General features: G+C 40.4%; 3 protein-coding genes across 8 annotated transcripts; 1 reads left to right on the top strand and 2 right to left on the bottom strand.

The window, feature by feature from the left end:
• Positions 1-6352: 6352 nt before the first annotated feature.
• rpa3 (replication protein A3) lies at positions 6353-13153 on the bottom strand. Its single transcript, XM_077743788.1, has 4 exons — positions 12802-13153; positions 12638-12712; positions 6929-7040; positions 6353-6501 (listed from the first exon to the last, which is right to left on the bottom strand). Exons 1-4 carry the CDS (start codon positions 12898-12900, stop codon positions 6419-6421), a joined length of 369 nt encoding a protein of 122 aa, XP_077599914.1. The 5' UTR covers positions 12901-13153; the 3' UTR covers positions 6353-6418.
• Positions 13154-22082: 8929 nt separating this feature from the next.
• Positions 22083-34865, top strand: umad1 (UBAP1-MVB12-associated (UMA) domain containing 1). 2 transcript variants are annotated; one of them, XM_077743249.1, is made up of 4 exons: positions 22186-22332; positions 23690-23778; positions 31552-31637; positions 34149-34865. In XM_077743249.1, the coding sequence occupies exons 2-4, from the start codon at positions 23697-23699 to the stop codon at positions 34419-34421; spliced, it is 441 nt and encodes a 146-aa protein (XP_077599375.1). In that variant the 5' UTR covers positions 22186-22332; positions 23690-23696; the 3' UTR covers positions 34422-34865. The 2 variants fall into 2 exon arrangements, with proteins under 2 accessions (XP_077599374.1, XP_077599375.1); XM_077743248.1 differs by lacking the exons at positions 31552-31637; positions 34149-34865 and adding an exon at positions 24447-31542 and having other exon boundaries at positions 22083-22332.
• A 9763-nt stretch (positions 34866-44628) lies between these two features.
• phf14 (PHD finger protein 14) lies at positions 44629-103878 on the bottom strand. Of its 5 annotated transcripts, none has more exons than XM_077743002.1 (17): positions 103716-103878; positions 102639-102749; positions 96706-97451; positions 92667-92799; positions 83481-83640; positions 81245-81356; positions 77446-77583; positions 73868-74014; positions 72181-72451; positions 71064-71170; positions 67274-67369; positions 66206-66312; positions 61928-62059; positions 60064-60220; positions 59279-59341; positions 52598-52719; positions 44629-48510 (listed from the first exon to the last, which is right to left on the bottom strand). In XM_077743002.1, coding segments are annotated over exons 1-17 (2610 nt in total). In that variant the 5' UTR covers positions 103717-103878; the 3' UTR covers positions 44629-48503. The 5 variants fall into 5 exon arrangements, with proteins under 5 accessions (XP_077599128.1, XP_077599127.1, XP_077599131.1 ...); XM_077743001.1 differs by having other exon boundaries at positions 59279-59359; XM_077743005.1 differs by lacking the exon at positions 52598-52719.
• Positions 103879-144179: the final 40301 nt, after the last annotated feature.

The raw sequence follows: 144179 nt of genomic DNA on the forward strand, positions 1-144179 counted from the left end.
GACCAGAGAGACATTACACGAGGGAAAGACTACCCATGATGTTCTTATGAGCAGCCTCTCACATCCGCTGTATGCTCGTATATCAAAATCTCATATTGCTTGGATTTCAGGGAACTTGTATGTCAAGGTACCACTGTATGGGCATAAGGAAGTTTCATTCAGGGAATTAGATTGTGTGCAAATATAAAATAAAAAGGGGGAGGGTCAGGATTTTATTTCATATATTACATTCATTTCCTTACAACTGTTTTAGGTGAAGGACACTGAAGCAGGCATAAAGACAGCTTTACTGGTGAGGGTATCTTTTTATTGCAATTCACCCCGACAGAGCAAAGGCACGAAGAAATAATTGAGGCAGGCCAGGGAGGCTGTTGTGAGGGTCAAGAGCCGTGGCATCCATGGGAAAGGTCCAAGGCGGAGGTATGAGATTTGTGAGGTAAGAGTGTGGTCGTAATCATGGTTGGGATCATACTCGGGATTTGGTTTACAAACTCACTTCTTAGTTGCCCTGGCCATGTGTTTGGGACCATTGTCATGCTGAGAGACCCAGCCACGTCTCATCTTTAATGTCCTTGCAGATGGAAGGAGATGTTAACTCAAAATCTCTCGATATATGGCCCCATTCATTCTTTCCAGTAGATCTGTCCACTCTTATTTAGTTTTCGTGTTTTGCAGCCTTTCTTTCTTTTTTTAAGTAAATTTTAATATTTCTTAATACATTCCTTTTTACTTTACTTTTTGCTTTACTTTGTACTTTACTTTGTACTTTGTACTTTGTACTTTATACTTTTTACTTTACTTTATACTTTATACTTTTTACTTTGTACTTTATACTTTTTACTTTACTTTGTACTTTGTACTTTATACTTTTTACTTTACTTTGTACTTTATACGTTTTACTTTATTTTGTACTTTATACTTTTTACTTTACTTTGTAATTTATACTTTTTACTTTACTTTGTACTTTTTATTTTATACTTTTTACTTTATACTTTTTACTTTATACTTTTTACACCACTTTGTACTTTATACTTTTTACTTCACTTTGTACTTTATACTTTTTACTTCACTTTGTACTTTGTACTTTATACTTTTTACTTTACTTTTTACTTTATCTTTATACTTTTTACTTTACTTTTATTTTATACTTTTTACTTTACTTTTTATTTTATACTTTTTACTTTACTTTTTATTTTATACTTTTTACTTTACTTTGTACTTTATACTTTATACTTTTTACTTTACTTTGTACTTTATACTTTATACTTTTGACTTTACTTTGTACTTTATACTTTTTACTTTTTACTTTACTTTGTACTTTATACTTTTTACTTTACTTTGTACTTTATACTTTTTACTTTACTTTGTAATTTATACTTTTTACTTTACTTTGTACTTTTTACTTTATACTTTTTACTTTATACTTTTTACTTTATACTTTTTACACCACTTTGTACTTTATACTTTTTACTTCACTTTGTACTTTGTACTTTTTACTTCACTTTGTACTTTGTACTTTATACTTTTTACTTTATTTTTTACTTTATCTTTATACTTTTTACTTTACTTTTATTTTATACTTTTTACTTTACTTTTTATTTTATACTTTTTACTTTACTTTTTATTTTATACTTTTTACTTTACTTTGTACTTTATACTTTTTTACTTTACTTTGTATTTTATACTTTTTACTTTACTTTGTAGTTTATACTTTTTTACTTTACTTTGTACTTTATACTTTTTACTTTACTTTGTACTTTATACTTTTTAATTTACTTTGTACTTTATACTTTACACTTTTTACTTTAACGTTTAACAACTTTCTTTGTTCAGTTAGCCTGGCTTTTTTCTTCTACTTTTTTGGAACCATATTAGTCTTACATTATTATATATTTGGAATAATATAAATTGGAAATTGAAAATTGCAAAATGGGATATATTTGAGCACAGAATCAACAATGAAACCATATACATTTTAATGAATATAAGAGAAGTGAAGGGAAATAATATTGTTTAGTTATTGTTGGGGTTATTCTGTGATACTATTATAAATGTGAGCATTAATCATTATATGTTTATATTAATATGTGCTTGCAACGGAGAAAAACGCTCAGTATAACTGTTACCGAAGGACACTTACCCCTGGAGCTGGCTCTGAGGACGTTTAATTGTTTTCCTCTACTCCGAGGACTATTAACCTGACATCTGACCCAGTCCCGGCCTCCGAGGACTGTTGATCTGGGTTTGCAATGAAGAGCCGTGAATGACTCTTGATTCCAGCAGATGGCTATCAATCACCTCCGGAAATACTTGCATATTGCTCTAACATTGTGACGCTCGGTTCGCCTGATAAGGAATTGTTTTGCCGAATGGAGGCTTGTTTGTTTTATTTCCATTTGTGTTTGAGTTCCAACCTTAATTGTTATTTTTGAATACCTGATATGCTATGATTGTTGCAGGTGTTGTGTTTGCTTATGCAGTTGGATTAATTAATAACCTTGTAATTGTTTTAATTTATGGCATTAAAGGGGCAGGAGAAATCACCACATGGTAGAATTATTCATGACGAGGACGATGTCGGAATGTATTCTCCCTTCCAGGTTGACCACCAGAGATGCCAATTTAATTAAATGTCAATAATTGAATCAGATGTCTGCCTGTATTGTTTTATAATTATATTAAAGTATAATTATTGATAAACCTAGTTATCATAGAACCAAAACAACCATGTACATTATCCATAGCCAAATAATTGTCAAAAGACATTATTCTAAGGTATGGTATTCCAGAAACTATGTATAGTGATCATGGAACTCAAACAAGATAATTGAAAAAAATTTAGACAGATTTCTGTGTCTTTACGAAATCAGTGTTCCTATCAACCTCAATCAGCAGGATTGGTTGAATGGATATATGGAACAAAATAGAATAGACTAAACAACTGTATAGAAGAAACAAAAAGGATATGCATTGATCTGATGAAATTAAATATTGATAAAACAAGCATAACTGGATCCACACCTTATGAAATTCAGTTTGGAAGACCGTACAAATTACCATCATTCACCACACAATCGGAATTAGATGAATAAGCAAATTTGGCAGATACATGAGGCAAAACATAAGAGAAAAGGTGTGAACTTAAGTTATCAGAAGGAGAATGTGTTTTTCAACAGGGATCAGGCCAACCAGTGGTGGTGCCAGGCGACTGGGTGCTCATCAGAAGCATAAAAAAGAAACACTGGCACGACTCCCAGTGGGAATATTCTTGCCAAGTGCTGCTAACCACACCAAATCAGTGAAAATAGAAGAAACAGAAACTTGGATAGATCGTTCACATTGTAAGAAGGTTATCTCAAGTGAAACGCTTCAAGGAACAGAAGGCAAAAAGTCTATAGAAAAAAGGAAGAGGGGACTAATGCCAAAATCACTGACCAAAATGGTTACACCAGCATGCTGAAAAGTTCCTTAGCTTGTTGGGTAGTGTCTTTGGGTAAAGTGATAATATTTCTATTTATATGGCTTTTGAGGTCTCCATATTCATTGGAAAAAGGAAAACGCGTTTAGGGGGAGACATCCTTCTTAAACGATCTTTCTTGAAACGATAAACATGCCTGAGATGAGGGAAATTATTGGCGTGTGTGTACATGTTTTTCAAACTATGGCCCCTTTAGGCTTTTTAATCCGGCCTGTCGACGTCTAAATCATAGTAAAAATCAATGACCTCCCGTGGCACCTGGATGTCCGGTGGAAACATTTAAACCAAACATCCCCACTTTTATTTGTTTAATAAAATAATAAATTAAACACTTAAGCATGTTAAATATACACAGTTTACAAGAACTTACAATTAATATACGTTGGAGGAAATCATTCAGTTGAAGGTTGATATTTCAACACCTTGCTGCATTGCAACTTCTCCAGAGAGAATGAAGAACGTCTACTGCCATCAATGGCAAAAGCCGATGTATTAAATGAGTGATCTTATTGATCATTTTGATATTAGATATTTAGATCTTAATGCTCTTACATTGTCAAAGCAATTACAAAATCTCTCATGATTATAATTTTAAGAGCGAGAGATTACCTGGTTGATCGCTTTCAACAGTAAACTGGCAGCATCCGATGTGTTAAATTAGTCCTCTTATTGATTATTTTGATATTAGATATTTAGATATTAATGCTTTTATATTGTCAATGCAATTACAAACTCACTCTCTCATGATTATAATTTTGAGAGCGAGAGATTACCTGGTTGCTCGCTTTCAACAGTAAACTCTTCGTCTCTCTCTCATGATTATAATTTGACAGCGAGCAAACTCAGTGACCAAACGTCCGTTCGACGTTGCGCCTGCCCCACATCGCGCCCGCCCCACGTCGCGCCCGCCCCACGTCGCGCCCGCCCCATGTCGCGCCCGCCTCACTTCGCACCCGCTCCACGTCGCGCCCGCCCCACGTCGCGCCCGCCCCACGTCGCGCCCGCCCCACGCCCCTGTGTTGATAACGATGACCAGCGGTTTTCAAGGATCTTTTGTTAGTGCCTTTAACAACCGTGCAAGCAAACACGTTAGTCCAGGCCGCCACAATCCATTCGCAAATAGCGTAACTAGCCCGGCGCTGCCTGCCACCCTTCGTAAAGCTGTGTTGATGCCGATGTCAAGCAGTTTTCAAATATCTGTTTTTAGTGCCTTTAACAACCGTGCAAGCAGACACGTTGGTCCAGGCGGCCACAATCCATTCGCAAATAGTAGCGTAAATAGCCCGGCACTTTAGTTAATCCTCCAGGAATGACGGCAAACTCAGAGTTCATTTTCGTGACCTGGTTTTTCACCGCTGCTTCGGGGGGCATTAGAAACCAAACCGAAATTGTTTTGCAATAACACATTGTTGGGTTCATCAATAATTATACTTTAATATGAGTATAACACACTGCAGGCAGACATCTGATTCAATTACTGACATTTAATTAAATAGGCATCTTTGATGAGTAGACTTATAAGTGAGAATACATTCAGACTTCGTCTCCGTCTCAGAATTATCCTCCCGAACAGTAATTTCTAATACAGCTTTAAAGCCATAAATCAAAACAATTACAAGGTTACTGAATAATCCAACTGCATACGCAAGAACTGACAATCCTTCATTCGACATAAGAATTCCACAAAGCAAGAAAGGACGTCACGATGTAGGAACACTGTGAACATGTGAGTATTCCCAGAGGTGATTGATAACCATCTGCTGGTATCAAGAGTCCTTCCCAGCATCCTTGTTGCAAACCCAGATAAACAGTCCTTGGAGCCCGGGACTGGGTGAGATGTCAGGTCAACAGTCCTTGGCACGAGGACTCGGTGACTTGTTACAACCTCTAGTTCTCTTCAGACAATTTGAAGCTTTCATACAAAAATGATTAAATGCACACATATAATAGTATTACAGAATTAACCCAGCACACATGCTCTGACTATATAAGGGTACCCTGTAGGGGCGTGCCTTTAGCGTCTGGCCCCACCCATGTCCACCTCTCTATATAAGCGTGTCGGCAAGAAGTGTTCTAAGTCAGGCTTTAGAGCTTATAGATGGCGCTCCACATTATAAGGCGCCCTGTCTATTTTAGAGAAAATTAAAGACGTTTTAGTGTGCCTTATAGTCGTAAAAATACAGTACTTATTTATTCATTTCATATTTGTTGAGTATTGATTTGTCTGTCTGTTATTTGTGCGTTATGTGGTGAAAGTTTTAAATCTCATACTTGTATAAATTCAATAATTTTCAATTGAGTTCACCTGCCATTTTCTTCACCCTGGTGTCTCTCCTGCTCACTCCCAACAATGTATATACAAGGTTAAGGTATTACATTTGCTATATTTTCAATTGAAATGTATAACTATAATTTGAATCAGATTTTTGTTATATTTTTGGGGTGATGTGTTAAACTTGATGTCTAGTTTTTATAATTGCTGTTTTGTGCTCTGCATTTTCAGAAGAAAAAAAGAATATTGAATATGTCTCTTAGTATTACTTGATTGCAAATGTTTAATAGTTTTAATTGTATGCTGGGAAGGTTATATTTATTAACATTTTTTTTACTTATTATAATTTGGATTTTTACTAAGTAATTTCAGATTCATAATTTGGATTTTTATTAAGTAATTCCACATTTATACGCAAGTTCAATTTTTTGCTTGTGTCATCCAGGTGTTTCCCAAGCTCATTTCATTTAATACATTCAAACTACCTTTATAAAATTATCAGAAAATTGGTTGTTTATAATTGTATTACACAGTATGCTGCAGAAATTTTATTCATTTCCATATGCATATCAAGGTCAAACAAATGTGAAACCTTTGAAGGCTTAATATGAAATATTTTCAGCTTTATTCATCCCAACAACACAACATCCCAAAAAACACATAAAAGCTCATCCACTTGAAGACACGTCAAAAGGGTAGTGCTGGGGAAAATCATGGATGACCTTAACAGCTTCATTGTAGAGTTCCAGGTCTGTGGGAGATTCACAGAATATAATTTTGAAATCAGCGTCAAGGTTAGGGGTTAGTTAGGATTATACATACATGCATGCACAAATACACAAATGCGCGCACACATGTACGTATGTATATGTATACGTGTACGTATACATGTATATACGTATACACACACGTGCGCGCGCACACCCACCCGCGCCCGCCCACACCCGCGCGCACGCACACACCCGCACGCACACACCCGCACGCGCGCGCACACCCACCCGCGCCCGCCCACACCCGCGCGCACGCACACACCCGCACGCGCGCGCACGCACGCGCACGCACGCACGCACGCACGCACGCACGCACACACACACACACACACACACACACACACACACACACACACACACACACACACACACATATATGCATATATATAATTACAAGATATGACTAACCAAATGGAATGCCTTTCTCGTCTCTGAGCATGCTGAATGTGGTAGCCATGAGAGCTCCCTTATTCGACACTATACCAATGACTTCAACAATTCCAGACAGCTCTTCTTCAACCTAGAAGAAAAGGAACTGTTCATTTCAACTGGTAAAATGCAGGTGACAAATGACTAAACCAAACTCAGCTTCCATAAAGTTTTTGGAAAAAAATGTCAATTTGGGGTTAAAAACAAAGTTGTCAAAATGGAATTATTGAGAAAAAAAAGTATCTAATAACAGTTCATCCATAGCTTTCTCTACAAAGTATGCTTTGTCACTCAATTTACTGGAATCAGAAATGAAAATAGCCAAATACATGAACATGAAAAAATGCTGTACACTCAAAATATTGATTTTTTTCCCTAATGAAATCTGTTTGAAGATAAGTGCTGATGAATGGAACAAGGTAAAAATGAGTGTTGAATTGCTGAGGTACAGGCATAAATTCTTTTGGTCTGTTATTTGAAATATTTTTATGGGTGGGGTATGAAACGTCAGCTATTGTTGTCACGACTTGAAGCCCTGTGTCTTCACTGCTTTCTGGCCCACGCTTACCACTATATACAACAGTCGGGTTTAAATTTCAGCAAAGAACAATAACATAATGAATTTAAATATGAATATTTCCTGGATCCCTGAATACACTAACCAACACTAACTGACTAAGACGTTTCGCCGACGGACGTCTAGCCGATGGACAGTTCGCTGAATGGGCGTTTGGGAGCCGAAAGGATAGTTAGCCGAACGGATATTTAGACGACCGGATTGCCAGCTGACCAGACTTTGCGCCGACGCGCTCGCCCCGGCCGTGTGTGTGTACATGTTTTTCAACCTCGGCCCGCGGGCCATATACGGCCCGTTACAGATAAAATTCATTTAGGAATAACAAGGGCATTCAGAACAGAATAAATAGTAGAAAATAGTAGAAATCCTACTCCATAAAAAGAATATATATTTCCTAAAATAATGGGAAATTATTTAAAATTAAACTAGAAGTAAAAGTGTGCTCCAGGGTATGGTATTGTTCTCTAAGCCCTTCTGGTCTGTCCAAGGCACTTAGTATTTAGAAACATGTCCAGCGAGGGGCAGTACTGCATCACAAAAGCTAAAACCCAAAGAACATAATCTGAAATTTTCTAAAATTAAAGAAGGCCGTGCTATGGAGCCTAGTTCTATAACTGTTGATTTTGAAAATGCTGTAGTATAAAAAAGCATTTTCTAAACTCCCACACATCTGGGAATGTTGCAAGTTTGTATTGTATTATTTGTAATTTTTGTAAATAGTTTGTATTGCATTTTAAATTTTTGTAAATATATACAGGTAAAAGGACATGGAAAGTATTTATTAGAGTATAACGCGAAAAATGTAGCAAAAAAATGATTAAAGTTCGAGTGCGCGCTATACAAAGGCTTCGCTTTTATGACAAGTTTTTTGGAGGTTTAGATGTATTTATCCACATATATGCTACCTGAACGTATATGCAGCATCCTTAAGTGTTGAATTTTAAAATTTCTCACGTACAAGCCGCCCCCGATTCACAAGTTTCCCCTGCATATTTATGGTTTAATTAGGGAGTAAGTGTTACTTTGAAGGGAAAATCTAAACAAAAATCATCACGCATGGTATTTCTCAGATGCTGTATGAATCAAAAGCATATTATTAGGGTCAATATCATAAGTTAATATACCTGTTTGTAAATGCAAAATATCAAATTATTCAATTTGAAAAAATAAATGTCTATCTTGATGAGAATCCAGTGGTTTTCAATAAATTACAACTTTCTTACCATAAATGTGTGTTGTGGCGGCTACATTTCTTCTAATGTTGAAATATCTTGATATTTTTCGATGGTTCAGATTACTGCAATAGTTGTCACTTTCGAACGAGAAATAAAAAGAAAAAAATTCTAAGCGGAATTTTGTTTTATTTCATCATCACACATGGGCTGCCCGGTGCACGAGTGGTTAAAACGCCGGCCTAACAGCTCTGGGGTCCTGGATTAAAATCCAGGTGTTACGACTCCCCCTGGTGTATGATATACCAGAGAGTCGCAACTATCACAGCAGACAGGTTCGGTCAAAGATGAGTTCGGACACACACTGCAAGTAGCCTTCAGTTATTTTTATTTACAATAAAGTCAATAAAACAGACTACGGGATAACATAGGGGAAGCACGAGACATTAAAGTGGCACCCTCAAATAAACACGGTAAAACCCCCTCCCAGACAGGTGTCCAAATGAACACCCACAAAATACAGGAAATAAGACCGAAGGATGCCACTGTTAAACTGATGTAATATAATCTAGACAGGGGAATAACTGTGTCTAAATGCACAAACTATATGTATACCCAAGGGTGTCTAAACTTATCTCAAGTCCCCCTATGCAACCCAAAATCATTAACAACACATACAAAATATAACGGAGTAACATACTCACAAGCCTGCAACTCAGCAAGGCAAGGGCCAGGGCAAGAAAGGGAGGCAAGGTAAAAGGCAAGGTATTTTGTGGGTGTTCATTTGGACACCTGTCTGGGAGGGGGTTTTACCGTGTTTATTTGAGGGTGCCACTTTAATGTCTCGTGCTTCCCCTATGTTATCCCGTAGTCTGTTTTTATTGACTTTATTGTAAATAAAAATAACTGAAGGCTACTTGCAATGTGTGTCCGAACTCATCTTTGACCGAACCTGTCTGCTGTGATAGTTGCGACTCCCTGGTATATCATACCCCAGGGGGAGTCGTAACACCAGGTCACGTCCATCTGTGTGGAATTTGCACGTGGGTTTCCTCCGGAACATGCATGTTAGGCGGATTGGACACTCTAAATTGCCCTTAGGTATGGGTGCGAGTGTGCATGGTTGTTCATCTCCTTGTGCCCTGCGTTCAGCTAGGCACCGATACAGGGTATTCCCCTGCCTCTGGCCCAGAGTCAGCTAGGATAGGCTCCAGCACCCCCACGACCCTAATGAGGATAAAGCGATTCAGCAAATGAGTTGAGACATATGTACAATATTTCCTTTCTGAACACCGATAGGGAGGGTGTTGTCTGCACGTACACAAATTTAAAAAGGAAGTAACACAAGCATAACCAGCAAATATGCCCATAGGGGTAAACATAGTGTTCACCAAGTCTCTGGGTGCAATAATAGCATACACATTACCCAGGTATCAAGGTTTATATTTGAACGATCGACCGCAAAACCTTCAATCACCTTTGACTATTGGGATGAGCTAACATGGTAAACGCTACAGCCAGAGCATGATTGACTATATTAAGAGTGCTGCAGGAGCCCGTCCCAACAAACTCCGGGCCAGAAGCCGGGTATACCCTGAATTGGTGGCCAGTCGATCGCAGGGCACAAGGAGACGGAAAACCATGCACACTCACACCCATACCTAGGGGTAATTTACAGTGTCCAATCAGCCTAACATGCATGTTTTTTGGAATGTGTGAGGAAACTGGAGTACTCGGAGGAAACCGACGCAGCACATGCAAACTCCACACAGATGGACATGACCTGGATTTGACCCTAGAGTTGTGGTGCCACTCGCAACACCGGACCGCCCACTTTTCACCAATTATTCCCAAAAATATTGAGTTGGGAAAGGTTTAAAAAAAATGAAGCGCACCAAAATGGCAGCATCACCTTCTGCATTTCAAAGTGTTGGCGAAGCTCCGACCTGGGCGGTCATCTATAATCCTCATAAAGCGTGATTTATGGATGGGTGTGTGTGTGTACAGTGGAACCTCGGTTATCGCGGTTAATAGGGACCGAGCCCACCCGCGAAAACTGAAAATCTGCGAAGTAGCGGCGCCCCTTCAAAAATGCTTAAAAAACGTAGTTTTTTACCCCCCCTGTATACAGTACACCATATAGAATACAAGTAGAGAGTGTGAAATTCATTTTATAACAAAAAAAAACTGTAAAATTTGTTGTCTGTCTACAACAACAATTGAGGGTCTAGAACACTGTTCTACCGAACAATGTATTGTAATAAATAGACCTCCATAAAACATGAAAGTGTATTTAAAGTGGATTTCCTGGTTCTCATGAAAAATGTCAAAAAACGACCAAGTCAAATGGCGGTGTCTCAGAGAAATGTATCCGAAGATGCACTATCCTCGGATAGACTCTGGCGAATGTCCCACTGAATTTCCTGGTTCTCGCAAATTTTCTAAGTCCAAAACATTTTCTAAGTCAAACGGCGGGGTGTCAGAAAGGTTCAGTCTAGGGCATGCACTATCCTCGGATAGGCTCGGTGCAAAAGCCCTGGTGAATGTTCTGGTTCTCAGAAAAAGGTTTAAAATTAGACTATGTCAAACGGCGGTGTCTCATAAAAATAAGTTCAACGTGGTGCACGGTCCCCGGATCGGCTCGGAGAGAAAGGCCCGGTGCATTTCAATTTAATATTTTTCATTATTATTATTTGTTGAATATTTTTTTATATTTGTAATTTTTATTAAAAAAAAAACACAAAGCTCCGAAGCCGCGATGGTGGAACCGCAAAGTAGCGAGGCCCAATTGTTTATGTTAAGATTCTCTTGCTACGTTTGTCCAAACCGTGCAACATAGAGAGTTGAATTTTTTTTATGGTGGCCAAAAAAGGCTGCTGGATCCTAATAGATGAGGTTGCATTTCTTCACCTCTCAGTGTGTAAACTCAATCTTTTATTTGTTAAACACCCATATTTTAAAAGAGTAAATAAATACAGTAGTTGATATTCGCTTGAGGTAAATAAAATAAAAAATAAAACATGTTATTGGGAGTTTTTGTCCAAGTCCAATTTGTCAGATTCGAGAGGCTTTGGATCACTGATGAATTCTTCAGGGGGCTCCATAGAGCCAGCAGGAGCAGTTTCTGAGTTTCTTTTTTTTGGGCGCACAAGGAACCTGGGTGATGAGTTGTGATGCCCCTGACTAGGCTGTCATTACTCTCCTTGACCCATTGTTGCAAACTGTGCACCATATCAAAGATCTCCTGCTGATTTCTCAAAGTAAAACCATGTTCTTCACCCTCGTTGTTGCTCACTGCCTCCTCTTGCTGTTCTTCCTCACTCCCCGATTGCATCATTGTAATCATTTCAATTAGGTCCTCATACGGTTGGGAGTGTTGTATGGCTACTGATCAGCCCTTGCATGCTATAAAAACATGATTCCAAACAAAACTGGAATAGGCTCAGCCTTGCTTTCCTCCACGAGGTGATGTTCGCGATGCAATTTTTAAAATTTAAATCATGTGAGAGGAACAATGTTCACTGTGAGCAAAGTATTTACATTTTTTGAATTTCTAGATTATATTTAGGTATTAATACATTAAAGTCTTCCTATGAATATAACTGTCATATTTAATAAATACACCATGTGATATTTGTACTTGTATATTTATACAGGCACAGAAACGTAGTATGGTATGTAGTAATAAATAATAGGGGTGATCCTACTTTGCGTTTTTTGGAATATCGCGTTAATGTCTGGTCAACATAATCCGCAAAGGGAGGGATTAGTGGATCAGTATATTTGCTATCATGTTGTCATCGCTAATTTCCTTCAATTGTAATTACATGATTTTGAGGGAATACCGCCTTCCCTTATTTGTAAATTTATTATATAGCAAGAGTTCAAACGTTGATGACCTGGTGCATTTTATAGGCAGGTTGAGGATAAAATACTCACAGGGTCATCCAATTCGACAGATACACTCTGTCGCTCCCCATCCACCAGCGTAAACATTTTTCCAGTCGGATGTACCTTGTTAAAAAAACAAAGGACAATACAGCATGAGATCTTCTAATCAATGTTCAGTAAACCCCACAACTTTTCTGAATCACGGAAATTACCTTCTCAACCCGCCCGACGAAACAGACGGTTTTTCCAATATATCGTCCCAACATAGATAAATTAATTCGGGACTTTGGAACATCCAGGATAGTAGACATCACTACTGTTGCACGCAGAATTCACGTCAAACAAACGTTTTGGCGCTAAAACGTCGAGACCTTCCTTTTACCTCAGACCAAAAGCCGCGCAGAAGGAGGGCTTTCTGATTTACATAAGACTCTAACAATATTTTACCGACGGCAAATTGTTGTTTAATAATTCATCATACCCCAATGTCTTCGACGACACATCCGCTCTGAGAGCCATGTAAAATATGAGTTGCGACACTCCTGTAGGGACCCATTATACGATTTTACTTCCTGGTTTTCCGTGTTACGTAACCTCGACTAGTTCGAACCAGTCTCGAGTGTAGTAAGCCCGTAGTACGCTGCCATGGGCTCCAGCAAGCCTTTGCAAGGATACATTGTCAACTCTTAATATTACAATTCATGCCCTTCGTGATGCATTCATCTATGTGTTTGCTAATCTTAATTGATGAACAGCACTCGTGCTGGTTAGGACGAATTTGCAAGCGGTGTGCATATCGCCATCATCAAAGAGTACTAAATAACTATGACAACCTCTATTATTACATCGAGATGTTGGGTGTATTTATAGAAGAAGTACTTATCTATTTGTTCACTCAGAGTGAACCATGATGTAACAACTTTTTCAGAATAGGTACGATCATTTTTGAGAATTGGTGAGATTGAGATATCAGGATTAATAATTATAAGAGGATTCTATTTTTCTGTCTTTGATGGGCATTGGCCATGTGGCCATAGTACAGTGTTTTTGAGTTTGCCCACAGCATGGACAGATTGGTGTGCAATGGTGCAGATGGTCCAAGATGCATTCATTTTAAGGGGAGTAAAGGAAAGAGATAAGAGATCAGTGCAATTCAAACCACATGACTCAATTTGGGGCAGTGATGTTCCTGATGACCATGAGTTGTGGTCCAAAATCATACTGTCACTACTTTCCCAATTTGGAGTGGGTAAACTTATGCTCCGAGTAGAGACATTGAATTATCGCAAGGGACTGTTCATTGACCAAAATGTCAAGGCTCTACAGGGCATAGCAGATGAATTAAAAGCCCTTAGAGAAATGGAGCTGCAAGACCGGATGGTCTTAGATTTGATAACAGCCAAGGATGGAGGTGTGTGTGTGACAGGGTGAAGTAGTTGATGTTATACATGAGTGCAGGTGTTAAGTTAAAAAGGGACTCATGCCGCTAGCATGCGTTAAACACGGGGCGATGACGTAATGGGCACGCGCAAGTCACGCAGTGATTAACCAATGGTCATAGACCTTGGTATAGTATAATAACGGGCTATTCAGACATTTCTCTAAGTTGATTTGAAATACAACAAAGGACCTGTCTGATTATTTCACCCGTCTTTTAAAGGCGAAATACTACCACCCCGTGGAAAATCGCGGGTACAACATTTTTGGAGGCCCCGCTGGGATTGCTGCTTAGATGACCAGTATTCACAACCTGACTACTGAATGCTGAGCCAGCAGAACCAACCACATCCAGGAACAAGACAGTGAGGAGAGGCGTTGTGGTGAAAAGGGACGTGAAGTTGGCAGAGTACTCGTCATCTGAGGCCAGTAGAGATCATCAGAGAGACGGTAAAAACGTGCCAGTTCAGTGCTCACACTTTTGCATCATAAACCAAACTCCTACCGTGTTGAGAAAATGGAAATGGAACGGGAGCAAGTACGCATAGAGGTAGAAGAAATGTTGTACAAGCTAACAGTTAATGACCTGTTAGAAATATGTGATTTCCTTAACATAGGGAAAACGAAACGCATATCAGAATTCAAATTGTTGGGTCACATCGCGAACCACCTGGAAAGGAACGAACTCAAAGACGAGGACAAAGGTATGTCTGAGTTGTTAAAATTAAAAGAGGGGATAAGGATGTTGTATGAAGACAGAAGACTGGGGTGGCAGAGACTTTTTGGGGCAAAGCAGGCAATAAATAGTGAACACTTGGCCTCTCTTGAGCGCGAAAAAATTCTCAAGAGGGACCTTGAAGCCATGAAACAAGAACAAGCTAAGCAAAGAAGAGATTTGTTGGAGCAGCTCTCTGCGAGAAATGAAGCTATAGAAAATCAGCGGTACGAAATTATAGAATTGAAGGACCAGCTTGACAAAACAGTTGGCTGTCTAGCAAAGGCAGCAGCAGATGTGGAAGCAAAAGAATTGAAGCTTTCATCTTATGAAGAGGAAATAGCCCGACAGAAAAAACTCTTGGCGCTAGAAAACTTTCATACTGATGAAATCGTTCAATCTAAAGATCACATCATCAAAAGACTGGAAGAGGACATATCGCAACAGAGAGAAGCCTTTCAGAAAAAGATTGACCATCTTGAACTTCAGTTTGAACAAGCCGAGCAGCAGAAAACTGATGAGATTAGAATACTACAAAAAGAGCAAAAGGCTCTGGAGAAACAGGTAGACATGCTTGTTGCGGAGAAGGAGAAACTTTTTCAGACCAAGCAAGCAACAGAAAGAGAGAATATGGCATCTCGCCAGAGGGAGGAAGTACTGAAAGAGGAGCTTGAATTACTGAAGCTGGAAAAAGTTACATTCTTGAAAGAAAGGGAACAAGAACAGGCGAATGAGAGGTTAAAGATAGAATCAACAAGAGCTTTGACCCAATATGGTAGAGATACTGACAAGTCTCCCCTTGAATGTCAAAAATCTAGTGAATCAATTCCTACTCAACAGACAAAGACGAGTAGATTCCCAAAGGTCAAACCAAAACCAGACATTCGGACATCAAGAAACGTACAAGCTAAACCTCTGAACGCAAAAGAGATGAGCTCCTCTTCAAATCTGGAATCTGCTGGCAAAAAGACAAATGAAACTGAACCAGAATCGACGGAGATACAGAAATCGAATTGGAAGGAGCCTTCGAATAAACTTGTGCATGTTTACAACTGTACCCGTTGTGATGTGACAGGTTATTCACCATTTTATCTACTGTTCGGGAGTTCGCCAAGGCTTCCAGTGGACATGCTCTTTGGACTATGCAACAGGTCCGATGCAGACGGACAGCAGGACTATGTGGAGAAATTGAGAAGAGGGATGGAGGAGGCGTACACCATTGCCACCGAGAATGCACGGAAAGCGGCAGAAAAAGGTAAAAAGCACTATGACACTAAAGTAAGGAGTTCTGTGCTACAACCAGGAGAGCGCATCCTGATGGAAAATCTGACACCAAGAGGAGGACCTGGGAAACTCCGTGACTTCTGGGAAGATACAGTTCACACAGTGGTGAAGCAAATGGGATCTGACCTACCAATTTATGAAGTTAGGCCAGAAAGAGGTAAAGATCGTTCCAGAATTCTGCACAGAAATCTACTAATGTCTTGTGACCATTTGCCCGTTGAGATAACACCAGAAGAAGGGAAAATCGGCACGAGGACGCCGAGAAAGAAACAGCAGCCGGCATCTCATCAGGAGTCAGACGAAGAAAGCGATGACGAAGATGACTTCCACTATGAGCTACGCCAGCTAAATGAGAGAGGTACCCAAGAGATGGAGCCGTAGCACAGGCCACTGCCTGTGGACCAGACACACAAAGTGAGGGGCCCTGCTTCCGGACCAGTACAAGTAGAAGAGGACCATCAGCTGGAGGACCTGCCTGGTGAGGGAGCAAACCCTCCTCTTGAAGGTCCTAGTGATGAGCAGTTATCAGAGACTTCCCCGCCAACCGCCGTGACGGAACCTGAGGCGCTGACTGATGAACGGCCGAGAAGGGAGAGACACCCACCACGACGTACGACCTATGACCATCTTGGAATCCCCTCCTGTTATAGTACACAGTCACCGCAGGAGCGGCTAACTGTTTATCCTGCACCAGGAGTGGCCCCATGGTTAGTACACCTGCATCCATATTACCTGCAGCCACCTTTTTTGTTTGGACTCCAACAAGCTTGAACCTACAAGGACGACGTGCATGATGCGGTCATGGACTGTCATGGACTGTTATGGACTGTTATGGACTGTTATGGACTGTTATGGACTGTTATGGACTGTTATGGACTGTTATGGACTGTTATGGACTGTGATTACTGTGCCATCCAGTAAAACGTGGACCGTACGAGTTGTGGATTATATTTGAACTGTGGCCCGTGCCGCCTGGACTTTAATGAGCATCGGCTCACCAAAGTGGAAATGTTTGGGAGCATATTAATGTCGGGACGACATTTGTTTTTGTGGGGGAGAGTGTGACAGGGTGAAGTAGTTGATGTTATACATGAGTGCAGGTGTTAAGTTAAAAAGGGACTCATGCCGCTAGCATGCGTTAAACACGGGGCGATGACGTAATGGGCACGCGCAAGTCACGCAGTGATTAACCAATGGTCATAGACCTTGGTATAGTATAATAACGGGCTATTCAGACATTTCTCTAAGTTGGTTTGAAATACAACAAAGGACCTGTCTGATTATTTCACCCGTCTTTTAAAGGCGAAATACTACCACCCCGTGGAAAATCACGGGTACAACATGTGTGCCATAGTCGGAGAACACTGTTGCACTTTCATCCCAGATGAATCCAGTGACGAAGGTAACATTACTCGTGAGATAGCTGAAATGAAATCCTTAGCCAACGCCATGGCCCAGGATCTCTCAGCCGTAGGTGCATCACTGTGGTCGTGGTTAACAAAAGGGTTGTGGCTCTCAATTCTGTTTAAATTTGCAAGTCCCTCACTTGCGATTTTGTTAGTGTTCTGTATTTTTTTCTGTGTGTAATCCCCTGTATGAAATGTATGTTTCGAAATACTATCCAGCAAACGCTGGTAGCTTACAGTGACATACAGTATCACCGCATGGCAAATCATAATGGAGATTCTCCCACTCTTTCAAAGTGTAACGAGTCTCGGTATGTCGAGTCTTCCGGGTAATTGTACTCGTCTTGACTTAAAAATTGTGTTCGCTCTGAAGAATATGACATATTTTACTCATTCTTTTTAGTATAGCTGTTTCATTTTGATATCACATTTTATACGTTCTTTTTAGTATAGCCGTTTCATTTTGATATTATATTTTACTCACTTTTCGTTGTAGTGGTCTTGTTTTGGTATCGCCACTGAAGGGTTAGGCTCCTGTTCTCAACTCAATTACAATATGAACAAAAGGATTGGTATTGGTCTGAGATCCTTCAATTACAATAGGAACAGAAGGATTGGTCTGAGATTCCTCAATTCCAATGTTAACAAAAGGCTCTTTCTGAGATTCTTGTTTCAAGGTTGGATTCACACTGATAAGAAAACAGATGGAGGACTTCAGAGGGCAGAGGAAACAAAGAGCAGGGCGGAGGGTCGGGACTTCATAGGACCAGCGGAGACAGAGGTCTGGATGATGGGCATTCAAGGCTGGAAGGTGTGAAGTCCGGAGAAACCCCCCTCACAGCAGCCCTGGACCAGCCCACATCTCATTGTTAATCAGCGAATGACTATGCGGGTTTGGACAATGTCTTTTCCATCCTCCGCTTGGGACATCAACAATCAGCGGGCTTATTCTTTGGGAGGGAGACCCGGAGCACTGTATGAATCAATTTGAATGGAATAAATCATCTGTGGATAAACTCGCTCAACCCTGGTTTGTCTCCTCCGATGCTGAATACGCTCCATTGTTAGACGGGAGATTACAGAGTTAAGGAGTTGGAGTAAGGTGATATATTTATAGTCTAACAGCTCATAAAGAGGAACGCAGAGGAATTTTTCTCAAATAACCCTAAAATTACCTCGAGTTTTTCGCCTGTGCCTTGACAAGTGACTTTATTGTTTTCCATACCCCTTGATAAGTAACTGTTGATGATATTTGTATTTTAGAACCTGGGTAGGAGGGATATAAATTGATGTATTTAATGAATTTTTTTTCAAGGTTACCGTTAGGTTCATTAATAATTACCTTCGTCTGTAATTATCAATAACTGCAGGCAGACATCTTATTCAATTATTGACATTTAATTAAATAGAAATGGATAACAACAGGTAATACCTCCGAGGGGAGATTCAGCAAGTTCCTTTTACAACTTCCCAACGTCTCACCGAATAGACGTTTTCGTATGACTTTTATTGCCATGAATCAAAACAATTTAGAGAGTTGTTGATCATTCCATCACGTATGAGTAAAAACAACATCTGGGACTACAATAACAATCAAAGTATTTTACCAATAACAAAAACAGGAGACTAGACCAAAACAACATTTAGATTAGAACAATTATGCCTTCCTTGACCTAAGAATCATATAATAATTACATAAAGAAAAAACCCGAAGTGCGTCACGAGTGTTATGGACGTGGCAGAAACAATATCTTTGTTATGGGCTCCGTTGCTGGAAATGGCAGATATCCAGTCCTTGCCCGATCAACAATCCTTGGAGAAGTCCAAGTGAGAGTGGACTAGGCGGCAGTTCATGACCTCGCAACACTTTGAGAATAACAAGAGAATGATTTAACAAAGAAATGACTTAATACAACTATATTTATAATAGTAATACAGAATAAACCCAACAGTTACTAAAGGGGAGAAATGTGGAGTATGGAATGTATTCTTATGCTTTTTATTATATCAATTGGTTTATTTAGTGTAGTCACAAGAATAGAATTTTGCATAGCCAAGTGGAAATTTCCATCATGACACCTTTTAGTTAGGGGCGTGTCATACGCCATGACACACCCATTTCTTTGTTCAAATTTTCCCGCCTAATATTTATACTTATGTCACATGACCTTTTGTTAATAAAACTAGCTTATCTGTTGGGGTAGCTAGGGATTGGAACTGGTCAGGCTGGGGGATGGACACATCTCCCAGCACTGGCTACTCTGGCTTCCTCCTTCAGCTGAAGTCTAGTAAATCTCATCACGACTGACTCTGTGTGCTTCCTCTGATCCGAAGTTATTGAATGTATATGGATTAGATCCCACAGTCCTCACGAGTCTTTGGTATGAGCGACCGTGTGAGAGGTCGAGGTTTCAAAACAATTTGGAGTCCACGAAGCCAGCTGCAGAGGGCAGTGACCTTCCTGTTGTTTATCACGGATGCAAGCTGAGCGTTATTCTTGCAAGAGATGTAAAACAATTACCTTTCTAAATAAAGCAAAGCCCTTACACTTGCTGAACAATGTCATTACAATCTACCTGGCTCTCATTGACTGTCTCACAAAAACAGCTCTCCGTGTTTCAAGATTTTCTTATGTCTCTTTGACCTCCGATTGTTGTTGTGTCCTTGACCTTATGCTTGGAGGAAGCTGTGGCCAAATGCCTTCGACGGACTCGCAGTTGAACCTCAGCCTGTGCCGCAGCCTGCGTTGGGCAAAAGTGTGTCACAGTGGTAGGCGATGGGGCTGGTGGTCAGTAAGGAGGGCATCGACCAGTTGGTCAAGGGGCAACAAAACAAGATCTCAACAGAACAGGAGGTAATGTAACGATCGGCAATACATGAGGAATTCAACGAGAAGGCGGCGAAGGAGGAATTAGCCACCATTCCGACAGAACAAATAAGAAGAAAAATCAAAAATAAAATTTACGAACTTTCAGACGTCGTGGAAAAAACATCCTGAAAAAGTGTTCAGAAGTTGTGCGATTGCCAATTTTGATGACGTTTGTCTTGTCATTATTAAAAGTCATCAAGGCAATTGCCTTTAGACCGTTTTTTCTCGAATCGTCCGTCAACAAGCACTGCCGAAGGGGAACTTAAATCCAAACAGGTAAGCAGTGGCAATAAAAAAAAATGGGTGAAAAATTAAATGCAAAGAAATAAAAAACTCCCCCTATTTGATATATGTAATATATATTATTTAATTAAGGCTTAGCCTTTATACATTGTTTATGGTCGGTGTTATGGATTATTTGTTATAAAAATTAATTTAAAGGTTTGAGCCATAATCAAACTTGCTTACTGAAGCATAGTGCCTGCCACTATTTGATCATTGTGTTTGCGTAGCATTCTTCACAACAATGTGTGAAAAACAGTAGGTAGCTCTGCGAGTTTCGTTGGGTAAACAATTGAGCAGTGTTCTGGCATTTGTAAAACTTTTCCTGACCTCTCTCAATATCTTGTTTATTTGGTTCAAAGAGAAGTGTCATATCTTGATAATGTCCCAACCGATGTCTAAGTATAACCCAATAGTATTTGTCTGTTAGCTTCCTTTTGTTGCTTTTCCCTCTGGTTGCACTGCTTCCAGATGTGTTTTCAATTCAAAACATTTAACCAATCACATTTCAGCCATTATTTGTTGCCAGGGTCTGAGAAATCTGCCTCAAGGCCTTCACAATCAGTTATGCAAGCTCTGCTGCATTAAACAAATGTCGATAAGACTGTTGCATTAACCAATCAGATTTCGAGTTGGCAACACCACAATGCCTTGTCGGAGGCATAGGGATACGTCATTGCTTTCACCAACAATGATTGGCAAGTAATAGAGTAGGCACGCCAAAGCTACCTCGCTGTATCTGGAGCGAGCTGCACAAGTAAATATATTGTTGTGTTGAAGTTTTGTTGTGTTTAAAGCCATTTGCAAGACAGACTTTTTCAAGAAAAAAAAGCTGGACATCATTAAGAAAGCTCGGACAACTCCAAAGCAAACAAATCTGTCACAACCAGGAACAAACATTTTCAGCACTAAATTGAATAAAAACGTATGCCAGAAATACAACAGGACAGGCTCGACTTTCAGGAGACAGACTTTTTCAAGAAAAAAAAAGCTGGACATCATTAAGAAAGCTCGGACAACTCCAAAGCAAACAAATCTGTCACAACCAGGAACAAACATTTTCAGCACTAAATTGAATAAAAACGTATGCCAGAAATACAACAGGACAGGCTCGACTTTCAGGATTAGCTTCGATGGCGATAGAAAAGAAGGAAGAAAAAAAGGAGGATGGATATTGTATGAACATTTGTAGAAAATGCACGGACCGCCACTGATGTCTTGCCTATATTTTTGTTGTCACTAGTGTTTAAGGACGAGAGCTCTATATTTGGACAACCAACATCTTCCAAATCCGAAATTAGAACCCGAGAAGGAAGATAGAGCTCTCTTCCTCAACACTTGTCTCACCAGATCTTTCAGCACAAAGAAGAGAACAGCCCACATCGATCGAATCCTGCCTCATCAGAAAAGAGGTGTTGAATCTACTGGCGCTACTCTGCTTTTCAATCACTGCCATACAAAGTTTTTAGATGTCACTTTACCACCCCAAAATGTATAACTAACATTTACAAATATGTTAAAATGCAATGCTAATCCAGAAAGTTTTTGGATATATGATTTTATCATGTTGTTTAACCATGAAATATCGAAGCCGCAACTGTCAGTCCTCAGGAAATACATTACGTAAAGGGCTGCTTGTTTACTGAACTCGCCGAGGCTCCGTGAACCATGTGACCACTCTGTGACTAGATCAGTGTGTCGCAACTCTTTGTAAAACGGCTGTCTCCACTAAGACCACGATAACAACACGGTAATTTTAGGATAATTAATTTATATCTGATTATTGCTTTGTTTTGTCTTTGAAGTGAAAGGTATATCGAAATGTTACTTGGGAAGGACAAATCAGTTTGTGTTTAAATACGACAATAAAATCAATTGTCACCAATTGTAGATTCGCAACCCAGACTGCACTTTTAAAGTTACTGTACGTTGCAATATAAAGCTCGAGGTTTTCAGTACGATCATTTTCATTTATGTCGTTGCAAAACGGGACGTTTGTGACTAATGCCTCATTCACCAGAGTTAGAGCTACCGTCTACACCACATGTGTCAAAGTGGTGGCCTGGGGGCCAAATCTTCCCCACCGCATCATTTTGTGCGGCCCAAGAAAGTAAATCATGCGTGCCAACTTTCTGTTTTAGGGTCAAATTCAAGATTACAGATATATATCATGTTTCCTGATTGTCCCTTTTTTTAAATCGCTACCTGTAATTGTTTTCAATCCAGTTTTCTCATTTCAAAAATCATCTTGTATAATCTAAAAAGAATGAAAAATATTTTCTGTAATTCCACATTAATATGGAACATAATTAAAAAGATGTGGTTCCCTTTTCAAATGAAAAACAAATGATTAAAATATGTTTTCCCTTACAAAAAACCACTCGAATAAACATTGTTTTAGATCTGTAAAAAACCTGAATTTAGGGCCTTTTTAATCCAATTTTTAAATAAGAAAAATAAATCTAAGTATTAGATTTAAAATGGTCCGGCCTATATGAAATCAAATTGACATTAATGCGGACCGCGAACCAACCTGAGACACCATTGGTCTACACCAGGGGTGGGCAAATTTTTCGGCCCGGGGGCCACATTGACTGAAAAAAATTGACAGATGGGCCGGGTCAGCACAAGATACTATACATATAAAAAACTGCATCTGTTAACAATACATATGAAACATAAGCAGAAAAAAAGGACTAAAGTATTAACATACTCATCATTCATCATTAAAGTAAAAAGTACAAAGTAAAGTAAAAAGGAATGTATAAAGAAATATTCAAATGCTATCTAAAAAAAGATAGAGGGGCTGTAAAACACGAAAAACAAATAAGAGTGGACAGAGCTACTGCCACTGGCTTCCGTGTGAAGGCGCCATCTTGGGGGAAAAACAAAAACTGTAATTGGACAATGTCAGCGGGCCGGATTAAAAGGTCTAGCGGGCAGTAGTTTGCCCATGTCGGTCTGGTCTACACTACACTGTACTTTCAAATTAATAGGTACTGGTCTTTCTTTAAAACAACGTAAAGAAGTACCATAATACAAAAGACACGGTTTCACTGCGAAATGCTATTGTTTTACACTTTTAAAAAATATATATTTGTATACAGGGCGGCCATGCTCTCATTCTTGGGTTCACGTAAAGTTTCAAAGAAGTCAACATCAGAGAGGGAAGCGGATGGAGGATTTGTGATCATTGGTAAGAAACGTCTTGGTGGCTAACAAACAAAACACACAAACAAAAATGTTGTGCCTCCAGTATTACAACCTTCTTCAAAATCACACTGAAAAGAAGACATTAAACTGCGGTTAACTATTAATTAAAATTTAAATTCTAGCAGTGAAATTGCATATTTTTGAGTATGTGAGTACAGTGTTCCCTCGCTTATCGCGGTTAAGGGGGACCGGGACACCCCCGCAGAAGGGTGAAACCGCGAAGTAGCCGGGCGCCATTAAAAAAAAAAAAAAAACGCTTATAGAAACGTATAACACGTGACCAACACCACCACCAGGCTAATATGCTGTTCATTCAGGTGTTTTATTCCACATTAGAATGCAGGTGTTATGTTAGTGCATTAAAAAAAAAAATTGCAAATGTAATAAATGTAAACTTTTATTCAGAAAACTCAGAAATTCAAAAACATCATAGCAGCAATTCAAAAACATCATACAGTCAGGATGGATCTTCCCCAGTTCTTTGGCGGCGCGTAAAAAACATTGTTATGGGGAGTTGGGAACGTTTTTTTTTTGGTCTGTGAGGATGCGCTTGTAAACAGCCATGACCTCATCGATGCGATTGCTGAACTCGACTGCCCTCGACTTTTTCGGTGATTGTCAACATCTTCCGCTTTTTCTTCGGCTCACTAGAAGCACCAAGGGATGAAGAGCGTTTGGGAGGCATCACGAAGGACTTCACAAAGCTTTTGAGGTTAACTTGGCGAGAAGCGTCCTGTACAGCACGAGATAAGCGTGGACTGAGAATGGGCATCGGGAGAAGCTTGGGTTTCCGTGGTGAATGGGCCGATGGGGAGTCGAGTACATTCAGCTTGCGTTTATGCCCGTGATGCGGAAGTGAAACGCCGTGATGCAGAAGTGAAACGCTGTGATGCGGAAGTGACGCGGCCGTGACACGGCCGTGATCCCCCAAGATGCTTTGCGCATATGTGCATTTTTTGTGTTTTACAATTTATAAAATGATGAAATTACTAATTCTAATTGAATATTTTGTTTCCACACCATGTAGGACGATGTAATTTAGAATTTTAATTTAATATCTTTAATTTTTTTTTTCCTGAAAAAAATCTGTGAAGCTCTGCAGGCAGCAATAAGTGGAACGCGAAGTAGCGAGGGTTCACTGTAATCAGAGAGGTATACTACTAGTATTGCCCCACGTTGGCTGTAACTAATTAAAAAAATCTTGTTTAACACTACCACAAAAATCAGAATAAGAACCATGACAAAGTGCACTTGTTGGAATTTTAATTCTATTTTTTGTTATGTTCTTCCGGTCAAACTGCATTGAATTGATAATTTTATTGACATTATATAAGTCAATTGAGAAAGCCAGTTCTGGGGTCCTGGGTTCAAGTCCAGGTCGGATGTCCTGTTTGGGTTTGCTCCAGGTACCCCGGTTTCCACCCACATTCCAAAAACATGCATGGTAGGTTGATTGGACACTTTATAAAAGTGATACTGATGAGTAATATATGCACCATGTCAACATTGTACAGTTTTTCTTTTTTGCTTTTTGTGAAGGTGTATTCATCTATTTTTACTCGTTCAGATATACTACTAGGGCGGCCTGGCGGCTCAGTGGTCAGCGGGTCGGCGTCACAATGCGGGACATAGGTTCAAATCCAGGTCGGTCCACGTGTGTGGAGTTTGGATGTTCTCCCCGGGCCTGCGTGGGTTTTATCTGGGTACTCTGGTTTCCTCTCACATTCTCTAAACACTCATGGTAGGCTGATTGGACACTCGAAATTGCCTCTAGGCATGAGTGTGAATGGCTGTTTGTCTCTTTCTGCCCTGCGATTGGCTAGCCAGGAATTCAGTGTGTCCACCACCTCTAGCTTGAATTTAACCGGGATAGGCTCCACCACCCCACGCAACCAGTGAGGATACAGGGTGCAGATTCCCCAAATTCAAGACAGGAGGACCTGTGCTTTTGTGCACACTTGCTTCCTTTCAATACAATCAAGTTTTATTAAGATATGGGTGATAGGTTCATTAATAATTACCCTTTGTAATTATCAATAACTGCAGGCAGACATATTATTCAATTATTGACATCTAATTAAATAGATTGGATCACAGATAAGAAACCTTAAGGGAGGAGATCTTCAAAAGTATCCTCTCGAACAGTATTTTGCGTACGACAATACACTGGAGTTTCAGGAACAGGAAGTGAGACTGGAAATGCAGTCTGTGAACACCAGGAAGGCTGCTGGTCCAGACGGAATACCTGGCAAAGTGCTCAAAGCCTGTGCTGAACAGCTGGCAGGAGTCTTCACGGACATTTTCAATCGGTCCTTGCAACAATCCATCGTTCCTGCCTGCCTAAAATCTTCCACCATCATTCCTGTCCCCAAAAAGCCAACCATCGGCAGCTTGAACGATTACAGGCCTGTTGCTCTCACGCCTGTGATCATGAAGTGCTTTGAAAAGTTGGTGGCCCGACACATCAGAAAGACAATTCCCCCCTCAGTTGACCCGCACCAGTTTGCTTATAGGGAAAACAGGTCCACTGAGGATGCTATCGCCGTGGCTCTTCACACAGCACTGAGCCACCTGGAGCACCAGGGGAACTATGTGAGGATGCTTTTCATAGACTATAGCTCAGCCTTCAACACCATCAAGCCGGACATCCTGAAGGACAAACTCTACCACCTTGGACTATCCTCTTCAATCTGCTGCTGGATAAAGAACTTCTTGACTGGTCGACCACAAACTGTCAGAATGGGTCCACACCTCTCTTCCTCCATCACACTAAACACAGGCTCACCACAAGGCTGTGTACTGAGTCCTCTCCTGTACTCCCTGTACACATACGACTGCACACCAGCCCACCAGTCAAACTCTATCATCAAATTCGCCGATGACACCACTGTGATCGGACTCATCTCAGGCGGGGATGAGTCAGCTTACAGAGACGAGGTCGACAAACTGTCTTCTTGGTGCTCGGCGAACAATCTTACACTGAATACCGCAAAGACTAAAGAAATAATCTTGGACTTTCGCAAGCGCAGCACAGACCTGGCCCCACTCCTCATTAACGGAGTATGTGTAGACAGGGTCCAATCGTTCAAATTCCTGGGAGTCCACGTCACGGATAGGCTCTCCTGGTCCACAAACACCACAGTGTTAGTGAAGAAGGCCCAGAAACGACTCCACTTCCTCAGGGTACTGAGAAGGGACAAGTTGGACACCAAGCTTCTGGCAACCTTCTACAGAGCCACTGTGGAGAGCATCCTGACTTACGGCATTACAGTGTGGTATACCGGAAGCACGACAGCAGACAAAAAAGCCATACAGAGAGTGATAAACACTGCCCAGAAGATCGTCGGCTGCTCTCTGCCAACGCTAGAAGACATTGCCAACCCCCGATACCTCAGAAGAGCCGGGTCCATTGTTGGAGACCCATACCACCCTGGACACGGCCTGTTCCAGTTGCTTCCATCTGGCAGACGCTACAGGTCCTACAAAGCACGGACAAACAGGCTCAAGGACAGCTTCTTCCCAACAGCCATCAGGTCTCTGAACCTGCAGCAACAAGTGACGTGACGACTACACATATCCCTACTATGAAATTAAGTCAAGTCGAATTGAAGTAACAGGAAGGTCGTTTGGTGCAGACCTACCTTCCACAGGATGACTGAGGGAGGGTAAGTATAAAGACTGAGAGGTAAGTGATCCATCTTATTCTTGTTGGCATCGGTGAGGCAACTTGTAGTCGCCGGAAAATGGCGCTCAAGGCGGAGAGCTAACAAGTATGAATATGTCATAAATAAATGTCATAAATGTGTCTGGCCTGGGAAGACGAACTTGTGGAGAAGCACTATACAATTTCGTCATACGCTGCTGAGGGTATGATGACTACTAGGCTTTTTGTCAAGTCAATGATGACGACAATGCCTATGTCTGATTTTCATTTTCATTTCATTTTCATTTTCATTTCATTTTCATTTCATATAACAATTACATAAAGAAACCCGAAGTGCGTCACGAGTGTTATGGACGTGGCAGAAACAACATCTTTGTTATGGAAATGGAAGATATCCTGAGTCCTTGCCCGATCAACAACCCTCATAGCCCGATACTGGGTGAGATGTAGCGTCAACAATCCTTGGAGAAGTCCATGTGAGAGTGGACTAGGCGACAGTTTATGACCTCGAGCCGAACAATAGAAAGACCTTTAATGATTTGACAAAGAAATGAATTACTACACATATATGTATAATACTAATACAGAATAAACCCAACAAAGAGAATGACGGATATTCCCTTCTTACGCTGGACTCTGCCAGGCGTTCTCACCATGAAGACATCATCAACATTGGCAAAAAGACTGTTTTCACCCCCACAAAAAGAAACTGTACATTTAGTACCTTACATTAAATAACTCTGAATGAAATAAAAAAAGATGAACTTCACAAAGTTCTTCCAGCCTGAATAAGCAGATTGAGCTGATTTTCAATAAGACTGCTATTTGTGCAAGTATTTCTCTCCTTCCCTCTCTGCGACATTGGTATGATAACACAGCTTCATTCTCCATTCCAAAGTGCTTATTTATGGCACTATATTGCTGGCTCAATTCAATAAGCATAATTTTAAATATTCATTCATACCTTCATTTTCTGGGTGGCTTTGGTGCTGGAGCATATCCCAGCTAACTTCGGGCCAGACAGGGGGGGCACCCTAAATCTTTGGCCAGCTGATCGCATGGCGTTCACTCTCACACTCATACCCAGGGGCAATTTAGATTGTTTAATCCGCCTACACTGCATGTCTTTGAAATATGGGAGGACACCATATGTACCCAGAGAAAACCTATGCAAGCCCAGGGCGAACAAGCATACTCCACACAGGTGGTGTGACCTGGATTTGAACCCGGGAACCCACAGCTGTGAGGCTGACGTGCTAACCACTGCCGGGTCACCTGTAATGTGAAATGCTGCAATTGTAAATGTGTTTCATAAGCATAATGTGAGATACCTTGTACGTATAATTTGTTCGAAGCATGTACAGTGCCTTGCGAAAGTGTTCGGCTCGTTTGGGAACACCAGTCTTCAGCTCTGCCCACAGATTCTCGATTGGATTCAGGTGTGGACTTTGACTTGGCCATTCTAACACCGGGATATGTTTATTTGTCAACTACTCCATTGTTGGCTTTGTTTTGGCTCATTGTTTTGAACATGTAAACTCTACACAGGTCGACTGACCTGGATTTGAACCCATGGCCCCACTGAGGCCGACCGCTAACCACTCATCTGCCAGGCTGCCCTATGAGCTAATTAATATATCACCCACTTAAATGTGTTATTGCGATAGGTCTAATTTTAAATTTGCTGGATTTAACGATCATTTCTTTGAGTGAGGTCTGGTTGAGAAACGGCTTTCGGACGATTCGCCGAAATAGGTTTCGCCGACGGACGTTTGGCCAAAGGACAGTTTGCCCAGGGGCATTTGGCCGAAGGACAGTTTGGCCAGGGGCATTTGGCCGAAGGACAGATCGCCCAGGGGCATTTGGCCGAAAGACAGTTCACTGAGCGGGCGTTTGGGCGAACGAATAGTTAGCCGAACGGATAGTTAGCCGACCCTATAGCCAGCCGATCGTATAGCCAGCCGACCGGACATTGCGTCGCACGCGCTCGCCGCGCCCCCGGTCGTGTGTGTTCATGTTATTATTGATAATTTGTTTAATATTAAAAAAGCACGTAAAATGATTATCTTTGTACTGGCTCTTGACTAAACGGTGCTGGCCGTTATTTATATCCAAAAATAGAGCTTTTTGAGCAGCAGACATGTGGTCCTAAACTGAAAACCTCACTCAACGGACTCCGGGAGCTTTGTGGTTGCAGATCTGTTGGAATTTCCCATAAATTATTCAAAGTGCAAGCTTCAGGCGACATTACGGCGAATGCCATCGCCCTTGTCTGAAAAAAGAGCCCTTTGGGCGGCAAAGATGGCTGGATGCCACGGAGGAGCTCCATGGAAGTTAATTTTCCATTTAAGTCTGGGCAGCAGACTGATGTTGTTGCTTTTATTAAAAAAATAGAGCTCTCTGCTTCGACGTCCCATCATGTTCGCCGGCAAAAGTGCTGTTTTTGGACAAGGCCGATTCCATTTGGGTCGCCACACATGATCCGTGTGAAGCCTGCCATTCTCAGATCGCTTCCTCTTCCAAAATATTTGTGGCTGCCTTTTGCTTGCTGCCGTTGCTCCGTCCGACCAACACATGCCCTTTATTGTTCTTTGGTATGTTTGCTTTTCATTGGTGCTGAGAACTAATAATTTCAGCGGAGAAGGAGAGGTGGTGCCCTGACTGCAACAATTTTCCGCCACAATTTGGACTGCCATTTTCACCTGCATTTTCATCTGTCCCCCCGGTTGCAAACTTGTTTTTAATTGCAGAAAATAATCAGCGAAGCAGTTAATTCGCAATAAGTGAGGCCGCCATATTTGAGGAAAGACTGTAATTGTACTTGGCTACAGATGCTTTCCACATTCATTCATTCTTCTTCCGTAATGCCCATCCTTGAAAGGGTCGCTGAAGGCTAACCGGCTGAATTGGGGTAAACGGCAGACTACACCCTAGACTGGTCACAACTCAGCCATAGGGCACACAGAGAGACAAAAACGATCATCTGCACTCACAATCATATCGAAAGCTAGTGGGAATCGAGCCTGTGCCTCCCGCACAGAAGTCAGGCGACTGAAGCTACCGAAATCCACTCTAAATTAATCTGTAACCTCGTAATCTTCTCCCGACATGGTTGCTTCCTCTCATAACTACAGTTTAGCAAAATGTCATTGTAGCCGAATAACAGACACCCAGGATAGTGTACATTGAAAAATTTAAGTCCATACTTTGTGAGACCTATAGCGTCTGCCAGAGGGCAGCAGCTGGAACAGATTGTGACCAGGTATGGTCACGATGATGTTCCTGGCTCTAATTAGGTAACGACGGCTGGCAATGTCTTCCACTGAGGGCAGCCGACGATCTTCTGCGTGTTAATCACTTTCTGCATGGCCTTTTTTGTCTGCTGCTTCCAGTGTACTACACTGTGATGCAGTATGCCAGGATGCTCTCCACAGTGGCTCTATAGAAGGTTACCAGAAGCTTAGTGTCCAAGTTGTTCCTCCTGAGTACCCCGAGCAAATGGAGTCGTTTCTGGGCCTTCTTCACTACTGCCGTGGTGTTTGTAGGCCATGAGACCTTATCTGTGATGTGGACCACCAGGAATTTAAAGGATTGGACGCTGTCTACACACTCCATTTTTGAAGAGTGGGGCCAGATCTGTGCTATGTTTGCAAAAGTCCAGAATTTTTCTTTAGTTTTCGTGGTGTTCGGTGTGAGATTGTTCATCGAGCACCACGAAGACAGTTTGTTGACCTCATCTCTGTAGGCCGACTCATCCCCTCTTGAAATGAGTCCGACGACAGTGGTGTCATCAGCAAATTTGATGATGGAGTTAGACTGGTGGGTGTGTACGTGTGCAGGCAATAGAGAAGAGGACTCAGTCCACAGCCTTGAGGGGAGCCAGTGCTCAGTGTAATGGAGGAAGAGAGGTGGGGACCAAGTCTAACAGTTTGTTATCAGGTGGTTAAGAAGTTCTTTATCCAGCTGCAGATGGAAGAAGATAATCCAAGGTGGGAATTTGTCAGTCAGAATGTTCGGTATCATAGTGTTGAAGGCTGAGCTATAGTCAATGAATATAATATAATCAATAATAAATAACATATTTTTTTGCAGGAGAAACAATTGGAGAGCAGAGGAAGAAGATGCAGTGTATGAACATTGGACAACCTTCAACCAATGTTATTGTCTCGCCATGCAAGGTTACCATTTTGTGATCTTTTGCCAATTTATGCCACCTTAAAAAGCTTTTTTTTAAAATGATACCACATTAATACAGTTGTACCTCTATTTAGGAAATTAATCCAGAACTTTTTTGTAAGTTGATTTTTTTTTATAGAGCAGTACTTTATATGAAAATTCTCTAATTTGTTCCACGGTCCTCACACACCTACCAACTAAATCCTTTAAAATTGGTCCCAAAAACGAACCCAATTTTCTATGAAAGATGAGAAAAACACAAAAATGAGCGACAATCATTGATTATTGTCTTAAAATGAATAACAATCATGCAAACTATATCTGTGTTGAAACGAAAGTGAACGAGAGGAACCTCAGGGTAGGCGACAGAGCACACGACCACACATCTAATAAACACAAAATTAAGAATTCAAACAACAACATTAATCATCAACAAACATTGATGTTTTATGATTTATACTCCTCGTTTTAGCGATCGCTGCGCCATTCACGCTGAGTGATGGGAAGAAAAACACTAAAAAAAAAAAGGCAACGTTCTGCCCAGTGCTTGTAGATATCTTTTATTCACGAAAGAGATGCAGCAAAAAAGACAGTGCGCAAAAATCATAAACAGCCTCTCATATCTCTGCGTGTGTGTGGGGGGGGGGGGGGGGGGGGGTGTGAGGGTGTGTGTGTGTGTGGGGGTGTGTGAGGGTGGGTGTGTGGGGGTGTGTGAGGGTGGGTGTGGGGGTGTGTTAGGGTGGGTGTGTGGGGGTGTGTGGGGGTGGGTGAGGGGGTGTGTGAGGGTGGGTGTGTGGGGGTGTGTGAGGGTGTGGGGGTGTGTGGGGGGGTGTGGGGGGATGTGGGGGTGGGTGTGGGGGTGGGTGTGTGTGAGGGTGGGTGTGTGGGGGTGTGTGAGGGTGGGTGTGTGGGGGTGTGTGGGGGTGTGTGAGGGTGTGTGAGGGTGGGTGTGTGGGTGGGTGTGTGGGGGTGTGTGAGGGTGGGTGTGTGGGGGTGTGTGTGGGGGTGTGTGTGGGGGTGTGTGAGGGTGGGTGTGTGGGGGTGTGTGAGGGTGGGTGTGAGGGTGGGTGTGAAGGTGGGTGTGTGGGTGTGTGAGGGTGTAAGGGTGTAAGGGTGTGTATGTGTATGTGTGTGTGTGTATATGTGTATATATGATAAAGCTTAGCTGTTTGCGAGCCCATTGGTACTATTTACATGCATGAGTATACGCTGTTCTTTATCACGCCGTGCCCTCTGACAGCAAACATTTGAGTCCATTTATCAGTATATTCCACAAGGACAGAAGCATGCAGTCCTTCTTTTTAGTCTGAATGCATTGATATGCGGCCAGTTTTTTGACTATTTGTTATGGCGATTTCAAACTTAATATTCCTGTAGCCAGTAGCCATGCAAGGCAGATGGTGGAGCTTTCAATGCGCATTACACAAAAGCACGCAGACAGTTGTCCAAATTAAAATCCAAAGTTATTTATTAAACCATCCGGTTGACTTTCGGATAATGATCGAAGAATAAACTAAACCAAACTATGTGAGTAGTTAGTGTCACCAAGTATACGGTCGAAAACACTTTCTTTTTTCCAGATTATTCAGAAAATTTACAAATCAAATTTCAATGAATAGAAATAAAAAAAAAAAAAAAACTAAATATCCAACATATGAGTTTTGCACATTGATAGACTGAAATTTTCCCATACAAAAGAGCTTGAGCTCAGTGAAGTTGGATGGAGAGTGTTTGTAAACAGCAGTCTTCAGCCCTGCCCACAGATTCTCGATTGGATTGGACTTTGACTTGGCCTTTCTAACACCTGCATATGTTTATTTCTGAACCATCCCATTGTAGATTTGGCTTGGTTTTGGCTATTTGTCTTGTTGGAAGATAAATATCCATCATGCTCTCAGGTCTTCTACATACTCCAACAGGTTTTCTTCCAGAATGGCTTTGGATTTGCCTCCACTCATCTTTCCATCTTTTTTAACCATCTCCCCTGTTCGTCCTGAAAAATAGCAGGCTCAAACCATGAAGCTGCGACCACTTTGTTTGACAGTGGGGATTTTGTGTTTCGTGTGATGAGCTGCCTTGCTTTTACGCCAAATATATGGTAAAAAATACTTTTTTACCCTAATAAAGTGCAAAGGCACATTCACTCAGTTGATGGCAGTGACATGCTTACTGTCAGTGTTGTTAATTCTAACAAGGATACAATCTTTTGCATAGGTGTAGTTGAAATCTTTAACAGAAATCATACTATTTACTATGGTGGCTGAGAGTTGGGGTTGCGCGAAACATTTCATTCTTCCCTGGGATGGCACAACAGATGAGCAGCACTGAATCAATGTAACTTAGGGTGGAACCTTAGAAAAGACATTATTTTCTTTTTTTCTGTCCCTAACACCAATCAAACTGATATATTTTATTTTTTTCATCGGTAGCCAGAGCCATTAGTTTGATAATTATTAAACAATGCTCTTTAATAGGATTCTAATATTCAACAATTCTCTTTCTCCTTTCTACAGTCATTTCCGACTCCCATTCAACAAAAAGAAACATTTTTTTCGAGAGATACATCACTCACAAACATGGGGGATGGAACATCTACAGTGGAGACTGCCTTGCCTGCACCTGACCTCCTTGACATCCCTTTCACTTTGGCACCTCAAATTCTGGCATTGCCGAGAGGATTGTCTTGTATTCCAGATTTACGGCTGTCAAGTGACATAAAATCGATGCCAATGTATTTTCAATATGACTTCTCTTTAGAAAGGTCAGTCCTTAATAACGCTGAGTAACTTTCACACTGCCCAACTGTTTTTGTTCTAGGCAAAAATGGATTCTTATTGCTGTTGTTACTGCATACCACCACTAAGGTCATGGATAATCTTTAGTTGTTCTCATCTGGCAGTATGTGAAGCGTTGTACATTTTGGATTGAATGTTTAAGACCATTTAACAAGGTTAATGTTGGATATAAAGTACTCTCATAACTGCAGTGACTTTACAAGAAGATATGTAGCCAACATTTGTAAATTATCAATTCTAAAAAGTATTAGTCATGACTTGACATTTTTGTCAGTAGCAATCCTTTTATTTGATTTGTTTAAATTAAAATTTTTGTCAGATTAGGCTTTTCTCTACTGTTGGAAAAAGTAATTTCTTGTTAGTTTCTCATAGAAACAGCAAACACTTCGCAGCCCTTCTTATGAAAAAATAAATTAAAAGTCTCATCTCATATCATCCCATTTTCTGGACCGCTTTATCCTCAATGGGGTTTGCGGGGGTGCTGGAGCCTATCTCAGCTGACTCCGAGCAAGAGGCAGTGGACACCCTGAATTAGTGGCCACCCTATTGCAGGGCACAAGGAGACAAACAACCATTCACGCTCACACTCATACAGTACCTAGAGAAAACCCACGCAGTTTCAGTTATTATTAAGACCTCAGATGAGACTCTAGGACCAGGACTCTTGTTTTTTTAATAAAATTTTTAAAGAAATCCTAGTTCAAAAGGTTGGTGCGAAGCCATGGTCTTGAATGTTGGGGAGATTCAGAGGTTGCTCCAGAATTAAGGGGTCTGTTGGGGAAGTTTGGTTAAATGCTCTGACGCGCTCGGCGATTCTCCCCCGTGCCCGACGATTCTCCCCCGTACCCGACGACCCGCTCTGCACCGGGGCCGGTTTTCCCCCGTGCCCAACGAACCGTTCTGTGCCGGGGCTGGTTCTTCTCTGCGGCTGACCCGCTCCGCCCCGGTTCTTCATGCCTGATGACCAACTCCTCGCCGGGCTGGTTCTCCTCCGCACCTGAAGACCTGCCCCGCAACAGGGCCAGTTCTCCTCCAAGTCCGACCCGCTCTGAGGCAATTTCTATGTGTGTATGTGTCTGTGTGTCTATGCACGTACAGTTGTGGTCAATAGTCTACATACACTTGTGAAGAACATAATGTCATGGCTCTCTTGAGTTTCCAGTTATTTCTACAACTCTGAACCAAACTTCATGAACTATTTGTTCTTATCACTCTATCAGAGAAAAATCAGAGTTGTAAAAATAACTGGAAACTCAAGAAAGTCATGAAATTATGTTCTTCACAAGTGTATGTAAACTTTTGACCACAACTGTTTGTAATCGGCTGGTTTTCGATTTTCATCTAGTGAGTTTTTTTACTTGTCCCTATCACACAACAATGAGCCTTTTGACACCGTCAAAACAGGGCACTTCAAGTCAGCTGCTTCTCTCAGCATTTCCTTACACTCAGTCTGGGGAGTTTTTTTTCAGTTTGTTGGGCGGCGGTGCGAGAGGAGTAGCGGGAGAGCTACTAGGGGACTTTTTATCTCCCAATTTAAGCAACTTGCAAACGCACTATTCTAAGAGAACTTCCCGTACTCAGTAATCTGGCCTTTTCTAGCAACTGTCTGAAATTTTTCAACCCCCTCTAGCCTTCCTACTTTTCACAGAAAAAAATAGGTTGCTTCAACTTCTATCTCTAATTCCTCCTGCTTCAAGAAAACATTTTCCATTTCCTTCATGATAACCACCAATGACACTGTAGACATCAATGGCGGTATCCATTCATGCTTACAACAGTCATGCATCCATTTATTCCACCTGCTCCTTTTTCTTTCTCTTGCATTCAGAGAGGGTCTCCACACACACCTTAATAGCGTTTTTTCACCTGGTCCCTTAGCAACACCTTTTGGTCACTTTCAGGTATAATCCTTAGGTCAAACCATTTGTTTCTCATGATCAAATTCTGTCCATCTGAGTACTGTCACTACACCAAATTACTATCTTTTTATCCATTTTGAAAGGCAAGTGTTAGTGTTGTTAGTCTTACATTATTATATATTTGCTTGCAATGAAGAATGCTTCACTTTACTATTAAACTTAGTTTCATATTAGTATTATATGATTGCTTGCGACTAAGTAAATGCATTGCTTCTGAAAACTTTAGGTAGACTAAACACCGAAACCACTTGGACCTCGAATTACTTGAAGTGACCTAAAAAAAATATGCCAAATACCTTGAGCTGCACATGACTTTCAAACCTTCATTTGTTTTGACCATATTGACGTCTCACTTCTGTTTCCCGCCCCTCCCTTGAGAATTGAGATGGCCATTGTAACTAGGGTCCTTGAAGTTAATAAACAAGAAAAGAAACGTGTGAGGTCGGAATGAAGCGTTGACTTAACCTCAACGGTTCATTTTCTCCTTGCAAGAAAAAATCCAAATTATCTGTTGGGTTTATTCTGTATTACTATTATACATATATTTGTATTAATTCATTTCGTTGTTAAATCATTCTCTTATTATTCCCAAAGTGCTCGAGGTCATAAACAATCTTCAAGTCCTCTCTCACCCGGACTCCTTATCCAAGGATTGTTTATACAACAAGTCACCCAATCTGGGGCTTCGAGATCGGTTGTTCTCTTTTCCAACTGAGCCAGGGTCACTGGCCAATAACAAAGATGTTGTTCCTGCCATTTCCAGCATAGTGGCTATACCTCGTGACGCACTTCGGTCTTTCTTTGTGTAATTGTTATAGGATTGTTAGGTCAAATGAAGGCGTGATTGTTTTTAATCCGAATGTTGTCAGGTCTAGTCTCCTGTTTTGTTATTGGTAAAATACTTTGATTGTTATTATAGTTACATATGTTGTTTTTTCTTACGCATTATGAAATGATCAACAACCTTGTAAATTGTTTTGATTCATGGCAATAAGAGTCGTACGAAAATGTCTATTCGAGGAGATGCTTCGAAGTTGAAGGGATAACCCTTGCTTGAGGTCCCTCCCCTTGAGGTTTCTTATCCGTGATCCAATCTATTTAATTAAATGTCAATAATTTAATAAGATGTCTGCCTGCAGTTATTGATAATTACAAAGAAGGGTAATTATTAATGAACCTATCATTATCTTTTCTCTTAATTTGTGCGTGCATTTGGGAATGCCTATTGGTGAACCTATCAGTGAGTCTCACCTTTCACTGTATTTTATGGATTAGCACTACAATCCAAACAATTGGTTTAGACTACAGTGTTCCCTCGCTTATCGCGGTTAATGGGGACCGGGATCACCCGCGATAAGTGCATTTCCGCGAAGTAGGGATTCCCCTTCCAAAATGCTTAATTTGAATTTAATTCTAAAAAAATATATATATATATATATATATATATTTCTTTTTTTTTTTTACCCCCTGTATACAGTACACCATAAAGAATACGGGTAGAGAGTGAAATTCATGTTATAACAAAAAAACTGTAAAATATGTTGTTTCAATGTAATATTTGTATTTTTTTTCCATAATAAATCCGCGAAGCTCTGCGTCCGCGCTAACTGAAGCGGGAAGTAGCGGGGGAACACTGTACATCGCTGCCTTAGGCCGTGCCGTTCCTCACGGCATTTCCCTTATTATATCGCTGCCTTGGGCCGCGCCATTTTCAACATTATTTTCCTGCTTATATCTTTGTCCATGAACCGTTCCAAACGGTATTTTGACAGATTTAGTGTTTTAACATCTGACTCACATTTCATTTCAAAGCCTCCATATAAATTTGTAAATTTACAGTGAACCTTACCACACGCTCGAAGGCTCAGAGCAAAATCAATTTCAAAAGATAAATGTCTTACCTTATCAATTGTGGCGCCAAGATTTCACCCAAGAGTTCAGTGTATATAGAAAAGAGTTCACTTCCCATTTTCAATGTCCGGGTCACCATATGTTGAGTGAAAGTCCGTTGTTGCTTCACTTGTGCGCTCATCCAATGGTCCAAGTGGTCAAAAACGGAGACAGAGGCAGAAATGTGACAACAACTTGTCTAGTTTAATATACATTGCTGTCACGTTGTTGTGTAATTCCCTCAATTTTTGACCCAACTTCAAAAAGGCCCCGGTCTTCTCAACGCATGAACAATTAAAATTTTTCCTCCATTTTTAGTTTATTGTAGTTGAGGGTGATAAGAAGTAATTAGGTTGGAAACCTTAAAGAAAAGTAAAGAAAGAAGCACGTGACATCATCCAAAATTAAAGTTACTGAGTAGATCAAAGTATTGCTTGTGAAATATGAAACATATTCTTTCGTATTGTTTTAGCTTTTTGTCACTAGAATCGAATTTTACAGAGACGCCGCCTGCAAGAATTTCTCAGTAACAACACCTATGGGTTAAGGCGCGTCATCTACTTTTATGTCACCTCCCATTTTGTATTCCCGCCTAAAGTTTGTGCCACCGCAGATTACTATGTCACGGGATCTTGTTTCAATAAAGCCCGCGGAGCAGGGAGGATAGGGTGGAAGACCACATTGCCAAGGCAGGAAGATTGACCGATTGGTGCTTCTCCTTCTGCAGAGGCGGTTAAAAATTTCATTATTGCTGCCTTGGTGTTTTTACTTGTGTTTGACTTTTATTGAATATCAAGGGCCGACCTGACATTTCATGGTGCCTGAATAACCCGAACTGGACTCTTCGGGACCGCGAGTAAAACAAGGCCAAGAATCTGACGTCAGCCTTCCTATTGAAGGAAGGAGATCAATCGGTTCCCCGCTGTCCCGAGACCAGAGACGAATCCCATCGGACAAAGAAGGCACTCTGCATCCCCACCCTCTCGTTACGGTGACAACGAAATTTCCCGAATACGGGATGAATAAAGTTATCCAATCCAAGACGGTAAGGTGCTGGTTAAAATTAATCCGTAAAACAAATCTAACATAAAACCCTGTTTTCTCTGTGCAAGAGTCGGGAAAACGCTCCTTTCGTAGGAGAAAAGTTTTGTATACTGTTGAGAAGTAAGTAAGTCAGAGAAATAAATACGTGAAGGTATACAATGGATTGAGACTTCGGTCAATCTCTGAAAAAAGTTGCACTTTTCCGCTAGATCCACTAGGTGGAATCCACGAGGTTGGTTGAGTGACGTCAGTCAGATTGCAACTCCCTCCACCCAGGGTTTTCAAAGATTGTGTTAAAAACTGAGGAAAACAGTCTAAAAAAGAACGCCCCGAATGAATGAGTCACAGCTCAATAAGATCATAGAAAAATAAAATAAAACACGGTCCTCATAGCAGGAAACTGGAAGGGCGTTGTGACGCTCTCATAAATCTCGACGATTGCCGTGCAAAATAAGAGAATAAACGACTAAAAAGACTACATACAAATAAGATAATAAAAATAAGTATTAAGGATATTATAAATTAAGACGTCCCTAGAGAAAGATGAGTAAAGACCGCCGTAAATGAACATTAGTAGTTACCAGTAGCGGGCCGTGCATTTCACACCTGGGCCTTCAGTAGTGCTACGTGTGAATCAATCCAACCCTCAGTAAGTATTTTATGTCTATAAAACCTTTACTGCAGCCACAGCTGCGACTCATAAAAAGAATCAATAACCTCAAAAATGTATATATTATTTCAGAAAATATACACATTTTACTCAACGGAATTATCTTTATTTATACACAAAATTCATTCTCCTTTCTTACCTCAAGAAGCTTTCAATTACTCTGTGGTACAGATTACTCGTGCGTTTCAGGTCCATCAACAAGTTCTTTTCTATTGCCATCAACGCTAGTGCTGAAAGCCTAGTCTTTATTGTTGTATTTCTAGCACAAGTTTTGATCCTATTTAGGGCTGAAAATGTCAGTTCAACAGAAGGAGTGGACACGGGGATGGTCACTGCCAAACACACTAATGTGTACAGCTGCCCCATGCTCTCACTCAGATTTTTTCAAGTCAAGGAGATCAGTGGGAGATTTTCAAAATCCAAAATCATCCATGGCATACATTACAATGAGCCCCCCTAAGTCAGTACTAAATTGAACCGATGTGCTTAGCAGTGTATAAATAAAGCTAACAATGTCTCCTTAAATTAAACCTGCACCCCATTTAATCCAGAAGACATGACCGCTGCATCGTCATCACACTGTGCCACAACTTCACCCAGACATTCATTATCCACCAAAAAATGGAACAATGAAACCTGCAATGTCATCAGCTCGCTTCCCACTGGTAACATTTTCAAATCTGACCAAGCGCTCTTTGATACCTTTGCCGTGACATAACGCAAAACCAGTGCGAGCAGTTTCTAAATGATGTTTTTATTTATTAAGGCAGACAAATTACAAACTAAACAAATCCCAAAATAATTGGAACTTATCACAATTGTAGGAGAGCTGAGTTAAATTTCACAGGCCACACCCAGACCACCACGTGTTGAATTATACACTTTAATAGAATGTGTAAAACTTAATGAAGTAGAATGCAAGATCAGAGTATCATGCAACGTCCAAAGAAATTCAAGAAGAAATGAAAAAAAAAGACTAAGAGCCATTATCCACAAATGCAGAGAACTGGTAACAGTGGCAAACCTTTTCCGGGAAATATGTGATAGCACAAAGCTGAACTGGGTGAATGTGCTACCACTCATACTAATTAGCTATCACATGCAAACTACCATATTTACTCGCAAATCAGTCGTAGTTGTCGGATAAAAAAAAATATAATTGAATCGACGGGAGTTTATATGCGCGTAAAAAAGTCGTGCCAGGCCTTGACACCATGATGCCATTGCACCATGATGCAAGACAATGTGACCGATACGGTCATTTATTTCAACATAGAGAAATGTGAACAGATAAAAGGCTAAAGTACATTTATTTTGACGTCTATGAAATTAGAGGAAAAAAAAATATTTTGCATAAAACGTAAAAAATTTGTACCTGTCACTGCTTGCTAGGGACGCGGCCATCTTACATAGGCGCTGCCGTCTTGGATTGGATAACTATTCATCCCGTATTTGGGAAATATTGTCACAGTAGCAAGAGGGTGAGAATGCAGATAGGAAAGGCATTTTAGACAAATAGATAGGCGATAACTAAGTTAATAAATAAATACATGAATAAATATATAAGTAAATGAGCATATATATATATATATATATATATATATGTATATATGTATATATATATTTGTATATATATATGTATATATATATTTGTATATATATATGTATATATACATTTGTATATATATATGTATATATACATATATATATATATATGTATATATACATATATATATATGTATATATACATATATATATATGTATATATACATATATATATATATGTATATATACATATATATATATATATGTATATATACATATATATATATATGTATATATATATATATATATATATATATATATATATATATATATATATATATATATATATATATATATATATATATATATATATATATATATATATATATATATATATATATATATATATATATATATATATATATATATATATATATATGTATATATGTATATATGTATATATGTATATATGTATATATGTATATATGTATATATGTATATATATATATATGTATATATGTATATATGTATATATGTATATATGTATATATATATATATGTATATATATATATATATATATATATATATATATATATATATATATATATATATATATATATATATATATATATATATATATATATATATATATATATATATATATATATATATATATATATATATATATATATATATATATATATATATATATATATATATATATATATATATATATATATATATATATATATATATATATATATATATATATATATATATATATATATATATATATATATATATATATATATATATATATATATATATATATATATATATATATATATATATATATATATATATATATATATATATATATATATATATATATATATATATATATATATATATATATATATATATATATATATATATATATATATGCCAAAGTTGTTAAGACTAATCGAAGGTCTTGCACTCAATCATTAAAATCAGCCATGACACCTGCGTAATGTGTATTTCATGCTATTATTCCAGTGACAGACTGACGGTGAAAAGTAGAGCCCTCCAGGCACTTCCGGGATGTATACAGGAAAGCTAAAAAGAAACCATCATAAACACTCAAACAGAAAAGAACAAGACTGAAATGGGCTAAGGAGAGAAAATTATGTTGGGGGAAGGCTATCTTCAGCAACAACTCAAAAATATGCCCTGGACAAGGCGATGATTCTGCTGTAGCTTTTGATTGGTGCCATTTCATGATAATTTCAAGGAGCACTGCTGAATCGTTTTATGTTGGGATTGGATAACTTTATTCATCCCGTATTCGGGAAATTTCATTGTGAGAGTAGCAAGAAGGGGGGAATGCAGATACAGAAAAAAAAACAGTAACAAGTTAGACAGCACAGTCCCAAAGGCCGCAGAACAACAAAGCAAAAGCACCAAGTACAAAGCAAAGTGAATGGGATCATTAAGAATCACCAGATCAAATAATTAAGACAGAAAAGCAGCAAAAACACAAAACAAGAGCGTACGGAGCTACCGCCACCGGCTGCCACTTGAACGGCACCATCTTGGTTGCGATAGCAAAAACGGATCCAGACTCAAGGAAAAGACGTTGTAAAGTTGGATAAAACTGGAACCACACACAGCAAGTCTTCCACAAGATGGGGAACTGATCGGAGTTTGTTCTACATAATAAAATGTCTGAGTTAATTAATGCTTGCTGAAGACTGATGATTCAATACTGATGCTGTGGGTAGAAGAAAATTGAGAGAATAGTGTCGCACATATATTTTTGGTCACTGTACTTGATACATCATGTTTCAACAAAAGATTTCAAAATGGTTGGAATTTTACAACCACACTATCAGTTCTTCTCAGGGGGTGACCAACTGTCTGGGGATCTGGATGGCACTTATCAGTCTCAAATCAAAGCATATATTGGCACACAGTCGTACCTCCAATTGAGAAATTCAATTGAATGCTTTTATCAATAATCCTTATAAAGCGTGATTTATGGATGGGTGTGTTTGTGTATGTTAAGATTCTCTTTCTATGTTTGTCCAACCTGTCGGACGACTGTCAGATCGTAACAGAGGAGTGATTGAATTTCTTCACCTTCTCTAAGTGTCTCAACTCAATCTCTTATTTGTTAAAACTGAAGGCAGAATTGAGTCATTGTTTTTACAAAATGGGCCCTAAACGCACCGGGTGGCAGATCTTTCATAAGGTAGGACCCCTCTCCACGTCATTTACAAACGCAATTTTCGCTAGAATTTCCACCAGCGAGTTTCCAGGTGCTTCCGGAAAACTTTTTTTTTTCTGTCGTGACAGGAGTTATATAACATCCTCCCATTCATAAAACATGCTTTTTCTATTCTATAATCCTTAGGAAGTGTGATTTATTGATGAATGTGTGGGTGTGGGTCTGTGTGAAATACGAATTGTTTATGGCTCTCTTCGTCAAAAAGGTTCCCGACCCCTGAGCTAACAACTTGGATTGTAGCAGAGAAAATAAATACAACCTGTTTTTAGAGACATTTAAAACTTAGCTGATTGATATTGTAATCAACATTAATGTTTGTACACACATACACACACAAGCAACCCCATAAACATGGTAATTAGTTTAAACAAATGTATGTAAGTATTATGTTTTAATCAAGTACACTACATGTACAACAATAAACTATAACACTATAGCTAGCAAAGATTCTATCTAATTAAAAAACATTTTGATCATGTTCAGTTAAAAAAATTACAAATAAAGATTGGACATTTTTTACATAGCCATTCGTGAAAAATAGCTTTTTAGTTATGTAAGAGAAATGCATTTAGACGGACGGGTTAACACTCAGATAAACAAAATTTTATTTGCAAAAACCGACAGTAAACCTCAAGCGGACTGATGCTCCCAGAAGCTTGGACAGAAGAGAGCCTGTATTTTTTGGGTTAGGGTTAGAGTGATATGCTAGGACTTAAAATGTGACACTTGCCAAATGTCTTGACGGATAAAAGTAGCTCTTTTGAAAGTCCCAAAGGGGAACTACAAAGGTCATGAAGACGAAGTTTGGGCTTCTAAAATGCCAGTCAACTGCCAAGTATCGAAAAAGACCAGAGACAAAATTCTAAATGCTCAAACACATAATTGGAATTAATTTTAATGGAATTACCACTCACAATACAATGCATAATTGGATGGATGTATTTACAACAATGTATCTACTATGGAATTTGTAATGCATCATTATGCCACAACACAAATAAGTGCTTTACTACAGTAATCCCTCGAATATTGCAGCTTGTCGAGTAAATGATGAAAAAGCCCATGTCCGATTATTATTATTCAACTTTTGGGGTTTCACTACATCGCAAATGTTTTTTTTTTTTTGGTGGTGGGGGGGGGGGGGGGGGGGGATAACTTTGTAAGTTCATAAAAATGTGAAAATCCACGCTGAAACAAGTTGAATCTGCTCCTCTATCCCCCGCTTGGTACTAGAACTCAGCACTGAAGTATAAATAAATTTTAAAAAATATATATTTTTTCTTAAAGGTCATAAAAATGAGAAAATCCACGGTGAAACTCCCAAGCGGAAGCCACCTCCGCTTCCTACTAGGACTAAGCACTGAAGTAAAAAATTAAAAACAAAAATATATATATATTTTTTAAAATAGGGGTGACCCTACTTTGCGGTTTTTCATTCATCGCGGTTATGTCTGGTCTATATGAACCCCGATAATCGAGGGATTACTGTATATAGTGCGTGTGGCCCGGTGGAGCGAGAGGTTATTACGTCGGCTTCACAGGCCAGGGGTTCTGGGTTTAATTCCACGTCACATCTGCCTGTGTGGAGTTTGGATGTCCTGGGTGGGTTTCCTCCAGGTACTCTGGTTTCCTCCCACATTCCAAAAAGATGCATGGTAGGCTGATTGGACCTTTAAAGTTGCTGATCTGTGATTGCGGAACTGTAAGCCATGCCACTAAGGGACCACAATTCTGATTTTTCCTCTCTTTCTCTCTGCTTTTTTGTTTCTTTTTTGTTTTGGTGACGTTGTTCTCTTTTTGTGCCGTAAATGACCCTAAACCCTAACCCTAACCCTGATTGGACACTAAATTGCCCCTAGGTATGAGTGAGTGCATGGTTGTTTGGCTCTTGTGCCCTGCGATCGTCTGGCCACCGATTCAGGGTGTCCCCCGCTTGGAGTCAGCTGGAATAGGCTCCAGCGCCCTTTGTACCCTTAATGAGGATTAAGTGGTTCAGAAAATGAAATGAGGTTATATAGTGCAAATCAAGGTTTTGGTAAACACTCACTCAAAAAAGGGGTACATGCAAACACAATTCTAGAAGTCAACTACAGTGCAACAAATACTATTTTTTACTCTATTTTTACCCCTTTTTCAATTCATGGTATCTCCAAGTTATAAAACATTTGATTATGTTCCCAAAGATGCCATTAAAATACTGTTGTGGTTATTCTGGGATACTCTTATAAATGTGAGCATTAATCATTATATGTATATATTAATGTGCTTGCAATGGAGACAAACGCTCAGTATAACTTACCGTAGGACACTTCCCTGTGCAGCTGGCTCCAAAGACGTTTAATTGTTTTGCCCTACTCCAAGGACTATTGACCTGACATCTGACCCAGTCCCGGACTCCGAGAACTGGTGATCTGGGTTTGCAATGAATAGCCGTGAAGGACTCTTGATTCCAGCAGATGGCTATAAATCACCTCCGAGAATACTCGCATATTGTTCTTACATTGTGATGCTCGGTTCGCCTGATAAGAAATTGTTTTGCCAAATGGAGGGCTTGTTTGTTTAATTACCAATGAAGTTTGTTTTTAGTTCCTCTTAATTGTTAATATTAAATACCGGATATGCTATGATTGTTGCAGATGTTGTTTTTGCTTACATAGTTGGATTAATCAATACCCTTGTAATTGGTTTGATTTATGGCCTTAAAGGGGCAGGACAAATGACCGCACGGGAGAACCATTGGCGGCGAAGACGAGGTCGGAATGTCACTTGCAAGTTTGCTCATCAGAGAGGCTAATGTAATTAAATAATTGAATCAGATGTTTGCCTGCAGTGTTTTATAATTATATTCAAGTATAATTATTGATGAATCTAACAAATACCATAAGGGTGAAAGACATCGTCGCTTCCTGGTCATTCACTTGATGATATATTGTTGAATCCTTTCAGATTCCGATATTCTTTACATCAAGAAAGGCTGTTAATAAACGTTGAGTTTTACATTTTCTCATAAACAACTACAAGGGGAGCACACCGGACACGAAGCACAATAAACTCTCATGTTTGCCAGTGTGGTGGTGACTGTGATAGACATTACTGCATTAATATCCATTATTAAAATGTTGCATTTTCTTTTATCTTTATTGAACACTTTTCTTTCCCTCACATAGTTGAACTGTTCACATTCGCAATTGGAGAAGGCATGGGCTGATCATGAATTGTGTGAGCGCTAATTCGAATTTCTTAAGTGATGCACGTGATATAGAAAAAAGACAGTTGGTGCAGGAGTGGACGCGGAGTGCGCTACCACCTGGGGCACGCATGCTTGGGCCACATACTACAAAAAGAATGGGCCTCGAACATTAGAAAAATAAGATGGACTTGTTTGTGGCGATAGCAGTACTTTTTTGGAATTTTATCACTTCATGTTATTGCGGCTGGACGACATACGCAGAAGAGAAAAACAGCACATGATGAAGAGGCCATCATAGAACAGAGACTTCTCTAAGTGCTCAGAAGCACATCCATTTCAAGAAAAACCCACGTCAACTCGGTTCCTGGTGGAAAGGATATTTTTTCTAATCTTCATTTGTGCTGTCTACCTGGCTTTGTGGGATATTGCGTACACAAATGAGTATGATTTGTAATAATTTTGTGAGCATGGCTTCTAGATAAAAGCCAAACGGGGAAATTGTGTATTGTGCTTTTGCTCCAACTTGCGACACTGACACATTGATGAACTTTCACAGCTGCTTGTTAAGAGTCGTTTCTTTGATATTGACACTAAAGAGGCTTGCGCCATGGGTACATTCGTGGAGCTTTTGGACGGGACCAAAGTCTGAATCCTGTCAAAATGTTAATGCGGCCCGTTTTTGGCCGGGCGGAAGTCATTCCATCCAGTGTATGCTTATGCAAAACGCACAGGATATCATCTGTGGTGCCGATACATTAATGAGGACTTCATACAGCTGCTGTTAAGAGTCGTGTGTTTGATGTTGAGACGAAAGAGACTTGCCCTCTCTAGGCTTCATTCCGGCACCCTATGATGATAATGAGACGCGTCGCGGCTGCTTTTCACCGAATTCAGTGTTGATCTAAAGCCTGTGGTGGCCAATCGGGTCTTCGAGGGGCCCTATGCGGGTTACTCCTACTTGGCGGTTTTTCGATTAAATGTATCTACATTATCCACGAAATTCAAGTGAAAACTGTAATGCACCAAAATAAAAAAGACAGGTACTCAATAACAGCACATGGGAGACAAAGTTGGAAACCTTCACGTGGTGTCTCCTGAGAGGCCGCTCGCCGCGGCCTGCGAATTCCAACAAATAGCACTCAGAGCTGCCAACAAGGAACGTGGCACCCTACGTTTTTCATCCAGCCGGAGATATTTGACTGCCCCTCACCTCCGACTACCCCCCGGATGAACTAATCCGCGTTCCAGTGGCAGCTCTAGCGCTGTCTGAGGGTAATCCTCAGGCGCTCGTAGTGACTCAACAACAACAACAACATAACAGCACATTCTAAATCGATTAAGTGGTAGCAGCAGATGAGGGGTTCATGTCAAGATTCAAGCAGGCTCATTTCAGAGAATTTCTGTATTAAACTGTTCATTCACGCCGTTAGTGGTTGCGTTCTTCTCCTGTTTGTCTGAATCTCCTTTATTTGTTCTTTCTTTTTCTCGAAGTCAGCGGTATTCAATCCCATGTTTTCAATCAAGGTGAGCTGATTGTCCCATTTCTCACAACCTGTGCAATTCAAAGATACAAAGAGTCAGGGCAGCTCAACTCAAACCCTGACTAAAAATCCTCGAAATTATAATTATCATGATATAGATATCAATTCACATTCATATAGTAGTAAGAACAATAAAAATACAATCCTTAATGACCTGGTGATTTTACCAAGGTCTAATTACATGGATGAACATGCATTTTACGTAGTGATACAATGGGGGCAAATAAGCATTTAGTCAATCACAAATTGTGCAAGTTACCCTAATTGAAAAGATTAGAGGCCTGTAATTGTCAACATGGGTAAACCTCAACCATGAGAGACAGAATGTGGGGAAACCCCCCCTCCCCAGAAAACCACAGTTTGATTTTTAAAGAATGTATTTGCAAATCATGATGGAAAATAGGTATTTGGTCAATGCCAAAAGTTCATCTCAATACTTTGTTATGTACGATTTGTTTGGCAATAACGGATGCCAAACATTTTCTGTAACTTTTCACAAGCTTTTCACACACTGTTGCTGGTATTTTGCCCCATTCGTCTATGCAGATCTGCTCTACAGCAGTGATGTTTTGGGGTTGTTATTGGGCAACACGGACGTTCAACTCCCTCCACAGATTTTCTATGGGTTTGAGATCTGGAGACTTGCTAGGCCACTACAGGACCTTGAAATTTTTCATACGAAGCCACTCCTTTGTTGCCCTGCCTGTGTGTTTGGGATCATTGTCATGCTGAAAGACACAGCAACGTCTCATCCTCCATGTCCTTGCTGATGGAGGGAGATTTACACTCAAAATCTCTCGATACATGGCTCCATTCATTCTTTCCTTTACTCAGCTCAGTCGTCCTGGTCTCATTGCAGAAAAACAGCCCCAAAGCATGATGTTTCCACTCCCAAGATTCACAGTAAGTGGTGTTCTTCGGATGCAATTCAGTATTCGTTCTCCTCCAAACACGAGAACCAGTTTCTACCAAAAAGTTCTATTTTGCTTTCATCTGACAATAACACATTCTATCAGTCCTCTTCTGGATCATCCAAATGCTCTCGAGCGAACTGCAGATGGGTCTGGATGTGTACTCGCTTCAGCAGGGGGACATGTCTGGCAGTGCAGGATTTGAGTTCGTGGCGGTGCATTGTGTTACTGATAGTAGCCTTTGTTACGGTGGTTCCAGTTCTCTGTAGGTCATTCACTAGGCCCCCCGTGTAGTTCTGGGATTATTTTTGTTATCATTTTGACGCCATGGGGTGAGATCTTTCATGGAACCCCAGATCGAGGGAGATTATCAGTGGTCTTGTATGTCTTCCATTTTCTAATAATTTTTCCCACAGTTGATATCTTTACACCAAGCATCTTACCTATTGCAAATTCAGTCTTCCCAGCCTGATGCAGGTCAATTTTGTCTCTGGCGTCCTTCGACTGCTCTTTGGTCTTGGCCATAGTGGAGTTTGGAGTATGAGACTGATGTTGTGGACAGGTGTATTTTATACTGATAATGAGTTAAAACCATGCAATTAATACGGGTAACGATTAGATACCTTGTTTGACCTCGTTAGAAGTAGTTTGACAGCCAGAATTTGTGCTTATTTTCCACTCTAATTTGGAAATAAATCCTTTAAAATCAAACAATGTGATTTTCATTTTTTTCCACATTGTCTTTCATGGTTGAGGTTTACCCATGTTGACAATTACAGGCCTCTCTAATCTTTTCAAGTAGGACAACTCGCACAATTGGTGGTTGACTAAATACTTCTTTGCTCCACTGTACATAAAATCTACCCGAGTTAAAACACATGGAGAAAGCAACAATAGGCAATATAGAGATAGCACACGAACATGAACACAAAGCTACTAAAAGCACACGGACACAAGAACGCACATTTAAAAGACACAGCATGAAGAATTGAACCACATTAATGTTTTATGATTTTTTTAAATGTAACTTTATACCCATTTTATACGTCACTACTGGTTCTTAGCCGCTTCTGCAGTGCAGGTTGACGAACATTTTGAAAAAAAATATATAAAAAGATGATTGCCTTTGACGAGCAGCTTCAGCAGGGAAGCCCAGACTTCCCTCTCCCCAGGCACTTCTGGGAGGACACTAAGGCGTTTCTGGGCTAGCCGGGAGACATAGTCTCCCCATCATGTCTGAGGTCTGCCCCGTTACCTCTTCCGGGTGCCCGGAACAGCTCTATAGGGAGAAGTCCAGGGGGCATCCTGATCAGACCCTGAGCCAGCTCGTCTGGCTTCTTTCAATCCAGGGGAGCAGCGGCTCTACACCGACCCCCTGCCGGATGACTGAACCTTTCACCTTATCTCTAAGGGAGAGTCCGGACATCCTGCAGTGAAGTTGCTTAAAACAGGAGTCTTAATAATATGTGCATTTTTAAAGAACATCCTGTCTATAATCTCTGTCTTAATATTATGCTTTTCCATGACGCCTATAATCTCTTCTCAACACGTCTCAGTGTTCAACTGTTGTACTTTTCCATGATGTCTATAATCTCAACTACTGTACTTTTCCATGATGTCTATAATCTCAACTACTGTACTTTTCCATGACATCATGCTGAAACTTAATAAAGGCAACATTCACCTTGGGAAGATAAGAGAGTTCCACGGAGCCGAGCGCGAGTTATCATCTCACGCCTCTGACCTCTCCTCCGCCGGCCAGTTGCTTTAAAATATAACAGTCTCTGCCTCGTTTTTCCTTTGTGCATGGTTGGTAATTATGTTGATCTGTAACTTCACACCCAACACCTGTGGAGGAAACTAATTTGAGCCTCTTGTATCCAGGATCTCGTTCTGTCGGTCACAACCCCCAGCTCATGATCATAGATGAGGGTGGGAATGTAGATCGACTGGTAAATAGAGAACCTCGTCTTTTGGCCCAGCTCCTTCTTCACCACGATGGACCGGTGCAGAAACTGCATCATTGCAGATGCTGCAACGATCCGTCAGTGGATCTCCCGTTCCATTCCTCCCTCACTCATGAACAAAACACCAAGGTCCTTAAACTCCTCCACCTGGGGAAGGACCATGACACCTCTTTCCGACTGAAGACCATGGTCTCAGATTTGGAATGGCTGATTCTCATCACGACTGGTTCCAGCGAGAGTTGGAGATCAACGCCTGATGAAGCCAACAGAACCACGTCATCTGCAAAAAGCAGGGATGCAGTATTGAAGCCAAAGAACTGGACACGTCAACACCATAGCTGTACCTAAATTTTCTGTCCATAAAGGTTATGAACAGAATCGGTGACATGGGGTAGCCCTGGCGTAGTGCAATCTCCACTGGAAACGGGTCCGGGTTACTGCCGGCTACACGGACTAGACTCTGACGGCGATCATAAAGGGTTTCCGGAACCCCATACTCCCGGAGTATCCCCACAAGACTGCCCGGGGGACACAGTTGAACAGCTTCTCCAGGTCGACAAAGCACATGTTGACTGGTTGTTCATTATTGTAAATCCACAACGAGCTCACAAATCCAACAATAGAATAACATCAGGGGGACTGTTGGGATCCTCCGAGCGCCATGGAGCAAGTTAAGCCCCGGTGGGTCCAGGACACAAGAGGCGAAAATCAAACACAAGCACACACGCATGCACACACACACATCTACCAACACAACATTAAAAATTCAAACAACAACATTAACAGCATTAATCAACAGCAAACATTAACAACAACAAACTAACAACATTAATCAACAACAAACATTAACGTTTTATGTTTTCTCTGAATTTAATTCCACTTCCGTTTTATTAGTCGCTACTGGTTCTGTAAGGTTCACCAATAGGCATTCCCAAAAGCACGCACAAATAGATACACAACAATCCTTTTTTGAATTTAGATCTTCATGAAAACTAATGTGATGGACAGGATCCACAGATTTGAAGCCGCTAAGTGGCGAAGGATGACAGAGTATGCATTCAACACACACACAACATTTTCAGATTTTAAGTCCTCATGAAAAATAATGTGATAGACAGGATCCACAGATTTTGAAGCCGCTAAGTGGCGAAGGATGACAATATGCATTCAATACACCCCTCCCCCAGTTTTAAAAACCCAGTCAAGATTGATTCTTTTACCTCACAAGATTTTCATTGTCATCTGGTACTTTACAGGTTGCACTCTCATTCCTTGTATCATCCGCTTTGTTTTTTTTTAATAAAGCAGAATGACGTCGTCTGCGTTCCCGTGGCATCAAATCCTATCGACATATAAATAATAATAAATTGCGTGATTGGCAAATATTATTTATTATTTAAAAAAATAACTAAACAGCTGTATTGTAAATCCTTCCTGTGCATTGAATGAATAAATTAATCCCAATGACTGTTGACAATGTATTACAAAACAGCTTCTAGTGCTTTTACCCATTGGATGTGGCAATCAGCACTCACAGTGGTACGAAAAAAGTCGGGCACCCTCAAAACGTTTTCTTCATTAAATAATTGGTTATATAGATAGGCAATTTCAGTTAAGTGCAAAAAAATGACAAAAAAAGTAATATTTTGAGTGTCGTAAAAAAATGTGTTGTAATTTAAGACAAGACTTTTTTCTTACTTTGAATACTTTTGGCATTGGAAGACAAATTTTGTTTGGTGAGCTCACTGAAGGGTTAGATGGTCGCTATTTGCATGTGTTTTGCCACTTTGCATCTCCTCTGAAGACTAGCATTATGGGAGCCTAAAAACAACCCTCAAATGACCTAACAAGAATAACGATAATCAATATTATGCTTCTCATTTTGAGGTATATAGTGAATAAACGGAAGACAATGGGCCCAGTTAATGAATGAGTGAAGGACCGGAATGGCAGGGAAAGAATAATCTTAGATAAAGACAGGCAAATCATGGTGACGACAGTCAAACTTAATTTAAGACATGCCTAAAAGGTCTAAAACATAAGGTTGAAGTAGATTTAGCCATTGTTTAACTAGTCAGTGCGTTTTGCACAAAGAGATGGTGTACTGAAGAAGCCTTTTCTTTGTGAAAAATTCATCCTGGATGGGAAACTAAGAGACCTAAAACAACAATAAGGCAACCTCAAAGGAAGAAGGGCAGAATTCCTAGTGATGCTAAGGTCAGCAGAAGAGGGATTGAGAGAAAGAACCCTCCAAACACAGCCTGCAGTACAGTCAGTCCAAAAGAGACTTCCATCAGTGGAAAAGTACCTGGAAGAGTCTGCAAAAACAAGGCGAGCTGATCGGCTCTCTGGAGGCCAAACAACTCCAACTCTTTGAGAACATGGACGAGGAGATCTGCAAAGACCTCAGATGTGTCGACCTGTAAAACTACAGAGGACATGTTCGAGACTCTGGAGTACCAATTGGGAAACAAGGAGACCATAGTCTGAACTGTCCCCCGACATAGCAGAAAAATTCAAGAGAGTCTTTACCAATGTTTTGGCAAGTTCAAAGGAATGTGGCAAAGTGCATGGAAGGAAGTGATCCTTATGCTCCTTGGAGTTACAACTAATGCATGTCAGAACATTGGAACACTGATTGACTTGGCGTCTGCCTGACAGAAACTACATTATCCACATCGCTGCCAAAAGACTCAACCTCAGAAGTGCGAAGATCACTCTGTTTGTCCATGGTGTTGGGCAAATGGTCCTGAAAGTAAAGACAAAAACAAATCAGCTCCGAGTGAGAATCAAGACACCCACATGGACTCAAACAGCCCATGAACTCAACTGTTATGGCTTGAAAGAAAGGATCTTCTCAGATGCCAGCGTATAGGACCTGCACAGACCAGACCAGATCGAGCTACTCATCAGTCACCGGGAAGGACGCCTCGCGCTACAGAAGGTGAAAGTAATCGGAGACCTCGTCTAATGGGACGAACCACTAGGAAAGACTGTTGGTGGAATACACCCAGACCTCTTTGAGGAGGTGATTGTGGCAGCTCGCGCATCAGAAACGCACTTTGCACGGTCCATGGGGGCCACAGCTGTGAAATACCAAGAACTCAGAGCATCAGAGTAATTCAAAGTTCAAACCAGAAGCACTGTTACAGACAAATAATTTTTCAAATGGTGGAAATGGGACAGTATTGAAGCAACTTGCGAACCAAAGTGCAGAGGATGCAGATTTGGCAACTGCCAGCCAGGAGGAAAGGAGATGGCATTGAGCGAGGAAAGAGAGCTGGAAAAGGCCTCACCTCTGTCAACACCTATGATCACATCAGCGAACTTCACTGGGATACAAAATACCCATGGATTGACGACCCTATTTCTCTACCCAACAACAGAAGCGTTGTAGAACCCAACTTTCTGAGAACAGAAAAACAACTTAAAAAAAGAGCCCAAGTGGAAAGTGGCATATGCATCCCAAGTCTATGAAATGGTGGAAAGAAGAGCGGCAAAGAAACTCACCAAAGAAATGATAACCACTTGGGGGACCGCTGTTGAACGTTAGCCACTCGATAGCGCCAAACTCCCAACCTGTCACTACACTCGTGTGTCTAGTCTGGAGGAGCAGCCAGAACTTCAAGGGACTTAGCATGAACAATATCCTACTGAAAGGACCAGGCATCCTCAACCCAATTTGAGCACTGTTACCCAGATTCAGAAGAGGACTGTTTGCACCACTTGGAGACATCAAGAAGTACAAGTCAATGTGGTTGGAAGAATTACAAAAGCATCTACACAGATTTCTTTGGAGAGACACTGAAGACAGTGAAGAGTATACCTTCACCCGAGTTAACATTGGCGATCACCCAGCAGGATGCATTGCACAGCTGGCCATTAGAGAGAACATGTTTACTCATTTAAAAGACGTGTGTAGAATCTTGGAGGAAGATTTTTATGCTTACCTCTCATAAAGACTTGGGAAAACTGGATGAATTCACCAGAAGAGTCGAAGAGATCCTGAAAGCAGGCAGGTACAGTGGTGCCTCGATAATACGAGCACCCCGACATACGAGCATTTCGATCATCGAAAATTTTGAGCAAATAATTATCTCCAGATACGAGAAGAATTTCGAGATACGAGAAAGCCAGGTGGCCAAGACATGAGAGGCTGCTTATGAGTTTAGCACACTGTCTTTTTTTGCCGCATCTCTTTCGTGTATATCAGATATTTACGAGCACTGGCCGGAGCGTTGCATTTTTTTTCCATTACTCAGCGCGAATGGTGGAGCGATCGCTAATAGGAGTAGTATATATTACTTCTCGTTGGCTGCTCATGAGAACATCAATGGCATTGGCTCTCCCCGCAACTCCCTCTTTGTAATGACTGAAACGTATCCGTCCAAAGTCCTGGTGACAACTGTCAGTTTTGTCTGCATTTAAGACTCTATCGCTGGTCATTCAGTAAGAATTGCGAGGACGACAGACTGTGAGCGGTTTACAGCTGTTTGAGCATTCTCCAACCATCCTGCAGTCCGGTAATAAACCTATTTCCTATTTAAATTGATCTCACTGGTTCTTAACCTGCTCTTTAAGTTGTTTTTCAGACCTATCCAGTATGTTAATACTTTAGTCCTTTTTTTCAGTTTGTTTCATATGTACTGTTAACGGATGCAGTTTTTTTTACATTTATAGTATCTTCTGCTGACCCGGCCCATCTGTCAAATTTTTAAAGTCAATGTGGCCCCCGGGCCGAAAGGTTTGCCCACCAGTTCGCCTTAGCCAGTTATCCTATGGTGAGAACATTTTGAAACACCTGCCAGAGTCAGAAGTAGTTTACTTAGTAGAAGTAGACATTGAGTCCGAGTGGACCATGTTTCCTGCCTCTATCGAGGAAGAGGCAGACCAGAGGTGCGGCTGCAAGGTGGTCGGTGACTGTGTGGCAGCAACCTTAGAACACCGGCAGAAGGGGATGCCGTCAAGCTGAAGGAGTCCTGTTGGGCCCCTCGGCCAACGGGGCTCCAGCAGCAGCTGACGGTTACCGGACGGCCAAGCGAAGCAAAAAACTTGGCTGTGGGAGGAGTTTGTTGAGGCCATGGAGAACAACGTCCGGGTGGCTTCAACAAAATTTTGGTTCACCATCCAAAATGTAAAGACTGAAAAGCAGTACACCATCAATGCTGTGTATAGTGGGGATGGGGCACTGTTGACCTCGACTCGGGATGTTGTCAATCGGTGGGCCAAATACATTGAAGACCTCAACTCCACTAACAAGATTTTCTACGAGGAAGCAGAGCCTGGGGATTCTCCAATCTCTGCGGTTGAAGTCACTGAGGTAGTTAAAAAGCTCCTCGTGGCACACCCTCAATTACCCCTTTTTTCGGGCGGCCTGGTGGTGCGAGTGGTTATTGCGTTGGCCTTAAAGCTCCACGGTCTTGGTTCTTCGAATCCAGGTTACATCCGCCTTTGTGAAGTTTGCATGTTCTCCCCGGGCCTGCGTGGGTTTCCCCCAGGTACCCTGGTTCCTCCCACATTCCAAAAACATGCATGGTAGGCTGATTGGACACTCTAAATTGCCCCTAGGTATGGGTGTGAGTGTGCTTGGTTGTCCGTCTCCTTGTGCCCTGCGAGGGTGTACGCCCCCTCTATTCTGGCGACAGCTGGGATAGGCTCCAGCACCCTCCGTGACCCTAATGAGGATAAAGTGGTTCAGAAGAGGCGATGAGATGGGTATATATTTCTTATTTGTTAAGTTGCCTAATAATTATGCACAGTAATAGTCTCCTGCACACAGATATACTCGTAAAATAGCTTAACCTAAAAAAGCCCAACTCCCAAAAAATATTCAGCTTTGATATTAACAAGTCTTTTGGATTCATTGAGAAGATTGTTGTTCAAAAAACTAAATGCCACATAATTCTGCACTCTCTTTAGACATTGGACTACTAGTTAGTCTTTCTTAAGATTTAAATAAGAAACGGTCAATGTAAAAATGTACGATATTAACGATTCAGTAACGTAAATAACCTCTATTTTTACTTGCTTTGTATATGGGAAGTTGTCTTGTTTGATTTATGATTTCGGCAAATTATTGATCACTGTCAAATTTAATATAGTACATTGTATTTCTACAGGTTCACATTTATAATTTTTACAAACATAATATTTGTTATAACACTGAAAACTATGGCAGTCATTTTATAGTCATATAGGGTATAATTCAAGCACCACAAAAACCCCAAGGGTAAGGACTATTGAAGATCCAGAACCAAATGGGAACAGGTGCAAAGTGCAATTTATTATCTTGATGAATAAAAAAAAATACTCATAACAAAGGATACAATGGGTATCAAAAAGATGAAAATGTATTGGAACAGTAAGGATAAACTGCTAACTACAATATCCTGGTGGAATCTCACCCATGCAGTAAAACAGTCAACTTGTCCCTTGTCCCTGACCCACAAAATCTTTCAAAAGCAGAGAAAAACTGAAATTTTCCTCCAACCGCTGTAGTTTTCCTTTGTTAAATTGACATTTACTGTAATGGCCAAGATACAATAACACAGTATAATTCCTCCTGTGAAAACTGCTCCCCAAGATCTTATAAGCATGTATTTTATAATATCCCTCATATAATTGTGTTTGATTGGACTCTTTCTAGTCACTGTTAACACATTTTTACAAATTGCATCCTTTGAATGTTATCAGACAGTATTGTGAAGAAATTTCCTAATTGTCTGATTGGTAGCGTTAGTACAGCAAATTAACTTGTATACTTTCAAGAGGTTTTTATTGGTGTTGGGATAGAATATCCACTATTTTGTTTGCAAAAAAAATGGGTGTCTAAGAAGATCTACAGTAGAGGGATTTTATTACGACTGCCCTGATTATTCAAACTAAAGAGCCAAAGAGTGAGTTCGGTCTTGATACAGGCACAGAAGGGTATGTTCTCTTTACATTCTAAATTATTCATTAGTGCAGTCTATTTCCTTGAGACTGATGATTGTCTTGAAAAAAAGTAACGATTCCACTGTTTCTTCGGGGAGCTTACAAGATGCATGAAATCTTTTGATTAATGCTTTGGGTTTGGCCAAGCACACAAATACAGTGCTTGAAAAGAAAATAGACGGTCCCTCATGCTTCTTTACTGAATATTCAGCCATGTTTCTTGCATTATCTATTGATTTTTCAGAGCCGAGTTAAGATGTTGCAGTCTCAAAGAAAGCTTTAAGCATGGCATTATTTTGGGGTTGAGTTCTTTAATTTTGTTGCAAATGAAAATAAGTCCCATTGTTAATTTCTTGATCTCCACTCGCACAATGTCTAAAGCAAGTGAGAGTTCTGTCAATTAAACTAAACTAACACTTTGAAACAGACGGGACCCAAGAAGCAAGTCTTAGTTTAATACTGCTGAGTCACAGAGCCAACTTTACTCACAACACATGCAAAGCACACCCACAGGATGAAGTGTGGGATAAGAGAGGAAAGTGCAAGGAGATTAGAGGAATGTGTATATGTGGCCTGGATGTAAGAAAGGGTGTGACCAAGATTTTGGGATCCTAACCAACTTTGCCATTAAAGTCATCATCAAAATGCCTGCCCTTGACAACTGCCCTTGAGCTGTTTTCTCATCTAGGAACCTTCAAATGCTCAGGGTACAATGAGCATGCACATTTTAATGGTAAAGCAGAATGAAGTTATCTCGCTGCAATTTTCTTTTTCGCCAACATTGAAGAACTCATAGATGGCAGTTTGGATTGAAAAATACAAATTTTATCATGCCAGCCCTAGAACTTAGTCATACTCCTCACTATAAGTGAGGCTAAATTCAGGTGTTAATATAGGATCTAGTTCTTAAGTGGCCAAAATCAAAACTCAACTAAGACAACAGCTCAGGCATTCTTTGAGTGACATACCTCAATCCTTTCATTTATGTCTTCACAGATAGGGATATTCTTTCGCTTCTGTCCCCTGGTTCTCTGTGGGGGGAAAAAAATCTGGTTTGCATAAAAATAAAAATAATGAAAGTTGTTTGAGTTTAGTAATTCAGTCATTTACACATTGATTTATTTTGAATTGTGCTTATTTTATTCAGTAATACATGAATAACTGATATTCAAAAATAGAAATACAGTGTTCCCTCGGTTATCGCTGTCAATGGGCATCGGGATACCCCACAATAGCTGCGTTTCCGCGAAGTAGGCGCGCCCCTTCAAAAATGCCTAAAGAAACGTGTAACACGTGCACAAAAGCACCACCAAGCAAAAACATCATAGTAGTCAGGATGGAGGATCTTCTGCAGTTTTTTTGCACGTAAGAAACATCAGGGACCTATCATTCACCTTGGCAAAATCTCCAAGAGCTGAATGCCTCCATGGGTTGTCTAAAGATTTGATTGGACAGTCTCAACTGTCCGTAGGACTGAATGTGTGAGTCATTTTCTCTTTTGACCATTTGATAGGCAAACAGTTCAATTGAACGCTGCCTCCCGTCAGCTGTGACTCCACTAGCCCCATGACCCTGTTTCTTATTTTTTTTTACATTCATATTGAAACTCTACCAGCTCTCTGGTGGAAAACGTATGGATGCAATACAATACAATGTGATAAATGTTCATTGAAAATTTGTTGTTAAAAAAGCTATTTTAACTTAATATTTTCCACAAATTTTCCCTCTTAGTTTGTGGAGGGCCAATACACACCGAAATTTGAGACCTTCTGGGCTCGGGTGACATCTCTTGCGGGATAAATTTGACTGGTCCTTTGATCTGCCTCCTGGACCTTTTTGTACCATCGGGTAGCGTCTCCATAGCAATACCAGTTTCATCACTGCTCGCTTGATCACACTCTGAGCATTGCCTGGGAAAAGGATTTCACAAGACTGTTTAGAGTAGCAGAAAAAAACTTTTTCCTCCTAAGATTTTTTTTCATTCTTTCCTAAATATTTTTTTTCACACTGCTCTCGTACGCCCGGCACTGCGCCCTGCTCTCGTACGCCCGCCACGGCGCCCTGCTCTTGTACGCGCCACGGCGCCCTGCTTTTTGTGTGCCGCCACGGTGCCCTGCTGTCGTGCGCCTGCCTTGGCAACCTCACTTTCGTGCGCCCGCCACAGCGCTCTGCTCTCGTGCAGCCGCGACGGCGCCCTGCTCTTGTGCGCCCAGCACGGCACCCTGCCCTGCTCCCGTACGCCCGGCACCCAGCTCTCGTACGTCCGGCACGGTGCCCTGCTTCTCATGCGCCCGCCATGGCGGACGGACATCCTTTTGGCAGGGGCCTCGGAGGCGACGTGGACTTGGAAGCCACAGACAGCGGACGGCCATCCCTTTGGCGTAGAATTGGAGGCCGCGGACGGCCATCCCTTTGGCGTGGACTTGGAACCCGCAGACGGCCATCCCTTTGGCGTGGTCCATGAGGCCGCGGAAATGCCATTCCTTTGGCATGGACATGGAGGCCGCAGACGGCCAACTCTTTGACGTGGACCTGGAGGCCACGGACGGCCATCTCTTTGGCGTGGACCTGGAGGCCGTGGACGGCGATCCCTGTGGCGTGGACGGTCGGACTTGGAAGTTGGGGGCGGAGCCTGACGATGATGAGACTGGGGTGATCAGCCTTCGGGCTCCCTGGTCGATGATTCCGGCAGAATTGGCTCAGTGTTAGGTGAGTCGCCCCTCCACCCCGCTCTAACCTCTGCTTGGACTTCACAGGACAAAACACAACACTACTGCTTAGCGCACCTGAATGAACGACCTTTCGACGGGACAGCTTGCCATGTCTATGCGAGCCGGCCGAAACAACCCCCTGAAGGGCCTGCTGGCTACTTCTTTGCTGGCAGGCCGGGACGACTGCCTAAAGGACCTGCTCACCTCTTCTTTGCAGGCTGGCCAGGGCAAACCCCTGAAGGACCTCCTCCCTCCTTTCTTGCAGGCCAGTCAGGACGACCCCCTTAAGGGCCTGCTCGATGCTTCTTTGCGCGCCGGTCGGGACAAGCCACTGAAGGACCTGTTTGCCTCTTCTTAGCGAGCCGGCTGGGTCGACTTCCCGACTGGGGATTCTTATTTTTTTCATGTTTTGGACAACACCTTTGCTTTCCTCCGGGCCCCCTCCCTCCCTCCCATTTGTTTCAATATTGGAGTTTTGGATTTTGGGACGTCTGGGATTTGTCCCTTAAGAGAGGGAGTAGGGGTACTGTCATATTTTGTTGGAGATTTGCTGTCTGGGTGATGTGTGTCCCTCTGGGCTACCCTTACTTATGGTGGCAAGTGTACTTGATTTGTAATTATACACTATCATGTCTATTTATACGTTGCGTCCTGGTCTGTCTAGTTGTTGGATTATTGATTACGTTTGGTCATGTCGTCTCCATGTCAGTGTGCGTATGTGCCATCCCGGTTAAGTTTGTTTCTTTATTAATTTTTACCAAGTCCTAGTTTGCATGGCCTTTTCTATTTGTTGTTATTGAAGCCTTTAGTTTTGTGCACCAGCAGTCCTCTCATTTACTTCTTGCATCTTTGGGTCCGACTCTGCTGTGCACCCGAGCCGAACCCATGACAGATTTAGAGCCTTACCAGTAGCTGTTCTTGGTCTTCTTGGGCATACGTGTCAGTGGTGGTTCCAGACAGCCCAAATGATAGTACAGTTTACAGGTGTCACATAGCACTAGCAGATGTTGGTCTTGGTTCTTTTTGCAGATGCCACAGCTGCCAAAAGAGAATGTATTCTTCAGCTATTTACAAAGATGATGGAGATTTTACTATACTGTGTACCACGGGTTTCAAACAACCAACACGGCACAGTCAATTCAACCAATGACTTTTTTTCTGCTGAAACAATCATCACCCGATCGCAGTCAACTGATTACACATGTAGCTGATTAGATAGGTGAAAAGATATCCTTTTCATTGAAGGAAAACTTACACCCAGTTGTTTCTTTAGGGAATTGGTTTGACATTTATACTACTATAGTATACTATACTACTATAGTAATGTAGAAATTACATTTAAAAAGAACGGTGTGATTACAAATAGGCTTTTGTTGATGATAATGACGACAGGGCCTATGTCCGATTATTATTATTATTATTATTATTATTGTTATTATTATATTTGAGAGCGAGGCGGCGGGAACGTTTTTTTTTTGTAAAAAAATACCGGGGCTTCCTCGGCTGACGGGGAAAATATTTAACAAGATAGGTGGAGAGAGCGAAGGGATGTTAGATTGGAAGAAGTGAGATGAGTAAGTTGAACAGAAATCGGGTTTTCAGGGGGTGCTGCGTACTGGGTTTGTGGAAAATTGGGGCATATATTGGCAAGAGGGTCTCTAAAAACAAGGCCCAGGCCGCATGACTAGCCGGCAGCCCTGCTCAAAATGAGATAAGCAATGAGTTTGTATATGGAGAAGTGGAGCTAAATTTAGCGGAAATAGTGACACTGAATAGTAATAGTAAAATTGAATAGTAAAATTTTTGTGTGATACTGGATCTTGTAAAACAGCAATTAAAATGGTCATTCCAGGTGTTAGACGTACTGTGTTAATAGTATCTAAAGATACTGTCAATTTACTGAAAGGAAAAAGGCTTATTGCATCTTAGCCTGTCTTTGATCCCGTCAGCTAGCGGGAATATGGTGGTTAAAAGGAAACAAACAAAACGGCCAATTAAATGCTAGACTTGTCAAATAATGCGCCGACTGAGGGGGATAGCGCTGTGTCTGCTGGGGCTGCATTAGATTGGAATGCGGAGAAACATGCGGGCCGCGGCGCGACCGAGTGTACGGTGTTAGGAACAGGAGCTTGATTATATGCAGGCAATTGCGGACCTCACAAGCGACTAAACATTTTTGGACACCTTCCGTGAAAACATTATAATAGTTGGACTTGGGGGTGCTGAAGTAAACTTGAGGGGAAAATTGGGTTTTCTATGATATAGTTCTGCTTGCAGCATATTTTGATTCTGGGGTTACGGCTGTCAGCCTGGACATACTATGCAGTAGGGCGTGGTTTCTTTTCATCTGCAGGTACATGGAGCTGTGGATCCACCCCTGTGACAAAGCCTTGCCCAGGCCAACACAGCTGTGACTACTTCCCCATCATCCCTCCTCCAATCAAGATTCACATCCTGTCCTAATTTAAACCCTTTTATTTGTTTTTTCACTCTTGATTCTTGACTTTGACTCCCTTGGCATCCTGTGATTGTAAATGCTGAGGCAGTGGAGTTCTTTCCTTCTTTATATAGCACAGTGTTTAGTGTTAAGTAAAGTCGTAACATTGGCAAAATATTGTGATACAGTTGGATATCGGAAGAGGAAATAATTTTTCTTATTATGGATTAATGATAGTCTTCTCTAAAATGCACTATGCACAGGAAAAAAGAGGCGACATTTCAAGCATGGTACCGCGATGGGGAGGAATTTGTAAACAAAGATAAGAATTCTTACTTTTGCAGCGAGTGTGAGGGTCACAGTTAGCGGCTAAGAGCGCGCTTCCGTTAAACATTTCATAATAAGAGCAAAACATGGTGTGTAAGAAATGCAGGTTTATGCAATTACTTTCGCAGTCCTTTTTCGGGTTTTAAACATAAATATTTTTTAAGGTGATTGAAAATCAGTTCAGTAAAAGATTGATTTGGTAAAAGCTTTGGATTTGGGAATAGAGCAAAATAGCCATTTTTGAGGAATTTGTGGATTTCGAAGGGCTCTTAATTGAAGAAAACTATTTTTTGGAGGATAAAAGGATATTAATTATTTCTTTTTCTTAATATTCCCCTTTCAGGCCATAAAATGAATTGATAGGATAAAGCCGAAAGAAAGTTTTATTGAGGAGATCAGGTGCAAATGTATATACAGGGGGAATGTTCGGGTTATTATATTTGCTTGCAATGAAGTATGCTTTGCTTTATTAAGGTTTATTATTTTATATTAGCAAATGTATAAACAGGAGGGAATGTTGGGTTTATTATATATGTGCTTCGCTTTCTTTAAGTTTATACATTATTATATATTGGAAATGCTTTGTTTAACTTAGCATATTGATGCTGGACGAGGTCACTTTGGTGCAACTCCTTGCGGCCCTGATGAGCAGAGGGAAATGTCTCTATCAAGTTGGACTTATCAAAATTGTTTTGAAAACCTGGCTTCTCACATGGATCAAAGGACTGTTGATTGTTTGATTTGGAGTAATAAACCTTGATGCCTCACCCAGTGGCAAGTTCACAATGAAGATTTGGGGAAGGACTCTTAAATTGTTTTGATTTGGATTGTGCAGAAGATGGTGATATCGAATCGACCTCCGAAAACAGTCGAAATTGTTTTGATGCTTGAGTGGAATGGATGCTTGCTTGTCTAAATTCTTATGCAGTTGTTTTTGATTTCCGACCTTAATTGTTGTTTTTACTCCCTGATATGCAATTATTGCAGTTGTTTTTTTACCTTAATTGTGTTATTCAGGTTAATGCTTATGCAATTGTTTTGAATAAGATAACCTTAATTGTTTTGATTCGATGTCTCAAATGGGCAGGAGAATTCAGTCCTTTAGAAAAATCCGTGACTTGGACGAGTCAGGATTGCAAGATAACGCTGGATATGCCCGATGTCTTTCTTATTTTGTTTTGTTATATTAAAGTATATCTATAATTAAACTAACAATAGCAAATAAGCAAAGAGGAAGGATATTAGGAACAGCCCTTCAACATGATCTTGCTGCAGATGGTGTCACTGTACTTCATTGAACTATGAGTAATGTGGCAGAAGCCTTTTCTGCGCACATGCCACGATCAGAGTTGCTAGAGGTATGCTAAAGCACATTTGGACAAGCCCAAATTATGCACACCTGCTAACCTTTGTTTAAGTAATTATTGCGCTTTCTATATATCCTAAAAACTTAATTTCACTTCTTGAATATCCTTGTGTTTGTCTACTATATGATATATTCAACTGATATTGCTGGTCAACCCACCAATGATTTAGGAAAGTCTTGAGAATGATCAGGGGTGCCCAAACTTTTTCATACCAATGTTTATCCTTCCTTGTTGTCATTCAAATATGTCTTTGTCGGGAACAAAAAGTTCACGCTGCTGGGTTATCCATCATCCTTTCTTTACATTCAATTGGTTTGCGGTTCAACTCGAGGCAAGATATTTAGCCCGGGCCCGACCTTGGGGATGCGCCATTTTTATGGTTAATTTGGTAAGAAAGTTGAAAATATCCAATGAATTTCAATCCACTTCACGATTGTCTCCACTGCTTATTTCTTGACAAAGAGGTTTAATTGTATCTTTATATTCAAAACCTGAAATGCTAGAGAAACTGAATGTAGTCAATGTGGTGCTTTGCTACAAGAACAAAAAGACTAGCACCTCAATGCTGAGCAGGCATTTAAACAGTTGAAATCGTCAAACATCTATATTATTATATGAAAGATGTAAATGTTTGTACAGTCTTGTTTAACTTAGATTTCGTTGTAAAAGGCTTTAATCAGATATGATAAATCTCCCCTTTTCCTCCCGACTCAGGAGTCCAAGTCCTCAGAAATAAAATAAACCTTTTCGGGTTTGCTTTGGGCTCGGGCCTGCAAATCAAGTTAATTCGCCGGTCTCGGGTCAGGCCGGGCTCTAATACCCACGGATCGGTTCGTGGCAAGCTCTATTTTTTTCAGCCCGATCCTACCTCTAGGTGGAAACAAAGACACCATACCACTAGCCCACACGAACAACCACATTTCTTTTAAATTTAATTTTATGACTGCAAGACAGAACTTGATAACTCATGAAGAACATCAACCTCCTGGTGGCCAGTAAAAAAAAAAAATGGTGATCGCTGTATGAGTAATGTCGATGTGAGCGACTTCCCACCTGTAGAGTATTGCCGGCAGACTAGATGGCTTCCCTTGTGATCCCCCTTCTTTTTTGCAAGACTTCCTTTCTTTGGGGGTTTTTAGAACGGTTGGAGTGCTCAGTTTCTGTGGAACATTGGGGAGAAACTTCAAATTATTTGAGATGAGACAGTGGCAAAACTGCCCACTTCCCACCCATGAATAATAAACCTGCAATTAAACAAAATAATGTTGCCAACTTTTTTAAGAGCCAGCTAGAAAACAAGATCATTGTTAGTAAAAAATACATTTTAAAATCATGTTTTTAAAAGCCTGTGTCCGCAAAATTGCTGTGTGTATGGATATCGGTTTGTTTTTATGAAAGGGTAGATTACATTTTTGGCCAGTTATTTTGTAATATTGAGCCTGGGAAGCACTGTAATGTTTAACTGCTGCCAAGTGATGACAGCACTTGGTGCCTTGTACTTGAAAGCAGTAAAGGCAAGCTGCGGAGAGTGAGAGAAAGATAATGACTGAGAAAGTTTATGGCTCTTTATGGGTGTGAAGTCTTCTGTTTGAGGATATTTTTAGTGGTCGGGGCAAAGCAAATTAAAAAGGAAGACTATTTGGGATCTAATTGAATTATTAAGTATTTTCTGTCATTTTCTATACTGATTTATATGTAAAGTATGGTCAGGAATCATTTTAAAGTCACTTGGTGCAATATTAAATTGTACTTAAGAAGTAGGGACAATTTGATTGGGCGCTGGAAAACGAGTCAAAGCAGCACGGTTACATTTTGCCCGGTCCTGGTCCCCAATGTTCATGTGTATCTCTTTTTCTCTATTATCCCACAGTTCTTTACAATTGATTCCATTACAGAATATTTAATAGTGTAACTAAGTAATCCTCTTATGGCTATTCATATATTTTTGTGAAAATTACACAAAAAACATGTACCTAGAATATAAATATTTCTTCTGTAAGAAAAAAACCCCGCAAATTTCTGTGTAAATCCATAGTTTGCTAATACTCTAAAACTATTTTAACTCATGGAGATGGAGCTGTAAATGGATGAAGACACGAGAAACGGTGATAGTGGTCGTACCTGGCCTAGGATGTTCCCAAGCAGGGTCCATATTGCCTGGCCTTCACTTCGCAGACCTCCATTGACATTTAGAAGCTCCTCTAGAGATTCACAGAGCTTCATGTTTCCATGCATGACAAAGGATAAAACATTAGAATGGTCCTTACGCATGTCATTTATTATGGCAGGTATTGTCAGTTTGGGCCACAAGTGTCAGTGCTTTGACCTGCAAGGTTTAGAAACAATTTCTCAATGTGATAGCAAAAATTGCACTGATGTTTCCTCATCAGAATGTTTAAAAACATTTATAAATATTGTATGTTCTTTTGGTGACAGTCACTTTTCTATGAACAGGAAGTATTTTTGTCTGCCTGTTGGGAAGCGAGTACGTCCACAAAATTTTACACGCATGTCCTGGGAGTCCTGAATGGGAGATTGCTTTGGGTTGAGTGGGCGGACACGGCCTCGAGCTCAGTAGTGTCCCCTTTCATCTCTCCCACAAGGCTCTCCGCGCAAACAAGCGATTTCACAATGCTCCGATTCGCGCTCGGTGAAGACTGTCTGCTACAGTCGTTATTAATTTTCTCCATACCAATGGAATTTGCACAATATGGAGACCTTAACATAGTCAAATGTTGACTAGATTTGGTGGATCTAAAGATCTTGGCGAAAATACATTTCTAGTAATGTTAGCAGGAAAATGGTCAAAGAAGTTACTCAACAGCGCTTTCTCGAAAATGAAAAAATTCCTCACTTATCTTGTTTTTTGCTCATAGAGCTGCTACTTTCTTTTTATCAGGCTGAAAATAGTCTCCTTTCTAATTGTCTTCAGTTGATGTTTATTGACATTTTATTTATTTCATATTGCATAGCAGTTTTGAAGGCACATTTATAAAAAAAAACAAAGGTCCCTGTCGAGATTTATGGCTGTTATTATTCATTACATTTCATAGTGTTGGGATGGAGTTGTCTTAGCTCCTATTGTATGACACAACAACAAACATGGTTTGTCAAGCCATATTTTCATATCTATTTTTAAAGAAACAGTTCCTTACATATGTTAATAATGAAGAAAGTAACTTAATAACAATTGAAGAGCTTTGAAGTTTCAAATGTGTAAGGTTTTTTTTATAGTAAAAACATTTTGAAAGGGAAGCAATCACAGAAACAGAAGGAGTTTCAAACCACTCTAACTTTAAAATCTACAGCAACCCATCCACCCAAGCCAAAATCTGGCCATTTATGACCCAGGCAAAGACTCAAATTGCCTGGCAGAGCATTGTGGGGAAACAAAGCTCTAATTCCATTAAAAAAAAATCCCTTTTTTCGTTCAAACAAATCCTACATTCAAATGTATTAGAGCTTACTATATTAATTTGTAATTTTGCAGACTTTTGCACTTTTGTCAAAGTATCCTGATGTCAGATCCCATTGAGTCCTATATTTAGGAATTGTCAGTTAGAAAATTAGGTGACTATATTTTCACACTTTACACTAGCTCAAAAACTCTTCTTACATTATTTTTCAAGTCTAAATATTTACCTTGTCTGATTAAAACAGTAAAACCAGTTTTTAAAAATCAGTTTTGTTGCACCCGCTTGTGTACAAAGTTAGTTATTAACTATGCATTTCTTTAGACATTCAGCAATCAATTCTTTATATTATTAACTCAATTGTAACCTTTTAGTAGCAAGTTTAATTTGTCCAATTAATGTTAGGATATCAATACTTTCTTTGTTTTTGCCTTGTCATCTAATTCCCATTGCTTAGTGAATAATGGTATTTAGTGTAGTCTACCGATAAAATTTGTTGGAAATTTTGCCCCATTTAAAAAAACATCTATGAAAAATAGACAATATTTCTCATCGTCATTTCATTTGATAATAGCCATACAGAGTCTCTCAAATGTATCTCCAAAATCTATATCCTCTAATCAAACTCCCTTCTTCCTGGAACAGGTTGTGACCAGGGTGGTATGGATCCCTAACAATGCTCCCGGCTCTGCTGAGGGCTGGTAATGTCATCCAGTGAGGGAAGCGAGAAGCCGATGATCTTCTGGGCAGTGATTGTTCACCAAATACCCCGAAGACAACACTACGTATAAACAGGTAGCTCCCGATTCCGTGACGCCAATTTTTGAAGCTCGTACAGAGTACACACTTCGACAGCAGTGAGACAGCAACAATGACCGACTTTATTAGACATCTGAGCATCTTTTAAAGCCATACGCTGAAGGATATCCGCCACTCTTTGCAATCGCGTCTGACATCTAAGCTCAGTACCCCTAAGGACAGTACGTCAAAACACACTATAGTGCTTACGTAAGCACAATACTATCTTCGACTGTAGGTGTTATCTGGACTAACAGGCAGCTCAATATTCCACAATACACGTGCTTGTAAAATTGCGGCAAAACAGTTTTGAGATTTGCCCGATTAAAATTTCCTTCAATGATGTTCGCGCCATTTGGGTAGGCATGCTGGTGATTCTTTATGGTGTCCAGTAGAACCGAGAGGGCGGTCCTTACGTTAGCGCCCGTTAGGATGTAAAGAGGGGTGATGATAACGATGGCTCGAAGGGTCTGCATCTCACCGACATGAATTTGAGTTCTGGGAAACTGTCTTTCCAGACCAGAGTTATCATCACACCATCCCTCATTTACGAAGATACAAAGCCCACGTCTCTATTTTCCCCCACAAAGTTGCTCATCCTGACCGATCTGAGTAGCGTGCGGACTGCTGGCTGCACCGTAATGTATTTGTCGCTGTCATCATGTCTCGCAAACGCAGCAATCTGCGGCGAGCTGTAACTACAAATCATTTGTCTTGTTTACAAAGGATTTGACATTGGAGTGGTAGATGCTTGGCAACGGTTGTTTAAGTAGCAGTTTTCTGAGCTTAGCCAACATGCCCGCTCTATAAGCTCTCTTCTGTTTCCTCTCCCGATGCTGCCTCCCCTATGCCGGCCAGACCCGATACCAATCCACAGAGGTCCCACTAATCGCGCCATTTCTTTGGGAATGCTGTGTGCGCTGTGGCTAGAAACTATAATTTCCTGCTGGTAACCGATCATTCATAAATCCAAGCGGTAATATAAGATGTTACAGGTATTGAAGAACAACTTAAAAAGCACAACACAAGGGGGGGGGGGGCTTCTGTTGCAATACTTTACTTAAAACTGTATTTTTTTTTAAATTACCTTGATATTAAAAGACAGGCGTAGATGACTGAGAATCAACAAACATCAGTGGTAATACTAAGATGTAAATCAGATATATCCTTGCTATCCCTTACTTTTATAATAATGCAATAGATTGAGGTAGTACTTTTCAACACACTCAACACAACTTAAAATTGCGTTCACTCACTCCACACTATATGGTAATAAGCTACTATAGTAGCCGCAGCTGCTCTGAACAGACTGATAGAAGTGAGGCAGACGATATTTACCATTAGCCCTTCTGACCACTATCAACTATTCATTCTTGTGCTACATGCACAAAGGCAAGAAGGGTGAAGTGTCTTGCCTAAGTAAACAATGACAATGTGCGCAATTGGGAGCAGGATTAGAACCAGCAATCTTTCGGTCAATGGACAACCCGCTCGATTACTTGGACCACCGATGTCGCCTAATATTCATTTGATCAAGCAGGCTGATTTTATTTTGTAATTGTTACGGTACTTATCCAAATATATACATAATTAAATAGAAAAAATTAAAATATTAGCTAGGAGACAGGTAAAGAATGTATTACATTGTTATTTATTCTTTTTTTTTAAATAAAAATCAAAGGTTATAATGGTTGGCTAACCTTGTTGTACTCCACATGCAGTTTGTCTTGTTCATTCTCAAGTTTGTCTTTTAAACTCTTCTGCTCCGAGATGTTGTCCTGGATCTGGATCATTCGCATATTACGCTCTGAATATGAATGGGATAAAAAGTAAAGGCAAGATCAGTATGAAAACATCAAAATCCCATAAAACACCCCCGCGACCCTAATGAAGATAAAGTGGTTCAGAAAATGAGATGATATGTGGGCTAAATCTATACAATTATGATATGAACTGATATTGTTTTGCGCAAAGCACACCTGCATTATTTATAGGTACATGGTCTATTCTGTACAACTGCCTTTTCATAAAATCTTTCCACATAAATTATAGCAGTGCACGGAAGACATTCTTTGTTCTGCCCTGTACATGTGAAATATACTATCATATTTATGACTATTGGTATATGCACGTATTGCATAAGGATTCATTGATGTATTTTCTGAACCACTTTCGAACCTAATAATAATTAAAATTAAAATTTACATTTCGGGGATGTTTGATTGTTTGACGTTTCGTTATTTTTTTCGTATCTTGGGGCCAAAATGGTAACGTTGAAATATGTAAGATAACATTGAGATAAAATGACAAAGTCGCTTGGCAATTGCTGTTTCATATTGTATCAGTTGTTATAAGTATAGAAACATCATTATCATAAGAAACTTGCCCCGAGTTTGGTCGTTGTCATGGAGACTTGTCACTGATTAATCAGACTTTGCCCAAAGTTTGGTCGTTGTCATGGACAGCTGCCACTGATTAATCGGACTTTGCCCAGAGTTTGGTCGTTGTCATAGAAATCATACTGGGCCCTGTTTTCCTATATAAAGACTGACCCACTGTTCATTCAGAGAGAGCCGCGAGGACGACAGACTGTGAGCGTGTTCGCAGCTGTTTTAGCTCTCTCCCCATCCTGAAGTCCGGTAATAAACCTATTTCCTATTAAATTGATCTCACTGTTTCTGAACCTGCCTCTGAAGTTGTATTTTCAGATCAATCAAAATATTCTCAAGATGAGCAACCACTGTGTTAGCAAACGCCAGGGACCAGCAAAGCATGAAATAAATAACACTGTGGCTTGGGAGGAATAAAATTTCTTACCTAAGTAATAATTTACGAAGTCAGCAGTGAGGGCAGGCTGTTTGTGTTTTCGACGTCCATCCATGCAAGCATTTGTGTCAGATGTGTCAACTGGGAAAATATCAGTGCTGATCCCCATTAGCTCAGCCTTTCTCATTAATTTTCGGATGGCCGAGGCACTTGATGTCAAAGGGCGTGGCAGCTTCTCTCTTGGCACCCACGCTTGAGGTCGAGTGTTCCTGGAAAACTCTGCTTTTGCACGGTATTGTTGCAAGCGTGTTGTGATCCGTGCCTGATTTTTTGTGGAGACGCCATATGATGATTAAGACACAGGATAATATGTAAATGTATTTCAAGGTATGGACATAAGACAGTAATAGATAAATACCCTGAGATGTGAGCTTAATGCATTCCAGGACTGAGCTCGTATGTCAATTTACCCGTATTTCAAATCAACGTTTCCCATAGAAATTTAAATTATTCATTCCCACCCTTTGAAAAAACACCCAAAAACTTGATATTTCAATTGAAAAACATTTCTATTGGTTCTAATTCACCATATAATAACTATCGAGTGGTTATGATGTTCAACACTAAAATGAGACATTATTCAGTACAACGCAGTGCGTGCGGAGGAGAGAGAGAACGCGCTCGTAACAAAACATAAACTTTAATTTAACTTAAATAAACCTAGATTACGATTTATACCTAAAAAATAAACTTTAATCTTACCTAATTCAAGTTAATTATAATTTTGTAACATTTTTTGATTTGGCTCTGTGTCTCGCTTGCACCTTCATTTTAAGCCGAAGTTTTTGTGAAATATGAAATGTATTCTTTGAGATTCTTTTAGTCAGTAGAATAGAATTTTATAGAGGCGCTGCCCACAGGAATTTTAAAGCAACAATAACTGTGTTAAGGCGCGCGTCAGCTTCTACATTTGTGTCACCGCCTATTTCTATGTCACGTGATCTTGTTTCAATAAAGCCCATGGAGCAGAGGGGGTAGGGTGGAGACCATATTGGGAGAGGGGGAAGATTGAACCATCTTTCTTCCCCTTGCTCCGTGCTCCCCCTTCCTGCAGAAGCGGTTAAAAACCTCATTTCAACTGCCTTAGTACGCTTACTTGTGTTCGACTGTATTGAATGTCAAGAGCGGACCTGACAGTTTTTATTAATAGGAACCTATACAGGGTTGTTTGCTTTTGTGACCCCTTCAAAATATATAGCGAAAATGACCTTACAAATGTCCTCACAATACGATAACGCACGACCACTTGCTAACTTGCCTGGGTGCTCCTCACGTATTGGCGAGCCAGTGTACACCACTCATGTTTTCGATTATTTCATGCTTAATATCGATTGTCATCATACACCTTTTCTCCTACTCTATTTGGACCCATTGTTTTTCCCTTAATTCTGCGCTGACTAACGCAAAAAAACACGCAAAAAATGCAACGCTCCGCCCAGTGCTTGTAGATATCTTCACACAAGGGAAATGAGACGGGAAAGACAGTGCGCTGTTATCATAAGAAGCCTCTCGCGTCTCAACCACCTGGCTGTCTCGTATGCTCGGATCTCAAAAAAATTATCTCGTATCTCCAGGCAAATGTCCGCTTGGATTTTTTGTTGTTGTACTTGTATCTTAAATTTCTCGTATGTTGGAGCACTCTTATATCAAGGTATTACTGTATATTCTATGATCTTACCTGTGCTTCAGGAGTAAGCTGTTTTTCTCTTTCGAGCAGAGACACTTTACAGTAAGACTGCAAAGCCAAATAGTTTTTTCTTTTCCACTTCCTATCAAAGCGATCTGCATGCTGCTTACAATAAGCAAAAAATGGATCTGCAATATCCTAAAGGATCAAGGAAGTTCACATTGAATATTTCACATGATAAAAATAAGATCTAAGTATGTTTCATATTCTCACGTGTCTAATTTCACTCATTTACTTCCAATTGCATTAACGTTTCTTGCAAGTTCCACAAGTGTAATTCAAGGCTTTTGAATATCTTTTTAAAACCACCTGCTTGCCGTCATTCAGGGTGTATTGACAAAAGAATTACATATCCTAGCATCGCGGACGGGGGAAAATGAACCATAGTTGCGAAACCTGTAGAGGATGATGTACTCTATCAACTGATAGACTGATTTTGTGGAAAATGAGGTAATATAATGTTGTGTAAATCTTTCAGTCCAGCTAACAGTAGTTGTTGTAGTTCAATCCTCTAACTGTATGCAGAAAGCAGTTATGTAATCACACAGGCTTTACGTCACCAAAAGTTAAAGATTGTTAAATAATGGAACTTTTGGTTCAGGTAATCCTAAAATAAGCAATAAAATAACTTTATTTTCATAACAATTTTCATTCCCCTGGTGATTTATACAACTTTAATTTTGTAATACAGTCGTACCTCCAGTCTACGAAATTAATTGGTTCCAGAATTTCTTTAGTAAGTTTCAGATTTTGTAAGGAGAGCAGTACTTCATATGTAAATTTTCAAATTCATTCCACAGTCCTTACACAATTACACCCTTTAAAAATGGTCAGTGTTCCAATTTTCTATGAAAGATGTGAGAAACACAAACATGAGAGAAAATTATTTATTAATGTCTTAAAATGAATAACAAACATACAAAATCTGTGTTGAATCCGTGTAGAAGCATGATATGCGCACGTGCAATTCCCTATGACCCGATTGCGTCAAAAAGCCGTCAACTTTGTAGTACATTTTAGCACATCTTACATGTGCCCTATGTGTGCGTGAAAATATGTGCCGCGTTGCATTTCAAGTTTTATTTTTTTTTGCTTAATAAGGGAAAAAGCAATCATAAAATAAGGGGAGCATTTAGCCGGGGTGGACAGGACATGATATGTGCACGCGCATCAGAAAGTCGTCAAATTTGTATGACATTTTAGACTTTTACAGTGAGGATAAAGCAGTTCAGAAAATGAATTTTTTAAGATTCAAGATGGCGGCGCGCACGGGAAGAGGAAGGCTGCTGGCCCTGACGGAGTACCTGGGAAGGTGCTCAAAGCCTGTGCTGACCAACTGACTGGTGTTTTCACAAATATACCTTCAATTGTTCCCTGCAACAATCCATCATCCCATCCTGCCTGAAGTCTTCCAACATTATCCCTGTCCCTGAAAAGACAACCATTGACAGCCTGAATGATTAAAGGCCTGTTGCACTTACGCCTGTGATCATGAAGTGCTTTGAAAAGTTAGTCGCCCGCCATATCAGGGATACAATCCCTGCCTCAGTTGACCTTCAGCAGTTTGCCTATGGAGCAAATAGGTCCACTGAGGACGCCATCGCCGTAGCTCTACACACAGCACTGAGCCACCTGGGACACCATGGAAACTACGTGAGGATGCTTTTCATTAACTATTGCTCAGCCTTCAACACTATAATACCGTACATTCTGGGTGAAAAACTCTCCCACCTTGGACTATCCTCTTCCATCTTCTACTGGATTAAGAACTTCTTAACCAACCGTCCACAAACTGTTAGACTCCGTCTCCACCTCTTCCATTACACTGAGCACTGGCTCCCCTCAAGGGTGTGTACTGAGCCCTCTTCTGTACTCCCTGTACACATACGACTGTACACTGAGCCACCAGTTTAACTCCATCATCAAATTCGCCGATGACACCACTGCGGTCGGACTCATCTCAGGAGGGGATGAGTCGGCCTACAGAGATGAGGTCAACAAACTGTCTTTGTGGTGTTTGGTCAACAATATCACGCTTAACACTAGGAAAACTAAAGAAATAATCCTGGACTTTCGCAAATGCAGCACAGATCTGGCCCCACTCCTCATAAATGGAGTATCCGTAGACAGGGTGCAGTCCTTCAAATTCCTGGGGCTCCACATCACGAACAAGCTCTCCTGGTCTACCAACGCCACAGTGGTGAAGAAGGCCCAGAAGCGACTCCATTTCATGAGGGTACTCAGGAGGAACAAAGTGGACACTTAGACTTCTGGTCACCTTCTATAGAGCCACTATGGAGAGCATCCTGGCGTACTGCATTAGTGTGGTACACTGGAAGCACGGCAGCAGACAGAAAGGCCATGCAGAGGGTGATCAACACTGCCCAGAAGATCATCGGCTGCTCTCTGCCTTCACTGGATGACATTGCCAGCCCTCGCTACCTCAGCAGAAGGAGGAACTTTCTCGGGGACCCATATCACCCTGGTTACAACCTGTTCCAGCTGCTGCCCTCTGGTAGATGATGGAGGTCTCACAGAGCACGGACAAATAGACTTATGGACAGTTTTTTCCCCACAGTCATCAGGACTCTGAACTCGAGTTAGCATGACACACAATCCTTTTTGTGCACTAACTTCGGGGTGTGCAATATCTTTGAAATATATGCAATATTTTAGAATATATTCAATAACAATGTGCAATATCTTTGAAATCTATGCAATATTTTAGAATTCACCTAGCCGGAATGTGACTTTTTATACTTTTATAATATTTATGTTTTTTTTTTTTTTTTTTACTGGGAAAACACTTTGAAAAGCTTGTAGTAGTACCACCAATTTTGTTATACGCAGCTGTTTGATGACAATAAAGGTTTTTGAATTTAAATGAATGAACATGTGCTGTGTGCGTATTTGTACCACGTTGCATTTGTACGGTTTTTAATCGCTTAATAAAGACAATTGCAATCATTAAGGGTAACAGTTGGCTGAGGTTGACAGGCATGTAAGAGAATCTTGAAACATGGATAGTAGTTGTTGTAAGACAGCCAATGAGAGCCCGGTAGAGTGTAGCAAGGTTCTAAAGTGAGAATCAATGCATCTGCGACAATAATTTTAAAAGAGAATAACAGATAAGGAAATGCCTGTTTTTATACCTAGAGGCATTCATAAGTAGAGGTATGACTGTATTACAAATGTTCTCTCCGCATATTACATTGTGTAACTTATTGGCGGCACACAAGAGGTTGGGAAACACGGAAATCATCTAAAAGAAACATGTTAAAATTGAGATTGATTTTAATTTGATTTACTCCAATAATAAATGTTTTTGGGGCATTATCAACCATCTCTAACCCTATTAAATGGTATTTTATGAATACAATGTGGCCATGGAGAGACAGTCTTCCTAAACAGAGCAATTCAAGTCTTCTAGAGAAAAATATTCCATTTTTAATATAGCAATACATTATATTAACCAAAAATCCCAATTAAATTTTTCTATTTTTTCTTGACAATACTATTGTAGGACTAGGAAATGTTTGCTTTATTTTAAATTCAGTTTCTTTTCCCACCTCTTCGGCAGAAGCTTCTGATAAGAGTCCCTCTCTCTGTGCACAAGTGACATGGAAGTATGATCGACACATTCCAGCATCACAGCTGATGCACACACCTGTCCTGGCAAAGCGATTATCTTCACAGAAACTGCATTCCTAAAACCACAAAAAATCAATTTTCTTTCAATCAATTATAAGTCAGACTATGCGACCCTGTGGAGAAATTATTTTCTATTTACAAAACAACTCAGAAATGAAATAATAATAATCATAATAAAAATAGAAAAAAAACTTTTAGTTTGTCGTGAAATAATATTTCGTCATGAATATGTTTATTAGCTACTAAAGTGATGGCTTGTGGCCACTTTGACAACTGAGGTTTTCCATGTAGGAGTGGCTATAGCCGAAACATCAGCCAGTTTAACCTCTATTTCAAACCCAACAACTGATGTATGTTGCCGGAGTAATTTTTTTTTCAAGTTTTTGGGTGCATAGTAAGACTTCCACAATGACTCCTAGGGTCTGATCAAAGTGAGAGAATCCATAAGAGATATTCATCATTTAGGACCACCTAGCATAAGCCAAAACTATTTGATGCAACAGTTTTTTCACAAGAGTCGGTTTGACATTATAATTTACTCCTGCCGTTAGCTTAATTCCTAATTGTTGCGTGGGTAAGCCACTATTAATAGAAATCATTGTTTCACAGAAACTTAAGTTCATGATGTTATTTAAGACACCAACAGCAAATTTATAGGGCTAACCATTTCCCCATGTGTAAATACTTTATAGAATGTTGCAAGAAAAGGGCTTTTAGCCTCTGATTGCATTTATAAAGATTTTCTGTCAGTTTGGTAAGAATTATTTATTCCTTCTGATAGGTTCATTAATAATTAGCCTTTGTAATTATCAATAACTGCAGGCAGACATCTTATTCAATTATTGACATTTAATTAAATAGATTGGATCACAGATAAGAAACCTTAAGGGAGGAGATCTTCAAAAGTATCCTCCCGAACCGTATTTCGCGTGCAGCTTCAAGGCATTTTGAATAAAAACAATCACGCCTTCATTTGACCTAACAATCATATATCAATTACATAAAGAATTGTCCCGTGTTATGGAAGTGGCAGATATCCGTATCTGTTGTTAGACCTTGGCGTCTCTTTGCCTTGGATAAGTCCATGTGAGAGTTGACTAAGCGGCAGTTTATGACCTTGAGCCGAACAATAGAAAGACTTTTAATGATTTAACAAAGAAATGAATTACTACGCATATATGTATAATAGTAATACAGAATAAACCCAACACCTTCTTAACAAAGGGCAAGGCAAATATTGGATTGAATTGGATAACTTTATTCGTCCCGTATTCGGGAAATTTCATTGTGACAGTAACAAGAAAGGGGGATGCAGATACAGAAAAAAACAGTTACAAGTAAGACAGTACAGTCGCAAAGGCCGCAGAACTACAAAGCAAAACCACAAAGTACATAGGAAAGCAAAGTAAATGGGATCATTAAGAATCACCAAAGTGGACGGCGCTAATGCCACCGGCTGCCACTTGAACGGCGCCATCTTGGTTGCAATTGCAAAAACGGATACAGACTAAAGAAAAAGACGTGGGAAAGTTGGATAAAACTGGAACCACACACAGGAAGTCTTCCACAAAATGGGGAACTTCTGCAGACTGGGACCGAGGTAAAGAATATGCAGTCACCCTTTCAAAATTATCCGCACAGTTCCTCAGTAGTCTAGAGCTGAAGACAGCAGTAGCAGAGTAGAAGCCCTCGTTTCCGGCCTGGTAAGAGCCAACAGCTCTTCCATCTTATCCCACTTAAGGGCTTCAAAATTCGCAGCTTCAGTACATTACGTTTTTATATAGTAAGTATAAAACATTCATAAAAATGTCAAAATTCATGCTGGTACTCGCAAGAACATAGAATGAGCTCTCACTGGGGGTGATAAAGCCTGAGTTAGTGCAAGTTTGATCGGTACTGGCTGGTTACAGTTTCACACGAGTGAGGCCGGGCCTTCACTTCTCTGGCATTGCCTGTAGGGCGAGGTCAATTTAGATCTTCCTTAAATGAGGGTGTCTCGTGTTTATGGCCAAAACTCCTCATGATTTTTGGTACTTGGGGTCTCTTTTATGTTTGTTGATGGCTTTTAAGTTGGCTGTTTTAAATTATCGTATTTTCACACCTATAAGGTGCACATAAAAGTTTTGAAGATTCTCTGAAATGGTCGCTGCGCCCAATTGGTCGGTGCGCTCAAGTCTGTGAGATAAATTCAATTTTTGTGTTGCCCTGACCACTTGAGTGACTGGATTTATTTCTTGCCGGCACGCTATTTATTGCGATCAACCCAAAGAACGTTCACCTTAAAAATAGACTCCCCGCGCCTTCCCGCATGATGGTAAATCCATTCAAAACATCCCAGGGGTGTGGAAAGGCATTTGACTTCTGTGTGCTCGCAGTGCTGTTAACCCTCAAAAACAATCTAAATAATCATAGAAACAGCAGATGCCTAACGTGATTGACCATGGAATGCGGATGGGAATGCTGGGGAAATGGACTGAAGCCATGTATCGAAAAAAATTGAACACATTTGCTAACAGATTGCTAATGGGTTGCCAACATAGTAATAATCGAACATAGGCCCTGTAGTCATCATCAACAACAAAAAGCCTACTTGTCATCACACCCAGACTTTACTCGGCTAAAGACCTAAATAAGTGATAGTTACGGACTCGTAATTAACTATCATTTATTTAGGTCTTTTGCCGAGTAAACACCTTATGGAGAAGGTGTAGTGCTTCTCCAGTGAAGGAGTAGAGCTTCTCCATAAGGTGCGTTTACTCGGCAAAAGACATAAATAAGTGATAGTTACGGACTCGAAATTAACTATCACTTATTTAGGTCTTTTGCCGAGTAAACACACCTAATGGAGAAGCACTACTCCTTCACTGGAGTAAATAAGTGATAGTTACGGACTCGTAATTAACTATGACTTATTTAGGTCTTTTGCCGAGTAAACACCTTATGGAGGAGAAGCACTACTAGCACTACTAGTACTTCAGGCAGGCAGCGTCGCACGAGTTACCTGACGATTTGGAATTAGTTGTCGATGCCGATATAAAGGCGAGGAGAATCAAAGTGTCAGCACTGTTGTTCGAGCTTTCGCCAAAGCTGGAATCAAATTCCCGGAATACACAACTCTGACTGACAGTAGAGCCTAGCATGTTAAACGCCAAACATCAGAGTATACCTTTAACCTAAAGTATTATCAACAGTTAGTTTTGCTTGGGTTGTCTTAAAAAAAAACACACACGCTAGTGGCTAGCCTAACACATACTAGTAGAAAGCATAACATACGCTAGCAGGCAGCATAACATATGGCTACTCCGGCGATTCGCCTAAAGACATTTAACGCCAAACAAACGCAGAACAGTATGTGAGAGAACCAGAAAATTTTACACATTCCCCATGCAATCGTCCGGTCAGGTAACATGCTAGCGGATAGCATAACATACACCAGCCTAGTATCATTCTAGCGCCTTAACAAACGAAGCACCTAATGTATTGACAAAAAACAAGCCCACAAATTAGACTGCACTTTATCAGACGGTGCGTTTTATAGGTGTGAAAATACGCTACTAATAGTGGGCAGGAGAGGACATCGAGATATCTAGACAGTCATTCTCTGTTTCATAAATGGGGCAAATACTATTTTTACAAATGGAATACCCCTCTTGCAAAATGCATTCACTAATGAGACAAATAGTATTAGAAAAAAATAGAAAAACCTTAACAACTTGCCTTCGCCCCATATTTGGAATAATTCATCTCAGTGAGGGTGACTGGTCGTAGTTTATCTATATCTCCAAATGCAACACCGGGAACGTAAAGTGCACATACCACATGCACCCATCTGAAAAAGAGGAAGGATAAAATCAAAAATGGGTGAAAATTTACAACAAAGAAATTCTCTGGCAATATCTTGGATATTCAACCGCTCATCCAAGGAGGGCTGACATTTTAATGCATCAAAAATCAAAACAATAACAAAAAGACCAAGCAACACGTGTTGCTTACTTCATCAAAAAAAGGATTATTGTAGTTGAGTGACAAATGGATCACAAAACAAATTCACTGAACTAGCCTGAGTTTTTTTGAATCTTGCTTTTATTTGTTTAATAAAATAACAAATTAAACACTAATTTTTTCACACACACAGTTTACAAGAAATTACAATTGACCCTTGCTGACCCACAGCACTGGTAAAAACAACCTAAACCACTTGGCAAGACATGGTTCAAATGAATTAGTCAAGAGCCAGTACAAAGATAATCATTCTACTTGCTTTTTAATATTAAACACATTATCAATGAGCTGCCTTTCTAAAAATATGAGTTTTAGCTTTTGTGATGCAGTATTGCCCCCCGCTGGACATATTTCTAAATACTAAGTGCCTAGGATAGACCAGAGGGACTTGGAGAACAATACCATGCCATCCATGGAGCACACTTTTACTTGTAGTTGAATTTTAAATAATTTCCCATTATTTTCGGAAATATATATTATTTTTCTGTAGTAGAATTTCTACTATTTTCTACTATTTCTTCTGTTCTAAATGCCCTAGTTATTCCTAAATGAATGTTATCTGTAACGGGCCGAGGTTGAAAAACGTGTACACACACACGACTGGGGGCGGGGCGAGCGCATTGGTGCAACATCCGAACGGCTGGCTATCCGGTCGGCTGGCAAACGCTCCCTTGACGAACTGTCCTTAGGCCAAACGTCCGTCGGCTAAACGTCTTTAGGCGAATTGTACGTGAACCGGCCTCAAGTGTGCTTGGTCTCATTAGCATCCTGAAGTCTGTCCTGATCTTACTCACAGCACAGAAAACACGCTCACATGTGGCATTGCTGTGGGGAATCCAAAGTATGCCCAGTGCAATCTTTGTTATGTTAGCATATTTGGGGTTTCCAGAGGTGTCTTTTATTTCTCCGACTAGTTCCTGCTGTTTCTGCTCTCTCCTGTACTGTAATGTCTCCTAGCTCCTCAACTTGCAGGCATCTGAGTTCCTCTCACAAGGCATCAACCTCACAGTCGGGCTTCATGCATGGGCATCTGTTGATGAAGTACCTTATACTTTTTTGATGACACTGAGATCAGTAACCTTAGCATGTTTAAGCTATTCGTCCATCATTGGAAATTTTTCTTTTACATATTTCACTGCAGTTTTATAAAACTTTCTCACTTTTCTTTTCAGTTATTTCTGCTCTTTCATGTACTGACAAATGTTCTCACCAATACAAAGTCCATCATCTTTCTCAAATGGAATACTAATCTTCATCAAGCAAGGCAAGTTTTCATGTTGCCAAGAATTCTCCTTCGGTTAATGGCGTCAAACTCGGATGTATAATACTGTGTTCCGTCTTGAACTTTTGCAGGCTGCAGTTTGTTGTATTTCTTTTCGATGGCAAAATATCAGTATCACAGTTCTCTCGTCTTCGCTTAGAAGCCATGGTTACGATACGTCTATGATGCTTGAAAAATCTATCAAAACTACATCCACGTGACCAAAACGGATGTGACCTAAATGGATGTCGTCGTGGTCACATGGACATAGTTTCGATTTGTGCCATCCTCAATCGGCAAATTTTAACTGAAAGTTATAAAAAACAAATGTAATGTTTCGAAACATCACATCTCTGCCTCCCTCTCCCCCCTCTCTCTCTCCCACACTCCCTCTCCCTGCTTATCTCTCTCTCCCTCTCTCCCACCCTAGCTCTTTCCCTCACTCGCTCTCTCCCTCTTTCACTCCCTCGCTGCCTCCCTTTTAATGGAGCTGGAAAATCTACTCCCACATCATGCACTAGCTTATTGCAGATAGTATGCCAAATCAGTAATAGCATTGCCAAGGGAACCATGAGAGTGGCATTTTCATGTGCTCACCCAGTGGTACTATAGCATCTACTGTTAGTTCACAAACTACGAATATAGCTCCCCTACTATATACTGCTAGGTCATTCAGCAACTGTACCATACCTTCCCGCATCTGTTTCTTTAAAGATACCATCCTGATTCGGGCAAAGCTCGCAATTTGGCATCAGTCCATTCTTACAGGCATCACAAAACCATGGTTCTGTTGAGTTTTCCGATGCTGAGCTCATTATAGAGTCACTCTCGCCATCAACACCGTAGCATCCTGGGAAAACAAAAAGGTGTGTGGTGTGTTATTAAATGAATCATATATCCAAAGTTTTAGGAAAGTAAATAATCTTAGCACTTTTTTTTTCTTTAACTGTTGAGTTTACTAATATATGTTTCAGTCAAATTGATTTACTTAAGTTGAATATTGGCAAGTACAAACCTAATCATCAACAACCTTGGTTTGATCACACAACTTTCAATTTTACTACTCGTCAAAATGTGTCGATGCACTGACTTTGCAGCTGCAGAAAAAATGTTTGAAAAAACAATGCAAACGAACAGTCATTTCAGAAAATAGGATGCATATTCTGAACGATTTATCCTCACTAGGGTTGCAGGGGGTGCTGGAGCCTATCCCAGCTGACTTTGGGCAAGAGGACACCTTGAATCGGTGGCGCGCCAATCACAGGGCAAAAGGAGAAGGACAACCATGCACAGTCACACCCATCGAGGCGAATTGAGAGTGTCCAATCAGCCCGGAGAGAACATGAAAACTCCACACGGATGGACGTGACCTGGATTTGAACCAAGCACCCAAGAGCTGGGAGACCGACGCGCTAACCACTCACGGAAACGGGTCGGCCGTGACATTAGATAGTACGAGAGAGTGTGAGAGAGAGCAAAGGCGCAAGAGAGAGAGAGAGAGAGATATAGCGATAGCGAGTGAGGTATAGTGATAGGAAGAGAGATATAGCGACAAAGATAGCGATAGCGAGAGATATAGCAAGAGAGAGATAGCCAGGTACAAGAGAGAGAGAAAGAAAAGATAGCAAGAGACAAAAAGAGAAATAGCGAGACAAAGAGGAAGAGAGAAAGAGATAGCGAGCGTGTGAGAAAGAGAAAGATAGAGATAGCGAGCGTGTGAGAAAGAGAAAGATAGAGATAGTGAGAGAGACAGTGAGAGAGTGGAAAAGTGATAGCGAGAGAGCGATATCGCGAAAGAGATAGCGAGAGAGAGAGATATAGCAAAAGAGAAATCGAGAGAGAGAGCGATATAGCAAGAGATTACGAAACAGAAAGCGATAGCAAGACAGCTAGCAAGAGATAGTGTGAGAGATAGCGAAGAGATAGGGAGAGATAGGGAAATAGGGAGAGATAGCGAGATAGCGAGAGATAGCGAGAGATAGCGAGAAATAGCCAGAGAGATCACGAGAGATAGCGAGAAATAGCCAGAGAGATCGCGAGAAAGAGTGAGGTAGCAAGGGAGAGAGACAGCGAGAGATAGAGAGATAGAGAGATAGAGAGAGATAGAGAGATAGAGAGATAGAGAGATAGAGAGAGATAGAGAGATAGAGAGATAGAGAGATAGAGAGATAGAGAGATAGAGAGAGAGAGAGAGAGAGAGAGAGAGAGAGAGAGCGAGAGTTAGAGAGAGATAGCGAGAGAGATAGAGAGCGAGAGTTAGAGAGAGAGATAGCGAGAGAGATAGTGAAAGAGAGATTTGGAGAGATAGCGAGAAAGAGATAGCGAGAAAGAGATAGCGAGTGATAGCGAGCGAGATAGCGAGTGAGAGAGATAGCGAGCGAGAGAGATAGCGAGCGAGAGAGATAGCGAGCGAGAGAGATAGCGAGCGAGAGAGATAGCGAGCGAGAGAGATAGCGAGCGAGAGAGATAGCGAGCGAGAGAGATAGCGAGCGAGAGAGATAGCGAGCGAGAGAGATAGCGAGCGAGAGAGATAGCGAGCGAGAGAGATAGCGAGCGAGAGAGATAGCGAGCGAGAGAGATAGCGAGCGAGAGAGATAGCGAAGCGGTCGTATCACAAGGATCGACTGTACTGACTCAGGGGGCCTCATTGTAATGTATGCCATGGATGATTTTGCAGGAAAATCTCCCACTGATCTCCTTGACTTCAGCAAAAAAAAATCTGAGTGAGAACATGGGGCAGCTGTACACATTAGTGTGTTTGGCAGTGACCATCCCCGTGTCCACTGCTTCTGTCGAATGGACATTTTCAGCCCTAAATAGGATCAAAACTTATGCTAGAAATACAACAGGACAGACTGGACTTTGAGCATTACCTTTGATGGCAACCGAAAAGAACTTGTTGATGGACCTGGAACGCACGTGTAATCTGTACGACAGAGTAATTGAAATCTTATTGAGGAAAGAAAGGATAGATTTTGTGTATAAATAAAAATAATTTTGTCGAGTAAAATGTGTCTATTTTCTGAAATAATATATACATTTTTGAGGTTATTATTGATTATTTTTGTGTCGAAGCTGTAGCTGCAGTAAAGGTTTTATGGACATAAAATAAATGAGGGTTTTATTGATTCACACGTAGCACTACTGAAGGCCCAGGTGTGAAATGCACAGCCCGCCATTGATATACATATATACAGTGTTCCCTCGCTAATTCGCGGTTCAGCTATCGAGGACTCAGAGCTTGTTACGACTCCCCCTGGGGTATGATATACCAGAGAGTCGCAACTATCACAGCAGACAGGTTCGGTCAAAGATGAGTTCGGACACACACTGCAAGTAGCCTTCAGTTATTTTTATTTACAATAAAGTCAACAAAACCAGACTACGGGATAACATAGGGGAAGCACGAGATATTAAAGTGGCACCCTCAAATAAACACGGTAAAACCCCCTCCCAGACAGGTGTCCAAATGAACACCCACAAAAATACAGGAAATCAGACCGAAGGATGCCACCGTTAAACTGATGTAATATAATCTAGACAGGGGAATAACTGTGTCTAAATGCACAAACTATATGTATACCCAAGGGTGTCTAAACTTATCTCAAGTCCCCCTATGCAACCCAAAATCATTAACACCACATACAAAATATAACATGGAGTAACGTACTCACAAGCCTGCAACTCAGCAAGGCAAGGGCCAGGGCAAGAAGGGAAAGGGCAAGAAGAAGGGAAGAAGCAAGGTAAAAGGCAAGGGCTAAACTGACAACTGAAAAAGGCTTTAAATAAGGGCAGGAGGGATGATTGGGGAATTAATTACAGCTGTGTTTGGCCTGGGCAGGGCTCTGTCACAGGGGTGGAGCCAGAGCTGGAGATAAAACACCTCCTACTGGTGTGTCCAGGCTGCCAGCCGTAACACCTCCCCCCTCAAGAGTCAACCTGTTGACGAAACCGAACCACCAACCTGCCCCAATCAATCAATACACTCCTGTTAAAACTCTCCTAAACTTGAGATAGGGCATTGTCCGGTGGGCGTCCGCGCCAGCCGATGACAAGGCGTGGCCGGTCTGGCGGGCGTCCGCGCCGGCCGGTGATGAGCCGTGGCCGATCTGGCGGGCGTCCATGCCAGCCAGAAACGAGACGAGGAAGAGGTCGGTCCGGCAGGCGTCCGCGCCAGCCGAGGACAAGGCGTGGCCGGTCTGGCGGGCGTCCGCGCCGGCCGGTGATGAGCCGTGGCCGATCTGGCGGGCGTCCATGCCAGCCAGAAACGAGACGAGGAAGAGGTCGGTCCGACGGGCGTCCGCGCCAGCCGATGACAATGCGTGGCCGGTCTGGCGGGCGTCCGCGCCGGCCGGTGATGAGCCGTGGCCGATCTGGCGGGCGTCCATGCCAGCCAGAAACGAGACGAGGAAGAGGTCGGTCCGGCGGGCGTCCGCGCCAGCCGATGACAATGCCTGGCCGGTCTGGCGGGCGTCCGTGCCGGCCGGTGATGAGCCGTAGCCGATCTGGCGGGCGTCCATGCCAGCCAGAAACGAGACGAGGAAGTGGTCGGTCCGGAGGGCGTCCGCGCCGGCCGGTGATGAGCGGTGGCCGATCTGGCGGGCGTCCACGCCAGCCGAGGACAAGGCGTGGCCGGTCTGGTGGGCGTCCGCGCCGGTCCTTTAAGTCTTGGCCAAGCCCCCTTCCTTTAGGAGACACTAGAATTTTAGAACGGTCAGGCACCTTACCCTGGTTGTTCGGAGGGTCGCCAACTCCCTCGTCCAGGGGTGCCAGAGCTTTGCCGCTCTTGCAGTCGCCGGCACCATCATCCAGGGGCGCCGGAGCATTGCTACCACTTCTGGGCGGGCAGTCGCTGGCCAGAACGGTGCTTGGCAGAACAGTGCTAGAAAGAACTGTGCCTGGAAGGCCGGCCGGCACCGGAAGCCTGGTTAGTGGCTTCGGCACGGGTGCGACTGGCGGCTCCAGGGGCGACAGGAGTACTTTGCGTGGCCTCGGCACCGAAACTTGGGGTGCTTTCTGCAGGCTGATCTCCGCGGCGGACATTTTCTTCTTGCTTTGTTCTTTTTCAAGCCGCTCTTGCTCCAATTTTTTTCTTTCTAAATTTTCCTGCTCCAAAATATTTTCTCTTTCAATCAGTTCTTTTTCTTTTCGCTCTGCTTTCAAGGCCTTTTCTCTTTTTAGTCGATCTTGCTCCAAGGCTTTTTCTTTCTCTTGCCTCTTAAATTCCAAAACTCTTTCTTTCTCAAGCCGTTCTTGCTCAAGACGTGCTTTCTCTAAACGTGCAAACTCCAAAGCTTTTTCTCTCTCTTGCCTCTTAGATTCCAAAACTCTTTCTTTCTCAAGCCGTTCTTGCTCAAGACGTGCTTTCTCTAGAAATGCTTTCTCTAGACGTGCAAGCTCCAAAGCTTTTTCTCTCTCTTGCCTCTTAAATTCCAAAACTCTTTCTTTCTCAAGCCGCTCTTGCTCAAGACGTGCTTTCTCTAGACGTGCAAACTCCAAAGCTTTTTCTCTCTCTTGCCTCTTAAATTCCAAAACTCTTTCTTTCTCAAGCCGCTCTTGCTCAAGACGTGCTTTCTCTAGACGTGCAAACTCCAAAGCTTTTTCTCTCTCTTGCCTCTTAAATTCCAAAACTCTTTCTTTCTCAAGCCGCTCTTGCTCAAGACGTGCTTTCTCTAGACGTGCAAACTCCAAAGCTTTTTCTCTCGCAAGCCATTCTTGCTCCACACGTGCTTTCTCTACACGCTCTAACTCCAAAGCTTTTTCTTTTGCAAGCCATTCTTGAGCTACACGTGCTTTCTCTACACGCTCAAGCTCCAAAGCTTTTTCTTTCTCAAGCCGTTCTTGAGCTACACGTGTTTCCTCTACACGCTCAAGCTTCAAAGCTTTTTCTTTCTCAAGTCGTTCTTGAGCTACACGTGTTTTCTCTACACGCTCAAGCTCCAAAGCTTTTTCTTTCTCATGGCCAAACTCAGCCACGGCCTGTCCAGGCTTTAATTTGTGATTTCTGAACTTTTGGCGGTACGCCTCAGGCACCAGTTCGTAAACGCGCAACACTGCTCTAGCTACCTTATCATATACCAACCTGTCTTCTATCGACAGTGTACTTAAAGCTTCAAGGCCTTTCCCTGACAGTTTCCTTTGTAAGACTAGAGCCCAGCCCTCTTCTGGCCATTTATTGGACAGTGCTATCCGTTCAAACGCACCAAACCACGCCTCGACGTTCGTCTCACTGAAAGGCTGTACAAGCGGAAGGCTTTCACTAACTTTAAACCCCCTACTTTCTACCATATTAGTACTCTTTAAGAGTTCAATCTCCCGCCTTTTTAGTTCAATCTCAAACTCCATTTTCTTGAGGGCCAGCTGATGAGCATACTGAAAATCAAACTCCATTTTCTTGAGGGCCAGCTGATGAGCATACTCCCTATCCCTAGCCTCATTTTGCATACGTAATATCTTTAGAGCAATGGGGGCATTTTCCCCAATAGATACAGCACCATATCCCTCTGGTTTTCCTTTTAAACGAGCCCTGGGATTTATAACTAGAGCCTTTACATTCAAGGTGACACCATCCCTGTCTACCTCATTTTTCTCCATCCTGCCTGATTCCTCAGAATCGGCCAGAGACTGAGAGGAAACACCCGCAGATGCTCCTCCTGTGGCTTCTAAGTACTGCACTGCTATTAATATATGGATAACCTCCTGCTTCAATTCAGCTAGCCTGGTAGTCCTGGACAGAGTGAACCCTAGATGAGCGGAAGACCTAACAGATCTCTCCTCTTACATTGGTCAACCTGATCTACAGTGCCAAGTTAAAAAAAAGGAACTCTTCCGCATCAAAGTCCATCCTGCTAATTACAGCACTACACTAGACTGAATGATAGCTATTAACTGTGCCTACCTCAACTCTGCTTGCCCAGCCTTCACCGGCCTACTGCACATGCAGTCCGTACCACCAATGACCAAACTGCTGCTGTGATAACAGATCTTAATGATCTCCCGGACGAGCCCCCACTTGTTACGACTCCCCCTGGGGTATGATATACCAGAGAGTCGCAACTATCACAGCAGACAGGTTCGGTCAAAGATGAGTTCGGACACACACTGCAAGTAGCCTTCAGTTATTTTTATTTACAATAAAGTCAACAAAACAGACTACGGGATAACATAGGGGAAGCACGAGACATTAAAGTGGCACCCTCAAATAAACACGGTAAAACCCCCTCCCAGACAGGTGTCCAAATGAACACCCACAAAATACAGGAAATAAGACCGAAGGATGCCACTGTTAAACTGATGTAATATAATCTAGACAGGGGAATAACTGTGTCTAAATGCACAAACTATATGTATACCCATGGGTGTCTAAACTTATCTCAAGTCCCCCTATGCAACCCAAAATCATTAACAACACATACAAAATATAATGGAGTAACATACTCACAAGCCTGCAACTCAGCAAGGCAAGGGCCAGGGCAAGAAGGGAAGGTAAAAGGCAAGGGGTGAACTGACTACTGAAAAAGGCTTTAAATAAGGGCAGGAGGGATGATTGGGGAATTAATTACAGCTGTGTTTGGCCTGGGCAGGGCTCTGTCACAGGGGTGGAGCCAGAGCTGGAGATAAAACACCTCCTACTGGTGTGTCCAGGCTGCCAGCCTATATATATATATATATATATATATATATATATATATATATATATATATATATATATATATATATATATATATATATATATATATATATATATATATATATATATATATATATATATATATATATATATATATATATATATATATATATATATACGTATACGTATACGTATACGCATACGCATACGCATACACATACACACATATATATATATATATATATATATATATATATATATATATATATATATATATATATATATATATATATATATATATATATATATATATGCATATATATACGCATGCACGCATATGTATATGCACGTATATATAGACACACGCACGCACACGTACGCGCCGAGCGCCGCACGCACGCACACGTACGTGCCGAGCGCCGCACGCACGCACACGTACGTGCCGAGCGCCGCACACGTACGCGCCGCACGCACGCATATATATACAGGCGCGCACGCACATATATACAGGCGCGCACGCACATATATACAGGCGCGCACGCACATATATACAGGCGCGCACGCACATATATACAGGCGCGCACGCATATATATACAGGCACGCACGCATATATATACAGGCACGCACGCATATATATACAGGCACGCACGCATATATATACAGGCACGCACGCATATATATACAGGCACGCACGCATATATATACACAGGCACGCATATATATACAGGCACGCATATATATACAGGCACGCACGTGTGACAGGGTGAAGTAGGTGATGTTATAAATGAGTGCAGGTGTTAAGTTTAAAAGGGACTCATGCCGCTTAGCATGCGTAAGACACGCGGCGATGACGTAACGGGCACGCGCAAGTCACGCAGCGATGACGTAATGGGCACGCGCAAGTCACGCAGCGATTACCTAATGGTCATAGACCTTGGTATAGTATAAAAACGGGCTATTCAGACATTTCTCTAAGTTGGTTTGAAATACAACAAAGGACCTGTCTGATTATTTCACCCGTCTTTTAAAGGTATGTTGCTTTGTTTCGAATATCGATTGAGTGTGAGATGTGCAAGAGGCAATAAGTAGCATGTGAGAAAGAACGTAATGCTTAGTGATGCTTGTTTACTTTTTTATGTGTGCGCGTAAATGTGCGAGTCTCGGGTATTGTTTACAGCAAGCTACCTTCGGCCGCTGGTTATTTACTTTTTCATGTGTGCGCGTAATTGTGCGAGTCTCGGGTATTGTTTAAAACAAGCTACCTTCGGCCGCTGGTTGTTTACTTTTTTGTGTGTGTGAATGTGCGAGTCTCGGGTGCATTGTTTACAGCAGGCTACTTTCGGCCGCCGTTATAACGGTAGCATAATAGTTATGCAGTATATGACGGCCGGAACAAAAGGTAACAAGTTTCTATACTCATAAGTTATAATCGTTTTTGCAACAAGTACATTGTTTGGATTATAACGGGTTGTTAATATGTTACTATGTATATATTTGAGTGTTATTGTATATTATGTTTTGTGTCAATTGCTTTGATATAACTAAAGTTGGTTTGAAATACAACAAAGGACCTGTCTGATTATTTCACCCGTCTTTTAAAGGCGAAATACTGCTACCCATGAAAAATCACGGGTACAACACACGCATATATATACAGGCACGCACGCATATATATACAGGCACGCACGCATATATATACAGGCACGCACGCATATATATACAGGCACGCACGCATATATATATACAGGCACGCACGCATATATATACAGGCACGCACACGCCAAGCGCCACACGCACTGTCCAGAAGATTGATACTGATCCCAATTATTTGATTCAGGTGTGTTGGTGGAGGGAGATATGGAAAACAGACCAAACAGCAGCTCCCGAGGCCCCCTAATGTAATGTATAATTTACGGCCAGTCAATTCCACAGGGGCCAAGTGGGTGGAGGTTTTCCTTCCATCTGAAACAGTAGACTTGACCACTGAGGTTTCTCCTGAAACAAGCAGCACCTGCCTGCAACCACCTAGATTACAGTTTAAACAGAACAGATTGGGGACAAGGTGTATATCTCCATTGATTAGTAGGAAAACCTGCACCCACTTGGTCCTTTTTGGAATCAGTTTGACACCCATGATTTAGGCTATTGTAAGTATGGTAAAAGCCAATGTCAGTCATGTAGTTTTGACACTTACCCAGAGACTGACATGAATGTGTAAATGAAAATTGACCTAAAAGCATTTTACCTTCATGCACAGTGACACCACAATTGTCACACTGGATGATTTCATCTGCATCTTCACTGTTGTCTCCCAGGCAAACAGAGCATATGAGAATGTGCTGAGCACTCCATGTCTGGGATCGCTCTAGCACAACATCCTATGAAAATAAATAAACAAATAGATAGTAAACCTGTTCAGACTCTGTGGAGAGCAATATTGATTGTACAGCTTTAGTTGTTTTTCCGTAAGCATTAAAAATCAACCTAAATGTCCAATGTCATGCATGTTAATGCAATTATGTTGTCAAATGGACTTGCAAAACAATGTGAAACATTGGAGTTCTAAATTACTCAACACATGGTGAATGAACAGATTCGCACGACCAAAGGATTTGTATGGTTTCTCGGCGAAATCACTGTTTTAAACCCCACGCACACGGGACACCATCGGCACTCATGTATGGAGATTATAAGCAATGAAGCACTGCACCTCAGGCACAAAGACTCTAAACCAATCATACCATAAATATAACCCACTCAGTTCTGCGGGAAGTTCACCCAAGCTTTGAACACTAATACACCTACGCATGGACAAACAAAAAAGAAAAATAAGGAAACGACTGATGACTTTCTTCTGCTAATATCTCATTTTCTAGCCAATCCCAACTGTCTCCAGGCTATAGGCGGGGGACACCCTGAATTGGTGGCCAGTTGATCGCAGGGCAATAGGAGACGATCTTATCCCATGATGGAATGGTTGGTCAGAAGCATTGCTTCTTCTCCAGGCACTTTTGTCCAGCTCCGAAATTCCATTGAGGCGTTGCTCCTTCTGCAGCCTATTGTAACAGCTAGTCCCATGTGTATGACAGCGTAAGGATGGCTGAATGGTAGCAGAAAGAAGCCAGGCTAACAGAATAAGGGAAGTTGTATAAACAATAAAGTAAAAAGTATAAAGATCAAAGTGAAAAAGAATGTTTTAAGAAATATTAAAATGTAATTAAAAAAAAGATAGAAGGGCTGTAAAATATGAAAAACATAAGAGTGGACCATGACCGGACGTTTGGTTCAACGGACGTTTGGTCGAACGGACGTTTGGTCGAACGGACGTTTGGTCGAACGGACGTTTGGTCGAACGGACGTTTGGTCGAACGGACGTTTGGTCGAACGGACGTTTGGTCGAACGGACGTTTGGTCGAACGGACGTTTGGTCGAACGGACGTTTGGTCGAACGGACGTTTGGTCGAACGGACGTTTGGTCGAACGGACGTTTGGTCGAACGGACGTTTGGTCGAACGGACGTTTGGTCGAACGGACGTTTGGTCGAACGGACGTTTGGTCGAACGGACGTTTGGTCGAACGGACGTTTGGTCGAACGGACGTTTGGTCGAACGGACGTTTGGTCGAACGGACGTTTGGTCGAACGGACGTTTGGTCGAACGGACGTTTGGTCGAACGGACGTTTGGTCGAACGGACGTTTGGTCGAACGGACGTTTGGTCGAACGGACGTTTGGTCGAACGGACGATTCGCCAAACGGACGTTTGGTCGAACGGACGATTCGCCAAACGGACGTTTGGTCGCCGGATTTGCCCCCAGAAATTTCGTCAAACGGACGTTACGTCGCCGGATTCGCTCGCTCACAACAATTATAATCATGAGAAGAGAGAGTACTTTGTATGGTCACGTTGAAATAATTTAAATGGTCATTTTTATCAAACTGAGAGAGAATGCAATATAGCTAGGTGTTGAAATATTAAAATTATCAATAAGAGCACTCATTTAACACGTCGGCTGCTCAATTTCTAACTGGGAAAACTTGCAATACAGCAAGTTGTTGAAGTAGATTATATGGTCCTTTTTATCAAACAAATAATGTCTTAGTATACTTTTTGCCCGGAATTCTAATATTAGGATAAAAGGCAAAAAGTAAAATTATTTTACAAAAAAATTTATTAAATAGACGACTCACACAGTCACTCAGTCACTCGTGCACTCGCACACTCGCTCACTCGCACACTCGCTCGCTCGCTCACTCACTCACTCGCGCACACTCTCACTCGCGCACTCTCACTCTCGCACACTCTTACTCGCACACTCTCACTCTCTCACTCACTCTCACACACTCACACACTCTCACTCACACACACACACTCACTCACACTCTCTCGCTCACTCTCTCACTCACTCTCACTCACACTCATTTATTTTACTGGTTTAACTTGTTTTTGCGGGGCTATTGAGGTTTGGTATGCCAGGAATGATATAGAAGCAAAATGTTTGGTGTCATGGCGACATGTGTGGAAAAGACAAAAAGGGAAACGATCAACAGACAAAATTCAAACGTTGCCGATCACCAACTGATTAATAGTATCAGTTCAGAAACAATATTGAAAGTTGCACAAAGGTTGCAAATCAATTGAATGATGCCATACAGTGCTACCGTATCATTTATGATGTAAAAAAGAAAATTGTGCAATCGTCATTAAATAGCTTCTTTCAGCCAGTTTCTAGTAAATCTCTCTCTCTCTCTCTCTCTCTCTCTCTCTAATGTATGTATACATTTATTAAATGTTTATTTAATGTTTTTTCAGTACAAACCAATGCTGGTTACTTATACAAGCCTTAAACATACAAATGCACTTATATAAACCTTAAATAAAAAAAACCTAAGCCTATTTGTCCGTACTTTGTGAGACATATAGCGTCTTCCAGAGGGCAGCAGCTGGAACAGATTGTTACCAGGGTGTTATGGGTCCCCGATGATGTTCCTGGCTCTGCTCAGGTGACGAGGGCTGGCATTGTCTTCCAGTGAGGGCAGAGAGCAGCCGACGATCTTCTGGGCAGTGTTGATCACTCTCACCTTCTTGTCTGCTGCCGTGCTTCCAGCGTACCACACTGTGATGCGGAATGCCAGGATGCTCTCCACAGTGGCTCTATAGAAGGTTACTAGAAGCTTTGTTGTTCCTCCTGAGTAGCCTCAGGAAATGGAGTCGTTTCTGGACATTCTTTGCTACTGCCGAGGTGTTTGTAGACCAGAAGAGCTTATCTGTGAAGTGGACCCCCAGGAATTTAAAGGACTGGACACTGCTTACACATACTCCATGTATGAGGAGTGCTGTGTTCGCAAAAGTCCAGGATTATTTCTTTAGTTTTCGTGGTGTTCAGTGTGAGATTGTTCACCAAGCACCACGAAGACAATTTATTGACCATCTCTTTAGGCCAACTCATCCCCTTCTGAGATGAGTCTGACCACAGTGGGGTCATCGGCAAATTTGATGATGGAGTCAGACTGGTGGGTTTCTGTACAGGAAGTACAGAAGAGGACTCAGTACACAGTCTTGAGGGGAGCCAGTGCTCAGTGTAATGGAGGAAGCGCAATGGGGACCAAGTCTAACAGTTTGTGGTCGGTTGGTTAAAAAGTTCTTTATTCAGCAGCAGATGGAAGAGGATAGTCCAACGTGGGAGAGTTCTTCAGTTAGAATGTCCGGTATTATAGTGTTGAAGGCTGAGCTATAGTCAATGAAAAGCATCCTCACGCAATTCCCATGATCCTCCAAGTAGCTCAGTGCTGTGTGTAGAGCAATGGCGATAGCATCCTCAGTGGACCTGTTTGCCCTAGAAACAATATATACGACTATGAGGCGCACATAAGCCCTAAATTTTCTCCAAAATAGACACGGCGCCTTATAATCCAGTGTGCTTTATATATGGACCAATACTAAAATTGTTATCACGATAAAATAAATCAGTCAATAGGACAACTACGGCAAGCAGCCCCCGACTACTATTTTCCCATGGCAAAAGTATTGCGCAGTGACTAGTGGGATATAGATTTTTTTGTCAATACACCCCCTGGCGATCGGCATCAAAACAGTTGCGAAGCATGGAAGACAGCCTTGGAATTTCGTGCGACGGCCACTTTTGTCATCCAAAAATGTGCAAGTAATTAACAACCCTAAAATTAACACCAAATAAATTAATGATTTATTTAATAACATTGGCATAACGGTTAAGCATGTATGTATTTAGAAGCAGTTTTCGTTTTTCCAAGGACTGATTGCTTACCCCATTTCCCTTTCCTTGAGACATGCTGTCATTTGTTAATTCATCATCAAAAGTGTTGGTATTCTTAGACTTCTTGGGTTTCTCCACGTCCTCACTTTCATTACTACTGTCTTCTTCCTCATCATCATCACCAATGCCATCATCATCATCATCATCATCATCATCATCCTCATCCTCATCCTTGTCATCATCATCATCATCCTTGTCATCATCATCGTACTCATCATTATCTGCACTGGGATCATCTTCCTCCACACCCCCTTTCTGGGTGGTTGCCTTGCCTTTTTTCTTTCCAACTGAGGGTCTCCAGTCATTGTCTTCTTCACTATCATAGTCATCCATCTCATTTAGATCCTCAATGGTTGTAAAGTGAAGCATGGGACGGTTTCTGCGAAAGTTCCATTTTTTGGGCTCAGCCATGTTTACTACATTATCAGTGGCAGGTCCAGACAACAAGGTAGAAACAATGTCCGCTTCTCCAATGGAATCTGAGGTCTCTGAAACCTTCTTGCTCTTTCGCCTGCCTTTGGGTTGACTTGAAACAGGGGCATCTTTAGTAGTAGCGTCCAACAAGAGCTGCTCTTTTGTCGTTTCTTCATCTTCTGGTGAGGAATCCGCAGCAGTAGGATCTGTTGGCTCTTCGATTCCATCATCTATTGAACATGCTGAGTCTGAGTCACTTGCAGAGCCAGTAGCACTTCGTTTAGAACCTTCCTCATCACTGCCTTTACCAGTTCCATCCGATCCTAACAGGACACAAAAGGGGCGAAAAGGTCACTTCAAGTTACATTGAAAGAATAAAATTGTCATGCTAAGTCAAGAAATAGATAATCATAAATCCTGTACAGTCGTACCTCGTCATACAAGCGCTCGTCATACAACATTCTTGTCTTACGACGGAAATTTTGATCGTATAATTTGCCTGAGATACGATTAAAATTTCGTGATGATAACCAAGCCAGGTGGCCATGACATGAGGCTGTTTATCATTGTAGCGTCTTTCTTTGCTACATCTCTTTCGTGTATAACAAAATCTACGAGCACCGAATAATTTATTCAGACGAGTTTCGATCAAGAAACGCACAACGCGCATGCGTGGGCAAAAATCGGGCTTTCTGGGTAATAAAGTATACTTGTGACACACAACACTGATTAGCAATTGCACTCTTTCTCAGAATAAAACTTAATTACTCACAATCAATACGTGGGAAAGCTCAGCTGTTGCATTTCCTGTTGTTATTATCTAATAAGAGGAGTAATATATTACTTCTCGTTCGCTGCTCATAAGAACATCAGCGGTATACTGGCTTGTAATTCCCTCTTTTTAATATTTCTGGTCGCAACTCTCTCTCATAGGCGCCGTTCAAACCGGTTGCGACCAGAGATATTACAAGTGGGGAGTTGCGAGCACTGGGTTAGGTTAGAACTGTTAATATAATGAGCAGCGGAGCGATCGCTAATACTACAAGACTACTTCTCGTTGGCAGGACCCGTTCTAACCCGGCCAGAACGAAGGTAAAAAAAAAGATTAAAACCTAATGATAAAACCTTAGAATTACAATAGGGCCCTTTGCACGAAGAGTGCTCGGACCCTAACAAACCTAAGAATTACAATAGTGCCCTTTGCACGAAGGTTGCTCGCGCCCTAATAATACTCATTAGAATTAAAATACAGTGGTTCATCGGTTTTCGAACGTCCTAGACTTCGAACAAAGGGAGCTCGAACGAAAATTTTGATATTTTTTTTTGCTCAAGATTTTGAGCAAAAATCCAGGATTTGACCAGCTGACACACGACACGCTGTCATCGTGCATATCATAGCCTTTTTTATGCAGACGTGTCCCATTAGTGCTGTTTTGTAGTTTGGGCGTTTTGTCGTTTGTCCTGTGATTACCAATTAGTTACACGTGCTGTGCCTTTCCTGCTCACATTCCCTCGTCTTACCCAGGTGTTTTGAACTGTCTTGTCAACCTATATCGGTCTATTTAAACCCCATGTGTCCATCAAGTGTTGTTTTTTGGTGTACTATATTGGTGTGCTTCCTCTTCTCTTCATGTTTACCCCAATAAGTTTGTCCTTAAGGCTTTATTTTGTGAACCACCTTTAGATAAAATTTTATATTAGTGCACCACACTCACCCGCATACACTCGATTACCATATATTCTCGCCTTTGAACCGTATTTGTCCCACAAATGATGACTGAATCTAAAGTACGGCTTATATGCACATAAACTAGACTTGACAAGCAAGAGACTGGAAGGTACCAAAGACTAAATGCCCTAAGGCAAGACAATGCAGACTATGCGGTCAGTTATTTCAAATTAGAGAAAAGGTAAACAGATAAAATGCAAAACAATATTTTGACATCTATGAATTAAATTCAAGGAAAAAAACGTACCTAGCATAAGACGTGAAAAAACTTGGTGCCTACTACTGTTCGCTCAGGGCATCGCCATCTTACCGTAAACGTGTTCTGACTGGCCAGTAGCTAGATGTGTTCAGTCAGTGTTTACGAGCAGTGCTTACCATGTCAGCACATCTCAATAAAGTCATGCCTCTACTTACAAAAGTAATTGGTGTTCCCTCGGTCATCGCGGTTAATGGGGACCGGGACCACCCGCGATAAGTGAATTTTCGCGAAGTAGGGATTCCCCTTCAAAAATGCTTAATTTCCATAAATTCCAAAAATATATATAGATTTTTTTTATTTTCGTTTACCCCCTGTATACAGTACACCATATAGAATACGGGTAGAGAGAGTGAAATTCATGTTATAACAAAAAAAACTAAAATATGTTGTTTTAATGTAATATTTGTATTTTTTTTTAAAAAAAAATCCCAAAAAAATCAGCGAAGCTCTGAGTCCTCGATAGCTGAACCGCGAATTAGCGAGGGAACACTGTATATATGTATATATGTATATCAATGGCGGGCTGTGCATTTCACACCTGGGCCTTCAGTAGTGCTACGTGTGAATTTAATTCCATTTTTTACTCCCCTGTATACAGTACACCATATAGAATATGGGTAAAGAGAGTGAAATTCGTGTTATAACAAAAAACTGTAAAATATGTTCTCTCAATGTAATATTTGTATTTTTTTTTCCAAAAAAAAATCCGCCAAGGTCTGAGTCCGCGGTGGCTGAACCGCGAAGTAGCGAGCGAACACTGTACCGTATTATGCTGTATAATATACCATATTTTCACAACTAAAAGGCGCACATAAGTCTTAAATTTTCTCCAAAATAGACAGGGCGCCTTATAATCCATTGCGCTTTATATATGGACCAAAACTAAAATTGTTATCACGATAAAATAAAATAACACTCAGTCGATAGGACAACTACGGCAAGCAGCCCCCAACTCTACTATTTTCCCGTAGACAAAGTACTGCCATTGAATGCTGGGATATGCAGTATTTCTTTTGTCAATACACCCTAAGGATTGTGGCCTGGCGATCGGCATCAACACTAGCTAGCTACTATTTGCGAATGGATTGTGGCCTAGCGACCGGCATCAACACTAGCTAGCTACTATTTGCGAATGGATTGTGGCCTAGCGACCGGCATCAACACAGTTACGAAGCATGAACGACAGCCTTGGAATAGTTGCGCTAGCTACTAGCTAGCTACTATGGATTGTGGCCACCTGGTCGAACGTATTAGGCTCAGCGTTTTTGGTGGACAATAGTTCAATTTGGACACAGAAAATGAGGACTTTGATGGTTTTGTGGGTGATGATGACGTGAGTACATTGTAAAATGGCTAAATAAAGTACAACTAAACTCAGTCTTGCTTGCGTTGCCTTCTTAAAAACGCGTTTTTAGCACGCGGGTGTAGCGTGCATTTGGTGCATGTAGCACCAAATTAGTGTGTTTGCCGTTCTAGTATATTGATTATATTAGTGCAAAGTTATCACAGCCGTCAACCTGGGTGTATTGACAAAAGGACTTTATAGCCCAGCAGTCACACTGCGCACCGGAAATAGCGTCTGGGGCTGCTTCCGTAGCGCTAATACGGTTCAATATTCATAAATAATATATATATATATATTTATATTTTTATATATATATATATATATATATATATATATATATAGATATATTTATATATATATATATATATATATATATATATATATATATATATATATATATATATATATATATATATATATATATATATATATATATATATATATATATATATATATATATATATTTATATATATATATATATTTATATATATATATATATATTTATATATATATATATTTATATATATATATATATATATATATATATATATATATATATATATATATATATATATATATATATATATATATATATATATATATATATATATATATATATATATATATATATATATATATATATATATATATATATATATATATATATATATATGCCATGGTTGGCTGCGTCTTAAAGGAACAGCGCAGCCTTTATGTGTCTGAAATACAGAAATAGCACTCGTTATTGACATTGCGGCTAAAAATACGGCACGCTTAATAGTCAAAAATACGGTAGCCCCCATTTAATATACTAATGTTTAATGTATTAATATGGTACTCGGACGATTCGCCTGAAGACATTTCGCCGACGGACGTCTGGCCGAAGGACAGTTCGCCGAGGGGGCATTTGCCCGAACGGAGTTAGCCGAGGGGGCATTTGCCCGAACGGAGAGTTAGTCGAACGGAGAGTTAGCCAACTGGATAGCCAGCCGACCGGATAGCCAGCCGGCCGGATAGCGAGCCGGCCGGATAGCCAGTCGGCCGGATAGCCAGCCGGCCGGATAGCCAGCCGGCCGGATAGCCAGCCGACCGGATAGCCAGCCAACCGGACATTGCGCCGCATCTACTCGCCCCGCCCTCGGTCGTGTGTGAACATGTTTTTCAACCTCGGCCTGCGGCCCATATACGGCCCGTTACAAATAACATTCATTTAAGAATAACAAGGGCATTCAGAACAGAAGAAATCTAGAAAATAGTAGAAATCCTACTCCAGAAAAAGAATTTATATTTCCTAAAAGTAAAAGTGTGCACTATGGCATGGTATTGTTCTCTAAGCCCTTCCGGTCAATCCAAGGCACTTAGTACTCAGAAATATATCCAGCGGAGGGCAGTACTGCATCACAAAAGCTAAAACTCGAGGAACATATTATGTGATATTTTCTAAGATTACAGAAAGCCGTTTAATATTAAAAAGCAAGTAAAATGATTATCTTTGTACTGGTCTTTTCTGACACATCTCTTTCGTGTTTAACAGATATCTACGAGCACTGGGCGAAGCGTTGCATTTTTTCACTTTTTCTGTCACTCAGCACGAAATATGGAGATCGCTAATACGAGGAGTGTATATCACTTCTCGTTAGCTGCTCATAATAACATGAGCGGTATACTGGCTCGCAATTCCCTCTTTTTAATATTACTGGTCGCAACTCTCTCATAGGCGCCGTTCAAAGTGGTTTGCGACCAGAGATATTACAAGCAGGGAGTTGCGAGCACTGGGTTAGGTTAGAAATGTTGTTATAATGAGCAGCAGAGCCCAGCTTCACTTGGAACAATAATTTATCAATTGTTACCAAGTGTTTTGTACTTGAAAAATTTTAATGCAGAGCTGCGACACATGACAAAAATGTTATCGCGATTAAAAAAATGGTCGATATCAATATTAAATACATTTTACTAATGGGTTTTTCAAAGGCTAATGAATTGCATGGCATTTTAATCTAAAAATAACAATAGAATGTGGGCATCTGCACCTTGTAGTCTACTCCAGTTTCCGAAGACCGTTTTGTTTAATTTGGTGATCGTGTAAATACAGTACACATACTACGGTAAAGCAATGTACAAAATTGCATTCAATGGAAAGAATCAAACCAAATCATAATGAAAGCCAATACATTACCTGAGGCATCTCCAACTTCAAAGTCACTGTCATCTGAGCTGTTATAATCCAGAGCATCGAGAAGAGAGGCAGCAAGTGGTTTCACCTGACGGCGCTTTAATCCACGCTCCACTAACACAAGACAGTCAAACAGGATTCACTTATATTTTTTCTTTCTTTTTTTAAGATTGCTGGTTTACAACAAAAACTGTAACACCCTCAGACAATTGACTGAGCTCTGATTAGATTACACGATTTGATTTAATTAGATTAGATTATATGGTTAAATTAGATTTCTTATTGTATTTTTTTGTAAATGGACACGAGGTAAATGTACACTTTCTTTTTGTGAAGCTGAAAATAGTCTGCTTGCCATAGGTGATGTTGTTTTCAATTGATTATTTTATTTATTTCATTTTGCACAGCAACTTTTGGTTTGAAGACAAATTTATAAAAAAAATAAAGACACCTATCAAAAATTCTGGAGGTTTTGCTTTACCTTTTAGTGTAAAATGTCTTATTTTTATTTCACAACAGAACAATAATACAATCTTACTTGTTTACATATATATGTTGATCAACGTGGATTATGTTCTTCATTGTTAAATACATCAAACTTTCATCATCAAATAAGGAGGAAAGTTATTTATTTATTTAGTTTTAAGTTTTAAATTTGAAAGAAAGAAAAGATGTGATAGTTATCGATATCGACTAATATACATGTTATTACAATTTTTGTCCTATCGCTCAGCTCGAGTGTGGGTCTAAAAAGCTATGTAGGCTAACGACAACGTAGCAAGCAATACAGTCGTCGTTTGAGTTACGACAGTAAAAAGAATAGAATGGACCTCAAATCTCATAGGGGCGCGAATGATTATTGCCAGATTACAGATCGGAGTGGGATGCTGTTGGAGTGACCAGCGAACAGCTGTGGTCATGGTTAAGGTGCAGTCCTGAACCCGAGATAGGGTGCTTAACCGGCTAACTGCTAATTCCAATTGAGACATTTTGGGAAGGCTAATCATTTCGTTAAAAGTAATTCACAGACAGAGATAGCTGCAGACATTTTTTTGTGGGATAGAGTATATAATCACTTACTTTTTTTACTGTTCTAGCTCAATCCTACATTAAGAACGTCGCGTCCGCTTCGAACAGCATGCGTGAACAATGGAAACGACGTAGGTGACGTCTTTGTACTGGCCGGATATAGTTGCCATGGGGACTTTGAGACGACAACAGAACAGAGTTCTGTCAAGTGACTCGGTCAGAAAAAAAATGAGGGGGCATTAAGGGAAAAAAACAGAAGCAAAGGTTTTATAAAATTGATTGAAATGTAATAGCTATGGTTACACATAATTTTGTTCTTTGATTTGTTATGTTGTTACTATGAAATAAATGGATGACTTTTTTAAGATATCACTTTCATTCACTTGTTTTTTGAAAATCACAAATGGGGAAAAAGTTTTGTCATTGACTTAGACTTTTTGTCCATAAAAAAATTAGAGATTAAATCAAATTTTGTCAACTTTATTTAACACAGAAAAAAAGGTTCCGTTTTTTTTCTCTGACTTTTCTAATGAGCTTTTGCATTGTCTTTCTCTTTCTGCGACCCATTGTGCTTCCAGGGCTAGTTGGGCTACGACATTGCTGTCACCATCCCAGAGTCCATTCCGGGCGAAATAGCCTACGACATCAACCCTAAAAAGACCAAGGGGAAGCGGCATGCAACATTGCCCTCCAGAGTTTGTCTAGGGCAAGGCGCCTGGCCTATTAATTGTGCTTGGCCCATTAATTGTGCTTGGCCCAGACATCCTCGGACTAACTACGTTTCGAGGACAATTGTTGTCCCCTCCTCCGGGGCCTCTCCAGGCCTCCCCCCTGGTGTTTTGGGTTTCATTCTTTCGTTCTTTTTTTTAAAACATCATATCCGTCTCATAAGTAGGAGGTTTTGTTAGGGGTTGGTTTTGTAAGCTTTTGTTGTTGTTTTTCCCATGTGACTTGCCCCTGTGATTGACCATTGAGTTCACCTGTCATTTTACCCGAACCAGACCCACTGCCACTTGTGTGACCTAGGTGTTTCTGATTGTTCTGATCAACCCATGTCTGTCTATTTGTCAGTCCTTGGCGGATCATTGGATTGGATTGGATTGAATAACTTCATTAATCCCATATTCGGGAAATTTCGTTGTCACAGTAGCAAGAAGGTGAGGATGCAGAAATAGGAAAGGCATTTTAGACATATATAGATAGGTAATAAGTAAGTTAATATATACATGAATAAATATCTAAATAAATAAGCGCGTTGCTGATATATATATATATATATATGTGTATATATTATATATATATGTGTATATATATATGTGTATATATATATATATATATATATATATATATATATATATATATATATATATATATATATATATATATATATATATATATATATATATATATATATATATATATATATATATATATATATATATATATATATATATATATATATATATATATATATATATATATATATATATATATATATACATACATACATACATACATACATACATACATACATACATACATACATACATACATACATACATACATACATACATATATATATATATATATATATATATATATATATATATATATATATATATATATATATATATATATATATATATATATATATATATATATATATATATATATATATATATATATATATATATATATATATATATATATATATATATATAATATATATATATATATATATATATATATATATATATATATATATATATATATATATATATATATATATATATATATATATATATATATATATATATATATATATATATATATATATATATATATATATGTATATATATATATATATATATATATATATATATATATATATATATATATATATATATATATATATATATATATATATATATATATATATATATATATATATATATATATATATATATATATATATATATATATATATATATATATATATATATATATATATGACAGCAAAATCACTAGCCGAATTCCACCGATTTTCCGTTTTGACGCCTTTTCAAGTCAAACTCAAACCAATTGATCAACCCACTAAATTAACATCCAGACACGTCAAAAAAATCCTAACACCATTACACTAGATGGCAAACAATCCATTGCTTGGACACACTCCAGAGTCCTAAACATAATCTAACCCAACTCACGGTCTATCTGCTGTAATGCCAATATAATTAATATTCACAACCTAAAAGAGCTTTCGTAATTAGATAGATTGCTTTCGTAATTAGATAGATTTGTAAAAAAATTATGACAATGTTCTTCCGTCATACATTTCACTCCTTCGCCCCCGGAATGTTCCATAATTTTCCCAAGACACACAGACTTAAGCACGATAAAAGAGAAACAACAACTATAATGATAGAAGGAAAGACTCCCGGCCCAGTTTGATAGCACCAAATAAACACATCACATACACATTATATCACAGCAGTGAGAACACTGGGGCACAGAAGAAAGAAAATAATGTAGACATAGGACTGTCCCATACACATTTGAATCCACTTAGAACCAAATCAGACAACCAAAATGAGATATGTCTTACTCTTTTTTTAAATCAAAACCCTCAGTTTTATTTTTGTCTCTTTGTAACTACATGTATCATTTAAAAAAAATTAAGTTATTTTGTTTTAGCTGCAGGTATACATTTTTCCTCATTTTTTTAAGCAGGCCAGCAATGTCATATTTTGACATGCATACATTTAAGCGTTTAAACCTCGAGGGGGACTGATTCTCAACACATTTTTACACACGAGACGTTGTTCCGGGCTATTGACACTTTGATAGACCTATTTTAGACTAAATTTGTATATGTCAACCACAGTGACTATACCACCTTTGTACTGGATAAGGGCTTCAATTTCTTCAACTCTTTTGGATATGTCATCAACCTTGGTTAGCCGAATTTCAGACCATTAAAATGGTCTTAAATGCAGTGGCCAAGGTCTTCCCAGATATCGGCTCAGCCCCTGGCCTCCTTTTGGTATACTAACTCTCAACCTTGAAAGACCAATAAATCCAATAAATATTCAGTTTGCCAATTGACAAAACCATCTTGCTTTGTTTAATGTCAATAAATCAAGATCTAATGCAGACCGTCTGTTCATATCAAACTGATAGACTGTTGAGACAGAATGATTTAAGTTCAAACGTCTTAGTCAATGGTTGTTGTGGATTCACCGGGTTAATCTCAACAGTTCAAAAGAATGCAATGGTCACAGAAAAAAATGATACAAATGCATACTCCTCTCTTGTACCAAATATTTCCGTGAAGGGAGGTGCGATTTGTTACACCCCCTGATATACTCGCCGGGCTGCCCCACCCAACAGTCAATTAGTTCCTGGAAGGGAAAACAATTACAACACTTTCTAACTGAGCGATTGCACCTCAAGTCTTAGCTCAACTCTTCGCACTCAAAATACTCACACTTTAGTAGCCTTTCTCAGGACGCAAAATAGTCTTTCAGTTGCCCTCCTCACTCTTGCAATAGTCCTCACACTTTCAGTAGTCCTCCTCACACTTAACAGTACGTTTGGAACACTTTTATTTACCAAACACTCCTCAGCAAATCATATGTTTATGGCATGTTTAATTATATTTATAGCCTTAATTCTTCTTTGCCTAGTGATCTGTTGATATAAGTATTCCCAAGTTCACCCTTTAATAATGGAGGCATCTGAGATCATATCCTCTTATTCTTGCAAGAAAAGAATCCATCCACACGTGCCTCCGGTGAGACGATTCTGAAGACCCCGGTGTCTCATTTGCTAATATATTCATAAGATTTAAACAACATGTAGAACAGAAGTCTAAACATTATTCAGAGTCTCATAACAATTTGTCTCAGTTCTCAAAACTATTGTAGGTCTGTCAAATCTTCTCGAGAGAAAATTGATGCGGACTATCTTGAGAAGCCACGTTTCCCAAAACAAATCCACAGTTCCCAAGAGCTTGTTGTTAACCATCTTCATAGTTCGATGCTTCCCAAAACAATTTACCCTTTTGTTGCTGTGAACCATAGTCTCGAAAAGTCCAGGTGTGAAGGGGAAGTGACCTCCAAAGGTGTTTCGGTCAACTTTGGAGTGAGCATTTTTTTTGCAATAGATCTATTAAAATGCCTTGTATTAAGGTCACATTTATAATACTTATGGACCTAACATTCCTAATAAGCAAATTGTTCATATATGTAATGTTTAATATACAAAATAAGGCAAAGCGCTCTTCATTGCAAGCACATATATAATGATTATATTACAAGCAAATGTATAATAATGATGAACTTAACATCTGGCATCTGGTAGACACACACACACACACACACACACACATGCACTCTCCCACGCACTGCATTATTGGATTGTTTTGGATAACTTTATTCATCCCGTATTCGGGAAATTTCGTTGTCGCAGTAGCAAGAGGGTGAGGATGCAGAAATAGGAAAGGCATTTTAGAAATAAATACAGGGTGTCTCAAAAAATGTACTCACATTTAGAATGACCTTTCATTCTTAAAGTGAGTGCATTTTTTGTAGATAGGTTATAAGTTTTATATATTTGCCATTATATATATATATATATATATATATATATATATATATATATATATATATATATATATATATATATATATATATATATATATATATATATATATATATATATATATATATATATATATATATATATATATATATATATATATATATATATATATATATATATATATATATATATATATATATATATATATATATATATATATATATATATATATATATATATATATATATATATATATATATATATATATATATATATATATATATATATATATATATATATATATATATATATATATATATATATATATATATATATATATATATATATATATATATATATATATATATATATATCCTCCTTCCTGCAATGAGGGTGCAGCAGTCTATTGCTGAAAGAGCTTCGGAGGGACTCCGCAGACTCATGTAGGGGGTGGGAGGTGCTGTCCATAATGGACATCATCCTGGTCAGCATCCTCCGCTTTCCCACTTCCTCCACAGAGGCCAAAGGACAGCCCAAAACAGAGCTGGCCCTCCCGATCAGCTTATTCAGCCTGTTCCTGTCCCACTCCATGCTCCCGCATCCCCAACAGACCACTGCATAAAACACTGTAGATTCCACCACAGTGTCATAGTAAGTGATGGTACACTTTGAGTTGTAGTATACAATAATACACAGTTTATGGATTTTTTTTCCCTGCTTGGCATTGCTGTCAGTCACACCTCCTCTAGGGCCCATGGGTCAGTTGCAGGTCATCAGCCAAGAACCACTGTTCATTGATGTTTCTCTCCTTTAATCCTGGAACATCTCCTGGTGTCGTAGCAGTGACAGAGACGCCCCCCTGTCACTCCCTGCAGCTGATAGCTGTTGTCTCCTGCAGCCGTTGTTGGGGTTTGCTGTTGTTTCCCCACCTCCAGCCAAAAGCTGCCTTTCTCATTCTCCTCTGCCAACTCTTTAATGGCCTTCCTCAGGCTGTCTCCAGACACCCCTGTGTCCCTCAGGAGGCATGTTGTTGAAAGCCCGACGTAACCACGGTAGCCAACCTCGACTGGGTAGATGGTGCACTTACAGCCAATTTCCTGGCATTCAGCTGCCAGCTCCAAGTATTTGCCCTTCTTGCACGCTGAGGCGGCCTCAATCCCCTCCTCTGATGATGCTGTTAGTTCTTAGAGATGCCCTGCTCTTGCCTTGGAAGACCATACCACAATGTCTGGGCGGAGTGATGAACTCCATGGGGAATCGCAGCTGCCTGTTGAGGTCGACCCTCATGTCCTACTCCTGACCATGGGAAAAGGGCCTTAGTGTCTCTCTTGGCCTGGTGTATCTCTTCCCCCGCTTCCATTATGAAGTTGGCATGGATCTCCGCTGGTGGTGAATTTTTACTGCTCTGTCAGCGTCTCTCCAGCATTTCAGCTAGTTTTCTTCAGGACCTGATTATGGCGCCATCTGAAGCGTCCCTGTCTTGCAGCCTGACAAGATGTGCTGGAGGCTAGCGTTGGGAGCGTTGCAAAGTGTGCAGCATTCCTCCTTCCCAAACCATTGGTGGAGGTTACGAGGACAGGGAAGAGTGTCTAAGGTTGTGCGAATAAGGGAGCTGAGTCTTGCCTGCGGGATCTTCCACAGGTCGGACAAACTGATGTTTTGGTTGACAACTCCTTCCGAGGTTGTCCATGTTCCTTGTCGACCCTGCAACACAGTCTTCATCTTGTAGCGCTCTTTCCCCATACTTGTCACCTCCGCCACCACCATCTCCTTCCTCTCCTTATGCTTAGCTCTGGACCAGAATCGCGGTGCTTCACCCCTTCCTAGCCCTGCTCTTCTTACCTGAACTCAGCCCATGAGCTCCTGATGCTGCAGTCTATTGATGGCTTGGTCAACCTTGACCTAGGCGTTCCACCTCCGGTCAGTGAGAACTGTGATGTTGGCATTCCTTACTGGCTGGTCAGTAGACTCTCTTTGCTTGAGAACCAGCCTAGACTTCTCTTAGCTGTAGCCCAGACTGATAGACTGCAGTGGCAATGCATTTCTTCCAAAGACCCCAGTTTTGGAAAGGCTCTGTGGTAGAACTAGCCACTTCCTGATGAACGAATTGGCTTTTCCATTCATCTTGCTCACAATCGATGAGGAGATCTTGCTCATTTTCAAAGAGTATGAACTGGTACCACCAGACCTTGAACTTTAATTTTTGGAGGTCGTGACTACAATTTCACCAATGCGCTACACCTGAAGTAACGTTGAAACATTTAACACTTATATATTAACATTTGTACCAAAAGCACTCGAGTTTTCCCATGAGACAAGCAACTCAAGGTGACGGCCCTGGATCAAACATCCCTTCTCATGATTTTTCAAAACAATTAGATTATAATTCGAGTTTAACAGGCTGACTCCAGTCTTTTTAAATAAAATACACGAAGACCCTTTTTTGGCCTCAATGCCAGTGTGGCCTTCCTCCTATCTTTTTCAGCACAGGTCCTTTTCGCCTGGGAAGCTACAATTATAATTCTTATAATTAAAGCTACAGCATTGACGCCAGCCACTTACACATACACCATATGGCCAGTCAAATGGTAAGAAATCTTACCTTTTTTAGGGTTCTTCCTTCACCTCCCAAGTCCGTGATGCCAATTTTTGAGGTTAAACAAAATGCCAAATATGCCCTGGTTTCAGACAGGAGGCAGGAGCTACTTTATTGCGAAACTTGATGTCTTTTATTGACAGAGCACAGTACAGTGAAAACATGAAGGACATCTGTCCTCGTTCGTCATTGTTTTGGCATTTTTCTCATATCTTTCTTGGAAGGTCAGCAGGACACTGGCTCATAAACAGACGATGCTATCTGCAACTCACAGCCACCTCCTAAAACCATCTAGACTAATGGGCGCCAAAATATTCCACAATAAATCCTTTTTGTTTTAAGTGATATTTTGAGAGCATGAGCCCGTCTTGTATGTCTTGATTTAACCACGGAAGGTAATTATTTTTTGATGGATCTGGTTATTTTATTTTAGGGTGGCAGACATTGTCTTGGATAATGGTCATGAAAATATTAATAATAAAGAAATATAGATAGATACAGCGTGAGTTGCCTTCATAATAAGACTTATTCCTTCATTCAGTCATTTTCTGAACGGCTTTATTCTCAATACGGTCCTGAGAGGCGCTGGAGCCTATCCCAGCCAACCTTGGGCCAGAGGCCGGGGACACCCTGAATCCGTGGGCAGCCGATTGCAGGGCACGAGGAGACGGACAACTATTCACGGTCATCCTCATACCGAGGGGCAATTTAGTGTGTCCAATCAGCCTACCACACATGTTTTTGGAAAGTGGGAGACCAGAGTATCCGGAAAAAACCCACGCAGACCCAGACAGAACCTGCAAGCTTGAAACCAGGACCCCAAAGCTCTGAGGCCGACGTGCTAACCAACCAAGCCGCTGGGCAGCCCATAAGACTCAATTAAGGATGCAGACATTTTGTTTTTTTTAAGCCAATATGGCTGGTTTCCATAGACCAATGTTTAGCTTAAGCACATTTGTCGATTTGGTGAAGGAAGACTCTCCATTTGGGCCTTTTCTTTTGCATGCTGCACTCCCTTGAACTCCCACACAACTTCCACTTCTTTATGTATTCTCTTGGCACCACATGGCAGGGCCATTAGTGTCACAGATGGAGACAGTTGATATTGCCAGAACTATCAGTCTGGAGAAGATGCAATGCCATGATGTGAGAGAAGCCGACAGAGAGGCATATAAATAAGAGGACAGAAAAAAGGCATTTATTGCTGTTGTTTACTCACTTACAGACCACCCCGTGGAGGATTACTTTAACCACAGGAGAGGAAAACACTTCTACAGCATGACAATTCATCACATTTGACAGGAACTAAAAATTATGACACATTTAGTTACAATATCTGGAACAAATGCACTGGAGAATCGAACAAAGCATAAATAGGCAAATTTCTAACTGTGTATTTTTTTAATTTTATTATAAATGAAATTGACTGTTGATTGGAGTGTCTCTAAAACAAACGATTGTGATAGATTTGACGCCAAGGAAGAAAAACAAAGAGGATAAGGAGAGTTGGGGGTAATGCAATGGGATGGGTTGTATGCAGACAATGTGTGAATGGAAGGGTGGGGAGAGAAAGGAAGAATCAAACAGCTCAATTGGACCCAAATATCCAAGGTTAATTTTGTGAGAAAGCTGCAGTGGCCAGATAAGACCATCCCTGCAAATGAGTTCTGCCTGCATGGATTACTGCTAAATTTATTCAGTTTTCCTTATCCTCTAACAAGCTCCTCTGAAGTGGCATAATTAACTTGCACACATAAAATGTGCATATATTCTGCTTGGTGGTAACTTTTTTCTTTTTCTGTCCTTTTCATAAAGATACTTTTTAGTTCAGAAATTTGCAGTTGTAATGATATATGACTGCTCTTCTATGTAATAATTCTAATTACGTTTTGCCTAAATCACTGAAGCCATTTTTTTAGATATGGCAAACAAAACACAGCTTTCCAATTATTCTCATTCAAACAATGTATGAATAAAAAAGATGAGATGCAAGAACGAAAACAAATTTAAAAATATACTAATGACCCAAAATATTCATTGTTTATGCATCATCCAGACATTATACATTATATAGAGCCAGACATCAGCCAGATTAAATAAACCTTCAAATCACATAAACTTGGATGCAAATATACTGAGATTATCATGGGTAGAGTAGGTGATGCTCTCTGTTACAAATGTTCTTTTTTCATCATACTCCTCGATACTGTTTAATTTCCCAAACACCAGAAATGGCCAGAGAGGACTTTCTCTCTTTTTTTTATGAGGCACTGTAGTTTAATGTGTGATCCACTCTGATGTTTAAGAGGATCATTGTTGACATATTTTCCACTGAATGAGCAGTTTGTAGAGTGGTCTCAAACACGAATCAATATGCCAAGACCCTCCTATCCTCTGATACGTGTACTGTTTAGCTACTCCCTCAGCGAAACAGTTCCCCTTTCCTCAAGAGAACTATTAGTGGACAGGCAAAGAAATGAAGAGCTGCATCTCGAAAGGCCACGGCAGTGGCTTCAACATCATTCCCTTGGCAACATTATAGAAAGGTACACACAGCAAGGGGTGAGCCAACGGCGCTTCCAATTCACCCAGCACCAGCACCATAGGTTCTGGAGAGAAGAATATATCTCAATGGGAGGCCTGGTGGAGGAGTGGTTAACAAGTCGGCCTCACAGTGGGAGACCTGAGTTCAAATGCAGGTCATTCCACCTGTATGGAGTTTGCATTATTTTTGGGCATGGGTGGGTTTTTCTCCGGGTGCACCCACATTCCAAAAACATGCATGCTAGGCTGATTCGACACTCTAAATTAAAATAAATAGGTATGGGTGTGAGTTTGCATGTTTGTAGGTCTCCTTTGCCCAGTGATTCAGGGTGTCCTGTGCCGCTGGCCCAGAGACAGCCGGGATTGGCTCCAGTTACTGTTCCAGGGTTAAGGGTTCGATCCCAGGTCGGTCTTCATTAAGTACAGTTAAACGTAATGACTCCAATTTCATCTGGAAAACCACCCACATATTTTATACTCAAGCCGGATAAAACTTCCACTGCCACTCCTGCTGTGTTAAAATATATTATTGCATTTTGAAACCGTGCAGACGTCGGATCAGTTCCTCATAACTAATAAAAACCATAATGCTCTAAATTGCTTTATAATAACACTTGAGCAATAGGAACCGAAAATACCATAGCCCACCATAAAAATATTCATTTCTAAGTGTCACTTTTTTGTTGGAAATGTTCCAAAGAGAATGCTTCATATGATATGGACCTTTCTATTGTCATCTACAAGGTCTCTCTCTGACCAACCACAAAATATGGCAACAGCTGGAAAGTAATTGATCAGCCAAGTGAACTGTAAAATATTCATTTTCTACTTGAACAGCCAGATAAAACTCCAGGGAGGGTTTGAGGAGGACGCTGGTGGAAATATTGCTTATGCACCACAAGGTAGCTGCAGCAGCATGATGGTGAGGAGCAGATAAGACAAGAAGTGTAGCTGTGTTTGGGTATAGCTGGCAGGGTTGGCCAGCCATGCAATTCCTTGGTCGGCTTTAGACCAAGAAGGCAAACACTGCTCTACAGCCCTGGATTTAATTTTTCCAGGGCAATGGGAATATAGTGGGTGCTGTCAATAACTTCCCATAACTGGCAGGCTAAAATGACTGATCCTGCCCTTGTATTCATGGATCGCTTTCCTGTTCTGTGTCATTTCACAAGCAGTTATCAATTCATCATTTGAACATGTTAACAGTTCGAGTAGTGTGTAAGATTTTTTCTTGATTTTGCCTTTGTTTTCCTGTGTTTCATCTTGTAATGTTGTTGGACGTTATGTATTTCAAAGTGTTATTAACTATCTGTCAACTTTTTTTTTAAATGCCCCAACAGCTCAAATCTTCATTAAAATTAAAATACTGACATTACCTAGTGAAGTATTGCATACGTTGCTGTCATTGACTGAAAATATATTGATAAAAAAGTGTGTTAAGCCAACATTATGTAGATGCAAAAATATTGATTGTTTGATGTTAAAATCATTTATGTCTTGGCATCCAGTCTGAGTTTTCGCCATTGCAGTTGTTGCAATGAAGGTGCCCGTATTGTTGTTTTTTTATACAAATGTAAACCCTGTTATTTTGCGAATGTTGCATTAAGTTCTGTGGGAAAATAAGGCGCACATACTGATAAACTACATTGTTTAATTTTTTACATTTTTGTTGCTGTTGTTGTTGTTGTTGAGTCACCCGAAGTGCCTGAAGATAATCCTCAGAAGCGCTAGACTTGCAGTTGGGAGTGAGTTCTCCAAAGGAAGAACCCAGCCGCCGAGTGTACCGTGAAGACTAGAATGCAGGGCACAAGAGAGAGAGATGCTCAGCCGATTGCAGACAGAAAGGCCATGCAGAGAGTGATCAACACCGCCCAGAAGATTATCGGCTGCTCTCTGCCCTCACTGGAAATTGCCAGCCCTCGCTACCTCAGCAGAGCCGGGAATATTGTCAGGGACCCATATCACCCTGGTTACAACCTGTTCCAGCTGCTGCCCTCTGGCAGATGATGGTCTCACAGAGCATGGACAAATAAGCTTATGGAGAGTTTTTCCCCCCACAGCCATCAGGAGTCTGAACTTGCGTTAGCACGACGCACAATCCCTTCTGTGCAATAATTTCGGAGTGTGCAATAACAATATGCAATATCTTAGATTGTGCAATATTTTAGAATTTACCTTAACACGATGTGATTTTTCTTTATATTTATATATTGTACTTATTTAAGTTATTTCACTGGGAAAATGCACTTTGTGGAGTAGCACCACCAATTTGATTATACGCAGCTGTGTATGATGACAATAAAGGCTTTTGATTTCATTTGATACCCCTCACAAGTCGTGTGTGTCAGAAAAAAAGATGGAAGAAAAGAATTCTTCGGTTATGCGTAGAGCCGTAGATTATAGAGACCTTAAAAGGAAGACACATCCCGATCGACAGCCTATCCCCCGAGTCCACTACATCATGGACAGCGTGGGACGGGAACTCCTGGTTCTACCTCCTAGACCAGGGGACCGCATATCATCACGGGTTTATGTTTGAGGAATGTCGAGCACTGACTGCTTTTGTTGCACCTTGGGGAATGTACGAGTGGATCCGCACTCCTTTTGCCCTCATGAACACTCCTGCATCGTTTCAGCGTTGCATGGAGAAATTTCTGGAAGGACTCCGCAATAACATCTGCATCCCTTACTTGGATGATACGCTGGTTTTCATTAAAACCTTTGAAGGGCATGTAGGAAATGTGAAGCAAGTACTCAGGTGCCTCAGAGAGTATGGCATCAAACTAAAAACCAGCAAGGGCGATCTCTTCAAAGGTGAGGTTTGTTACTTGCCAGGATAGTTTCTGAAGAGGGCAGCAGGGTGGATCCTGCAGATTTTTAAGCCATTCGAATACTGAAAGACATCGAACCCCATACTGTTGGTCAACTCAGAAAGATGGTTGGTCTACTGGCTCATTACAGACAATATATCAAAGACTTTTCCGGAAGAGCAAATTTGTCTGTATGACCTTAGGCAGACCAGAGTAATGCCCCAAACACCCCAACCAAAACAAAGACAAAGAAACTAAGCCATGTTGTTTCCTCAAACAAGTCAATCATATGGACTGACCAGCACCAGCAGGCGCACTGATGGCGCACACCCAGGTTTAGGTGCAGTGTTGTGTCAGAAGCAGGATGGCAAATTTAGAGCCATCGCCGATGGCTCCCGCACATTGACAGCAGCAGGGAAGAATTATCGCCCACAAGCTGGTAAACTGGAATTTTTTATTTTAAAATGGGCAATCACTGACAAGATCCGAGATGATTTGTACTATGCCCCAGCATTCACTGTTTATAGCGACAACAACCCGCTCACTTACATTCTATCCACTGCAAAACTGAAATGCAACCACTTCCAGGTGGATTCATACCTGTCAACCTCTGCCGATGGCTGCCCTTATAAATGATTATGATTCCCTGTACAAACCCCCCCAAAAACGTACAAATACCGTACGACATATGTTTACTCGCGGTAACTTGTTTCTCACTATGTGGCTCCTCCATGCTTACTTCCACGATATTTACTCTATGTATATCTACGCATGCACATGTCATTCTTTATCGATATTGCCATACGCATCGCTAAAAAAATACCTACGATTGAGGATAATTTTTGCTGGTATACCGTGACAATAGTAATGATCGATGACAGTAGCGTCGTTGGCTACCAGTCTACGAGACTATCTGGATTTTAGCCAAATCGGTCTTGTTGAGATCGATTGGCGATTTAAAAGAAAAAAATTCCTCGTACAAAAGTCGGTGTACATGATTTGAAATGGGAAAAAAACGCATAAAATACGTGTAAAACGTACAGGTTGACAGGTATGTGCATTGCCGAATTGGCTGATTTCCACTTCACAATAAAATATAGGCCAGGAAGGGAAAACATTGACGCTGATGCTTTGTCAAGGATGCTGCTGGATGTTGAGACCAAGCATCTTCCTGTGGTATACGACTACACACATAACTACTTTCATTCAAAACAATCAGTTTCTTCAGGAATACCATGAAATTATACCACTTTCATACCACTTCTTTCTTCTCTGTGATAGGAGTATGTCACCATCTTGTTTTCCAACTCAAGTCTCCGTGGTGGGGCATTCAGACACGCCCAGGCTGTGACAGACAGTGTGTCACTGTGATGTAACTACTTTACTTTATTTTTAACATTCTCAGAAAATCCTTTATTGAGGGACTCTTCCACCCTCTAGGTTAAAGCCCCGTCAGCAGCTTGCCTTTGGAACGCCACTTAGACTCACAAAGTGTACGTCCGTCGCATACCTTTTGTATTTTCCTTTTTTTTGACATACATACTCCCCAACGATATGCAAGTAGCTCCCACTTATGGTCAGTTTTCCTTGACTTTTTCACGAGTGGAAACGCAATTTTTGCCAGCCTTGTTTTACAATATACAAATTAATTTTAACCATGTGCCCGTACCATGCGTTGGTGCCCACTTTGCTCGGCTGATCATTCGTAATCTGCTCCCGGACCTTAGCAGACCAAATCACCCTCTTTCAAGGCTGGAGTAGCCGATGTCAGGCCATCCTTGCGTTCCGATCTGCCGTGGCTGGAAACCAGATAAGATTTCCGGATTTCGGCACCAGAAATGTGAGGGCTAAATCCCCAACATCAAAATAACTTTCCAGCAAAGAAGGCATTAAGCACGGAATGGTTTTAAACTCCGTCGGCCTTCCGGAGTGGTGAAATGGCAGGCCGCTTTCCGAGATGGACGCAGCTCGCTCGCTTCTTTGTCTTTTGTTCGCCCCCATCCTTTCGAAGAGGGGGGAGTGGACCAACAGAGCCAGCGTCAATCTGGTAGCTCTGCTACGCCAAATACACTCCCTAGAGCGGGCCACAGGCTCTTTTAATTCAGCCAGGTCTCCGTGAAATACATAATGCAACACGCCCAATATTATCGTTGCAGCCCGGTAAGCGCTGTTAGCTCATCCATCGTATTGGGGAGAGATTATACGTTTCCCATAATAATAGATCAAATGCTTGGTTTGAATCAGTGTTTTTTCTCCCGGCACTTTCTTCCAACTCCACACCCCTTCTCTTTCTCATTAACTCTGGGGTGATAGCCAGCGGCATCCAGGTGCTGCGTAGCGCTAAAAGCTGATCTAGTGTGTAGGACAGCGGAGGCATGCCTGAATGGATCCAAAAAATTAATGTACAGAACTATACAAAAATAAACTAAACTGATAGAACAAAGACTGCCCCTCACCCGGGTGGACTGGAGTCGTAAAAACATTGAAGTATACAGTATAAATTAAGGTATTAAGAAATATTAAATTCCCTCCTTTCATCTATTTTTTTATCCTCATTTGGGTCAAGGGGGGTGCTGAAGCCTATCCAATCTTGATTTGACCAGAGGCGGGGGACACCCTGAATCGGTGGACAGCCGATCACAGGGCACAAGGAGACGGCCAAACATTCATACCAATGGGTGATTTAAAGTCTCCAATCATCCTACCATGCAAGTCTTTGGATTGCGGGAGGAAACTGGAGTTCCTGGAGAAATAAAAAAGAAACCCAAGGAGAACACGCAAACTCCACAAAGGTGGAGCGACCTGGATTTGAACCCAGGACCCCCACTCTGAGGCCAACGCGCTAACCACTCATCCGCCGGGCCGCCGCAATTATGAATATGTAATAAAAATGAGAGAAAAGCTGTAAAAACAAAGAGAATGAGTAAGAACAGACGGAGCAACTGCTGAAATTTCATAAGAGCTAGTTTTAAAATCAAGTTATGTCTAAATATATTTGACAGCTCACTTCTCACATTAAAACCGCCCGTCCTCACCGAATCGTTGTTTCGATCTATTCTGGACTCCATAGCCTGAATGAAAAATGCATAATTCTTCTTAATAGGAGAGTCACAACTCTCTTTCTACACAGCACTGAGTTCACCTATCAGTGCAATTGCTTCATTTTCATCATTGTCATGACTTCCTATGTTCTTTAAGTCTTTGACTAAGGTAAAATCATTTCTGACAGATCTGAAACAGGAGTACACTGTAACTGTACACTTGTTCAGATGTTGATTGTGGGCACGACATTTTCTGGATCTGAACGCACACCATGTTTTAGGAGGATATTGATGCGATTCTTTCAGTAGGAATTTGCTAATGCGCTCCTTTAACCAGGGAACCCCCTTGACAAAAAACAAAAAATCTAGTGGGCCTTATAAAGGGGAATGATTAAGTGAGATTCTTTAATTAACATAAATGCATCCAGCCACCCCTGAGCTACACTTATGAGGATAAGCAGTTATGAAAAGGAATACAAAAATTAATGACTTCCGTTTTTTTTGTAAGAAAATTTGGATTAACATGTCGGAGAAACGATTTTCTCAATATGGTAATACAAAAAATAACACCCAAAAAGAATTAATTTTGTTAGTGAGAAATAATAATAATATACTCTTCAAACTCTTAAATGTTTCCAATGGTTAAAATGAAAGATTTTTGAAGGTGAGTTAGTCAAATATTTAATTATTTTTCATACACATCACTTCTACTACAATCAATGGCTTGATTGCAGCATAGACTAAAGACTGGGTTTCACTAATGAAGCGCCATTCATCAAGGGGATATTCAAACCCAGCAATCTCTCGCTGCTGCAATCACGTTATAATTACAGCCAAAACTGCAACAATGAAAAATTCTTGATCTGGGAAAATTTTGTGTGAGTTGTTATTTGCCCAAAAAATAAATGTTGAGATGTTTATTTTATATCAAGGTAGACCATCATTGAATTGTGCAAATCAAGATTATTAATGCAATATCACTTCAATCATAAAGTTTCTTTGGGTTTTCCTTCTTTTCTTGGCTTAGATTATTGAAATTGTACGTATAATACCCAAGAACCAGTTACATATTCAACTAGAAACAATCTCTACATTTTAATGGGAGAGGAATTTAGACCCCGGTATCACACTACTGTTTCATCACAACACAATAACAACTATAACCAAGGCTTGCAAATGCCAAGTGATGCAAACCTTATGGTGTATTTACACCTGCATTGTTTTTTCTAGACTGAAAGAGCTTGTAGTGCTCACTTTTCGGGCCAGTGTGAATATAAACAAGGGAACTCTGGTGCGGAGCGAAGAGATGAATAGAAGTGGTCTTGGTTCATGTCTAATTTTCCTAATAGCTTCCTGGGAACTGTGGGATGTTCTATTGTCTGTTCTCAAAGATCTGGTGAGACAATATTGAAGCTTCCATGACCAGTTCTCTTTATTGGATCGAGAAAAGCTGAGATTCCCATTCTGACACAATTTCTTAAAGCCTTCATTGCTTCCACCCAAAGAGAGTGTTAATTTGAATACAAGTAGGTAGGTTTCAATTACAAGAAACATGATTGGTTTGAAATCAAATACTGTTGGGTCTTCACTTGGACATCATTGAGATAGAGATTTTGAAGAAATAGCACTTACCTTCGAACCAACCTGGGGCTGGCAGGTCCAGCCGTGACCGGACGATTCACCGAAAGAGGTTTCGCCGACGGACGATTCGCCGATGAACAGTTCGCCGACGAACAGTTCTCCGACGAACAGTTCTCCGACGAACAGTTCTCCGACGAACAGTTCTCCGACGAACAGTTCGCCGAATGACGTTTTGCCGAAGGGACAGTTCGGCAGTTCACTTCCATTCAGCGAACGAGGCGCCGGAACGAGGAGCTGGATAGAGGTGCCGGAACGGGGCGCCGGAACGAGACGCCGGAACGAGGCGCCGGAACGTGGCGCCGGAAAGAGACGCCGGAACGGGGTGCCGAAACGGAGCGCCAAAACAGGAACACGAGAAGGGGGCGCCGGAAGAGGAACAGGAACACTTGGGCGGGGCGCAAGAACGGGGACACATTGGGGACTAGCTAGAATGGGAAAACAGGGCCATCTACTGTGGTGGCATCTACAGTGTTTTTTGCAGTGGTCTGTTGGGGATGCGGGAGCACAGAGATGGACAGGGACAGGCTGCAGAGGGTGATCAACACAGCTCAAAAGGGCAGTCTTGTGGGGGTATGCCGGGAAAATGGGATTCCGGAACCCCTGGTATGCAGAGTCCGGTCCCTTTATGACCGATGTCAGCGTCTGGTCCATGTAGCCGGCAGGAAGTCGGACCCGTTTCTAGTGGGTGTCGGACTCCGCCAGGGCTGCCCTACGTCACCAATTCTGTTCATAACTTTATGGACAGAATATCTAGGTGCAGCCGTGGTGTTGAAGGGGTCCCGTTTGGTGGCCTCAGTATTGCATCCCTGCTTTTTTCAGATGAGGTGGCTTGGTTGGCTTCATCAGCCTGTGATCTCCAACTCTCGCTGTAACGATTCGCAACCGAGTGTGAAGCGGTCAGGATGAGAATCGGAACCTCTTAAACGGAAGAAGATGAGATGAGATGAGATTTTTTTACTTACATTAAAACATCATAGATATACACCGACACCTGCCTACTTCGCGCCTCGGTTATTGCTGATCCACTCCTTCGCGTGTTAAAAATTACTCAATTAATTTTTTTTCATTTAAATAATATAAGCGGGAAATTGCTTTGCGACTGTAGCTGGAAAAAACTGACTTATTGAACATACCGTTGGCTACATCAAAAAGGAAGAGACTAACATCCGTAAAACTGCCTAAATATCATTCTCGAAGGATGCCAAAAGGCTCCTACACACATAGAAAAGACCAACGTCAGAATGGAAAGGGTGCACTTTCTTTCTGGATCCAAGATTGCAGGCAATAGAATATTATCCTGGAAGCAAATATAATCCGAGGTAAGGCCAAAGCTTTACAAGACGTTATGGTGACTGAAGGTGGTAATGGTGCCGAAGATGGCGACGAACACAATCCCTATCCTGTTACATCAAGCCAGACAAGCTCGTCAGGGCCACATACAACTTTCGTTGCCAGCAGGTTTTGGTTCAAGAAATTCCAGCGGTGATTTGGCCTTCAAAGTGTGTCATAATATGGAGATGTGGCCTCTGCAGAAGAAGCAGTAGCGATATATATATATATATATATATATATATATATATATATATATATATATATATATATATATATATATATATATATATATATATATATATATATATATATATATATATATATATATATATATATATATATATATATATATATATATATATATATATATATATATATATATATATATATATATATATATATATATATATATTCTATGAGTGGGGAATATTCCCTAGCCCATTCTATTTATTAAACGTGACTGACACAACAGTACAAATACATTTTCACCAATTTGGTGTCTCACTTTGTTTGTTTCAGATAAAACCTCACTGTTTAAACTGTCTGTGGAGGATGAATTGGAACAACAACTATACACAATATGGCTATTTATGGAATGTTTGTGATGCCCCTGTCTTAAACATTCACACTTAATTTTCAGCATTCGGTAAGTCACCAATTCAGTCAGCACTGTGAAGCTGATGGGGTAGCCACTCGGCCGGCAGTCTAACAGATAATAGTGAAATAGTGCATCCAATACCTTTGTCATATCTGTATAATCATTTCATATTTCCCTAATTTTGACACAACTCCCTCTCACCAGTGTTGCTGCGACAGGAGAAGCAGAATGTGTTTTTATATTCTCTTTCATTAATTCCAAAAGTCTTTTGATGGTTTGGGTCTTGAATCCTTTCCAACAACAGGCCAAGGCTAGCTGTTTGCACTCCTTTCTGCATCTTCTTTCCTCCTCTCTAAGGACATCAAGGGAGATTTACTCCAGCTTATCTATAAAGGGCCAGAATGAGCTCCAACAACTGAGCAAAACAACTACCCACAGCTGGCTCCCTATCTGTTCCACTGTGACGACCAAAGTTACTACTTGCTTTCAAGAGGACACCAACACATTCACATATTTTCCATCTGATATTAAACACGGGTTCTCTCAAGCCTGTTAAGGACTGTCTTACTGACACTATGTGGGTCAATGTCATTGTGCAACTTTTGTTTCTCATATTGAATGTTATCATTTAATAGTGATATAATTGCTTGGGGTGAAGTGAGCTAACTAATTAGTGTGGACAGTAAAGCAAATTTTGAAGCCAACAAATGGACCACAATTAATAATTCAAGGAGAACAATTCGGTGGGGGATGTGGATGGGGGGTCTTTTTAGCTGAGTGGTCATCCCACTAGGTGGGTGCACAAACACAAACACAAATACACTTGGATCTTGCAATCCCTACTAGCAGTAAAACTTTCATTCATTCATGTTCTTAACCACTTATCCTCACAAGCATCGCAGGGGAGGCTGGAGCCTCCCGTATGCATACATGTACATCTATGTTTCTGTATCTATGTATGTATATATATATATATATATATATATATATATATATATATATATATATATATATATATATATATATATATATATATATATATATATATATATATATATATATATATATATATATATATATATATATATATATATATATATATATATATATATATATATATATATATATATATATATATATATATATATATATATATATATATATATATATATATATATATATATATATATATATATATATATATATATATATATATATATATATATATATATATATATATATATATATATATACATATATATATATATATATATACATATATATGTGTGTGTGTGTGTGTGTGTGTGTGTGTTTATTTGTGTATCTGAAATTTGGCAACTAAATTTAGCCTTTGAGTGCATGGTTGTCCGTCTCCTTGTGCCCTGCGATCGACTGGCCACCGATTCAGGGTGTCTCCTACCTCTGGCCCTGAGACAGCTGGGATTGACTGAGATAAAGCGGTTCAGAAGATGAGAGAGAATTTAGTCTATTCTCCTTCACCCCTGCAATTGGCTGTCCACCAATTTACTCCCTTGCATGTTGCTTGGTGTTGACTGAAATTGGCTTCAGTAACCCCTGGGACAATTGACAAATGAACCTCTGCTTATCATTGGGAAATGAATGCTCTATCAACAGCAGCACACTGGAAACAAGGTATCAGAACTGGAATCTTGATAAACATGAGAGGTGCTACCCATTGTCTACAGGCACTTTCACAGTCCCACAATACTGTTCTGATCAGAATAATGATAGTATTTCTTCTGCTGTCTTGTCATTGTGATTTTATCCTATCATTTTGATTATTTCTGTTATATATATAGAGTCTGGGTTGTGGTACAACTGTAATGAGAAGCTTCATCATAAGATTCATAGGCCTGACAATCTGACCAATGTTTGGAATTATGCACTGTACTTTTAGGCTTCAACAAACTTATTCCACAATCTCCTTCAACATGACCAGTCCACAAAAAAAACTACTAGTTGCTAAACTCACACATTCATTCTTACATTGAGTGACATTTGTTTTATTTTGTCTCCTGATAGCAATCCCAAAGAAATTAATTAACAAAAGTGACAAAAGAGTGAAAATAAGTGTTTTTAGACACTGCCCAATTAACCTGCCTAATCCTCTCTGCCTGCACTGCTCAATCATGGGAGTAAATAAAGGCACTCATGAATGAAATTGTTTGTTTTCTGTGCAGATTTTGGAAAGGAAAGCATTTTTGAAGTGCTATTTCGCTTTCATTGCCAAAAGACCCCAATGTTGATGAGGTAGCTGAATGCACAAATGTAATCTTTCTAACTCGTGTGCCTTCTGACGTAAATTTATGCATCAAATAACATGCATATCAATATGGATTAATCCATGAAAAAATTCCTCAAACTTTGTTTTCAATTTTTTTTTCAAATGCAGGCACCTGGCATACCAAAATTATTTGGAAGTAGCACAAAGATAATGAATTAACATGTTCAATGCTTCGCTATTATATTTATTTATTTTAACATTTTATTTGTCTGTTCTGGTGGCCGAGGGGTTAACGCTTCCATCTCACAAATCTGATATTGAGGGTTCAATCTCAGGTTGGAACCTTCATGTGTAGAATTGCCATGCTCTCCCTAGGCTTGTGTGGGTTTTCTCTAGGTGCTCCAGTTTCCGCCCATATCCCCAAATGATTTTATTATATGTTTACAAAGCTACAGAGTAGTTTCAATTACAAACTCTAAATTTATTTTAGCATATAGTAATTCACTTTATATTCTGCCACTTCTTCCCATAGTATGGGATGACATTGTCCATGGAAATGTTTAAGCCTTGGCTTCTTCTATAATAAAAGTTATTCACCCACTGGTTATTTTCAGTCACTATATGTTTGCACCCAAACTTTAAGTGGACTTCAGTTCACTGTTTTCACCGGAACTCTATGTGGAGATGACTCTCTTACAATTGATAGTGGCAACCACGTTTTGGCCTTTGCGACCTTTATAGCTGTTGGGGTTTTCACTAACATTTGGAATGATCCCCATCGCCCCTGTAATTTGTTTGCGAAATGCCAAAGTTTGGTACCATGTCTCTACATTATAACTGAACTTTTCTTTTATTTAATTAAATCAATGTGATTTGTTTGAAAAGGATCAATTAGTTGTTTTGGAAATCTTCCTTTTCTGGCCTGTGATTATGTTGTGGGATGTTTTTAATACAGATTGAACATGATTTGAATAGAAAAAAAATAGAATAGTGTTGGATTTATTATATATGTGCTTCGCTTTCTTTAGGTTTATATATCATTATATATTGGAAATGCTTTGTTTAACTTTGCATATTGACACTAAAATGGGTCACTTTGGTACATCTGCTTGCAAACCTGATAAACAAAGGGAATGATCTCTATCAAGTTGGACTTATCACAATTGTATTGAAACCTCGACTTCTCACCCAGTCGCAAGTTTACACAGAAGATCCGGAAAGGACTCTTAATTGTTTTGACTTGGATTCCGGCCCAGACCGATACCGTTCGCCCTTCGAAAAAGACTCGCAATTGTTTTGATTCCTGTGTTTTGAATGGATGCTTGCCTGTTTTAATTCTCATGCAATTGTTTTGATTCCTGACCTTAAGTGTTTTTAATAGATGACCTTAATTGTTTTGACGCTAGTGAAATTAAATGGGCAGGAGAGGATTCAATTCCTTAGAATCATCTGGGACGAAGGCGAGTCAGGATCGATTCTCTCTAGCAAGATAAAGCTGAATATGGGTCCGATGTCTCCATTATCTTAAAGTATATTTATTGGTGAACCTAACAAATAGTTACCAAAGACATAAGTTGTATACTGTTGGGTGTGGCTGGGAGAAGGATGCATTGCAGGCCAACTTGCCCTGAAAGAAGGATGGGTCGCAGGACTACCTCGCTCTGGAAGAAGGACGGGTCGCAGTCGTAAGGGCCCCCGTCGTCCAAGTCGCTACCGTCAGGGCCCCCATTATTAAGGTCGCCACCGTCTCCATAATAAAAGGGAAAAAGCCCAGCTAGTGGTCAGTGGAAAAAAATGAGGTTCTCAAAAATCAACAAAGAACCAAAAGAACAAAACCAAATCTAGCCAAAGCTAACGATTGTTTCAAATATATATTAACGGCCAGTGTTTTCTAAGAAAACAAGTGCCAGGGCCTTGAATATCAAGAAGGCCATTGACATGGCGGCTGGGTTTGAATCAATTATATGAGCGGGCGGCGTCCCATAGAACATATTAACTGACGACAGATTTTTTTTTTTTTAACAAGTCATTCAAGAATATCATGAAAAAACGTTATTTGACTCATTTTGCAACAGCCTGCGATTTAAAGAGTTTGTTGTTTCATCCGTCGACTCAGTGAGTGGTGCGACTTGGCGCGGAACGTCTCCAAAACCAACCATGGAACTCATCCTGGACTTAAGATGGAAAAAGTGCACTTCACTCTGTTGACCTCTGTTGGGTTTATTCTGCATTACTATTATACGTATATGTGTAGTAATTCATTTCTTTGCTAAATCATTAAAAGCCTTTCTATTGTTCGGCTCGAGGTCATAAAAAGCCACCTGGTCCACTCTCACGTGGATTTCTTATCCAAGGATTGTTTATGCTACATCTCCCCCATTATCGGGCTCTGAGGGCTGTTGATATCTGCCACTTCCATAACACTCGTGACCCACTTTGGGCTTCTTTATGTAATTGTTATATGATTGTTAGGTCAAATGAAGGCGTGATTGTTTTTATCCAAATGCCTTAAAGCCGTACGCGAAATACTGTTCGAGAGGATACTTTTGAAGACATCCTCCCTAAAGGTTCTTATCTGTGATCCAATCTATTTAATTAAATGTCAATAATTGAATAAGATGTCTGCCTCCACTTATTGATAATTACAATGAAGGGTAATTATTGATTAACCTCTCAACCTCACTTAGACTATTTATTTATTTATTATGTACTTGTCGGTCTGTTGTTATTTGTGCACTATGTGGTGAAAGCTTTAAATCTCATTATACCTGTATAATGACAACAAAGGCATTGAATTCAATATATTGACACATGAGACAAAAAAATGAAATAAAGACCGCTGCATTTCCAAGTGTACTATGAACATGTTTCTAAAATTGGGAAGGAGATGGAGAAACTTGTTCCCATTTTTTTTAAAAAGGGGCCCGGAGGGTGTGTTCCATTTACCACGGAATCACACTCTTCAGCCTCTCTGGGAAGTTCTATTCTGGATTACTGGAGTGGATGGTCTAACGCAGGGGTGTCAAACATACAGCCCGCGGGCCGGATCCGGCCCGTCTGGTGGTTTGGTACGGCCCGGGGAAGAAAGCTGCATTGTTTAAAAAAAGGTGAATTTTCTTTAAAATTTGTAGTTGTATTATTCGCTAGGGGGCACAGTGTTTTAGTACGTGCTGACAACATGAATTGACATTTATTCATGTTCTTATGTTATTCTCTTGTTCATAATATATTGTTCATAATGTAAAAGGAAAATTCTCTTAATAAACATTTTGATAATTTACTAATTCTTTGCACTAATTATTAGTATTAGTGACTAATACAAAGGAAAAAAGTGGACTTATTGTTAGTTCTATGTAATTTTGCAATGAGGTTACTGGTCCGGCCCGCTTGATCTCAAATTAAGCTGTATTCGGCCCGCAGACCAAAGGGAGTTTGACACCCCTGGTCTAACGAGAGGTCGAACCTCGGATTCAGGAGGAGCAGTGTGGTCCTCGGCCTGGCTGTGGAACAATGGATCAACAGGGAACTCGGGGGTAATAGGAGTAAGAAGCAAGCAACAGTCGATAGGTTGCATGTGAAAGTCAGGGTGGAGGCAGGGCAAGTAGAACCAACCTGGGAGAACAAAGGTATACAAATTTAAAACAAAATTATAATTAAGTTTAGTGCAAGGTTAGATTAAAATTTATTTTTAAGTATGTCTGCGTCGTAATCCAAGTTAATTTAAATTTGTTTATATTATATTACAAGTGCCGTGCTATAAAAGTGGAATTTTAACTCCCATGTTGCTCCGCCTCGACGTCCCGTCATCCTCGCCAGCAAAGTGGCATCCACCGTAATGTCGCCCGGAGCTCATCTCATCCCATTTAATCAAATCAGCTCCTTCTTCACCATGATGGACTGATACAGAGTCCGCATCACAGCAGACACGGCACCAATCCGGCTGTCAATGTCCCGTTCTGTTCTTCCCTCACTCGTGAACAAAACCCCGTACGTATTTACTTGCATATAAGCCGTTTTTGTCAGACTAAAAAGTGATTACTGACGGCTTATATGTGCATATAAAGTGGACAAGCACGAAACTGCAAGTTAACAACGCCATAACACCATAACATCATGACGTCATAACACCATGATTCAATACAATGTGACTGATACAGGCATTTATTTAAAAATAGAGAAATGATAAACAGGTCAACAGATACAAACAGAACAGATAAAACGCTAAAGAAACTTCATTTTGACGTCTATGAATGAAATAAAAGAAAAAAAACTAACTTGTGTCCGTCACTGCTGGCGCGGCCATCTTACCTAGGGCAGGGGGCAGCCATCTTACCTAGGCTGCTGCAACTTACCTTGTTAAGCATGCTCTGACTGGCCAGATGCGAGTAGCTTCTATTTTGAAATAAAACAAAATTCCAATTTAGATTTTTTTCATTGTATTTCTTGGTCGAAAATGACAACTATTGCAGTAATATGAACAATCAAAAGAATTTAGATATTTTGATTTTAGGATCATTATGGCTGCCACAACATCTTAAACTTCTGGTAAGAAAATTGTAATTTCTGTCATTAAAAAGCACCAGGTTCTCATCATCTTAGACATTTCTTTTTTCAAATTGAAAAATTTAATGTTTTGCAGGGGTGGCTCGGTGGCGGGGGTGGTTAGCGCGTCGGCTTCGCAGCTCTGGGGTCATGGGTTCAAATCTAGGTAACGTCCGTTTGTGTGGATGTTGCATGTTCCCCCGGGCCTGTGTGGGTTTCCTCCGAGTATTGTGGTTTCCTCCCACATTAGAAAAACATGTATTGCCCGAGGCATGGGTGTGAGTGTGTATGGTTACCCAGAAATTCATGGTGTCCCCCGCATCTGGCCCTGAGAAAGCTGGGATTGGCTCCAGGACCCCCCGCAACCCTGCAGAGGATAAATTGGTTCAGAAAATGAGATGAGAGATGGGATGAGCATTTACAAAGACGGCCATATTAACTTCCTTATGATATTGACTCTAATAATGTGCTTTTGATTCATACGATATCTCAGAAATACCGCGTGATGATTTTTACTCCCAATTAAAACCATGAATTAGGAGGAAAAACTTGTGAATCATGGGGTGGCTTATACGTGAGGAATTGTAAAATTTTAAGGTAATTTTAAGGGTGTGACTTATATGAGAGTAAATACAAATACAGCTCCTGATACCTGAGGACATGCCACTTTTTTCTGACTTAGGGTCATGGTCTCAGATTTGGAGGTGCTGATTCTCATTCCGACCGCTTCACACTCGGCTGTGAATTGTTCCCGCGAGCGTTGGCCTGATGAAGCCAATAGAACCACATCATCAGTAATAAGCCAGGAGATACCGCAATACTGAGGACACCAAACCGCACACTCCCAACGCAAGAATCGGTAACATAAGGCAGCCCTGGCGGAGTCCAACCCCCAATGAAACGGATCTAACTAACTGCCGGATACATGGACCATGCTTTTACACCAGTCATATAGGGACCGGACCCCGCATACCAGGGGTTCCAGAACCCCTAACGTCACTCAGAGCTTGCACTTTGAAACATTTCTGGGAAATTCCAGCATCAACTCTGCGACTACGTTACTTTCATAGTCCCCAATTTTGACCCATTCCTGTTTTCCTATTTTCTAGACAATCTGTGTAGGTAGCATCACTTGATAGGGCCCTTCTCACTTTGGATCAAGCCGGTGCTTAATTATGTTGCGGAAGGGTACCGAGTCTCCGGTTCTTTTTGAGGGTCACAGTCTCCCTCTGGTAGCTAAAGTTCTGTCAGGAATGGGACAAGTGAACCAAATCCAAACACCCATAGTCCGCTGAGCTCTGGGCCGGCAGTATGCATTGGCAGGGGAAACGTGTTAGCCACAGAAACTGACTTAGTTAGCAGGCATGTTGTCAAAAGAGCAGGTTTAGTTGAGCAGCATACATTCACAATGAAGATCAGTCAAAGGAGGCAAGTGACCGAAAATGGGTTTATTTGCAAACTGACATTGAGTGTCAGGAGACTGGTCCTTAAATTCCCCAGTTGAGACGGCGGGCGTGGTGTTGAGGGAATTTGTTTGGTGGCCTCAGTAATGCATTCCTGCTTTTTTCAGATGATTGCAATCTGTTGGCTTCATTAAGCCGTGATCGCCAACTCTTGCTAGAACGATTTGCAACCGAGTGTGGAAGCGGTCGGGATGAGAATCAGCACCTTCAAATTTGAGACCATGGTCCTCAGACGAGAAATGGTGGCATGCCCTCTCTTGGTCAGGGATCAGGTCCTTCCCCAGGCGAAGGACATTATGTACATTGGGGTCTTGTTCACAAGTGAGGGAAGAATGGAGCGAGAGATCAACAGGAGGATTGGTGCAGTGTCTGCAGTTATGCGGAATCTGCAGTGATGCGGAGTCTGCATCGGTCTCTCGTGGTGAAGGAGGAACTGAGCCAAAAGGCGAGGCTCTCTATTTACCGGTCAATCTACGTTTCCACAATCATGTATTGTCTTCAGCTGTGGATCGTGAAAGAAAGAACAAGCTCACATACAAACAGCTGAAATGAGTTTCATCCGCAGGGTTTCTGGACTCTCCCTTAAAGATAAGGTAAGAAGTTTAGTCATCCGGTTGGGGCTTGGAGTAGAGATGCTGCTGGGGCTTGGAGTAGAGATGCTGCTCCTCTGGATCAAGAGGAGCCAGATAAATTGGCTCGGGCATCTGATCTCCTGAAACTCCTCCTTTGGGATGTGTTTGGGGTACGTCTCCCCGGTCGGAAGCCACAGGGCACGCTGGAGAGACTGTCTCCTGGCTGGCCCGGGAATGCCTTGCGATTCTCCCGGAAGAGCTGGATGAAGTATCTCATATTACAAACCTTTAAAACTGAAAGTAAACCACTCATATAACCATTAACTCTTATATTCTTCATAATGTATTGTACTGTGTGTCTTTTTGTAATGCCAATGTTGTCTGTTGTGTTGCCTTTCTTTGCCTGCTTGATGTAAATGAGCATGTATACTATGAAAAATTAAAGCACATTCTACTAGTATCTTGATAGAGGTGCATTAAAGTGCACTGTTTCTTTAAAATATGCATCAATTTGCCCAACTGCTTATCCATATAAGGGTCGTGGGGGCTCTTGGAGCCTATCCCAGCTAACTATTGGCCCGTAGCAGGGGGCACCCAAAATTGTTGGCCAGCCAATCACAGGACACAAGGAGACGGACAATAATTTATGCTCACACTCATACTTAGGAGCAATTTATAGAGTTCAACCAGTCTACACTGCATGTCTTTTGGATGTGTAAGGAAACCTGAATAACTGGAGAATACAAGGCCAGGGAGAACATCCACCGGGCCACAGCCTATCAAACAAATCGATAAAAATAATAAACATCTTTTTCCATCAGTTGAAAGGATTTTTGGGGATGATGTAATCATTATTCAAGATCTTAAAGCATCTTCCTTTCAATCAAAAACTGTGAAAACCCACACTTGGGGTCAATGGAATGGCCTGTAAATAATCTGGATCTCAATCCAGTTCAAAATATGTGGTGTAATGTGAAGAAAATGGTCCAAGACCGAGCTCCTTTCTTAAAAGCTTATCCTGCAACTTCAAAGATAGAATGTTGGAACCAGATAGATGAAAAGAACTGTTTGTCACTCATTAGGTCCAAAAAACAAATACTGCAGGTCAGAAGTTATTATTATTATTGCGTATTTAGTTGATCATTCCTCATCCATTTTTCCTCTTATTGGTTGAAAACAGTCAATGTTATTGACTACCCCAATGATTTATCTTGATTTCTTTGTACTCTTTTATTTAATTATGAATATTGCTTTTTATGACAGAAATTGTACGATTAAAAATGTAATTTTTTTATCTTCTATTCAAAATGCGAATCAGATCTACATGAGTGGCCTTTTGTAAAGTCTGAAGTCAAGTCATTAATTTTTTTACCGGATAATTGAATTTCTTTTCTGGATGGCTGCAATTCACAGCATAATCAGCCATCAGTTGGCCTCTGATGAGACAGTTTCATTGAGTGAGTTAAAGGTGCAATGTGATGAACCGCTGATTGGTTCATCAATGAATGTCCTATATTGACAACTTGCATCCCTTTACATAGTCCTCACCTTTATTTTTTTCTGTCCGTAATTTAGCAATCAACCAGATGACCATCTATTAATGAGGGCATTGTCATGCCACATGAAACTCCATTGTCAGAAAGTACAGCCAGACAGATGTGGTATTTACGTTTGTCTTCATCTTTTTTTATCAATAGAATATGTAAGTTATTTTACATTCCAACATATTTAATTAACGGCATTAGTGTTATTTTTTCCTCTTTCTTTCTTAGGATCCTTCTCGGTGGGACGTGGATGACTGGTCATGACTGCTGCACAGATCTAAGTTCAAGGGTTAAACCTCAGGCTCTGGCCTTTCTTTGTGGAGTACCTGTCCTCCCTAAGCCTGCGTGGGTTATCTTTGGGCAGTTGCATTTCTTTTCTTCCACATTCCAGAAATATACATGGTAGGTTGATTGGACAATAACATTTAAATCTTCTCTTAAAAAAAACAAACAAAGAACAAAACCAAACCTTAGTGGGGTGATTCAGGGAAACAAGAAGCACAGCCGATGGTCAGAGCACATGGAAACATGTCCACAAGACTGTCAAATACAACAGGGTTTAAATAGGTAAACTCAATCCTAAGGACAGGTCACACAGTAGAAAATAAAAACAATCACTAACAACTAACCAGTTGGTGTCTATGTCCCTTGATTAAAAAAGACGTAAGACATCTGCCATTTCTGTTTTTCGATAGCTCGGTCGACCCTTTTATTTATTTACGGTCCTAATTACAAAACCATCCAAAGTCTAAAGGAGAGGGGTTATGCAGGAAGCGTGGGAGAACGTCTGAGATCTGTGTGTGTGTGTGTGTGTGTGTGTGTGTGTGTGTGTGTGTGTGTGTGTGTGTGTGTGTGAATGTGTGGAACACAGTCAATATGGCAGAGGTCTAAATATTATGCATTCATACATTTTGACTTCCGGTGGAACTAGACTGTCCGCGCACTGGTCTTCTGTCCCATATGATTTGACTTTAGCCAAAGCAACATACCTTCATAAAGAAATCTGTGCTTAGATATTATACTTATTTTGCTGCCAATGTAAGTGGTGGTGCCAGGGGCAGGAGCAGCGGCAGGGGGAGCAACATTGACTTTTGACTACAACATCCATTAGTTTGCACAATTTCAATCAGAAAACGTCAAAAATAAGGTCAGGTCTGCCGTGGGGCTCCATTACCGGAAGCAGTTCGTCTTATATTTCTGGCCATGTGGGGTTGTAGGAAATGAGGCCCTCTGGTGTATGCAGATGGGAGAATAGTAAGTTTCCCGACGTCGCCTGGGTTGGTTTCGTTTCGCAAGCCGTCATGCACCTCACGCGAGCGCAAGTTGTCCGCGTCTTCTGGACTTAATGCAGCTCTGCTTTTTGCCAGGCAGTACATTTCTCTATCTGATGGCGACATTGTTTAGTGGGCATTTAAAGCAGGTAGCGGGATCTGAGTCGGTGAAGTGGGAGTGACAGGTGACACATGTTGATCTTAAAGTTAGGTTGGACGGAAGAATTTTCAAGGTTTATTGATTACCAATTGTGTGCTCTGTGTAGAAAACCAAAACTGCGAAACCTGTCGTTCAAATCCACCAGACGGTTCGGTTGCAATCGGAGTGTATTGATTTTTGACACCTATTGAAGTATTGAGTTATATGAAAATTGGTTTGGCTATAGGGATCAAAATGGAACACACACAGACACACATACTGAGACAAAGATGCATTTATAAAATAGTTTAGATTTAGCAATCATATTGTGTTATGTCTGGATAAGCACAGACCTAAACTAAGGCAAATTTGCAGTTGTGACAAAAGTCAGGAGATCGTCCCGGCTGGCCCGTGAAGAAGTGGCGAACTGGCCCATCAGAAGGCTGTCCAGGCAGTGCTGCTAGGCAGTAGTGGTGCGTCTTGACCTGGACAGTCCACGGAGAGGTTACGGCAAAGTGGCAGAGTGATTCACCAGAAACGGGTGCAATTTTGCCAGATGCATTGGAGACTGCAGACTGATCGCCCCCAGAGTCGCCGGTATCGTAGTTATCGATGGGGTCTCCTTCCCCCGGGCTCCTAGTTGTTGCCGAGGGGGTCTCCGCCTCGTCCAACTACTTCCCCCCACCAAAAGGACCGTCATCGCCTTTGAGGCCCTCAGCAAAAGGATAGTCGTTGCCGTCATGCCCCCCGTCAAAAGGATCGCTGTCACCGTCGGGGCCCCCGCCAAAAGGATCACTGTCGCCATCAGGGCCTGTGCCAAAAGGATCGCTGTCAGGGCCCCCGCCAAGAGAATCCATTTGATGGGTGCACAAAATCGGGGTGCTGGGACGAATGCACAAAGAGGGGGCCCCGGGATGGGGGCAGAAAAGCGGAGCACAAGATGGGGGCACAAGATGGGGGCACAAGAGCGGGGCGTCGGGGCGGGGGCATGGGCTGGGGGCACCGGACAGCAGGGAACGGTGTGTCGGTACGGGCACGCAGGAATGCTAGTTGGAGCGGGAATGCAGGAACCACTAATTGGACTGCTTTGGTCGTCCAACGCTTGAAAGCGATCATCCATGTCCTGCGCTTGAAAGCGGGCGTCCATTTCCTGCGCTGGACAGTGACCATCCCTGTGTCCACTGCTTCTGTCGAACGGACATTTTCAGCCTGACACAGAATCAAAACTTATGCCAGATATACAATAGGACAGACCTGACTGTCAGCATTAGCTTTCATGGTGATAGAAAAGAACTTCTTGATGAACCTGAAACGCACGTGGAATCTGTACCACAGAGTAATTGAAAATTTCTTGAGAAAAGAAAGGAGAATGCATTTTGTGTATAAATAAAAATAATTTTTGGTGAGTAAAATATGTATATTTTCCTAAAAAAGGTTTATTTTTTTAAATTTTATTATTGATTCTGTTTTATGTGCCACAGCTATAGCTGCATTAAATGTTTTTTGCCATAAAATAATGCCTAATTGTGCAATGCACAGCCTGCCACTGCAACTAACGATGGTTGGTTTGACCTCCTTTTTTAAACTGCTTTTAGTTGATTTCCACAGTATGAGTGAAATTGACCAACAACATAAATAGTGTAATTTTTTTTTCAATATAGTAAAACGGTTTAAATGATCAAAATCTATGCACGCCCGTTCCTAGTCACAGCGCCACTGAGAGGGTATTGATCCTGCGTTGTCCACAACAAAGTCAAGCAACAGAACCCCTGCACCATTGGGTCACAAAACTGACTTAGTGTATAAAATAGTTTTCTATTGTCAGTTTGGTATTGATACTAAATTACTGAAACCTTTGAGTCTGTTTTTGTCACTACTTTTATAGAGTTGGTTTGTTGTCGACGTCTTCAGCTCACCTGTATACTGTGGTTCAATTTTAAAGTTACCTGGTGGCTAACGCTGTTGAACTAACTATGCAAACCTGAACTAACTGTTTGCTCTTTATTCACCTGATAATGTAACTGCTGAATGGTTAGCGCGTCGGCTTTACAGTTCTGGTCACAGTTTCATTCATTCATTTTGTGAGCCTATTATCCTCAAGTGTTGCTGGAAGTGCTGGGGCCTATCTGAGCTAACTACGGGCACCAGGTGGGGACATCATGAATTGGTGGCCAGACTATTGCAGGACAAAAGGAAAGAAAGGACATGATCGTACTCATACCTAGGGGCAATTTAAAGTCTAGTCAACATGTTTTTAGGATCTAGGAGGAAACCGGACTATCTGGAGAAAACTGACACAGTGAGGACCCTCAACCCTAGAACTGTGATTCGGTGCTAATCACCTGGCCGCCATTATTTACTTATTTTAAGAAAATATTTACTTCATTTCAAAAATTAAAACCAGTTTTGGATTTTGCAGCTAAAATTTGATGAAAATAGCTGTCTCATCCAGTGTTATCAACTTTTGTAGTTACTCATTGAATAAAACATTCATATTAAGGAATGTTTCGTGGCAGGTGGGGGGCTCTTGTGAAGCTTTATGTGAAGGCTCAGAAAATCCCATGGAGAACAAAATGTAACTCCTAAGCCCCAAAATTCAATTCAAGTTTGATCTCATCAACTGGCAAACATGAGTGGATTTGAATTTAATAACTATCTTTAATCCTTGTGATGTGATTTAACTTAAAGCAGCACAGGTCAATGATGAAAAATAAATATAAATCACTTCATACACAAATATTTTGGACTTATTCGAAACAGCCTCTGAATAGGGGATGAATGGTCCAAATTCTCATTTGGAATTACATTCTGTTCCTTTGTTTACAAATCGGCTTACACATTGTTTATACAGATTGCACAACAATGCTGTTAAATTGGAACTCCGGCCCACTGCAGATATAATGAGATGTCTGTTGAAGGGGAATAGAAGATGAAAAAATCCATATAAACATTTTTGCTTACCATGTCTCAGACACAAAATAACACAAAAAACCCTCAAACAAACAAAATGGTTCTCAATATCTTCATGAGTAATTACATAAATGCTTTAGCTTGACATGCATCCTTAATTATTTCAGTGTGAATAATAAAAGGTTGAAACATCATAAGCAACAAAACTAACTGACTGATAAAATGTTGCTTGCCTTCAAGATTCTGTTCATTTAATTAATCAAGAAATAATTTTAAAATCATCAGCATAAATTGACAAACAATAAGATGCATAATATATTTGAAATACATTTTATATATATGTGATATCAGCGGCGGTCCGTGCATCTTCTCGTAGCGCCTTTAACGAATCAATCCAATCCTCAAAAACTATTTTTTGGCTATAAAACCTCTATGGCAGCTGCAGCTACGACACAAAAAACAATCAATAAATCAATGCACAAAAATGGGGTAAAATCCACTTCTTAGCAGCATTTGATTATGATTAAATATAAATACTGGAGCTCTTCAGATGTGGTTGGCAGGGGTATGATTTTCCCGGGAAAAGACAGCAATGAACGTCAATGGCGTACGGGCAAATATTGCCTGAAAATGGGCTAAAATCCAGCAGAAAACAGCATTTATTGATTAAATACAAATACTGGAGCTTTTTACACATCAGTAGCAGGCCCCGAGTATCATTTCACCGAGAAAAAGACAGCAATGAACGTTGATGCTCCATATACGGCCATTTGGGAAACGGCAAAAAATGCAGTACAATGGGGTAAAATCTACTTCTAGCAGCATTTGTTGATTGAATACAAATGCTGGAGCTTTTGAGACATTACAATCAGGCCAAAGGGTGATTTCCCCGGGAAAAGACAGCGATGGACGTCAATGGCGAAATGGCAAAAATTGCACTAAAATGGGGTAAAATCCACTTCTTACCAGCATTTAGTGATTAAATACATGCACTGGAGTTTTTCAGATATCAGAACTGCGCCCACAATTGAAATATTATTTAGGAATTAAGCCATATTTATCGCGGTTAATGGGGACCGGGATCACCCGCGATGAGTGAATTTCCACAAAGTAGGGATTCCCCTTCCAAAATACTTAATTTGAATTTAATTCCAATTTTTTTCTTTTTTTTCTTTTACCCCCCATACAGTACACCATATATAATACGGGTAGAGAGAGTGAAATTCATGTTATAACGACAAAAAACTATAAAATATGTTGTTTCAATTTAATATTTGTATTTTGTATTTTTTTTTTTTCCCAAAAAAATCTGCGAAGCTCTGAGTCCGCGATAGCTGAACCGTGAAGTAGCAAGGGAACACTGTTCTCACCAAAAATACTTTTTAACTGTACACAACATCCATCCTCCTTTCTTTCTTCCTTCTTTTCTTTTGCCATCGAAGCTAATGATGAAAGATGAGCCTGTCCTGTCGTATTCCTGGCAGAGTCCATCTTGAAAATGGCTTTAAATCAATCAATCAATCTTGTACAGCTCACTCCAAATACAATTTGGTATCTCTCGTAGTTAGCTCACTGAAAGTGGCGGATTCACCCTTTCCCCGGCTGTAACAGACTTGCTAGCTTCGGAGTAGACCGCCCTTTCTTAATGATGTCCATTTTTTTCTGGAAGTCTGTCGGGAAAATAGCTTTGTATCTGCAACCAAATCCATCTGTTTTCCTCCGTTGGCCATTGTGGGTGGAGTTTGCAATCTCTGGCTGGCTCCCTATGCCTGCGAAATTGCCTTGGTGTCACCAAATCAAATTCTGATTGGGTAAAGCAACAATCTGATCGACCCTTGTTTAATGCAGAAGAGCCTGCAGAACTGACTGTGAAGGCCTTGAGGAAGATTTCTGACCCAAATAATGGGTGAAATCTGCTTGGTTAAATGCTTCAATATGAAAACACACAGCTGGAAGCAGTGCAGCCAGGGGGAAAAGAAAAGAGAGGAAGCTAACAGACAATTTGAAATTATTTAATAAGTATTGATGGACAAAATATGATATATGATTCAGATATTTCTTAGACCAGCAGAGAAGGCCTTGAAGGCCCTGACGGCCCGCCACTGTGAGGTATATAGTGTTCCATCGCTACTTCGCGGTTCAGCTATCGCGGACTCAGAGCTTCGTGGATTATTTTTTTAAATACATGGGTATTTATTATATATATTTATATATATATATATACATATATATATACATATATATATATATATATATATATATATATATATATATATATATATATATATATATATATATATATATATATATATATATATATATATACATATATATATACACATATATATATATATATATATATATATATATATATATATACATATACATATATATATATATATATATATATATATATATATATATATATATATATATATATATATATATATATATATATATATATATATATATATATATATATATATATATATATATATATATATATATATATATATATATATATATATATATATATATATATATATATATATATATATATATATATTTATATCTATTTATATCTATATATATATATATATATCTATATATATATATATATATATATATATATATATATATATATATATATATATATATATATATATATATATATATATATATATATATATATATATATATATATATATATATATATATATATACATATATATATATATATATATATATATATATATATATATATATTCATATATACATATATATATATATACACATATATATATATATATATATATATATATATATATATATATATATATATATATATATATATATATATATATATATATATATATATATATATATATATATATATATATATATATATATATATATATATATATATATATATATATATATGTGTATATATGTGTGTATATGTGTATGTATATGTATATATGTATGTATATGGTAGGTCTTAACACACTTTTTTTGTTAAAGAGCCTGACAACTGATAGGAGGAAGGATCTGCTGAAGCGCTCCTTCCTGCAATGAGGGTGCAGCAGTCTATTGCTGAAAGAGCTTTGGAGGGACTCCACAGACTCATGCAGGGGGTGGGAGGTGCTGTCCATGATGGATATCATCCTGGTCAGTATCCTCCGCTCTCCCACTTCCTCCACAGAGTCCAAAGGACAACCCAGAACGGAGCTGGCCCTCCTGGCCAGCTTATTGAGCCTGTTCCTGTCCCTCTCTGTGCTCCCGCATCCCCAACAGACCACCGCATAAAACACTGTAAATGCCACCACGGTGTCGTAAAATGTCCTCAGCAGTGCCCTGCACACTCCAAAGGACCATAGACTCCTCAGTAGGTAGAGGGGGCTCTGGCACCTATTATACAGGGCATTTATGTTTGTGGACCAGTCTAGTTTGTTTTTGAGGTGAACACCCACATACTTAAAATTCTCCACAATTTCAATGTCTGTACCCTGGATGTTCACCTGAGTGGTCTGTTGAGGATTCCTCCAAAATTGAGGACCATTTTCTTTCTAGGGATCAAACCTTCGACCACAGAACAGTGAGATTGCCATGCTAATCACTCTCCACCAGGCCATATTATATACTGTGATCCTTCATCACCTTGCAGTTCAATATAATTAAAAATTACAAACCTAGCAGCCCATTAAAATTGTGATATGTTTGCGTAATCGATCAGCTGCTTTCTTTTAATTTTCCAAAATCAACGACTACTTAATGATACTTACATCTTTGACAAGAAGACATTCATTATATAATATTGTGGGGTTTTGTTAGGTCTTTTGCAAGACGTTGAGGCGAGGACACGAGGATTTAGACCCAATAGCAGAGAAGCAGGCGATGACGGGGAAGTGGTGCTCAAACGAAAAGTTTAATAACTTAGGCACGGAAAGTAACACAGGACTTGGCGAGAAATAACGAAAATCAAACCTGACTAGGAAAAACACAGGGAACCGAGGAACGAGACAATGTAGACTCATGGCACGGCAAATAAAGCAGACCCTCTGACCAATGAAATAACTATCGGTGGGGTTTAAATAGACAAAACAGGAAATAATTCTAAATTACGCGTACCTACGGCAGAGCAACAGCAAGACAGGATGGACAAACAAGAGTAGGGAAACGAACATAAGAACACAGGGAAAAAGCAATGGAAAAACTATAACAAGCCAATCCTAAAAGTTTTTATGTTGTTGTTGGTTCATTTTTCAAATTTATTTTAATTCTTATGTCGTTGTTGGTGTAGCAGGCAACATGGGATTGTTACCTAAACTGACAACCTTTTTAGGGTTTCGTCTGCCTTCTGCCAGAAATCTACAGGTATATAGTAATCCAACAGCCCATGACCCTGACAATGATACCCAATATTGAAAATGGGTGGATAATTCTTCTGCTGGCCCTTAGGTACGTTCATTTTTTTCTTCCTATTAAAAAAGCATATTTAAAATCAACAACAACTTTAAAATGAAAAATAAAGTAAAAATGGGCCTTTAAAATAACAGAAATGTAACAGTATATATATTGACAGACTAGGCATGACATTGAATATGAATATTTTATTTCCCTGTCATCAAAAGACCTTTTGCGACTTCAGAAAATGTCCTGAATTAGTTTCATCTGCCAATCCCACAAGGCCCGACAGGTTGGTATGTTATTTCATTCATTCAGTCAAGGATTCATTCATACTCTATCTTACCCTACTAAAGGGTTGCGGGGGTTGCTGGAGCCTAACCCACCTGACTTCGGGCGAAAGGCAGACTACATCATAGACTGGTCGCCAGTCAGTCATAGGGCACACAGAGAGACAGACAACCACTCACATTCCCACCGAGTGGGAATCTAACCCTGACTGCCTGCACCAAAGTCAGGGGGTACATACTTTACAATCGAGTGGCCTGAGCTGTATCAGTAATTTTTATATCGACATAATGGTTATTTGTAATTTTGGGTAGTTTTTCTGAAAAGGATTTAATGAATCATCAACATTATGAAAAACACTAGCCTTGTTTTAATCATAGTCGAAAGCCTAAGGAAAATGTAATGTTTTATGGTGTAGCCCTGAAGGAGTAAGGAACAACAGGAGAGAATTTATATTGGCTGGTGTCTGAAGATTTAAAACATTAAAAATAATGGTTATATTCCATTACAATTAAAATAAATTAAGCTGGGGGGCTTAGTGCCATTGGTTTGAATTGCTGCAGGAATGAGTTGGCAACAAAGCTTGGAAGTAAATTGCACTAGTATGTTGAGAATTATATTAAAATGCAAATGTAAATCTGTTATAATTCTTCAAAAATCAATTATCCCCTACAGTCATGTGTCAGAATGGTTAATGGAAAAATATCCCAGGGGTATGCAGGGTCTTTTTCCTCTTCTGAAGTAGTTGGAAACAACAGTTCACACGCACACCCAGACCTAGGGACAAACTGGATTGCTCAATCAGCTTACTTTGCATGCTTTTGGAATGCCTGGAAAAAGCTGAAGTAGCGAGAGCAATGAGGCAAACGTGTCAACCACACACAGGTAGGCCAGAGCTTGGGATTGAACCCTTGACTCAGAAAGCAGAGGATATGCTAAACACTTCCACTGTGCCGTGGATTGAAAAAAAACTCAAGAAAAAATTTAGACAAAAAATGACTACTAATATAACTAGTAAAATAAAGACCTAAATATTTTCTTCAGGAAATAATGAATATAAAGCATTATCATTACTAATATGCAATATATTATTCACAAAATTGACTAACCCAAACACTGACACTAATGTCTCATAGCCAACCGTCACAGTTTGTGTGGGTCGGGGGGTACATGATGGTGTTCTCTTCACTTTGCCACAATATCGTCTTCCGCAAGTGCTCAGACATTTGGTTTACTGTTAGCAGTGGCGGGCCGTCAGGGCCTTCAGGGCCTTCTATGCCTGCCTAAGAAATATCTAAATCAAATATTATATTTTCTCCATCAATACTTATTAAATAATTGCAAATTGTCTATTAGCTTCCTTTCATTGCCTTTCCCCCTGGTTGCACTGCTTCCAAATGTGTGTTTTCATATTGAAGCATTTAACCAATCAAATTTCAGCCATTATTTGTTGTCAGGGTCAGAAATCTGCCTCAAGGCCTTCACAATCAGTTCCGCGGGCTCTGCTGCATTAAACAAGCGTTGATAAGACTGTTGCTTTAACCAATCAGAATTTCGATTTGATGACATCAAGGCCATTTTGCAGGCTTACTGATACGTCATCGCTTTCACAAACTATGATTGGCTAGTAGGCGGACCAAAGCCAAAGTGAGCCAGCCAGAGATTGCAAACTATCCACAATGGCCGACGGAGTGAAACAAATGGATTTGGTTGCAGATTTGCTCACAAAGCTATTTTCCAGATGGACTTTTCCATAAAAAAATTGACATTATTAAGAAAAGGCTGTCAACTCCAAAGCTAGCAAGCCTGTGAAAGAAAAGGATGTGTCCGCCACTTTCAGTGGGCTAACTACGAGAGCTACCAAGCTGGATTTGGAGCGGTACTCGGACGATTCACCGAAAGACGTTTTGCCGACGGACAGTCCGCCCAATGGAAGTTTCGCCGAGCGGTGAGTTCGCCTACCGGAGAATTCA

The sequence above is a fragment of the Stigmatopora nigra genome, chromosome 21 (genome assembly GCF_051989575.1).
Source record: "Stigmatopora nigra isolate UIUO_SnigA chromosome 21, RoL_Snig_1.1, whole genome shotgun sequence".
Taxonomy (NCBI): Eukaryota; Metazoa; Chordata; class Actinopteri; order Syngnathiformes; family Syngnathidae; genus Stigmatopora; species Stigmatopora nigra.

Excerpts from the sequence above, each read along its gene's own strand:
- rpa3 (XM_077743788.1), bottom strand. The coding sequence starts at position 12,900 with ATGTCTACTATCCTGGATGTTCCAAAGTCCCGAATTAATTTATCTATG. Across the intron at positions 12,713-12,801 it reads TCGTCGGGCGGGTTGAGAAG|GTACATCCGACTGGAAAAAT; the intron begins GTAATTTCCGTG and ends TTTTTTAACAAG. Across the intron at positions 7,041-12,637 it reads CTGTCGAATTGGATGACCCT|GTTGAAGAAGAGCTGTCTGG; the intron begins GTGAGTATTTTA and ends CTTTTCTTCTAG.
- umad1 (XM_077743248.1), top strand. The coding sequence starts at position 25,995 with ATGCAGTCTGTGAACACCAGGAAGGCTGCTGGTCCAGACGGAATACCT.
- phf14 (XM_077743001.1), bottom strand. Across the intron at positions 83,641-92,666 it reads TGGTGTCACTGTGCATGAAG|GATGCTACGGTGTTGATGGC; the intron begins GTAAAATGCTTT and ends TTGTTTTCCCAG. Across the intron at positions 59,360-60,063 it reads CCAGAAGGTCTCAAATTTCG|ATTTTTTTCCCCCCACAGAG; the intron begins GTGTGTATTGGC and ends TATGCAAACCAG.